The 144,179-nt window shown below is 41.1% G+C and overlaps 3 protein-coding genes across 5 annotated transcripts in view; 2 read left to right on the top strand and 1 right to left on the bottom strand.

Moving 5' to 3' along the window:
* The first annotated feature begins 4,162 nt into the window (after nucleotides 1–4,162).
* Nucleotides 4,163–9,639, top strand: LOC131934199 (calcyclin-binding protein). The gene is made up of 6 exons (XM_059290483.1): nucleotides 4,163–4,398; nucleotides 6,871–7,078; nucleotides 7,312–7,408; nucleotides 7,696–7,792; nucleotides 8,852–8,952; nucleotides 9,186–9,639. Exons 1-6 carry the CDS (start codon nucleotides 4,378–4,380, stop codon nucleotides 9,340–9,342), a joined length of 681 nt encoding a protein of 226 aa, XP_059146466.1. The 5' UTR covers nucleotides 4,163–4,377; the 3' UTR covers nucleotides 9,343–9,639.
* Nucleotides 9,640–23,747: 14,108 nt separating this feature from the next.
* LOC131934183 (CCN family member 3) lies at nucleotides 23,748–113,201 on the top strand. The gene is made up of 8 exons (XM_059290482.1): nucleotides 23,748–23,966; nucleotides 39,388–39,709; nucleotides 80,727–80,934; nucleotides 94,000–94,146; nucleotides 95,696–95,833; nucleotides 100,938–101,158; nucleotides 108,579–108,758; nucleotides 110,850–113,201. Exons 2-8 carry the CDS (start codon nucleotides 39,560–39,562, stop codon nucleotides 110,961–110,963), a joined length of 1,158 nt encoding a protein of 385 aa, XP_059146465.1. The 5' UTR covers nucleotides 23,748–23,966; nucleotides 39,388–39,559; the 3' UTR covers nucleotides 110,964–113,201.
* A 16,578-nt stretch (nucleotides 113,202–129,779) lies between these two features.
* The window catches only part of LOC131933745 (protein crumbs homolog 1), a 24,892-nt gene continuing 10,492 nt past the window's right edge, over nucleotides 129,780–144,179 (bottom strand). For 2 of the 3 annotated variants that reach the window (XM_059290348.1, XM_059290349.1), the window contains exons 16-28: nucleotides 143,566–143,728; nucleotides 142,897–143,041; nucleotides 140,247–140,473; nucleotides 139,460–139,681; nucleotides 139,150–139,338; nucleotides 137,326–138,786; nucleotides 136,624–136,729; nucleotides 135,833–136,041; nucleotides 135,310–135,501; nucleotides 132,978–133,142; nucleotides 131,732–131,868; nucleotides 130,774–131,524; nucleotides 129,780–130,171 (exon numbers count right to left, since the gene is read on the bottom strand). In XM_059290348.1, coding sequence (XP_059146331.1) covers nucleotides 129,927–130,171; nucleotides 130,774–131,524; nucleotides 131,732–131,868; nucleotides 132,978–133,142; nucleotides 135,310–135,501; nucleotides 135,833–136,041; nucleotides 136,624–136,729; nucleotides 137,326–138,786; nucleotides 139,150–139,338; nucleotides 139,460–139,681; nucleotides 140,247–140,473; nucleotides 142,897–143,041; nucleotides 143,566–143,728 — 4,212 coding nt within the window. In that variant the 3' untranslated portion in view covers nucleotides 129,780–129,926. The remainder of the gene's footprint in view (nucleotides 130,172–130,773; nucleotides 131,525–131,731; nucleotides 131,869–132,977; nucleotides 133,143–135,309; nucleotides 135,502–135,832; nucleotides 136,042–136,623; nucleotides 136,730–137,325; nucleotides 138,787–139,149; nucleotides 139,339–139,459; nucleotides 139,682–140,246; nucleotides 140,474–142,896; nucleotides 143,042–143,565; nucleotides 143,729–144,179) is intronic. The other variant, XM_059290350.1, reaches the window with a different exon arrangement.

The raw sequence follows: 144,179 nt of genomic DNA, 5'->3' as shown, positions 1-144,179 counted from the left end.
ACTTTATAAGACACAGGTCCTGTACATTGAACAATTTGACCTGGTATCCATTTTTCCTTTCTCCCATAATTTCTTAGATACACATTATTATTAACACCAAATTCTCTTTCAATGCATGAGTTGTCATGATTTAATGGAACTATTTTTGAATTGGCATCTGAAAGTATTAAATGGCAAAAAATCTTTTTTTTTTTCTTTTGATGTTACCCTTTTAGTTTCTGTAAGTGCTAATGATGTTAGCAAAGTTGTTTGATGATCACATTCCTTCTTACTAATGTATTCTCTTTAAAACATTTGAAATTGCCATATCACCATAATCATTTATTAAGTTACAAATACTTTGTTTAGGCAAATCTGACTGATAATGGACTGCATCTTCTCCATCTTTTATATTATCTTCACAAAGGTTTTTATTTCTTATTTTATATGGCTTTAAGTCATCATTCACTGACTCTTCAGGCCAACCATTCTTACAGTACTCATATACTTTTATTAAGCACTCATCTTTTTGTGTTTCTCTTTTAATATCATTCACATTTATATTGGAGTTATCCATGATAGTGAAGAGAACAAATACATCTTCTGGTACATAGCTCAGGCTTTGGTTTTTTAAAGGTAATCTACTAAGACTATCTGCACTATTCTCAGATCCAGGTTTGTATTTCAATTCATAATTGTATGCAGTTAGTGTGATAGCCCATCTTTGAATTCTTGGTGAGGCATGCTCAGGTAGGGTTTTGTTTTCTCCAAATAAACCTAGCAATGGTTTATGATCTGTAAAGATGGTGAACTTCCTACCAAACAGAAACTTATGAAATTTCTTAACACCAAAAATGATGCCTAAGCCTTCCCTATCTAACTGAGAATAATTTTTCTCAGCCTGGTTCAAAGATCTACTGGCAAAAGCAATGGGTCTGTCACCCTTCTCATCCATGTGGGACAAGACTGCTCCTACACCATCTGGTGAAGCATCACATGTTAATATAAGTCTTTTCCCTGGGTCATAGTGAGTTAGTAAGGTGTCAGCAGACAAAGCCTCTTTTGCTGTATTAAAAGCAGTATCTTGTTGTTTACCCCAGTGCCAAGTTGCATTTTTCTGTAGCAGCTTGTACAGTGGTGATAGTTTACCAGACAGATTTCCTATGAACTTTGCATAGTAATTTATCAAGCCCAAAAAAGCTCTTAGTTGTTGGGTATTTTCAGGTTTGGGTGCTTCCTTAATGGCTTTTGTTTTCTCAGGTTGAGGTCTGATGCCTTGCTTGCTTAATATATAACCAAGAAAACTAATTTCTGTCAGCATGAATTGACATTTATCTTTGTTTATCTTTAAACCTTTTTCACCAACAATTTTCAATACTTTATCAAGTGTTTTAAGATGTTCAGTGTCATTCTTACCAGTTATGTACACATTGTCAAAGTACACACAAACATTTGGAATATCCTTAAAAATACTGTCCATGACAGCTTGGAAAATTCCAGGGCTAGATGATATGCCAAAACATAGTCTTTCATATTGGTAGAGTCCTTTATGTGTGTTTATTGTCGTATAGACTTTTGAATCTGGATGCAGTTCTAGTTGAGTGTAAGCATGACTAAAGTCTAATTCAGTGAATTTGTCTCCTCCTGCCAAATTCAAGGAAATTTCCTCAATGTTAGGTATAGGGTACCTATTTAGCTCTATTTGCTTATTCAGTGTAGTTTTATAATCTCCACAAATTCTTATAGAACCATCCTTCTTTAACACTGGCACAATGGGTGTCGCCCAATCGGAATAGTCTACCTTCTTTATAATGCCATTAGATTCCAATCTACTTAGCTCATTTTCAATTTTATTCCTCATTGCATAAGGTGGAACTCTAGCTTTGCAGTATCTTGGATTTGTATCTTTAATGCTTAACTTCACTGTTCTATCATTTAGTAAACCTGAATTACCAAAAACACATTTATTTTCAGATATAACTTTATCTAGTGAAGTAAGACTAGATTCTTTTACATTCTTCAATGAACAAATACTCTCCCAATTTAACTTAAGATGACTTAACCAGTTCCTACCTAGTAATGGCGGTCCATTTCCTTCAACCACAAGAAGAGGAAGTTTAACACTTTGACCATTACAACTTACATGAACCATACACTCTCCTATTACCGGAACATTGCCACCAGTGTATGTTGTTAGACACTTGTGACACGGCTGTAGAGACACTGATCCTCCTGTGACAGCGTCAAAATCTTTCTTTGTTATGACTGTTAGAGATGCTCCAGTGTCAAGTTGGAAGCTGATGCTCTTACCGTTGATATAAACTGGTACATTGATGGGAGCATGACTTATTGATTTCACAGAGAATAGGTTGAAATCCGGCTGCGAATCAGTTTGAGAATTTTCACAGGTAGAGTGGTTCATTGGTTGGGTTAGGTAGTCTTGGTGAGAGTTAACATAGTGCTGCTTTTGGTTGCGGTACTGTCTTGACTGGCTAGATTTAGCAACAGACGAAGACTTTGCGAAGCAGGCCTTGGCAATGTGACCTTGCTTACCGCACTTATAACAAGTTGCTAACTTGAACTTGCACCGATGAGATGCATGGGGACCTTTGCATCGATGACATTTTTGATAATTGTTACTAGATTTAGATCTAGGACTTGAACGAGCAGGGTGTTTAGCATAAGTTGGAATGCTCTGATGGGGTTGATGTTTATTGACTAACCTGCTGTTTACTGCATGGATCCCTGAAGGTGCTAAAGATCTCGCCGCATCTGATGACTGCTGGAATGACATTGCAAGTTGTATTGCTTTTTCCAATTTTAGATCTGACTCGAGCAGCAACTTTCTTTGAATATCAGGGCTGTTTACACCTGTCACAAACTTTTCACATAATCTGTCAGACAGCGTGTCTCCGAATTCACAAAATCTACTTAAATGACGTAAAGCAGCAACATATTCTGATATTGACTCGTTTGGTTGACGAGTCCTACTGTCAAATCTAGCTCTACATAGAAACTTTGATGGTACAGGCGCATGGTGGTCTGTTAGCAATTTGCTCAGCTCGTTAAAGCTCTTGGTATCTGGACTAGCTGGTGCGCATAAGTCCTTTAGTAGCCTGAATTGTTGAGGCCCTATGACTGTTAACAAAATAGCTCTCTTTTTGGCTTCTATCGTCACGTCGTTAGCTTCTAGGTAAAAGCTTAACCTCTCTAGGTAATCTTGAATGATTTCATCATTCGCATCGAATTCTTTTATTTGGCCATACAGCGCCATAATTCTAGAAATAATTAGCTAATAAGCTCTAGCAAACCTCTTTTTTGCGTAAGTAGGTGCTCTTTCTAGTAGATGTTTATCCTTCGTCGCCAGTTATAATAGATTGACGACAGAAGCCTGTGGTTGTATATAACACATTTATTTGGGTCTAACTACCACGATGGTAACACACAGAGAGGACGGAAGGAAGTGCACAAGGGACATCACTCAAGATAACAATATTATAAATATAACTAATACAGAAGAGTGAGTTCCCTTGACCTCACAATTATTTCAATCTATTACATTATGTAACTCTATGCCTGAACTAATAAACTATAGTTTTCATGAATTTTGCAAGTGAGTCTACATCTGCTTGCATGTCCATATGTGTATTTTGTGATATTCTATTGTTTTGCGTATATAATTAGAGAAACACGTGTGAATAAATATAGTAAAATGAGCCTGCGGGACTAAAAAAAAATATTACTGTTTGGTCCATAAGTGCCTGATGTCGCGTTTTCGCGACATACCGTAATTAACATAAAAAATAAGTCCAAATTTAAAAACAACTATATACCTCAAATTCAGTGTCAGTATGATGAGAGAAAATCAGCACAAATAATTTTTTACACGCTTGGAACATAATTCAGGCATTAAGGGGTTAAATTTATAAATGGGACAGGCAAAAAAGCATTTTTCTTCCGAAAATTTGGCAACATTCGGATATGATTTTCTTTTTCTTTTTTTTTCTTTAAAGAAATTTAGTTTATACATTTAAAAACATGTAACATTATTTTCAACATAAGTCCGTATCAAGTTCTCCATATAATATAGATCTATATGATATATCGCTGAAGATACTGATCTCATATCCTGTGAAAAAATATTTTTGCGGACAGGGAGAGAGAAGTGCGCACACGGGCTTTGATCTAAAGGGGAACCACTCTGCTAAAAAACATTGACTACTCGGAAATTTCTAGAAAAATCATTAATTTGTGGATCTTTTCTTTAGAAAAGAGGACAGTTCTTAGAAAGTAGATCTAGAATCTAGAGTCTAAATAGATTAGATCTAGATCTATATCTATCTAGATTTAGAAAATCTATTGAAATACCTTCTTTATTGAGAATAGAAAGACAAAATCATGTCGACAGATTTAGACGAGGTAAGCAGACATTTGTACAGTTAGGTAGGCCCCTTGCCTGTCACTAACTTAACTTAGTCTAGATTTAGATCTAGAATCTAGATTCTAGATCTAGAATAGATCTATACAACTACTAGAATCTACTAATAAATAACTAATACTAATTATTTAGAGCTACATCTATTATAGGCCCATCTAGATCTAATAATATAGGCCTAATAATTATTATAATTAACACTCAGTACTAAGAATAACTAGATTAGCTCTAGATCTCTAGTCTCTAATCTAAGTCAAGTTAACTAACGGTAATCTATCGTTTTAGGTACGTAAAATCGCCCGCGACTAGTAATGTGAAAAACAGGTGACTCCTTACATTGTAATATTTATTTCACATTTTGAGGAGAATTTATATTTTGAAAAATACAAAAAATGTTTCCTTGTTTCATTTATGTAGGGGCCTACAATGGCCTACATGTTTTTAAACAATTAAATAAAAACTTTTCAGTAATAAATGAACACTAGCGATGTTTCCAACAGATGCAACCATGCTCATTTACTATATAGCAGCCATCTTGTTAAAGTTTTGTTTTTTTTAGACTTACAGCGCAAGATTCAGGGGGAAGTCACTCTATTTTACAAATGGCTGTTGTTTATATAGCAAATCTTGCTTGAAGACACTGCTGTTTAAAGTTAATTTCTTGCCTATATTGATATATTTAGCTGTTGATTTAGGTTTATTATTCATTTATCTATAATATTTGACACAAACATATCACAATATACTTCTATTACAGCCTTGACAATGAGGTAACATTTTCGTACATTAATAGCCGCGGGCGATTTTACGTACCCAAAACGATAGATTACCACTAACTATTAACTAAAGTTACCAAAGTAACTATACTTATTTTACTAGATCTATAACTTAATAACTAAACCATTAAACTAATTAATATAATATAGACTCTACTCCTTAGCTTAGGCCGTAGCCAGATTTAATGTTAAAAACACCAAAGTAACTAAGAAGTTGTGTGGTCGAGTGGAAATGTGGGTGGCTGCTGTCCCGGAAGGTGCGGGTTTGAACCCATCATGTGCCTTTTCTTTTAACACTTAATTTATGCCCTCTATTATCTAAATTTTATTATTCCCGTTGTTTATAAAAGGGTCACGTTTGTTAATTTTTTAATCGTTTAGTTTATGACGTGATATTAAGACCCGTCCCTTAGATTTTTGCGAAGAGAAAAAACAACTTGAGAAAAGTGTGATGGAAATTTTAGATCTAGATCTAGTAATTAAAAGGACATCCTATTTCACCTAATATTTGTTCTATGCGAATTTTAAATGGTTATTGACAGTTGAATAGCAATGTGAACTACTAACTAAACTGATGCATAATTATTAATTAATATTATTTTTTAAAAAATTACTAGAGCTATTAATCAGAATAGTATAGATTTAATAAAAATTCATTAGAGTGCATAATGAATGATAATTGATCAGTTCATCTACTACCAGCATTGGTATGTAGCCTAAAAGCTAAATTTAATAAACCATAGGCTAATAATTTTGTTATGAAAATATAACACAATAAAAACAACACTGCTCTCTTCATCTATACCTCACCAGTCACAATTAATGCTTTTATTATTGTAATATATTATTCCCAGTCGTTTTTAGCATGAAATGACAGCCAGCTGGGAATAGCCCCGATACGGCTATTCAATTCCCAACCGGCTGGGAATAGCCTTGGCCATTTATTAAAATAATTATTAATAATTAACAATAATAAGTTAGGCCTATTCATTTTAATAAGAATGCCACATTTAGTACATTATCATGGTTTTATTAAGATGTGGGTTTATTTTTTTGATTGGAACAAAAAAAAAAAGATTTAGATGTTAATTCTAAATAATCGAGAAAATATCAATGCACGCTGAACTTATTGAGTTTAGAGAAGTTCATACCATTGACCATAGCCCTAACGACTCCCATTCACCATGATATTTGTCAGGAATGATATTGGGTATTTAAAGCAAGATCTCTAGATATCGTATGGAATTAAAAAAAAACAAAACACAACATAAAAAATATGTTCTTTTAGACTCATCCAAAAACAAAACCAGGAAGCTCAGTTTAGCCTTTTTAGATTTTATTGCAATTTAAAATCTTTAATTTGCCACTAGATCTAAGTTTACAGCCTATTTAACATTATCACATAGCCTAAATATCTAGAGTTTAAAAATGTCCTAATTTAACCTATTCCATTTGCAAAGTATATCCATTAAAAATTGACATAAATTCTAAATTTAAGGTCCATACTTTAAGATTTAGAGATTTATATCATTAAGAGAAAACTAATATCAGGCTCCCACCTTAAGACTGACTAAAGTCCTGAAAAACTGGAATGTCACCCATTAAAATATATTTTTACCATGCATGTTTTTTGTATGGTTTCCTCTCTGCATTTAATTGGATCTTATTATATCTTGTCAGCTTAAACAAGACATAGCAGAGTATGAGCTCTTACACAAGTCTGCTAAACGACCAAAAGTTCAGGAAAATCTTTTAAAAGAAATTGATAGACTTAAAAGAGACATCCTAACTTTGGAAGCAAAAGCTGCCTTAGCAATAAAAGGTATTGAAGAAAAGACATGCACAGCAGAACATTCAGCAGGATATGAAGAAAACATAACTAATTATGGTAATAAAATTTTATATATAGTTTTATTTTTGTTGAATTGCTGAATTTTTATAAGCTAGGCAATAAGTAAAATGACTTCAAAATGTTATTTTATAATTGCTATAGAATTACATGCTTAACTTTTTCTTTCATTCATTGTATCATACATCTGTAACTGGATAGAAACATTTTTCTTACTGAACATTTAAACATAAGATAGGTGACTATTTAAAAAAAATCTTTAACTGTTTTAGCCTGGGACCAGTCAGACAAATTTATGAAGCTGTATCTGACTCTTGGTGGTCTTGATTCTATAACAGAGCAAAATGTACAGACAAGTTTTACTAACAAGTCAGTTCTTTTATTCTTTTTAAATCCTGTTACTCATGAATGATGTATTTGACCTATTTACAATGTTAACCAATGTGCTATCATAAAATAAACCGACTTGTAAAAAATTATCATTTTATCACCACTTGTGGGAAAAGTACAGGATGTTCAGTTTTTTTACAGACACTATAATAAGAATTCCTTAGATGGATACAAGTATGTAAGATATCCAGTAAATTAGCCCATTGTTGTAAAGCAGTCTCATATTGTGATGTCATATTAATGTATGTTTTAAATTCTAATTTTAGGTCAGTTACTGTTAAAGTCAGATTTCAAAATAAAATCAGTACATTGCACATTGCAAAGTTATGTGAAGAAATTGTACCTAAAGACTGCTATTGTAAGGTAAAACGTGATTTTAAAATTTAAGCATAAATTATAATTGTGGCTGTTTTGTTGCTTAAATATTTTAAATATTCACACACATAAGATTATCTATATCAATCTATCTATCTATCATTCTCTCTTTCTCTGTTTATATATATATATATATATATATATATATATATATATATATATATATATATATATATATATATATATATATATATATATATATATATATGAAATTATATATGTCTGTGTAACTTTTATGCATTATCAAACCTTTCATCTGATCGCCATGGAGCTTGCAAAAGTTGTTGAGAATTCTCCTGGAAAGGTTTCTGCAATTAAAATATTTTTAATTTCCAAGGGGCTGTGCCCTTGCAATATTGTGCAATTTTGTATGCATGGTGCCAGTTAATGAGCTGTATGTGTGGTGTCAGTTAATGAACAAGTCAGTTGTATGTGTGGTGTCAGTTAATGAACAAGTCAGCTGTATGTGTGGTGTCAGTTAATGAACAAGTCAGCTGTATGTGTGGTGTCAGTTAATGAACAAGTCAGCTGTATGTGTGGTGTCAGTTAATGAACAAGTCAGTTGTATGTGTGGTGTCAGTTAATGAACAAGTCAGCTGTATGTGTGGTGTCAGTTAATGAACAAGTCAGCTGTATGTGTGGTGTCAGTTAATGAACAAGTCAGCTGTATGTGTGGTGTCAGTTAATGAACAAGTCAGCTGTATGTGTGGTGTCAGTTAATGAACAAGTCAGCTGTATGTGTGGTGTCAGTTAATGAACAAGTCAGCTGTATGTGTGGTGTCAGTTAATGAACAAGTCAGCTGTATGTGTGGTGTCAGTTAATGAACAAGTCAGCTGTACGTGTGGTGTCAGTTAATGAACAAGTCAGCTGTATGTTACATAAGTTTTTATTTAAACAGTGTTATGCCATTGACATTTTTCACATAGTGTTTACAAAATGAAGCTCTAAGTCACATCAGAACAAAATAAAATTGTATATTTCTATCACTAGTTGTAGAATAAAGACACATTTTTCATCCTTATTTATCTAATGCAATCTATTTTCAGAAAAAGTCTGATTATGTATTGGTAATGTTAAAAAAGTCAGAGCCTGGCAAAACTTGGCCATGGGTTACAGAACGGGAGAAAAAGATAAAAGAAAAAAACAAGTAAGTCGTTAATTTATCTTGATATCAGCTCATTTGGAACATTCCTGAAAAACATGCAGCACCCAATTCAGTTCTTTTTAAACAGTTAAGTCCTTTGGACATTAGATTTTTTGGTAGGTTTTTAGTTTTACTCTCAGATATGTTAGTCTATGTATTACACTTCAACTTACTCAAATCTGAACTGTATGTACTGTTGATTTGAGCAGCTTTTACTTAAAAATGTATTTTTTCAGGCCAAAATTTGATGACACAGAAGACCCAAGTGTTGGAATTACAAAATTACTAAAAAACATGTATGATGAGGGAGATGATGAAATGAAACGCACAATATCCAAAGCTTACTATGAATCACAAATGAAACAAAATAAAGAACCTTTTGGGGATTTATAATTCCGAAATAACAATAGTTATTCAACTTTAACTTTAATGTTTTGTTAGCAAGCCAATTTTATTGTTACTAATGCAATATGCAGCCTTTTTGTTTTCTTAAATACATCACATCAAAACTCATTATTGATGGCATATCAATTTTATAAAACTTGCAAAACTGTCACCATTACAAATTTATTTCTGTTAATTGAAAATTGGTTTTTGATACGTAGGTATTTATTTCATACGAAATACTTACTGAATTTAATTGGTGGAGAATTGATTTTTCTCATTACAATAAACAAAATATGTAGCCTATTAAGCTAGCTTTTTTTTATTTTACAGGTTTTCTCAAACTATCCGTATGTATTTAGAATGTGATAAAGGAAGGGAAAAAAACAGTTTTTCTATGCGTCACATTACCACCACACAACTCTAAACTATCTGCCTCTTTCTGTATAAAATATGTTTTCATCCGAAATAATTAAGGGAGATAAATGTAAAGAATCGTTTACTTGAGCATGTAATGTAAAATTTGTTTCCCTTCAAATATTGCCGTTTTATAAGTGTGTGAAACTGATTTTTTTAAACTGTTCCTAAGCTTTTTTGAAAGCTGATGTGTTAAGAACTCACAATTCTAAGACACTGGATACCAAATTTGTTAATTTTTTTCAAGCAGTAGAAAAATTATGAGGTTTTAAAATTATTGTTTTCCCGACATCCTTAAAAGTGCCATGTTTGGGGCTTAAATCTATAAAAGTATGTCACAAACTCAATCTTTTGAACCCGACATGAAGACATTTACGCAGAAAACAGACTCAATTTTTTCTAACCTAACAAATAAGTACATCAATTAAATTACTTGCATTGCATTGAACATGGCTTTTCTCATTTTTTTTGCTTAAAGTAAAAAAAAATAAAAAATTTGACATTTAAAAATATCACCAAAATTTTCGTGAAGAAAAGGCATGCTTGTTACGTATACCAAAATGTTAGGGATCAACGCTTCTTTGAATTTAAGTACACAACATGACTATAACATATACGTTTGAAACATACAGTAGATATGGCTACATCGAAATACAGATAAACTATAGCGCTTAACAGGTAAGCAGTCCTGGTGTCAGTAACTTATTTATATGCGATCCAATGATGGCTGGAACAGTGCAAGGATCCCATGAAGATATATATATATATATATGTTACGGTCAAAGCCCGAAGTGCGGCCAAAGCGTGGATCGGCCAATATCGCCTCCCATAGGTCGGTCAAAGTCCGAAACTTTGCTTGATTTCGGCCTTTGGCCGACCAATCCGCAGACTGGCCATGGTGGTCCAGCCAAAGTCTGAAATAGCTCTTGATTTCGGCCTTTGGCCGGCCAGTCCGCGGACTGGCCATGGTAAACCGGCCAAAGTCTTAATTAGAAGATCATCTGGCTAGGGACGACTGGCCAAAGTCCGAATTAGAAAATGATGAGCAGATTTTGGGTTTTTTAATGCCGTAAGGATCATGAAATGAAGTCTTTATTGATTATTAATTAAAGTAAATGACAGAAACATTCAAATTCTTTATTGTACTATAGTCTCAATCAATCAGTATTATCATTTGTTACAACAAGTTGAACTTGTATGGCATTTAGAATTACATTGCAGCTTGTCATTTTTACACTTGCAGCGATTAGTTGTGCACTTTGTTGTGCAATTGCAGCGAGTGTAGCCTTGGCCCCCAGTCAATGATTGTGAAGATGCGATGGTTCGTAGTGATTTTTCCTCAGTGCCAACTGACGACAATAAGAGCAGTTTTTCGTGAAGAATTGAAAACTCACTTCTAGCATACAGTTGTTTTAGAACACCATGTTCCGTTCCTTATTTGTAGAAACCGCCCTCGACGCTCATGACAACTGCAATCACCGTGACCTCTGTCAACATCTGGAAAACGAATGCGTACATTGTCACCCACTTCACCATCTTTAAATTTTGTATTTGATGTTTTAAGCACAGCACCTTGATTTTGCAAGCCAGTGTGAGCTGCTGACCCGTGTTCCATAATGTCTTGTTTGTTGTGACACAATCTGCAGGTAATGTTCCCTCCGTACCCTTCTTCTGCTTCATTTGGTATTCCACAAATAACATGGACATCTTTGCCACAGGATCCACAAGAATGAGCTGCACTACAACTACAATATTTTTCACAAACTATACAGAATCTGTTGGCCTTATTATTGTCACGTAACTGGTCTGGGCGTTCCGCCACGGCAGTAGATGTGTTAGCTGAGGATGTAGTTGCATTTATGGCAACCTCCATTTCTTGTTCAATGTTCTGAAGATCTTCCTCCGTAACTATTTTATTGAGAGCCTCTCTTGGTAGATTTGAAGTGCTAAGTCCCACTTTTGCTTTGCATCCAAACATGTCTGTCTCATGGTCTGACGGCCCTTTTGATCCATGTCGCCTTGCATATAGAATACTATACAAACAAGAGCTAAACAATACGTTACTCACAATGAAAACGCACCCAGAATAACGAAAACGCGATCACAACTTAGTCTAGATAGAACATTGGCCAGGACATCCCGGGCAATGCGCGCATTGGCCGGCCAATGTACAAAACACGCTGTCAAGTTTAAGCACTTCGGACTTTGGCCAGTACGTCCCGGCCAGTGCGCGCATTGGCCGGCCAATGTACGAAATACGATCTCAGTTCTAAGTTCTTCGGGCTTTGGCCAAGAGAGCCGGCCAATCCGCGCATATATATATATATATATATATATATATATATATATATATATATATATATATATATATATATATTCATTTTCGTTTTTATTAACTTAATTTATACATTTTACAAGTGTTGTTATTTTGTATTGAAAAATATTTATGACATTGACACAAATCCGTGAAAAAGACGAATGTTAGCCATATATCAAACAACTTTTAATAGAGTAGAAAAATAACCAATAAAACATCACAATTCACGTTTAACAAATCAGTAAAGAAGGATAAGTAAAAACATCGACAGAGGGCTAAATTACGTAAACACTATGAAATGTGTAGCTTTTATCTTATTGGTGTCACACGCTTACACATACGTTTACACACACACACACACACACCTTGTATAATAATTTGCTTGATCGAATGATATGCAGATTTGTAAATTTCAAATGTAGTTTCGCCCCCATCGTTGAAATTGTATTTGGTGTCACCCCCCCTAACCTTTTGTTGAGTGGCGTCAATTTATGCAAACATTATATTAATCCACCTAGAAAAAGCAGTTAGGGATCTTACAGCTATGAATTCAATTGCAAAAATAATTTTTTATAGTAATTTATAAAATTGAGTGTCACCCCCCATACCCACGTGGCTTGACATGAATTACTAGCAATCGGAACCCGTTACACGGGAATTATAGGTCTACCTATATTTTAATAATGTTATACTTGTTTGAGAAATACATGTTTTATAAAAAAGTTATTGGTCAAAACGCTGTGCTTTACTACACGTTGAACGATAATAGTGACAAAGCTAAGAAATAACTAAATAGCTAAAAAAAATCCGACACATTTAAAATAAGATAGATTACCAATACCTATTAGAAAAATTAAAACCAAATTATATAGGCCTACATAATTAGTCAACAAAACACCATATTACATGTACACAGGGGCGTAGCGAGGGGGTGCGGGGGGGGGGGGGGGTGCGGACCGCACCGGGTGACACTATTTAGGGGGGTGACACCAAGGCAAAAAATAGCAAAATATATAGAGAAAAACTCGAGGGGGGGGGGGTGCAAATCGAAAGTTTGAGGGGGGGGGGTGCAAATCGAAAATTTGAAACTTTGTCCCTGGGAAGGGTCTCTATGCCTCTTGGGGGTGACACCATTAAGTGCCGCACCGGGTGACACCCGACCTCGCTACGCCACTGCATGTACACGCTGATTAAGAGACTTAAAATTAAGAGACATTAAAAACCCGGCAACATATACATTATTACGATTCTCAACAAAACCTTTTCGCGGACAAAAAGCGGAAGATTTACAGATTTACACTGGTTTTGTGAATTGATAAACTTTACCTCTTTTAAAAGAAACCAATTGTACTAAAACGTATTGTACGATTCTGTAACCGTAAAAAAGCTAGTGACGTTAAAACCCGCTCTACTAACTAATTTTAAGATGGGGGGGGGGGGGGGCTTTTTCGTCAACTAAATTCGCAAGATGTACACTGGAAATGTGAGTAGATGTGCCTTTATCACTTAGAAAAAAAACCTAATAATTCTAAAGCATATTGTGTAACATTAAAAAAAGTGAGTGACGTCCAAGATAATAGGGAGGAGGGGCGCTTTTTCGCCAACAAAAAAATGGCAAGGTTTTTGTACTGGATTGGGGAGCAAATAACTTTTTAACACGTAGAATACAAACCAATCGTATTAAACCTTAATGTACGATTTCACTAGCCAGTTTTTGTTTAAAGAAACGATGCGACTAGTTCTTTGTATGATTCTTACGATTCTCTCAGCTTCAACGTGTGAGATAAGTAAGATACTTTTACTTGATTGCATTGTATATTACCTTGGGTCACTGTATTACAGAGAAAACAAGTTAATTAAAAAGTCTAGTGACATTTATGCGCAATTTCCTTATGTTATCTAAAAATAGCTCAGTCGTAGCGTAAATCAAGAGCAGGGTTAGTAAAACCATTGGTTAGTTATTAAAACGTTTTTTATTAATTTTTTTTTCAGTATGTTACATGTTTTATTTGCAATAGAGTTACATGACTAAAAACCATTGCGCGCCTACTGAACATCACGTTCAGTAGGCGCGCAATGGTTTTTGAACGCAGCCATTACGTGATAGCGCAGCTATTGAAGGTGATGACGCGTGTGGTGTGGTTGGCTAGACATGCCTACTAATTCGGTCCAAATTTTAATTAATTCATTAAAAATCAATTAGGCATCCAATTAAGTCAAATTTAGTTTCAGATTGCATTGTCTTCATGTCTTGACCCACGTGCCAAATGTGAATCGTATCGGTTAAGTAGAAGTTTCCGAATTTTCACTCCTGCGTTTCCGTCAAGACTGACGACAGAGGAAGTGAGTTAAATAAAAGCTTGTAAAAAAACTGGCCTAAACGAACGAGCGCTTATTTTTTACTTTCTCGTATATACGAAGTATAGAGAAAGTCTTGTAATCGTGCAAAAAAAAAAAAAAAAAAAATCGAGATTTTTACAAATCTCAACGTTTTACACCTCACTGATACGGGAAAAAATAATTTTGCAATCTTGTCCGTATATCTGTGTGTCTGTCTGTGTGTCTGTCTGTGTGTAAACAAGATAACTTGAGTACCGTTACAGCTAGGTTGATGAAATTTCATATATAAGTATTTTATCAAAATTGTAGATCCGTATTAACTTTTGAGCGATTTCCGATAACCGGAAGTGGTACTTTTTCTACTTTGAATTTTTCAAAAGCCTATAACTTGAGTACTATTTGAGATAGATAAATGAAATTTCACATGTAAGTAAAAGATCTAATTCTCTACCTTCTGTTAAATTTTGAGTAATTACCGTTGACCGGAAGTAGTAATTTACGCTACTTCCGATTTCTCAAAAAACTATTGTAAATTTTTAAAGTACTAATAATATTGCGCACTATTATGCACTTTTTTATTTGGCGTTCACTTGGTGTGCAATTCTTTTGTCTACGAGATTTTATTCTATTTTTAAAACTTTAAGTATTTAAAATGGATTAAAAATCATGTCTATAGCCCGAGTTCCCATCCCCTGTTATTTTATATAAGAATATTCGAGAAAGTTTAGGGGAGATCACTCCCGGTTTATTTTTCTAACATTACTCAAAATTTTAAAAAGATAACGCATTTTAAGGGGAATATATCGGCATACATACATACATATATATATATATATATATATATATATATATATATATATATATATATATATATATATATATATATGGGGCGCCACCAAATCGAAAGTTCGCTTCTTGCGCCGGTAGGGGTCGCTACGCCTCTGAGGAGTTCGGCTTTAAATTTTTGGCCATGCCAGAAATGATAAACAATTTTAATGATTTAACAGAAAAGAAGAACACCTTTCTAAAAGAGTTAATAAAAAATGTATGCGGTGTCAGAATCACATATTAATTTTCGAACTGCTTAGTTTTTTTTTAACCTTTAGAACAATGGGGGGGGGGGGTGTCAAAATCTGTTGCGCGACTATCGTAGAAAAATCATCTTGGTGATAATTTTCAATCGAAAAATGAGATATATTGTGTAATAGCAAAAACTATAAAAATTTGGTAGAATTGGAGGGTTTAAAATTTACATTTTATAAGCACTAAGCTGATTACTTTACGATCCCTTTTTATTATATAACATGAAATGAAAAGCTATTATATTTGGGGGACGCGGGCGAAAGCGGCATTTCCCTAGTTATTCGAAGGAAAGATCCAACTACCAAATCTGGTTTTGTCACCGCATATCAAAAACCCTTTCAAAGGGGCATGTGGGGATTACTCACAAATTTTGACTGACCTGCGATATCCGGATGTGGAGCTTTACTCTATTTCCGATTTCTAAAATACCGACAACCTAAGTACCGTTTTACGTATGTTGACGAAATTTCGTACATAGGTATAAAATCTTATTTTCTTGAATCCTTCAAATTTTTAATGATTTCCGGTAAGCGGAAGTAGTAGGTTACGTTATTTCCGGTTTCTCAAAGTGATCGGAATTTGATAATTCGTTATTACTTTTGGTACGCTATTCTTTTTTCTCCGCGATTCCATATTTGTTTCCATTTATGGGCAAATTCACCGAAACATTCTTTTATATAGTGGGGATGATGACACTAATGATTCCCATTGAGTGCACATGACACAGTGGGACGCCAATGGACACCACCGAGTTGATGAAAATTCTTCCATCATATTGTTGACATGGACAAAATTCGTTTTTAAAAATATTTTGACTTCATAGCGGTCGTAAAAATAATAAAACATAAAAATGTATTATTTTTAGAATCAATGATATAAAAATTGCAAATCCAGAGAACTTGAAAATATTTTGTTTAAGGCTACATTTCTATTTATTTACTTCAAGCCTAAGTAATAACCCGTTGTGTCACTTTCGTAAGACAAACATTGATTGGCTGTACAGAAACACCGTGATCGATTTTCTGCCAGCCCCACATATCGTAGTTATTTGTTTACAAAACTTTGCAGATAAAGTTTTTATACAAAATTATTCTATTTTAAACCACATGACATAGCTCTGCTATTTTTGTTTACATTTTGTATGATACCATTTATGCGAGCCTATCGAATAGCAGGATGTTTTCGCTATGTCACTATGTCACTATTATTACATTAAAAAGAAAATTATTTTTGCCTTTTTACTTTCTGGTATATAGAGTTATAGAGGAAGAGCTGTAATCGTGCAAAAAATTCGAAATCGAGATTTTCACATATCTCGACGTTTTAAACCTCCATGAGTCGAAAAAACAGTTTTGCAATTTTGTCTGTATGTGGGTGTGTATGTATACTTTCGCTGTCTGTTAAAACACGCACAGTAATACGAAAAAACGAAACGTGACGTCACATGGAACATATAGTAGGAAATAATCTAAAGCCGAGAAAGTACACAACATAGTATGACGTCATTGATTCTCGAGTAAACATTAAATTAAAAAGCCAATTTTGTCTAGTCTTAAAAGTGGTTTGCGTGCAGAGTTTCTTTCATGCATCTCTTCGGGTAGGGGCAAAGCCCCCCCTCCCCTTCCCCGCCGGAAGAACGTCTAATTCCCCCCCCCCCCCTCCCCCACAAAACGAAAGATAATTTATTTAGAAAATATATACTTTTACCAGTGTCGGCCTCCCACGCCCCTGAAGAATTTTATTCGCCCCTGCAAAAATTCAAGGCCCCTGCCCCACAGAGTCGCCTGAAAGAAACTCTACATGCGACTTTTGTCAGGTTTGATCTTAAGTGCAAGGTTTACTATATTTAGTATCAATGTGCAATAACCACGTGTAGATCAAGCTTAAATCTGATTAAAATATCGATTCTGGATAAAAAAAAATCCGTTGTCGTTGACATTTTTTGTTTCCGGTTCAATTTGAAGTTGAGCAGGTGGTTTTGGTTTAGAGAAAAAAAAACAACGCTATCAACCTAGAGCCCGTTGTATCTCTCACTCCCCCCTTCCCCCCGAACGAAATACAATTTATATAGGAAATATATACTTTTACGAGTGTTAGCCCCCCCCCCCCCGGAGAATTTAATCCGCACCCTCCACCCCCAAAAATATATAGCGCCCCCCCTCCGGAGAAAAAAGTCTGAAAGATTGAGGTTTAGCTGCCAAAATAGGAAACGAGTCTATATTATAGAAGAAGGGTCTAACTTTAGTCTGTATGATCTACAAATGCGACCAGTGATTCTTTCAGACTCCCCCCCCCTGAGGGAAGTGGGGTACTTTAAATTTTCGGGGGGGGGGGGGGAGATAGGACTACATTTTCTGGGGAGGGGGCGGATTTTTTCGATTAAAACATTAGTTGTAAATTATACATTGTACATGAAACTACCCTAACAGCTTTGTAATAGATTGAGATAATTGTGAGGTCAAGGGAACTCACTCTGTATTAGTATTATATTTATATTGTTATCTTGAGTGATGTCCCTTACATATATATAAATAGTTGTCTCTCGCCACTTCCTTCCTCTTTCCATAATGGCTGTAAATAAAGACTGTTAACAACCAATGTGGCTTCTCGTCAGTGATTACAATCTATCACATTGGCGACGAAGGATAAATAATCTACTAGAAAGAGCACCTACTTACGCAAAAAAGAGGTTTGCTAGAGCTTATTAGCTAAGTATTTCTAGAATAATGGCGCTGTATGGCCAAATAAAAGAATTTGATTCGAATGATGAAATCATTCAAGATTACCTAGATAGGTTAAGCTTTTACCTTGAAGCTAACGACGTGACGATAGAAGCCAAAAAGAGAGCTGTTTTGTTAACAGTCATAGGGCCTCAACAATTTAGGCTACTAAAGGACTTATGCGCACCAGCTAGTCTAACTACCAAGAGCTTTAACGAGCTGAGCAAATTGCTAACAGACCACCATGCGCCTACCCCATCAAAGTTTCTGTCGAGCTAGATTTGACAGTAGGACTCGTCAACCAAACGAGTCAATATCAGAATATGTTGCTGCTTTACGTCATTTAAGTGAATTTTGTGAATTCGGAGATACGCTGTCTGACAGACTATGTGAAAAGTTTGTGACAGGTGTAAACAGCCCTGATATACAAAGAAAATTGCTGCGCGAGTCAGATCTAACATTAGAAAAAGCAATACAACTCGCAACTTCAATCCAGCAGTCATCTGATGCGGCGAGATCTTTAGCACCTTCAGAGATCCATGCAGTAAACAGCAGGTTAGTCAATAAATATCAACCCCAACAGAGCATTTCAACTTATGCTAAACAGCCTGCTCGTTCAAATCCTAGATCTAAATCTAGTAATAATTATCAAAAATGTCATCGATGCAAAGGTCCCCATGCATCTCATCGGTGCAAGTTCAAGTCTGCAACTTGTTATAAGTGCAGTAAGCAAGGTCACATTGCCAAGGCCTGCTTTGCAAAGTCTTCGTCTGTTGCTAAATCTAGCCAGTCAAGACAGTACCGCAACCAAAGGCAGCACTATGTTAACTCTCACCAAGACTACCTAACCCAACCAATGAACCACTCAACCTGTGAAAATGCTCAAACTGATTCGCAGCCGGATTTCAACCTGTTCTCTGTGAAATCAATAAGTCATGCTCCCATCAATGTACCAGTTAATATCAACGGTAAGAGCATCAGCTTCCAACTTGACACTGGAGCATCTCTAACAGTCATCACAAAGAAGGTCTTTGACGCTGTCACAGGAGGATCAGTGCCTCTACAGCCATGTCACAAGTGTCTAACAACATACACTGGTGACAATGTTCCGGTAATAGGAGAGTGTATGGTTCATGTAAGTTATAATGGTCAAAGTGTTAAACTTCCTCTTATTGTGGTTGAAGGAAATGGACCACCATTACTAGGTAGGAACTGGTTAAGTGATCTTAAGTTAAATTGGGAGAGTATTTGTTCATTGAAGAATGTAAAAGAATCTAGTCTTACTTCAATAGATAAAGTCATATCTGAAAATAAATGTGTTTTTAGTAATCCAGGATTACTAAAAGATAGAACAGTGAAGATAAGCATTAAAGACACAAATCCAAGATACTGCAAAGCTAGAGTTCCACCTTATGCAATGAGGAATAAAATTGAAAATGAGCTAAGTAGATTGGAATCTAATGGCATCATAAAGAAGGTAGACTATTCCGATTGGGCAACGCCCATTGTGCCAGTGTTAAAGAAGGATGGTTCTATAAGAATTTGTGGAGATTATAAAACTACACTGAATAAGCAAATAGAGCTAAATAGGTACCCTATACCTAACATTGAGGAAATTTCTTTGAATTTGGCAGGAGGAGACAAATTCACTGAATTAGACTTTAGTCATGCTTACACTCAACTAGAACTGCATCCAGATTCAAAAGTCTATACGACAATAAACACACATAAAGGACTCTACCAATATGAAAGACTATGTTTTGGTATATCATCTAGCCCTGGAATTTTCCAAGCTGTCATGGACAGTATTTTTAAGGATATTCCAAATGTTTGTGTTTACTTTGACAATGTGTACATAACTGGTAAGAATGACACTGAACATCTTAGAACACTAGATAAAGTCTTGAAAATAGTTGGTGAAAAAGGTTTAAAGATAAACAAAGATAAATGTCAATTCATGTTGACAGAAATTAGTTTTCTTGGTTATATATTAAGCAAGCAAGGCATCAGACCTCAACCTGAGAAAACAAAAGCCATTAAAGAAGCACCCAAACCTGAAAATACCCAACAACTAAGAGCTGTACAAGCTGCTACAGAAAAATGCAACTTGGCACTGGGGTAAACAACAAGAAGCTGCTTTTAATACAGCAAAAGAGGCTTTGTCTGCTGACACCTTACTAACTCACTATGACCCAGGGAAAAGACTTATATTAACATGTGATACTTCACCAGATGGTGTAGGAGCAGTCTTGTCCCACATGGATGAGAAGGGTGACAGACCCATTGCTTTTGCCAGTAGATCTTTGAACCAGGCTGAGAAAAATTATTCTCAGTTAGATAGGGAAGGCTTAGGCATCATTTTTGGTGTTAAGAAATTTCATAAGTTTCTGTTTGGTAGGAAGTTCACCATCTTTACAGATCATAAACCATTGCTAGGTTTATTTGGAGAAAACAAAACCCTAGCTGAGCATGCCTCACCAAGAATTCAAAGATGGGCTATCACACTAACTGCATACAATTATGAATTGAAATACAAACCTGGATCTGAGAATAGTGCAGATAGTCTTAGTAGATTACCTTTAAAAAACCAAAGCCTGAGGTATATACCAGAAGATGTATTTGTTCTCTTCACTATCATGGATAACTCCAATATAAATGTGAATGATATTAAAAGAGAAACACAAAAAGATGAGTGCTTAATAAAAGTATATGAGTACTGTAAGAACGGTTGGCCTGAAGAGTCTGTGAATGATGACTTAAGGCCATATAAAATAAGAAAAATGGAATTAAGTCTAAAAGATGGAGAAGATGCAGTCCATTATCAGTCAGAGTTGCCTAAACAAAGTATTTGTAACTTAATAAATGATTATAGTGATATGGCAATTTCAAATACATTAGTAAGAAGGAATGTGATCATCAAACAACTTTGCTAACATCATTAGCACTTACAGAAACTAAAAGGGTAACATCAAAAGAAAGAAAAAAAAGATTTTTGCCATTTAATACACCCACTTCAAATACTGGATCACAGTTGCAAAGTGATATGGTCCAGGATATTACTTGTAAACAGTATTTTTGGTTACCAAAAAGCACTAGCAGATTACCTGAGGAAATTGATCAATCAAAGAAATCTATGTCAGTCAAGGATCTGAATAACAGCATAATACTTTCAGATGCCAATTCAAAAATAGTTCCATTAAATCATGACAAAACATGCATTGAAAGAGAATTTGGATATAATGAGAATGTGTATCTAAGAAATTATGGGAGAAGGGAAAAATGGATACCAGGTCAAATTGTTCAATGTACAGGACCTGTGTCTTATAAAGTTAAAAATAACTTGTGCAGATAATAAGTGTGAATCTGTCAATCCCACTAAATCTGAACAGTTCACACCAACTCAGTTTGTTCCACAACCAAGTTCTGTTGATATGAGTGAACCAAGTTGTCTGGAGTCAGAAAATGTAAATTCTGGAGTTAATGATTTAAATCCTAGACCTCCTGAGATAGAGAATCCAAATGGTCAGAATATTGAGTCACCAAATCAAAAGCTACTGAGAAGGTCAAACAGGACAATCAAAGTCCCAAATAAGTTAGACCTATGATTTTAAAGGTCAAAAGGACTTTGACATCATTGTTTTGTATCTTGATTATGTTGTAGCATATTGTGCATTGTTTGCAAGGATGTAATCTACCATAGTGTTCATGTTACAATATAATTGGTGATTTTAGGATACTATCAATTGTTCTATTGAGAGATGTGTTATTGTGTTCTAAGGGTAAAGGGATGTAATAGATTGAGATAATTGTGAGGTCAAGGGAACTCACTCTTCTGTATTAGTATTATATTTATATTGTTATCTTGAGTGATGTCCCTTACATATATATAAATAGTTGTCTCTCGCCACTTCCTTCCTCTTTCCATAATGGCTGTAAATAAAGACTGTTAACAACCAATGTGGCTTCTCGTCAGTGATTACAATCTATCACAAGCTTGTACTTTAAAATTACCCGTAAAGTTTATACTATAAAATTACCCGTACAAATTATACTAATCATCCGTACAGTTTATACTGCAAAATATAATTTATTTAATTTTTTTTTTTAAAGTTACTGACTAAGAAGAGTGGATAGTGTGAAGCCAATAGGTAGGGCTATCTCAGCTATACTTAAGACAAGCCAATAGGTAGGGCTATCTCAGCTATACTTAAGACAAGCCAATAGGTAGGGCTATCTCAGCTATACTCAAGACAAGCCAATAGGTAGGGCTATCTCAGCTATACTTAAGACAAGCCAAATAGGTAGGGCTATCTCAGCTATACTCAAGACAAGCCAATAGGTAGGGCTATCTCAGCTATACTCAAGACAAGCCAATAGCGTAGCGAGGGGGGGGGGACATATGTCCCCGGGCGCCGAGCTTAGGGGGCGCCAAAATGGGTTTGAAAAATAAATTGAAAGGTTGAGGGGGGTGCAAATTGAAAGTTTGAGGGGGGGGGGGTGCAAATCGAAAAAGTTTGTCCCCGGGCGCCGGGAAGGGTCGCTACGCCTCTGAGACAAGCCAATAGGTAGGGCTATCTCAGCTATACTCAAGACAAGCCAATAGGTAGGGCTATCTCAGCTATACTCAAGACAAAAGTATCAAAAACTATTTTCATCAACGATTTGTTTATCCACCAAAATTAAAATAAAATTGAGAATCAACTTCGAAAATTCGAATTCGACTTGCTTTAAGGTCTGTAAGTTGGCGAAGAACAAAATGTGTGCGTAACGTCATTTTACTTTCTGGTAAGAATCTTTGCAATATTAGCGAATTTTAATTTAATGATCTAATTATGGCTGCAGGGCACTTGAATAAATTTGCCCCGGTGCCTTTTAGCCAAATCTTCCTCTACTTTAAAATTACCCGTAGTTTACACTTTAAAATTACACGTAGTTTACATTTTAAAATTACACGTAGTTTACACTTTAAAATTACACGTAGTTTACACTTTAAAATTACACGTAGTTTACACTTTAAAATTACACGTAGTTTACACTTTAAAATAACACGTAGTTTACACTTTAAAATAACACGTAGTTTACACTTTAAAATTACCCGTAGTTTACACTTTAAAATTACACGTAGTTTACACTTTAAAATTACACGTAGTTTACACTTTAAAATTACACGTGGTTTACACTTTAAAATTATTCGTAGTTTACACTTGAAAATTACACGTAGTTTACACTTTAAAATTATCCGTAGTTTACACTTTAAAATTACCTGTATGAATTTAAAAATACCCGTATAGCTTATACTTAAATATTACTTGAGACTTCACACATTTCCTTATTTGTTTCTCTCAGAAATTTAGACTCGATTTAAAAATGGTTTACACCCGGTTACAAAGGATATCAGGAGCACTGGGTTAAGTGTAATGAAGTCAAATAAAGTCAAATGCTTCTGCGGCTAGTGCCTGTGAGTTGACTGCGCGGGTTAAAAAGCGCAGCGGGCCGATTGAGCCAGCGCTTTAATACAGCAGTGCGGTCTCAAATGTAGTCTAGCATAGGTTGGCGTGGCGAGAAACATAGGCTGGCGTGGCGAGAAACGATCGAGTTGGGCTTTCAAATATTGGTTTCAACAGGATATCTCCGCGATAAGAGATCATTGGATTTGGATTTCCCTTGTGAATTGTGGTTTTATTAACCGCTTTACTTTCTACTGATTCTGTGAATTCTTGGTGTGCCCGCAACTGGATTTAGCTGGATGGACAGTGGTCAGTGTAACGCTCTGTTTTATTTATTTATTTGAAATACATATATTGAAGAGATTTCTTTTTTGGCTTGTAACGGTGAATTTAACATTTCATTTGTTTACATAATAATATGCTTCAACTAGATTTTACTGCAGACCACACATACGCATCCCCCCTCCACACCCCACACGTCATATCTCATTGGTCTTTTCAATTGTCGAATAAGATCATCTCAGCTGTCACGGGTATCTCACCTCTCTATTGAGGTCTTTGAGGTGGTAAACGACAGGTAGCCATGACAATATTTAAAGTGGTATATAGAAGGCCGTGACTATATATATATATATATATATATATATATATATATATATATATATATATATATATATATATATATATATATATATATATATATACAAACGCACATATTACGAGTAAATAAATAAATAAATATATCGCTACCGCAAAAAATGCCCGACCATATATATATATATATATATATATATATATATATATATATATATATATATATATATATATATATATATATATATATATATCGCCCATTGTTTCTCACACTCACCCCCCCCCACCTATAGGCTTATATACATTCATATATAATGTCTCAGAAATTGTCATCTTGCCCTTCTTGTTTTAAGCACAACCTCCGCTATGTACACAAACACACATATACATATTCTTAAGGCTTTATCCAACCACGGCATTTGAAGGCAAAGATGGATGATTTATGTGCTCTTTAATTAGTACCATTATCTAAGGCGTTAGGTCCATGGTTTAGAATTAATGAGGCTAGTTAATTGGGGGGATAGGGGAGGGGGTTGAAACGGGGGGGGGGGGGGGGCAGTAGACAGCTAAAATCTCCTGTCGGCTTCTTATCTCGATTGTTTTGTTTGACCGCTAGACGCGAATTTCACATGGGTTCACGGTGGTTTTGTTCTATTTATGTATGTGTTCACGGTGGTTTTGCTCTGTTTATGTATGTGTTCACTGTAGTTTTGTTCTATTTATGTATGTGTTCACGGTGGTTTTGCTCTGTTTATGTATGTGTTCACTGTGGTTTGGTTCTGTTTATGTATGTGTTCACGATGGTTTTGTTCTTATTATGTATGTGTTCACGGTGGTTTTGTTCTGTTTATGTATGTGTTAAATGCTTTTAATCCACTCTAATTCTAGCGCCCCCCCCCCCCATGCCGTCTCTGAATTTTTCGTTACCTTTTTTACTTTCTCGTATATACGAAGTATAGAGAAAGTCTTGTAATCGTGCAAAAAAAAAAAATCGAGATTTTTTATAAATCTCGACGTTTTACACCTCACTGATACGGGAAAAAATAATTTTGCAATCTTGTCCGTATATCTGTGTGTCTGTCTGTGTGTCTGTCTGTGTGTAAACAAGATAACTTGAGTACCGTTACAGCTAGGTTGATGAAATTTCATATATAAGTATTTTATCAAAATTGTAGATCCGTATTAACTTTTGAGCGATTTCCGATAACCGGAAGTGGTACTTTTTCTACTTTGAATTTTTCAAAAGCCTATAACTTGAGTACTATTTGAGATAGATAAATGAAATTTCACCTGTAAGTAAATGATCTAATTCTCTACCTTCTGTCAAATTTTTAAGTAATTTCCGTTGACCGGAAGTAGTAATTTACGCTATTTCCGATTTCTCAAAAAACGCATTTGAATTGATAAAGAACTAATAATATTGCGCACTATTATGCACATTCATTTGGCGTTCACTTGGTGTGAAATTCTTTTTTCTACGAGATTTTATTCTATTTTAAAAACTTTAAGTATTTAAAATGGAGTTCCCATCCTCTGTTGTTTTATATAAGAATATTCGAGAAAGTTTAGGGGAGATCACTCCCGGTTTATTTGAATAAGAGAAAAAAATAAACCGGGAGAAATCTCCCCTAAACTTTTTCGAATATTCTTATATAACACTACGTGGGATGGCAACTCGGAATATAGCCATGATTTTTAATTACTTAAACTTTTAAAAATATAATAGAACGAGCCGACCCGCTGCGTATCATACGCCGCTATTTAGTTGTTTTTTTTTCTACTTTTCAGTAATTTATAATTTGTGAATTCGACAGTACCAATGCTGCCACTGAAAATATTTGCTTAAAAACACTAAACCCCCCCCCCCCCCACATGAAAGCAGCCTCCTCTTAGTTACCTCCTCTAAGCTTAAAATCGTTTCAAACTAAATTATCTGCCCCTAATAGCCGTCACCAAACCCGTCTCTATGATTGTAAAATGTAAACAGCGTGACCACAGCTCACCAGACAATGTGGGGGTGGGGTGGGGGGTGGTAGCGTTAGAGAGGAAGAGAGGGGACTGTAAGGCGCGCTTGCAGCTTGTTTTCTAACGGCTCCCAGAAGAGAATTATATATACGAGCCGACCCGCTGCGTATCATACGCCGCTATTTAGTTGTTGTTTTTTTTTCTACATTTCAGTAATTTATAATTTGTGAATTCGACAGTACCAATGCTGCCACTGAAAATATTTGCTTAAAAACACTAAACCCCCCTACTAAATGAGCATCATTTAAACCTTCATAAAAACTTTGTCGTATAAGCATACACTGAAAACCCCTCACTAATATTTTGTTTTCAACTTGGGTCTGTGACAGACTGGAATATTTTACTGTTTAGAAATTAGGGGTCATCCATAAATGTCGTCACGCTTCTTTTGACAATTTTACCTCCCATCCGTCACACATTGTCACAAAAAGCCAGCCCCCCCCCCCCTTTAAAATGACGTCACACCGCAGCCTACAACCCCCTGAAAATTGCAGTTGAAATTTCTCTTAAAACATCGATATTTTTCCAAAAATCTTGTCGGAACTCTGTCAACATGGAGTATTTTAATCTATTTTACGGTTCTTGCTATTCAAGGTTAGTTTAGAATTAAGTTCCAAACGAACTACTTAAAACATGTTGTTTTGTTATCTGATTTATAATCACGGTCGAAGTGTTTTAAATTGTTTCACAATGTCGATCATATTTTCCTATACTTATAAAAGAACCCTCATAAACTTAATATTTGAGACTGGTTTTAATAAATAATTTATAAGACAATGATATCTATCTTATAAGAAGAAAATGTAGATGGCTATCTTATAAGGCGATGTAAATGTCTATCTTATAAGACAATGTAGATGTCTATCTTATAAGACAATGTAAATGTCTATCTCATAAGACAATATAGATGTCTATCTTATAAGACAATGTAGATGTCTATCTTGTAAGTGAACGTAGATTCCAGATGTCTGTCAAGGTGAAGGTCTATGCATACATTAATCTTCGCCGTAAAGAGACAACAACAACAAAACTAAATTCGAAATGCAAATTTAGGAGTTGAAAATGCAGATTTATACAGCGACCGTTAAATCGGACAACTAGGACAAATGAGTCATTTGACAGTTCATTTAACTTGTAAGACGTTATCGGCGTCATGAACTAGTTCAATATAGAAACATATAAGACGATATCGGCGTCATGAACTAGTTCAATATAGAAACACATAAGACGATATCGGCGTCATAAACTAGTTCAATATAGAAACACATAAGACGTTATCGGCGTCATGAACTAGTTCAATATAGAAACACATAAGAAATTATCGGCGTCATGAACTAGTTCAATATAGAAACACATAAGACGATATCGGCGTCATGAACTAGTTCAATATAGAAACACATAAGACGATATCGGCGTCATGAACTAGTTCAATATAGAAACACATAAGACATTATTGGCGTCATGAACTAGTTCAATATAGAAACACATAAGACGTTATTGGCGTCATGAACTAGTTCAATATAGAAACATAAGACGTTATTGGCGTCATGAACTAGTTCAATATAGAAACACATAAGACGTTATTGGAGTCATGAACTAGTTCAATATAGAAACACATAAGACGTTATCGGCGTCATGAACTAGTTCAATATAGAAACACATTCATACGGCAGGTCAATATAGAGGGGACGTTAATATAACCAAATCACATAAGGTGGGGTGGGGGTGAGGGGACGTTAATATAACCAAATCATGTAGGGTGGGGGTGAGGGGACGTTAATATAACCAAATCACGTAGGGTGGGGTGTGGGTGAGGGGACGTTAATATAACCAAATCATGTAGGGTGGGGTGAGGGGACGTTAATATAACCAAATCACGCAAGGTAGGGTTGGGGGTGAGGGGACGTTAATATAACCAAATCATGTAGGTTGGGGGTGAGGGGACGTTAATATAACCAAATCATGTAGGGTGGGGTGAGAGTGAGGGGACGTTAATATAACCAAATCATGTAGGGTGGGGGTGAGGGGACGTTAATATAACCAAATCACGTAGGGTGGGGTGTGGGTGAGGGGACGTTAATATAACCAAATCACGTAGGGTGGGGGTGGGGTGGGGGTGAGGGGACGTTAATATAACCAAATCACTTAGGGTGGGGGTGAGGGGACGTTAATATAACCAAATCACTTAGGGTGGGGGTGAGGGGACGTTAATATAACCAAATCACGTAGGGTGGGGTGTGGGTGAGGGGACGTTAATATAACCAAATCACGTAGGGTGGGGGTGGGGTGGGGGTGAGGGGACGTTAATATAACCAAATCACTTAGGGTGGGGGTGAGGGGACGTTAATATAACCAAATTATGTAGGGTAGGGGTAAGGGGACGTTAATATAACCAAATCTTGTAAGGTGGGGGTGGTGGTGGGGGTGAGGGGACGTTAATATAACCAAATCATATAGGGTGGGGGTGGGGGTGAGGGGACGTTAATATAACCAAATCACGTAAGGTAGGGTTGGGGGTGAGGGGACGTTAATATAACCAAAGCATGTAGGGTGGGGTGAAGGGGCGGTAATATAACCAAATCATGTAGGGTGGGGTAAGGGGACGTTACTATAACCAAATCATGTAGGGTAGGGGTGAGGGTACGTTAATACAACCAAATCATGTAGGGTGGGGGTGAAGGGACGTAAATATAACCAAATCATGTAGGGTAGGGGTGAGGGGACGTTAATATTACAGAATAATGTATGGTGGGGGTGAGGGGACGTTAATATAACCAAATAATGTAGGGTGGGGGTGAAGGGACGTTAATATAACCAAATCATGTAGGGTGGGGGTGAGGGGACGTTAATATAACCAAATCATGTAGGGTGGGGGTGGGGGTGAGGTGACGTTAATATAACCAAATCATGTAAGGTGGGGTGGGGGTGAGGCGACGTTAATATAACCAAATTATGTAGGGTGGGGGTGAGGGGACGTTAATATAACCAAATCATGTAGGGTGGGGGTGAGGGGACGTTAATATAACCAAATCATGTAGGGTGGGGGTGAGGGGACGTTAATATAACCAAATCACTTAGGGTGGGGGTGAGGGGACGTTAATATAACCAAATTATGTAGGATAGGGGTAAGGGGACGATAATATAACCAAAGCATGTAGGGTGGGGTGGGGGTGAGGGGACGTTAATATAACCAAATCATGTAGGGTGGGGGTGAGGGGACGTTAATATAACCAAATCACTTAGGGTGGGGGTGAGGGGACGTTAATATAACCAAATTATGTAGGATAGGGGTGAGGGGACGTTAATATAACCAAAGCATGTAGGGTGGGGGTGAGGGGACGTTAATATAACCAAATCATGTAGGGTGGGGGTGAGGGGACGTTAATATAACCAAATCCTGTAGGGTGGGGGTGAGGGGACGTTAATATAACCAAATCACTTAGGGTGGGGGTGAGGGGACGTTAATATAACCAAATTATGTAGGATAGGGGTAAGGGGACGTTAATATAACCAAAGCATGTAGGGTGGGGTGGGGGTGAGGGGACGTTAATATAACCAAATCACTTAGGGTGGGGGTGAGGGGACGTTAATATAACCAAATCATGTAGGGTGGGGGTGAGGGGACGTTAATGTAACCAAAGCATGTAGGGTGGGGTGGGGGTGAGGGGACGTTAATATAACCAAATAATGTAATGTGGGGTGGGGGTGAGGCGACGTTAATATAACCAAATCACGTAGGGTTGGGGTGAGGGGACGTTAATATAACCAAATCACTTAGGGTGGGGGGTGGGGGTGAGGGGACGTTAATATAACCAAATCATGTAGGGTGGGGGTGAGGGGACGTTAATATAACCAAATCATGTAGGGTGGGGGTGAGGGGACGTTAATATAACCAAATCATGTAGGGTGGGGTGAAGGGGACGTTAATATAACCAAATCATGTAGGGTGGGGGTGAGGGGACGTTAATATAACCAAATCATGTAGGGTGGGGGTGAGGGGACGTTAATATAACCAAATCATGTAGGGTGGGGGTGAGGGGACGTTAATATAACCAAATCATGTGGGGTGGGGGTGAGGGGACGTTAATATAACCAAATCACGCAAGGTAGGGTTGGGGGTGAGGGGACGTTAATATAACCAAATCACGTAGGGTGGGGGTGAGAGTGAGGGGACGTTAATATAACCAAATCATGTAGGGTGGGGTGAGGGGACGTTAATATAACCAAATCATGTAGGGGGGGTGAGGGGACGTTGATGTAACCAAATCATGTAGGGTGGGGTGAGGGGACGTTAATATAACCAAATCATGTAGGGTGGGGGTGAGGGGACGTTAATATAACCAAATCATGTAGGGTGGGGTGAGGGGACGTTAATATAACCAAATCATGTAGGGTGGGGGTGAGGGGACGTTAATATAACCAAATCATGTAGGGTGCGGGTGAGGGGACGTTAATATAACCAAATCATGTAGGGTGGGGGTGAGGGGACGTTAATATAACCAAATCACTTAGGGTGGGGGTGAGGGGACGTTAATATAACCAAATCATGTAGGGTGGGGTGAGAGTGAGGGGACGTTAATATAACCAAATCATGTAGGGTGGGGGTGAGGGGACGTTAATATAACCAAATCATGTAGAGTGGGGGTGAGAGGACGTTAATATAACCAAATCATGTAGAGTGGGGGTGAGAGGACGGTAATATAACCAAATCCTGTAGGGTGGGGTGAGAGTGAGGGGACGTTAATATAACCAAATCATGTAGGGTGGGGTGAGAGTGAGGGGACGTTAATATAACCAAATCATGTAGGGTGGGGTGAGAGTGAGGGGACGTTAATATAACCAAATCATGTAGGGTGGGGGTGAGGGGACGTTAATATAACCAAATCATGTAGGGTGGGGTGAGAGTGAGGGGACGTTAATATAACCAAATCATGTAGGGTGGGGTGAGAGTGAGGGGACGTTAATATAACCAAATCATGTAGGGTGGGGGTGAGGGGACGTTAATATAACCAAATCACGTAGGGTGGGGGTGAGGGGACGTTAATATAACCAAATCATGTAGGGTGGGGGTGAGGGGACGTTAATATAACCAAAGCATGTAGGGTGGGGGTGAGGGGACGTTAATATAACCAAATCACTTAGGGTGGGGGTGAGGGGACGTTAATATAACCAAATCACTTAGGGTGGGGGTGAGGGGACGTTAATATAACCAAATCACTTAGGGTGGGGGTGAGGGGACGTTAATATAACCAAATCATGTAGGGTGGGGGTGAGGGGACGTTAATATAACCAAATCATGTAGGGTGGGGGTGAGGGGACGTTAATATAACCAAAGCATGTAGGGTGGGGTGAGAGTGAGGGGACGTTAATATAACCAAATCACTTAGGGTGGGGGTGAGGGGACGTTAATATAACCAAATCACTTAGGGTGGGGGTGAGGGGACGTTAATATAACCAAAGCATGTAGGGTGTGGTGAGAGTGAGGGGACGTTAATATAACCAAATCATGTAGGGTGGGGGTGAGGGGACGTTAATATAACCAAATCATGTAGGGTGGGGTGAGAGTGAGGGGACGTTAATATAACCAAAGCATGTAGGGTGGGGGTGAGGGGACGTTAATATAACCAAATCATGTAGGGTGGGGGTGAGGGGACGTTAATATAACCAAATCATGTAGGGTGGGGGTGAGGGGACGTTAATATAACCAAATCACTTAGGGTGGGGGTGAGGGGACGTTAATATAACCAAATCATGTAGGGTGGGGGTGAGGGGACGTTAATATAACCAAAGCATGTAGGGTGGGGGTGAGGGGACGTTAATATAACCAAAGCATGTAGGGTGGGGGTGAGGGGACGTTAATATAACCAAAGCATGTAGGGTGGGGTGAGAGTGAGGGGACGTTAATATAACCAAATCATGTAGGGTGGGGGTGAGGGGACGTTAATATAACCAAATCATGTAGGGTGGGGGTGAGGGGACGTTAATATAACCAAATCATGTAGGGTGGGGGTGAGGGGACGTTAATATAACCAAATCATGTAGGGTGGGGGTGAGGGGACGTTAATATAACCAAATCATGTAGGGTGGGGGTGAGGGGACGTTAATATAACCAAATCATGTAGGGTGGGGGTGAGGGGACGTTAATATAACCAAATCATGTAGGGTGGGGTGAGAGTGAGGGGACGTTAATATAACCAAATCATGTAGGGTGGGGGTGAGGGGACGTTAATATAACCAAAGCATGTAGGGTGGGGTGAGAGTGAGGGGACGTTAATATAACCAAATCATGTAGGGTGGGGGTGAGGGGACGTTAATATAACCAAATCACTTAGGGTGGGGGTGAGGGGACGTTAATATAACCAAATCACTTAGGGTGGGGGTGAGGGGACGTTAATATAACCAAATCATGTAGGGTGGGGGTGAGGGGACGTTAATATAACCAAATCATGTAGGGTGGGGGTGAGGGGACGTTAATATAACCAAAGCATGTAGGGTGGGGTGAGAGTGAGGGGACGTTAATATAACCAAATCACTTAGGGTGGGGGTGAGGGGACGTTAATATAACCAAATCACTTAGGGTGGGGGTGAGGGGACGTTAATATAACCAAAGCATGTAGGGTGTGGTGAGAGTGAGGGGACGTTAATATAACCAAATCATGTAGGGTGGGGGTGAGGGGACGTTAATATAACCAAATCATGTAGGGTGGGGTGAGAGTGAGGGGACGTTAATATAACCAAAGCATGTAGGGTGGGGGTGAGGGGACGTTAATATAACCAAATCATGTAGGGTGGGGGTGAGGGGACGTTAATATAACCAAATCATGTAGGGTGGGGGTGAGGGGACGTTAATATAACCAAATCACTTAGGGTGGGGGTGAGGGGACGTTAATATAACCAAATCATGTAGGGTGGGGGTGAGGGGACGTTAATATAACCAAAGCATGTAGGGTGGGGGTGAGGGGACGTTAATATAACCAAAGCATGTAGGGTGGGGGTGAGGGGACGTTAATATAACCAAAGCATGTAGGGTGGGGTGAGAGTGAGGGGACGTTAATATAACCAAATCATGTAGGGTGGGGGTGAGGGGACGTTAATATAACCAAATCATGTAGGGTGGGGGTGAGGGGACGTTAATATAACCAAATCATGTAGGGTGGGGGTGAGGGGACGTTAATATAACCAAATCATGTAGGGTGGGGGTGAGGGGACGTTAATATAACCAAATCATGTAGGGTGGGGGTGAGGGGACGTTAATATAACCAAATCATGTAGGGTGGGGGTGAGGGGACGTTAATATAACCAAATCATGTAGGGTGGGGTGAGAGTGAGGGGACGTTAATATAACCAAATCATGTAGGGTGGGGGTGAGGGGACGTTAATATAACCAAAGCATGTAGGGTGGGGTGAGAGTGAGGGGACGTTAATATAACCAAATCATGTAGGGTGGGGGTGAGGGGACGTTAATATAACCAAATCACTTAGGGTGGGGGTGAGGGGACGTTAATATAACCAAATCACTTAGGGTGGGGGTGAGGGGACGTTAATATAACCAAAGCATGTAGGGTGGGGGTGAGGGGACGTTAATATAACCAAAGCATGTAGGGTGGGGTGAGAGTGAGGGGACGTTAATATAACCAAATCACGTAGGGTGGGGGTGAGGGGACGTTAATATAACCAAAGCATGTAGGGTGGGGGTGAGGGGACGTTAATATAACCAAATCATGTAGGGTAGGAGTGAGGGGACGTCAATATAACCAAATCGAGTAGGGTGGGGGTGAGGGGACGTTAATATAACCAAATCATGTAGGGTGGGGGTGAGGGGACGGTAATATAACCAAATCATGTAGGGTGGGGTGAGAGTGAGGGGACGTTAATATAACCAAATCATGTAGGGTGGGGGTGAGGCGACGTTAATATAACCAAATCACGTAGGGTGGGGGTGAGGGGACGTTAATATAACCAAATCACGTAGGGTGGGGGTGAGGGGACGTTAATATAACCAAAGCATGTAGGGTGGGGGTGAGGGGACGTTAATATAACCAAATCATGTAGGGTAAGGTGAGGGGACGTTAATATAACCAAAGCATGTAGGGTGGGGTGAGAGTGAGGGGACGTTAATATAACCAAATCATGTAGGGTGGGGGTGAGGGGACGTTAATATAACCAAATCACTTAGGGTGGGGGTGAGGGGACGTTAATATAACCAAATCACTTAGGGTGGGGGTGAGGGGACGTTAATATAACCAAAGCATGTAGGGTGGGGGTGAGGGGACGTTAATATAACCAAATCATGTAGGGTGGGGGTGAGGGGACGTTAATATAACCAAAGCATGTAGGGTGGGGTGAGAGTGAGGGGACGTTAATATAACCAAATCATGTAGGGTAGGGGTGAGGGGACGTTAATATAACCAAATCATGTAGGGTGGGGGTGAGGGGACGTTAATATAACCAAATCATGTAGGGTGGGGGTGAGGGGACGTTAATATAACCAAATCACTTAGGGTGGGGGTGAGGGGACGTTAATATAACCAAATCATGTAGGGTGGGGGTGAGGGGACGTTAATATAACCAAAGCATGTAGGGTGGGGGTGATGGGACGTTAATATAACCAAAGCATGTAGGGTGGGGTGAGAGTGAGGGGACGTTAATATAACCAAATCACTTAGGGTGGGGGTGAGGGGACGTTAATATAACCAAATCATGTAGGGTGGGGGTGAGGGGACGTTAATATAACCAAATCATGTAGGGTAGGGGTGAGGGGACGTTAATATAACCAAATCATGTAGGGTGGGGGTGAGGGGACGTTAATATAACCAAATCACGCAAGGTAGGGTTGGGGGTGAGGGGACGTTAATATAACCAAATCATGTAGGGTGGGGGTGAGGGGACGTTAATATAACCAAATCATGTAGGGTGGGGGTGAGGGGACGTTAATATAACCAAATCACTTAGGGTGGGGGTGAGGGGACGTTAATATAACCAAATCATGTAGGGTGGGGTTGAGGGGACGTTAATATAACCAAATCACTTAGGGTGGGGGTGAGGGGACGTTAATATAACCAAATCATGTAGGGTGGGGGTGAGGGGACGTTAATATAACCAAATCACTTAGGGTGGGGGTGAGGGGACGTTAATATAACCAAATCATGTAGGGTGGGGGTGAGGGGACGTTAATATAACAAAAGCATGTAGGGTGGGGGTGAGGGGACGTTAATATAACCAAAGCATGTAGGGTGGGGTGAGAGTGAGGGGACGTTAATATAACCAAATCATGTAGGGTGGGGGTGAGGGGACGTTAATATAACCAAATCATGTAGGGTGGGGGTGAGGGGACGTTAATATAACCAAATCATGTAGGGTGGGGTGAGAGTGAGGGGACGTTAATATAACCAAATCATGTAGGGTGGGGGTGAGGGGACGTTAATATAACCAAATCATGTAGGGTGGGGTGAGAGTTAGGGGACGTTAATATAACCAAATCATGTAGGGTGGGGGTGAGGGGACGTTAATATAACCAAATCATGTAGGGTGGGGGTGAGGGGACGTTAATATAACCAAATCACTTAGGGTGGGGGTGAGGGGACGTTAATATAACCAAAGCATGTAGGGTGGGGGTGAGGGGACGTTAATATAACCAAAGCATGTAGGGTGGGGGTGAGGGAACGGTAATATAACCAAATCATGTAGGGTGGGGTGAGAGTGAGGGGACGTTAATATAACCAAATCATGTAGGGTGGGGGTGAGGGGACGTTAATATAACCAAAGCATGTAGGGTGGGGGTGAGGGGACGTTAATATAACCAAATCATGTAGGGTGGGGTGAGGGGACGTTAATATAACCAAATCACTTAGGGTGGGGGTGAGGGGACGGTAATATAACCAAATCATGTAGGGTGGGGTGAGGGGACGTTAATATAACCAAATCACGTAGGGTGGGGGTGAGGGGACGTTAATATAACCAAAGCATGTAGGGTGGGGGTGAGGGGACGTTAATATAACCAAATCATGTAGGGTAGGGGTGAGGGGACGTTAATATAACCAAATCATGTAGGGTGGGGGTGAGGGGACGTTAATATAACCAAATCATGTAGGGTGCGGGTGAGGGGACGGTAATATAACCAAATCATGTAGGGTGGGGTGAGAGTGAGGGGACGTTAATATAACCAAATCACTTAGGGTGGGGGTGAGGGGACGTTAATATAACCAAAGCATGAAGGGTGGGGGTGAGGGGACGTTAATATAACCAAAGCATGTAGGGTGGGGGTGAGGGGACGTTAATATAACCAAATCACGTAGGGTGGGGGTGAGGGGACGTTAATATAACCAAATCACGTAGGGTGGGGTTGAGGGGACGTTAATATAACCAAAGCATGTAGGGTGGGGGTGAGGGGACGTTAATATAACCAAATCATGTAGGGTGGGGGTGAGGGGACGTTAATATAACCAAATCATGTAGGGTGGGGGTGAGGGGACGTTAATATAACCAAATCACTTAGGGTGGGGGTGAGGGGACGTTAATATAACCAAAGCATGTAGGGTGGGGTGAGAGTGAGGGGACGTTAATATAACCAAATCATGTAGGGTGGGGGTGAGGGGACGTTAATATAACCAATTCACTTAGGGTGGGGGTGAGGGGACGTTAATATAACCAAATCACTTAGGGTGGGGGTGAGGGGACGTTAATATAACCAAATCATGTAGGGTGGGGGTGAGGGGACGTTAATATAACCAAAGCATGTAGGGTGGTGTGAGAGTGAGGGGACGTTAATATAACCAAATCACTTAGGGTGGGGGTGAGGGGACGTTAATATAACCAAATCATGTAGGGTGGGGGTGAGGGGACGTTAATATAACCAAATCATGTAGGGTGGGGGTGAGGGGACGTTAATATAACCAAATCACGCAAGGTAGGGTTGGGGGTGAGGGGACGTTAATATAACCAAATCATGTAGGGTGGGGGTGAGGGGACGTTAATATAACCAAATCATGTAGGGTGGGGGTGAGGGGACGTTAATATAACCAAATCATGTAGGGTGGGGGTGAGGGGACGTTAATATAACCAAATCACGCAAGGTAGGGTTGGGGGTGAGGGGACGTTAATATAACCAAATCATGTAGGGTGGGGGTGAGGGGACGTTAATATAACCAAATCATGTAGGGTGGGGGTGAGGGGACGTTAATATAACCAAATCATGTAGGGTGGGGTGAGGGGACGTTAATATAACCAAATCATGTAGGGTGGGGGTGAGGGGACGTTAATATATCAGATTAAATTTTTACCGAGAATACAAAACTTTTCAGATGAATGCAACTGCATGTTTTGTACAAAAAACTTTCTAGAAGAATGCAAGTGTATTTTTTGTACATAAAACGTAAAGAAGTAGGCTATGCATCTGTCGTAGAAGCCAGAAAAATGAGTTTGTTGTACATACAGCTTACCTAACAGAATGCAACTATTGTAAATAGAACTCCACAATAAGCTGAGTAAAATTCAGGGATGTAGTTATTTAAATCAGCGAGGAATGTACACAAGATATCAACAGAGCAACGACTTGTTTATCTTTGCATTGTAGACACGGACATGTGCTAGACTGGTACTCCCGTGTTCCACCTGATAGAGGTGGGTGGCTGTTGTTGTTTTAGAGGTGGGTGGCTGCCGTTGTTTTAGAGGTGGGTGGCTGCCGTTGTTTTAGAGGTGGGTGACTGCCGTTGTTTTAGAGGTGGGTGGCTGCCGTTGTTTTAGAGGTGGGTGGCTGCCGTTGTTGTAGAGGTGGGTGGCTGTTGTTGTTTTAGAGGTGGGTGGCTGTTGTTGTTTTAGAGGTGGGTGGCTGCTGTTTTAGAGGTGGGTGGCTGATGTTGTTTTAGAGGTGTGTGGCTGCCGTTCTTTTAGACGTGGGTGGCTGCTGTTGTTTTAGAGGTGGGTGGCTGCCGTTGTTTTAGAGGTGAGTGGCTGCCGTTGTTTTAGAGGTGGGTGGCTGCCGTTGTTGTTTTAGAGGTGGGTGGCTGCCGTTGTTTTAGAGGTGGGTGGCTGCCGTTGTTTTAGAGGTGGGTGGCTATTGTTGTTTTAGAGGTGGGTGGCTGCCGTTATTTTAGAGGTGGGTGGCTGCCGTTATTTTAGAGGTGGGTGGCTGCCGTTGTTGTTTTAGAGGTGGGTGGCTGCCGTTGTTGTTTTAGAGGTGGGTGGTTTAATTCTTACCTATATTTTCTAATACTCGATACAGATCAAAAGTTGAATGAAATTTGTTGATATTGAAATGAAAAATAGAAAACAAGGTAATTAAAAAGTCTTGTGACAATTTAAGCGCAATTTCCTTATGTTATCTAAAAATAGCTCTGTCGTAGCGTAAATCAAGAGCAGGGTTAGTAAAACCATTGGTTAGTTATTAAAACGTTTTTTATTTTAAAAAAAATTCAGTATTTTACATGTTTTATTTACAATAGAGTTACATGACTAAAAACCATTGCGCGCCTAGCTACTGAACGTGATGACGCAGCCATTGAACGTGATGGCGCAGCTATTGAACGTGATGACGCGTGTGGTGTGGTTGAAAAAAATGCCTACTAATTCGGTCCAAATTTTAATTAATTCAAAATTTTTTTTTTGACCGAACGAAAGGATATTTTTGAAAACTTTCTTAGGCAATATTGTTTTAAATTATGGCAGGAATCGATTGGTACATGTTTCAAGTCGCTAAGTGGTCTGGTTGCCGAGATATGGGCCAAAAACTGCATTTTTTCGAGGTTTTTTGGCTTTTACGGGAAATACATGAAAGAAACCCGGAATTTTTATGGCTTATGCTCATTCTCGTAACTTGCTTAACATAATTGCTTTTGAAACTAGTCATCGATATTGCTTCGTTGAGGAGGAGATACGACTTAAAGCCCGGACACACATTCATCCATTCATTCATTCATCCATCCATCCATTCCCAGAAATGACGAGTTAATAAACGCAATTCTCCAGAATGGAAATTGCGCTAAAAATTGAGTTAGAACAGGCATACTTATATATATATATATATATATATATATATATATATATATATATATATATATATATATAAGTATGCCTGTTCTAACTCAATGCAACTAATCCTGATTCTACCCAGCAGAACTCTACAACTTCGCACGTGACTCTTTGGTTGCTGTTTGAAAAAAGTTTGACCTTTGACCCATGTCATGCTTGTCGTCTGCTGCTACCGGACCCACGTGCTCCAGTCGTCTGACTAATTACAATGAACGTTGGGACCCACAGATCTGCCAGTCAGAGGCGCAAATAAAACAATGAACTTGTGCAGACATTGGCTCCAGTCCTGCCTCGCTGTGCTGGCATTCATCAGCTGCCACTCGTTGGCTGACCGGTCATCGGATATTCCTTGCCTCGGGTGTCGTCTGTTCAACCTACAACACAGGAACCAACCTGACGACAAAAAGGTAAGCTGACCTACAACACAGGAACCAACCTGACGACAAAAAGGTAAGCTGGCCTACAACACAGGAACCAACCTGACGACAAAAAGGTAAGCTGACCTACAACTCAGGAACCAACCTGACGACAAAAAGGTAAGCTGACCTACAACACAGGAACCAACCTGACGACAAAAAGGTAAGCTGACCTACAACACAGGAACCAACCTGACGACAAAAAGGTAAGCTGACCTACAACACAGGAACCAACCTGACGACAAAAAGGTAAGCTGACCTACAACACAGGAACCAACCTGACGACAAAAAGGTAAGCTGACCTACAACACAGGAACCAACCTGACGACAAAAAGGTAAGCTGACCTACAACACAGGAACCAACCTGACGACAAAAAGGTAAGCTGACCTACAACACAGGAACCAACCTGACGACAAAACGGTAAGCTGACCTACAACACAGGAACCAACCTGACGACAAAAAGGTAAGCTGACCTACAACTCAGGAACTCAATGTTTTAGTGTGCAACTTATTTGCAGTAAATTAACCCCCCCCCCCCCCGTCAGGCTGACGACATTAACACTTGTTTACCAGCATTATTTGTTCTATAAATCATTGTGGAATCATTTTTTAACATGCCATAGTAATTGTGGTGTCAAAGAGTTGAATGAGATAATGGAAACAACACAAGCAGCTCTACAGCGTTAGAATCATTTATTACAGGGTGTCTGGTCATTTTTGTCTAATGATATCTACTGTGAAGGGTCTCAATTTATTGTAACGGGTCAAGCAACCTCTTTGTAAAATACACTCACTAGAAAAATACTGCATTTATCATCTAAATATAGATCAGTGCGCTATTAACATTCAACACACCTAAATATAGAACATTAATCATCTAAATATAGACCATTAATCATTAGTCTGAAGCATGGCCTCGATTACCCCCTCAGCCCCATTCCACAGCTAGGAAACGTATGTCAGGTGGGGAGGGAGCTGTCATTGTTTGTCGAGCGCTCAATACCAACTTGCTCGTTTGTCAGACGACATATTCAGATCTAGTCAACCCGCGACAGCATATCAACTTTTGATAGAACAGTTAGACAACCCGCGACAGCATATCAACTTTTGATAGAACAGTTAGACAACCCGCGACAGCATATCAACTTTTGATAGAAGAGTTAGACAACCCGTGACAGCATATCAACTTTTGATAGAAGAGTTAGACAACCCGTGACAGCATATCAACTTTTGATAGAACAGTTAGACAACCCGCGACAGCATATCAACTTTTGCCAGAACAGTTAGACAACCCACGACAGCATATCAACTTTTGATAGAAGAGTTAGACAACCCGTGACAGCATATCAACTTTTGATAGAACAGTTAGACAACCCGTGACAGCATATCAACTTTTGCCAGAACAGTTAGACAACCCGCGACAGCATATCAACTTTTGATAGAACAGTTAGACAACCCACGACAGCATATCAACTTTTGATAGAACAGTTAGACAACCCGCGACAGCATATCAACTTTTGCCAGAACAGTTAGACAACCCACGACAGCATATCAACTTTTGATAAACCGTGACAGAATATATTTTTTTTTGTCATTAAAACATTACTACAGCCAGAGTTTCTCCCAGGCATCTCTTCTACGCCTCCTCGAAGAAGGTCTACCCCCCCCCCCCCCTGGACGAAATGGAAATTATATAGAAAACATACTTCTACCAATGTCCGCCCCCTCCCCAGGGAAATGTTGTCGTCCCCCCCCCCCGAAAATATCAAGTGCCCCCCCCCCCCCCCCCCCCCATCCCCCGGTAGAAAAAAGTCTGGAAGAAACACTGACAGCACTGAGCATGAACACATCACAGATACTCAATGCTGGTATACTAGTACTAACTAGGTGTGTGGAGGTGACTTCGATTATTTAAGTACACAGCTCTGCTAGCTGTAGAGTAGTATCTTGATGATCAATGTAGAGATCATTCGCTCAACTTTTGCTTTGATATGTCAGTGACATAGAGCACATTACTCAAGTGATATTGATCTTTGCAACCTGACAACAATTAACAATATCCCCACACTTTGTGACATCTCAATGACATCATCCCCACACATGTTGACATCTCAATGACATCACCCGCACACTTTGTGACATCTCAATATCACCATCCCCACACATGTTGACATCTCAATGACATAATTCCCACACTTTGTGACATCTCAATGACATCACCCGCACACTTTGTGACATCTCAATGACATCATCCAGCCACATTGTGACATCTCAATGACATCATCCCCACAAGTTGTCACATCTCAATGACGTCATCCCCACACATTGTGACGTCTCAATGACGTAAACCAGCCACATGGTGACATATCAATGACATCATCCCCACACGTTATGACATCTCAATGACATAAAATGGTTCTTAGAGTTGCCATTATGTGAACGTGCTCTTGCTGAAGGTCTAGCTCAAGCTGGATGTGATGATCTGGTTCAATCAATGGATTGCGTCACTCATCTCATTTATATAGATCTCATGTAGTTTTAGACCGACACACGAGGAAATGGCAATTGCTAACAAAGACTTTGACACATAGTGACTCTAATTTACCCAACTCAAGCAAATACTATCGTTTCTCTTAACCACTGGCTATCTTATTTATCCAAAGGATATTTAAAGTTGTTGCTTTTTTACAAAAAGGCAATGTTATACACAGCCAACCAGTCTAAGGTTGGCCACATGCAACCAGTCTAAGGTTGGCCACATACAACCAGTCTAAGGTTGGCCACATACAACCAGTCTAAGGTTGGCCACAGCCAACCAGTCTAAGGTTGGCCACATACAACCAGTCTAAGGTTGGCCAGATGCAACCAGTCTAAGGTTGGCCACATGCAACCAGTCTCAGGTTGGCCACATACAACCAGTCTAAGGTTGGCCACATACAACCAGTCTAAGGTTGGCCACATACAACCAGTCTAAGGTTGGCCACAGCCAACCAGTCTAAGGTTGGCCACATACAACCAGTCTAAGGTTGGCCAGATGCAACCAGTCTAAGGTTGGCCACATACAACCAGTCTAAGGTTGGCCACATACAACCAGTCTAAGGTTGGCCACATACAACCAGTCTAAGGTTGGCCACATACAACCAGTCTAAGGTTGGCCACATGCAACCAGTCTAAGGTTGGCCACATGCAACCAGTCTAAGGTTGGCCACATGCAACCATCCTAAGGTTGGCCACATGCAACCAGTCTAAGGTTGGCCACATACAACCAGTCTCAGGTTGGCCACATGCAACCAGTCTAAGGTTGGCCATATGCAACCAGTCTAAGGTTGGCCACATGCAACCAGTCTAAGGTTGGCCACATGCAACCAGTCTCAGGTTGGCCACATACAACCAGTCTAAGGTTGGCCACATGCAACCAGTCTAAGGTTGGCCACATACAACCAGTCCAAGGTTGGCCACATGCAACCAGTCTAAGGTTGGCCACATGCAACCAGTCTAAGGTTGGCCACATACAACCAGTCTAAGGTTGGCCACATGCAACCAGTCTAAGGTTGGCCACATACAACCAGTCTTAGGTTGGCCACAGACAACCAGTCTAAGGTTGGCCACATGCAACCAGTCTAAGGTTGGCCACATGCAACCAGTCTAAGGTTGGCCACATACAACCAGTCTAAGGTTGGCCACATACAACCAGTCTAAGGTTGGCCACATGCAACCAGTCTAAGGTTGGCCACATGCAACCAGTCTAAGGTTGGCCACATACAACCAGTCTAAGGTTGGCCACATGCAACCAGTCTAAGGTTGGCCACATGCAACCAGTCTAAGGTTGGCCACATGCAACCAGTCTAAGGTTGGCCACAGACAACCAGTCTAAGGTTGGCCACATGCAACCAGTGATAGGTTGGCCACATGCAACCAGTCTAAGGTTGGCCACATACAACCAGTCCAAGGTTGGCCACATGCAACCAGTCTAAGGTTGGCCACATGCAACCAGTCTAAGGTTGGCCACAGCTAACCAGTCTAAGGTTGGCCAAAGCTAACCAGTCAAAGGTTCGCCACATTCTACCAGTCTAAGGTTGGCCACATACTACCAGTCTAAGGTTGGCCACATACTACCAGTCTAAGGTTGGCCACATGCAACCAGTCTAAGGTTGGCCACATGCAACCAGTCTAAGGTTGGCCACATACAACCAGTCTTAGGTTGGCCACAGACAACCAGTCTAAGGTTGGCCACATGCAACCAGTCTAAGGTTGGCCACATACAACCAGTCTTAGGTTGGCCACAGACAACCAGTCTAAGGTTGGCCACATGCAACCAGTCTAAGGTTGGCCACATACAACCAGTCTAAGGTTGGCCACATACAACCAGTCTAAGGTTGGCCACATACAACCAGTCTAAGGTTGGAGCCAACCCTGTGGTCGACGTGACGGGCGCCATTGAATTCTCTGGCGAGTGACGTCACCACGGTCACAAATAAGCAACTGGCGATAGGTCTATGCCGCACGGCCTGTCATGCCGGGTGTCTATGCCGCACGGCCTGTCGTGCCGGAGGTCTATGCCGCACGGCCTGACATGCCGGAGGTCTATGCCGCACGGCCTGTCGTGCCGGAGGTCTATGCCGCACGGCCTGACATGCCGGGTGTCTATGCCGCACGGCCTGACATGCCGGGTGTCTATGCCGCACGGCCTGTCGTGCCGGAGGTCTATGCCGCACGGCCTGACATGCCGGGTGTCTATGCCGCACGGCCTGACATGCCGGGTGTCTATGCCGCACGGCCTGACGTGCCGGGTGTCTATGCCGCACGGCCTGACGTGCCGGAGGTCTATGCCGCACGGCCTGACGTGCCGGAGGTCTATGCCGCACGGTCTGACGTGCCGGAGGTCTATGCCGCACGGCCTGACGTGCCGGAGGTCTATGCCGCACGGCCTGACGTGCCGGAGGTCTATGCCGCACGGCCTGACGTGCCGGAGGTCTATGCCGCACGGCCTGACGTGCCGGAGGTCTATGCCGCACGGCCTGACATGCCGGGTGTCTATGCCGCACGGCCTGACGTGCCGGAGGTCTATGCCGCACGGCCTGACGTGCCGGAGGTCTATGCCGCACGGCCTGACGTGCCGGAGGTCTATGCCGCACGGCCTGACATGCCGAAGGTCTATGCCGCACGGCCTGACGTGCCGGAGGTCTATGCCGCACGGCCTGACGTGCCGGAGGTCTATGCCGCACGGCCTGACATGCCGAAGGTCTATGCCGCACGGCCTGACGTGCCGGAGGTCTATGCCGCACGGCCTGACGTTCCGGAGGTGTAGGTTGGGAGAGAGAGCCCACGGATGTATGACATCTGACACGTACCTACAGTGAATTATGACGTCACTATCTTTTACACCGGCCCACACGACCACCAGCACGTGCCCTTTGACGTCACACGGACAGAGTAGTTAGTCGCCGTGTTGCTCATCTACAGATAAAATATCGTGCACGTGCATAACAACACTCAGGTCGTGCTCGTCTTTTACATTACATAGATCATGCTCGTCTTTTACATTACATAGATCATGCTCGTCTTTTACATTACATAGATCATGTTCGTCTTTTACATTACATAGATCATGCTCGTCTTTTACATTACATAGATCATGCTCGTCTTTTACATTACATAGATCATGTTCGTCTTTTACATTACATAGATCATGTTCGTCTTTTACATTACATAGATCATGTTCGTCTTTTACATTACATAGATCATGTTCGTCTTTTACATTACATAGATCATGCTCGCCTTACATTACATAGATCATGTTCGTCTTTTACATTACATAGATCATGCTCGCCTTACATTACATAGATCATGCTCGCCTTACATTACATAGATCATGCTCGTCTTTTATATTACATAGATCATGTTCGTCTTTTACATTACATAGATCATGTTCGTCTTTTACATTACATAGATCATGTTCGTCTTTTACATTACATAGATCATGTTCGTCTTTTACATTACATAGATCATGTTCGTCTTTTACATTACATAGATCATGTTCGTCTTTTACATTACAAAGATCATGCTCGTCTTTTACATTACATAGATCATGTTCGTCTTTTACATTACATAGATCATGTTCGTCTTTTACATTACATAGATCGTGTTCGTCTTTTACATTACATAGATCATGTTCGTCTTCTACATTACATAGATCATGCTCGCCTTATATTACATAGATCATGCTCGCCTTACATTACATAGATCATGTTCGTCTTTTACATTACATAGATCATGTTCGTCTTTTACATTACATAGATCATGCTCGTCTTTTACATTACATAGATCATGCTCGTCTTTTACATTACATAGATCATGCTCGTCTTTTACATTACATAGATCATGCTCGTCTTTTACATTACATAGATCATGCTCGCCTTACATTACATAGATCATGCTCGTCTTTTATATTACATAGATCATGTTCGTCTTTTACATTACATAGATCATGTTCGTCTTTTACATTACATAGATCATGTTCGTCTTTTACATTACATAGATCATGTTCGTCTTTTACATTACATAGATCATGTTCGTCTTTTACATTACATAGATCATGTTCGTCTTTTACATTACATAGATCATGCTCGTCTTTTACATTACATAGATCATGTTCGTCTTTTACATTACATAGATCATGTTCGTCTTTTACATTACATAGATCGTGTTCGTCTTTTACATTACATAGATCATGTTCGTCTTCTACATTACATAGATCATGCTCGCCTTACATTACATAGATCATGCTCGCCTTACATTACATAGATCATGTTCGTCTTTTACATTACATAGATCATGTTCGTCTTTTACATTACATAGATCATGCTCGTCTTTTACATTACATAGATCATGCTCGTCTTTTACATTACATAGATCATGTTCGTCTTTTACATTACATAGATCATGCTCGTCTTTTACATTACATAGATCATGCTCGTCTTTTACATTACATAGATCATGTTCGTCTTTTACATTACATAGATCATGTTCGTCTTTTACATTACATAGATCATGTTCGTCTTTTACATTACATAGATCATGTTCGTCTTTTACATTACATAGATCATGTTCGTCTTTTACATTACATAGATCATGTTCGTCTTTTACATTACATAGATCATGCTCGCCTTACATTACATAGATCATGTTCGTCTTTTACATTACATAGATCATGCTCGCCTTACATTACATAGATCATGCTCGCCTTACATTACATAGATCATGCTCGTCTTTTATATTACATAGATCATGTTCGTCTTTTACATTACATAGATCATGTTCGTCTTTTACATTACATAGATCATGTTCGTCTTTTACATTACATAGATCATGTTCGTCTTTTACATTACATAGATCATGTTCGTCTTTTACATTACATAGATCATGTTCGTCTTTTACATTACATAGATCATGCTCGTCTTTTACATTACATAGATCATGTTCGTCTTTTACATTACATAGATCATGTTCGTCTTTTACATTACATAGATCGTGTTCGTCTTTTACATTACATAGATCATGTTCGTCTTCTACATTACATAGATCATGCTCGCCTTACATTACATAGATCATGCTCGCCTTACATTACATAGATCATGTTCGTCTTTTACATTACATAGATCATGCTCGTCTTTTACATTACATAGATCATGCTCGTCTTTTACATTACATAGATCATGCTCGTCTTTTACATTACATAGATCATGTTCGTCTTTTACATTACATAGATCATGCTCGCCTTACATTACATAGATCATGCTCGCCTTACATTACATAGATCCTGTTCGTCTTTTACATTACATAGATCATGTTCGTCTTTTACATTACATAGATCATGCTCGTCTTTTACATTACATAGATCATGCTCGTCTTTTACATTACATAGATCATGCTCGTCTTTTACATTACATAGATCATGCTCGTCTTTTACATTACATAGATCATGTTCGTCTTCTACATTACATAGATCATGCTCGTCTTCTACATTACATAGATCATGCTCGTCTTTTACATTACATAGATCATGTTCGTCCTTTACATTACATAGATCATGCTCGTCTTCTACATTACATAGATCATGTTCGTCTTTTACATTACATAAATCATGTTCGTCTTTTACATTACATAGATCATGTTCGTCTTTTACATTACATAAATCATGTTCGTCTTTTACATTACATAGATCATGCTCGTCTTCTACATTACATAGATCATGCTCGCCTTACATTACATAGATCATGTTCGTCTTCTACATTACATAGATCATGTTCGTCTTTTACATTACATAGATCATGCTCGTCTTTTACATTACATAGATCATGTTCGTCTTTTACATTACATAGATCATGTTCGTCTTCTACATTACATAGATCATGCTCGCCTTACATTACATAGATCATGCTCGTCTTTTACATTACATAGATCATGTTCGTCTTTTACATTACATAGATCATGTTCGTCTTCTACATTACATAGATCATGCTCGCCTTACATTACATAGATCATGCTCGTCTTTTACATTACATAGATCATGTTCGTCTTTTACATTACATAGATCATGTTCGTCTTTTACATTACATAGATCATGCTCGTCTTTTACATTACATAGATCATGCTCGTCTTTTACATTACATAGATCATGTTCGTCTTTTACATTACATAGATCATGTTCGTCTTTTACATTACATAGATCATGTTCGTCTTTTACATTACATAGATCATGTTCGTCTTTTACATTACATAGATCATGTTCGTCTTTTACATTACATAGATCATGTTCGTCTTTTACATTACATAGATCATGCTCGCCTTACATTACATAGATCATGTTCGTCTTTTACATTACATAGATCATGCTCGCCTTACATTACATAGATCATGCTCGCCTTACATTACATAGATCATGCTCGTCTTTTATATTACATAGATCATGTTCGTCTTTTACATTACATAGATCATGTTCGTCTTTTACATTACATAGATCATGTTCGTCTTTTACATTACATAGATCATGTTCGTCTTTTACATTACATAGATCATGTTCGTCTTTTACATTACATAGATCATGTTCGTCTTTTACATTACATAGATCATGTTCGTCTTTTACATTACATAGATCATGCTCGTCTTTTACATTACATAGATCATGTTCGTCTTTTACATTACATAGATCATGTTCGTCTTTTACATTACATAGATCGTGTTCGTCTTTTACATTACATAGATCATGTTCGTCTTCTACATTACATAGATCATGCTCGCCTTACATTACATAGATCATGTTCGTCTTTTACATTACATAGATCATGTTCGTCTTTTACATTACATAGATCATGTTCGTCTTTTACATTACATAGATCATGTTCGTCTTTTACATTACATAGATCATGTTCGTCTTTTACATTACATAAATCATGTTCGTCTTTTACATTACATAGATCATGTTCGTCTTTTACATTACATAGATCATGCTCGCCTTACATTACATAGATCATGTTCGTCTTTTACATTACATAGATCATGTTCGTCTTTTACATTACATAGATCATGTTCGTCTTTTACATTACATAAATCATGTTCGTCTTTTACATTACATAGATCATGCTCGTCTTTTATATTACATAGATCATGCTCGCCTTACATTACATAGATCATGCTCGTCTTTTACATTACATAGATCATGTTCGTCTTTTACATTACATAGATCATGTTCGTCTTCTACATTACATAGATCATGCTCGCCTTACATTACATAGATCATGCTCGTCTTTTACATTACATAGATCATGTTCGTCTTTTACATTACATAGATCATGTTCGTCTTTTACATTACATAGATCATGCTCGCCTTACATTACATAGATCATGTTCGTCTTTTACATTACATAGATCATGTTCGTCTTTTACATTACATAGATCATGTTCGTCTTTTACATTACATAGATCATGTTCGTCTTTTACATTACATAGATCATGCTCGCCTTACATTACATAGATCATGCTCGTCTTTTACATTACATAGATCATGTTCGTCCTTTACATTACATAGATCATGCTCGTCTTTTACATTACATAGATCATGTTCGTCTTTTACATTACATAGATCATGCTCGTCTTTTATATTACATAGATCATGCTCGTCTTCTACATTACATAGATCATGCTCGTCTTCTACATTACATAGATCATGCTCGCCTTACATTACATAGATCATGCTCGTCTTTTACATTACATAGATCATGTTCGTCCTTTACATTACATAGATCATGCTCGTCTTTTACATTACATAGATCATGCTCGCCTTACATTACATAGATCATGTTCGTCTTCTACATTACATAGATCATGTTCGTCTTTTACATTACATAAATCATGTTCGTCTTTTACATTACATAGATCATGTTCGTCTTTTACATTACATAGATCATGCTCGCCTTACATAACATAGATCATGTTCGTCTTTTACATTACATAGATCATGTTCGTCTTTTACATTACATAGATCATGCTCGTCTTCTACATTACATAGATCATGCTCGCCTTACATTACATAGATCATGCTCGTCTTTTACATTACATAGATCATGTTCGTCTTTTACATTACATAGATCATGTTCGTCTTTTACATTACATAGATCATGTTCGTCTTTTACATTACATAGATCATGTTCGTCTTTTACATTACATAGATCATGTTCGTCTTTTATATTACATAGATTATGTTCGTCTTTTACATTACATTTATCATGTTCGTCTTTTACATTACATAGATCATGTTCGTCTTTTATATTACATAGATCATGCTCGTCTTTTACATTACATAGATCATGCTCGTCTTCTACATTACATAGATCATGTTCGTCTTTTACATTACATAGATCATGTTCGTCTTTTATATTACATAGATCATGTTCGTCTTTTACATTACATAGATCATGTTCGTCTTTTATAACTATAAAGAAAACAATGATACGTCCAACTGTATTATTGACAGAATATCTATAAAATCGTTACTATTATGTTTGCAGTATACCTAATATACATACGTGTACGCGTATGCGGCATATATTTAAATTCTAGGCCTATGTAGGCCGACACACACACACACACACACACACACACACACACACACACACACACACACACACACACACACACACACACACACACACGCGCGCACCCACACCCACACATACATACATATATATATATATATATATATATATATATATATATATATATATATATATATATATATATATATATATATATATATATATATATATATATATATATGTATATATATATGTATGTATATATATATATATATATATATATATATATATATATATATATATATATATATATATATATATATATATATTTTTATATATATATATATATATGTATATATATGTATATATATATATATGTAAATATATATATATGTAAATATATATATATGTATATATATATATATATATATATATATATATATATATATATATATATATATATATATATATATATATATATATATATAGTGCTACATGCTATTTGATGGATTAGTGTAAAACATTGATAGATATGTGCCACAGGGACTTGTGTAATGACACAGATGGGCTCTATAATATAGTAGTTCAGATGGGGTTGGTGTCGAATCATTTGCAAGATTTTGCCTAGGTTTTCTTTCCTTATAAGATCACATTACAGAGCTTATGCTCACCTTCAGTCACTCCTTAGGAATGTTGAATGGATTGCCTGCCAATGACATATCGTTGTCACTAATAGGCTTGACCCCCCCCCTCACCCCTATTCGGGCGTCAGGCTTCATTATAGACGACCCGAACACGAAAACATGGCAACATTTCCAGTCATCCTGCTCAATTTGATCTCAGAGAAGTGCATATTTTCAGGTAACATTTCCAGTCATCCTGCTCAATTTGATCTCAGAGAAGTGCATATTTTCAGGCAACATTTCCAGTCATCCTGCTCAATTTGATCTCAGAGAAGTGCATATTTTCAGGCAACATTTCCAGTCATCCTGCTCAATTTGATCTCAGAGAAGTGCATATTTTCAGGCAACATTTCCAGTCATCCTGCTCAATTTGATCTTAGAGAAGTGCATATTTTCATTGCCAAATACATCAGACACTTGTAGCTGTGCCACATTTGTATCAAACTTTAGAATAACATTTTAAAACTATTTCGTTATACCAATTGTAAAACAAGTGTCCAGTTTAGGGGACGCTAACAAGCACTGTACCAGATAGATACAATTAGATGTACCAGATAGATACAATTAGATGTACCAGGTGGATACAATTAGGATACAATTAGATGTACCAGGTGGATACAATTAGATGTACCAGGTGGATACAATTAGGTGTACCAGGTGGATACAATTAGATGTACCAGGTGGATACAATTAGGATACAATTAGATGTACCAGGTGGATACAATTAGGATACAATTAGATGTACCAGGTGGATACAATTAGATGTACCAGGTGGATACAATTAGATGTACCAGGTGGGTACAATTAGGATACAATTAGATGTACCAGGTGGATACAATTAGATGTACCAGGTGGATACAATTAGGATACAATTAGATGTACCAGGTGGATACAATTAGATGTACCAGGTGGATACAATTAGATGTACCAGGTGGATACAATTAGGATACAATTAGATGTACCAGGTGGATACAATTAGGATACAATTAGATGTACCAGGTGGATACAATTAGATGTACCAGGTGGATACAATTAGATGTACCAGGTGGATACAATTAGATGTACCAGGTGGATACAATTAGGATACAATTAGATGTACCAGGTGGATACAATTAGGTGTACCAGGTGGATACAATTAGTTGTACCAGGTGGATACAATTAGATGTACCAGGTGGATACAATTAGGTGTACCAGGTGGATACAATTAGATGTACCAGGTGGATACAATTAGATGTACCAGGTGGTTAGAATTAGGATACAATTAGATGTACCAGGTGGATACAATTAGGATACAATTAGATGTACCAGGTGGATACAATTAGAAGTACCAGGTGGATACAATTAGATGTACCAGATGGATACAATTAGGATACAATTAGATGTACCAGGTGGATACAATTAGATGTACCAGGTGGATACAATTAGATGTACCAGGTGGATACAATTAGGATACAATTAGATGTACCAGGTGGATACAATTAGGATACAATTAGATGTACCAGGTGGATACAATTAGATGTACCAGGTGGATACAATTAGATGTACCAGGTGGATACAATTAGATGTACCAGGTGGATACAATTAGATGTACCAGGTGGATACAATTAGATGTACCAGGTGGATACAATTAGATGTACCAGGTGGATACAATTAGATGTACCAGGTGGATACAATTAGATGTACCAGGTGGATACAATTAGATGTACCAGGTGGATACAATTAGATGTACCAGATGGATACAATTAGATGTACCAGGTGGATACAATTAGATGTACCAGGTGGATACAATTAGGTGTACCAGGTGGATACAATTAGATGTACCAGGTGGATACAATTAGATGTACCAGGTGGATACAATTAGATGTACCAGGTGGATACAATTAGATGTACCAGGTGGATACAATTAGGATACAATTAGATGTACCAGGTGGATACAATTAGATGTACCAGGTGGATACAATTAGATGTACCAGGTGGATACAATTAGATGTACCAGGTGGATACAATTAGGATACAATTAGGTGTACCAGGTGGATACAATTAGATGTACCAGGTGGATACAATTAGATGTACCAGGTGGATACAATAAGATGTACCAGGTGGATACAATTAGGATACAATTAGGTGACCAGGTGGATACAATTAGATGTACCAGGTGGATACAATTAGGATACAATTAGATGTACCAGGTGGATACAATTAGGATACAATTAGATGTACCAGGTGGATACAATTAGATGTACCAGGTGGATACAATTAGATGTACCAGGTGGATACAATTAGATGTACCAGGTGGATACAATTAGGATACAATTAGATGTAGCAGGTGGATACAATTAGATGTACCAGGTGGATACAATTAGGATGCAATTAGATGTAGCAGGTGGATACAATTAGATGTACCAGGTGGATACAAATAGGTTACAATTAGATGTACCAGGTGGATACAATTAGATGTACCAGGTGGATACAATTAGGATACAATTAGATGTACCAGGTGGATACAATTAGATGTACCAGGTGGATACAATAAGATGTACCAGGTGGATACAATTAGGATACAATTAGGTGTACCAGGTGGATACAATTAGATGTACCAGGTGGATACAATTAGGATACAATTAGATGTACCAGGTGGATACAATTAGAAGTACCAGGTGGATATAATTAGGATACAATTAGATTACCAGGTGGATACAATTAGATGTACCAGGTGGATACAATTAGGATACAATTAGATGTACCAGGTGGATACAATTAGATGTACCAGGTGGATACAATTAGGATACAATTAGAAGTACCAGGTGGATACAATTAGATGTACCAGGTGGATACAATTAGGATACAATTAGATGTACCAGGTGGATACAATTAGATGTACCAGGTGGATACAATTAGGATACAATTAGATGTACCAGGTGGATACAATTAGATGTACCAGGTGGATACAATTAGATGTACCAGGTGGATACAATTAGATGTACCAGGTGGATACAATTAGGATACAATTAGATGTACCAGGTGAATACAATTAGATGTACCAGGTGGATACAATTAGGATACAATTAGATGTACCAGGTGGATACAATTAGATGTACCAGGTGGATACAATTAGGATACAATTAGAAGTACCAGGTGGATACAATTAGATGTACCAGGTGGATACAATTAGATGTACCAGGTGGATACAATTAGATGTACCAGGTGGATACAATTAGGTGTACCAGGTGGATACAATTAGGTGTACCAGGTGGATACAATTAGATGTACCAGGTGGATACAATTAGATGCACCAGGTGGATACAATTAGGTGTACCAGGTGGATACAATTAGGTGTACCAGGTGGATACAATTAGATGTACCAGGTGGATACAATTAGATGTACCAGGTGGATACAATTAGATGTACCAGGTGGATACAATTAGATGTACCAGGTGGATACAATTAGGATACAATTAGATGTACCAGGTGGATACAATTAGATGTACCAGGTGGATACAATTAGGATACAATTAGAAGTACCAGGTGGATACAATTAGATGTACCAGGTGGATACAATTAGATGTACCAGGTGGATACAATTAGGATACAATTAGATGTACCAGGTGGATACAATTAGATGTACCAGGTGGATACAATTAGGATACAATTAGATGTACCAGGTGGATACAATTAGATGTACCAGGTGGATACAATTAGATGTACCAGGTGGATACAATTAGAAGTACCAGGTGGATACAATTAGATGTACCAGGTGGATACAATTAGGATACAATTAGAAGTACCAGGTGGATACAATTAGATGTACCAGGTGGATACAATTAGGATACAATTAGATGTACCAGGTGGATACAATTAGATGTACCAGGTGGATACAATTAGATGTACCAGGTGGATACAATTAGGATACAATTAGATGTACCAGGTGGATACAATTAGATGTACCAGGTGGATACAATTAGATGTACCAGGTGGATACAATTAGATGTACCAGGTGGATACAATTAGATGTACCAGGTGGATACAATTAGATGTACCAGGTGGATACAATTAGATGTACCAGGTGGATACAATTAGATGTACCAGGTGGATACAATTAGATGTACCAGGTGGATACAATTAGATGTACCAGGTGGATACAATTAGATGTACCAGGTGGATACAATTAGATGTACCAGGTGGATACAATTAGATGTACCAGGTGGATACAATTAGATGTACCAGATGGATACAATTAGATGTACCAGGTGGATACAATTAGATGTACCAGGTGGATACAATTAGGTGTACCAGGTGGATACAATTAGATGTACAAGGTGGATACAATTAGATGTACCAGGTGGATACAATTAGATGTACCAGGTGGATACAATTAGATGTACCAGGTGGATACAATTAGGATACAATTAGATGTACCAGGTGGATACAATTAGATGTACCAGGTGGATACAATTAGATGTACCAGGTGGATACAATTAGATGTACCAGGTGGATACAATTAGGATACAATTAGGTGTACCAGGTGGATACAATTAGATGTACCAGGTGGATACAATTAGATGTACCAGGTGGATACAATAAGATGTACCAGGTGGATACAATTAGGGTACAATTAGGTGTACCAGGTGGATACAATTAGGTGTACCAGGTGGATACAATTAGGATACAATTAGATGTACCAGGTGGATACAATTAGGATACAATTAGATGTACCAGGTGGATACAATTAGGATACAATTAGATGTACCAGGTGGATACAATTAGATATACCAGGTGGAAACAATTAGGATACAATTAGAAGTACCAGGTGGATACAATTAGATGTACCAGGTGGATACAATTAGGATACAATTAGATGTAGCAGGTGGATACAATTAGATGTACCAGGTGGATACAATTAGGATATAATTAGGTGTACCAGGTGGATACAATTAGGATACAATTAGATGTACCAGGTGGATACAATTAGATGTACCAGGTGGATACAATTAGGATACAATTAGATGTACCAGGTGGATACAATTAGATGTACCAGGTGGATACAATTAGGATACAACTAGATGTACCAGGTGGATACAATTAGGTGTACCAGGTGGATACAATAAGATGTACCAGGTGGATACAATTAGGATACAATTAGGTGTACCAGGTGGATACAATTAGATGTACCAGGTGGATACAATTAGGATACAATTAGATGTACCAGGTGGATACAATTAGATGTACCAGGTGGATATAATTAGGATACAATTAGATGTACCAGGTGGATACAATTAGATGTACCAGGTGGATACAATAAGGATACAATTAGATGTACCAGGTGGATACAATTAGGATACAATTAGAAGTACCAGGTGGATACAATTAGATGTACCAGGTGGATACAATTAGGATACAATTAGATGTACCAGGTGGATACAATTAGATGTATCAGGTGGATACAATTAGGATACAATTAGATGTACCAGGTGGATACAATTAGATGTACCAGGTGGATACAATTAGATGTACCAGGTGGATACAATTAGATGTACCAGGTGGATACAATTAGGATACAATTAGATGTACCAGGTGAATACAATTAGATGTACCAGGTGGATACAATTAGGATACAATTAGAAGTACCAGGTGGATACAATTAGATGTACCAGGTGGATACAATTAGGATACAATTAGATGTACCAGGTGGATACAATTAGATGTACCAGGTGGATACAATTAGATGTACCAGGTGGATACAATTAGATGTACCAGGTGGATACAATTAGGTGCACCAGGTGGATACAATTAGGTGTACCAGGTGGATACAATTAGATGTACCAGGTGGATACAATTAGATGCACCAGGTGGATACAATTAGGTGTACCAGGTGGATACAATTAGGTGTACCAGGTGGATACAATTAGATGTACCAGGTGGATACAATTAGATGTACCAGGTGGATACAATTAGATGTACCAGGTGGATACAATTAGGATACAATTAGAAGTACCAGGTGGATACAATTAGATGTACCAGGTGGATACAATTAGATGTACCAGGTGGATACAATTAGGATACAATTAGATGTACCAGGTGGATACAATTAGATGTACCAGGTGGATACAATTAGGATACAATTAGATGTACCAGGTGGATACAATTAGTTGTACCAGGTGGATACAATTAGATGTACCAGGTGGATACAATTAGATGTACCAGGTGGATACAATTAGATGTACCAGGTGGATACAATTAGGTGTACCAGGTGGATACAATTAGGATACAATTAGATGTACCAGGTGGATACAATTAGATGTACCAGGTGGATACAATTAGATGTACCAGGTGGATACAATTAGGATACAATTAGATGTACCACTTGGATACAATTAGGATACAATTAGATGTACCAGGTGGATACAATTAGATGTACCAGGTGGATACAATTAGATGTACCAGGTGGATACAATTAGATGTACCAGGTGGATGCAATTAGGATACAATTAGATATACCAGGTGGATACAATTAGGATACAATTAGATGTAGCAGGTGGACAATTAAAACTAAATCGACAATAATTTTTCATTCAAAGCTTAAAAGCTTACTAATATTAAAAAAAAATGTAAAAAATATTTGAGGACTTACAATAATATTGTTTATCTACTCGAAAGTTTAAGGGAGATAACTCCCGGTTTTATTAAAGGAAATAACTCCCGTTTTTATTTTCTAAACAAGACGAGCTCCGACGTCTAGCGCACCACATGGCCCCCATTAGTGAGCCGATCGTGGATTCTATCCTGTTGTATAAACAATTGAATCCATTTGTGGATGAAGTTAAATTTAAACCAAGGGTAAACGTGTAAATAAAGAACATTGCCATTAAAAAAAATTCAAATTCGTTCTATCGTTTTTCTAGAGCCATATTATGGAGCTGGACACTGCCATTGTCCGCCAACTTCTAATGCAATGTATACATTCAACTTTCCAAACACGTTTACATCCGATGAAAATGATAAATCTAATTAGAAATTAGGTAAGTCATAAAAATGTAATTTAAACTTTACTAAATGTAATAATAAAAGGGGAGATAAGATAAAATAGGTAGCTGTTGCTCCAACAGTAAACAGACGATGTCACGTGATGATAAATTGTTGGTCACAGCTGGCTGATTTCTTCCTCGACAGTTAACATTGGACTAAGACAGTTAACATTGGACTAAGACAGAGAGTTAACAGTGGACTAAGACAGGTAACAGTGGACTAAGACAGAGTTAACAGTGGACTAAGACAGTTAACAGTGGACTAAGACAGTTAACAGTGGACTAAGACAGAGAGTTAACAGTGGACTAAGACAGAGAGTTAACAGAGGACTAAGACAGAATTAACAGTGGACTAAGACAGAGAGTTAACAGTGGACTAAGACAGAGTTAACAGTGGACTAAGACAGAGAGTTAACAGTGGACTAAGACAGAGAGTTAACAGTGGACTAAGACAGTTAACAGTGGACTAAGACAGAGTTAACAGTGGACTAAGACAGTTAACAGTGGACTAAGACAGAGAGTTAACAGTGGACTAAGACAGAGTTAACAGTGGACTAAGACAGTTAACAGTGGACTAAGACAGAGAGTTAACAGTGGACTAAGACAGTTAACAGTGGACTAAGACAGAGTTAACAGTGGACTAAGACAGAGAGTTAACAGTGGACTAAGACAGAGAGTTAACAGTGGACTAAGACAGTTAACAGTGGACTAAGACAGAGTTAACAGTGGACTAAGACAGAGTTAACAGTAGACTAAGACAGTTAACAGTGGACTAAGACAGTTAACAGTGGACTAAGACAGAGAGTTAACAGTGGACTAAGACAGTCAACAGTGGACTAAGACAGTTAACAGTGGACTAAGACAGAGAGTTAACAGTGGACTAAGACAGTTAACAGTGGACTAAGACAGAGTTAACAGTGGACTAAGACAGTTAACATTAGACTAAGACAGACAGTTAACAGTGGACTAAGACACTTAACAGTGGACTAAGACAGAGTTAACAGTGGACTAAGACAGTTAACAGTGGACTAAGACAGTTAACAGTGGACTAAGACAGAGTTAACAGTGGACTAAGACAGTTAACAGTGGACTAAGACAGAGTTAACAGTGGACTAAGACAGAGAGTTAACAGTGGACTAAGACAGAGAGTTAACAGTGGACTAAGACAGGTAACAGTGGACTAAGACAGAGTTAACAGTGGACTAAGACAGTTAACAGTGGACTAAGACAGTTAACAGTGGACTAAGACAGAGAGTTAACAGTGGACTAAGACGGGTAACAGTGGACTAAGACAGAGTTAACAGTGGACTAAGACAGTTAACAGTGGACTAAGACAGAGAGTTAACAGTGGACTAAGACAGAGAGTTAACAGAGGACTAAGACAGAATTAACAGTGGACTAAGACAGAGAGTTAACAGTGGACTAAGACAGAGTTAACAGTGGACTAAGACAGAGAGTTAACAGTGGACTAAGACAGAGAGTTAACAGTGGACTAAGACAGTTAACAGTGGACTAAGACAGAGTTAACAGTGGACTAAGACAGTTAACAGTGGACTAAGACAGAGAGTTAACAGTGGACTAAGACAGAGTTAACAGTGGACTAAGACAGTTAACAGTGGACTAAGACAGAGAGTTAACAGTGGACTAAGACAGTTAACAGTGGACTAAGACAGAGTTAACAGTGGACTAAGACAGAGAGTTAACAGTGGACTAAGACAGAGAGTTAACAGTGGACTAAGACAGTTAACAGTGGACTAAGACAGAGTTAACAGTGGACTAAGACAGAGTTAACAGTAGACTAAGACAGTTAACAGTGGACTAAGACAGTTAACAGTGGACTAAGACAGAGAGTTAACAGTGGACTAAGACAGTCAACAGTGGACTAAGACAGTTAACAGTGGACTAAGACAGAGAGTTAACAGTGGACTAAGACAGTTAACAGTGGACTAAGACAGAGTTAACAGTGGACTAAGACAGAGAGTTAACATTGGACTAAGACAGAGAGTTAACAGTGGACTAAGACACTTAACAGTGGACTAAGACAGAGTTAACAGTGGACTAAGACAGTTAACAGTGGACTAAGACAGTTAACAGTGGACTAAGACAGAGTTAACAGTGGACTAAGACAGTTAACAGTGGACTAAGACAGAGAGTTAACAGTGGACTAAGACAGTCAACAGTGGACTAAGACAGTTAACATTAGACTAAGACAGACAGTTAACAGTGGACTAAGACAGTTAACAGTGGACTAAGACAGAGTTAACAGTGGACTAAGACAGAGAGTTAACATTGGACTAAGACAGAGAGTTAACAGTGGACTAAGACACTTAACAGTGGACTAAGACAGAGTTAACAGTGGACTAAGACAGTTAACAGTGGACTAAGACAGTTAACAGTGGACTAAGACAGAGTTAACAGTGGACTAAGACAGTTAACAGTGGACTAAGACAGAGTTAACAGTGGACTAAGACAGAGAGTTAACAGTGGACTAAGACAGAGAGTTATCAGTGGACTAAGACAGGTAACAGTGGACTAAGACAGAGTTAACAGTGGACTAAGACAGTTAACAGTGGACTAAGACAGTTAACAGTGGACTAAGACAGAGAGTTAACAGTGGACTAAGACAGAGAGTTAACAGTGGACTAAGACAGGTAACAGTGGACTAAGACAGAGTTAACAGTGGACTAAGACAGTTAACAGTGGACTAAGACAGTTAACAATGGACTAAGACAGAGAGTTAACAGTGGACTAAGACGGGTAACAGTGGACTAAGACAGAGTTAACAGTGGACTAAGACAGTTAACAGTGGACTAAGACAGAGAGTTAACAGTGGACTAAGACAGAGAGTTAACAGAGGACTAAGACAGAATTAACAGTGGACTAAGACAGAGAGTTAACAGTGGACTAAGACAGAGTTAACAGTGGACTAAGACAGAGAGTTAAAAGTGGACTAAGACAGAGAGTTAACAGTGGACTAAGACAGTTAACAGTGGACTAAGACAGAGTTAACAGTGGACTAAGACAGTTAACAGTGGACTAAGACAGAGAGTTAACAGTGGACTAAGACAGAGTTAACAGTGGACTAAGACAGTTAACAGTGGACTAAGACAGAGAGTTAACAGTGGACTAAGACAGTTAACAGTGGACTAAGACAGAGTTAACAGCGGACTAAGACAGAGAGTTAACAGTGGACTAAGACAGAGAGTTAACAGTGGACTAAGACAGTTAACAGTGGACTAAGACAGAGTTAACAGTGGACTAAGACAGAGTTAACAGTAGACTAAGACAGTTAACAGTGGACTAAGACAGTTAACAGTGGACTAAGACAGAGAGTTAACAGTGGACTAAGACAGTTAACAGTGGACTAAGACAGAGTTAACAGTGGACTAAGACAGAGAGTTAACATTGGACTAAGACAGAGAGTTAACAGTGGACTAAGACACTTAACAGTGGACTAAGACAGAGTTAACAGTGGACTAAGACAGTTAACAGTGGACTAAGACAGTTAACAGTGGACTAAGACAGAGTTAACAGTGGACTAAGACAGTTAACAGTGGACTAAGACAGAGTTAACAGTGGACTAAGACAGAGAGTTAACAGTGGACTAAGACAGAGAGTTAACAGTGGACTAAGACAGGTAACAGTGGACTAAGACAGTTAACAGTGGACTAAGACAGAGAGTTAACAGTGGACTAAGACAGGTAACAGTGGACTAAGACAGAGTTAACAGTGGACTAAGACAGTTAACAGTGGACTAAGACAGAGAGTTAACAGTGGACTAAGACAGAGAGTTAACAGAGGACTAAGACAGAATTAACAGTGGACTAAGACAGAGAGTTAACAGTGGACTAAGACAGAGTTTACAGTGGACTAAGACAGAGAGTTAACAGTGGACTAAGACAGAGAGTTAACAGTGGACTAAGACAGTTAACAGTGGACTAAGACAGAGTTAACAGTGGACTAAGACAGTTAACAGTGGACTAAGACAGAGTTAACAGTGGACTAAGACAGTTAACAGTGGACTAAGACAGTTAACAGTGGACTAAGACAGAGAGTTAACAGTGGACTAAGACAGTGAGTTAACAGTGGACTAAGACAGAGAGTTAACAGTGGACTAAGATAGAGAGTTAACAGTGGACTAAGACAGTTAACAGTGGACTAAGACAGTTAACAGTGGACTAAGACAGTTAACATTGGACTAAGACAGTGAGTTAACAGTGGACTAAGACAGTTAACATTGGACTAAGACAGTGAGTTAACAGTGGACTAAGACAGTTAACAGTGGACTAAGACAGTGAGTTAACAGTTAACTAAGACAGTTAACAGTGGACTAAGACAGAGTTAACAGTGGACTAAGACAGTTAACAGTGGACTAAGACAGAGTTAACAGTGGACTAAGACAGAGATTTAACAGTGGACTAAGACAGAGTTAACAGTGGACTAAGACAGAGAGTTAACAGTGGACTAAGACAGTTAACAGTGGACTAAGACAGTTAACAGTGGACTAAGACAGAGTTAACAGTGGACTAAGACAGTTAACAGTGGACTAAGACAGTTAACAGTGGACTAAGACAGAGAGTTAACAGTGGACTAAGACAGAGTTAACAGTGGACTAAGACAGAGTTAACAGTGGACTAAGACAGAGAGTTAACAGTGGACTAAGACAGTTAACAGTGGACTAAGACAGAGTTAACAGTGGACTAAGACAGAGAGTTAACAGTGGACTAAGACAGAGAGTTAACAGTGGACTAAGACAGTTAACAGTGGACTAAGACAGAGTTAACAGTGGACTAAGACAGAGAGTTAACAGTGGACTAAGACAGAGAGTTAACAGTGGACTAAGACAGTTAACAGTGGACTAAGACAGAGAGTTAACAGTGGACTAAGACAGAGAGTTAACAGTGGACTAAGACAGAGAGTTAACAGTGGACTAAGACAGAGTTAACAGTGGACTAAGACAGTTAACAGTGGACTAAGACAGAGAGTTAACAGTGGACTAAGACAGTTAACAGTGGACTAAGACAGAGTTAACAGTGGACTAAGACAGAGAGTTAACAGTGGACTAAGACAGAGAGTTAACAGTGGACTAAGACAGTTAACAGTGGACTAAGACAGAGTTAACAGTGGACTAAGACAGAGTTAACAGTAGACTAAGACAGTTAACAGTGGACTAAGACAGTTAACAGTGGACTAAGACAGAGAGTTAACAGTGGACTAAGACAGTCAACAGTGGACTAAGACAGTTAACAGTGGACTAAGACAGAGAGTTAACAGTGGACTAAGACAGTTAACAGTGGACTAAGACAGAGTTAACAGTGGACTAAGACAGTTAACATTAGACTAAGACAGACAGTTAACAGTGGACTAAGACAGTTAACAGTGGACTAAGACAGAGTTAACAGTGGACTAAGACAGAGAGTTAACATTGGACTAAGACAGAGAGTTAACAGTGGACTAAGACACTTAACAGTGGACTAAGACAGAGTTTACAGTGGACTAAGACAGTTAACAGTGGACTAAGACAGTTAACAGTGGACTAAGACAGAGTTAACAGTGGACTAAGACAGTTAACAGTGGACTAAGACAGAGTTAACAGTGGACTAAGACAGAGAGTTAACAGTGGACTAAGACAGAGAGTTAACAGTGGACTAAGACAGGTAACAGTGGACTAAGACAGAGTTAACAGTGGACTAAGACAGTTAACAGTGGACTAAGACAGTTAACAGTGGACTAAGACAGAGAGTTAACAGTGGACTAAGACAGGTAACAGTGGACTAAGACAGAGTTAACAGTGGACTAAGACAGTTAACAGTGGACTAAGACAGAGAGTTAACAGTGGACTAAGACAGAGAGTTAACAGAGGACTAAGACAGAATTAACAGTGGACTAAGACAGAGAGTTAACAGTGGACTAAGACAGAGTTTACAGTGGACTAAGACAGAGAGTTAACAGTGGACTAAGACAGAGAGTTAACAGTGGACTAAGACAGTTAACAGTGGACTAAGACAGGTAACAGTGGACTAAGACAGAGTTAACAGTGGACTAAGACAGTTAACAGTGGACTAAGACAGAGAGTTAACAGTGGACTAAGACAGAGAGTTAACAGAGGACTAAGACAGAATTAACAGTGGACTAAGACAGAGAGTTAACAGTGGACTAAGACAGAGTTTACAGTGGACTAAGACAGAGAGTTAACAGTGGACTAAGACAGAGAGTTAACAGTGGACTAAGACAGTTAACAGTGGACTAAGACAGAGTTAACAGTGGACTAAGACAGTTAGCAGTGGACTAAGACAGAGTTAACAGTGGACTAAGACAGTTAACAGTGGACTAAGACAGTTAACAGTGGACTAAGACAGAGAGTTAACAGTGGACTAAGACAGTGAGTTAACAGTGGACTAAGACAGAGAGTTAACAGTGGACTAAGATAGAGAGTTAACAGTGGACTAAGACAGTTAACAGTGGACTAAGACAGTTAACAGTGGACTAAGACAGTTAACATTGGACTAAGACAGTGAGTTAACAGTGGACTAAGACAGTTAACATTGGACTAAGACAGTGAGTTAACAGTGGACTAAGACAGTTAACAGTGGACTAAGACAGTGAGTTAACAGTGGACTAAGACAGTTAACAGTGGACTAAGACAGAGAGTTAACAGTGGACTAAGATAGAGAGTTAACAGTGGACTAAGACAGTTAACAGTGGACTAAGACAGTTAACAGTGGACTAAGACAGTTAACATTGGACTAAGACAGTGAGTTAACAGTGGACTAAGACAGTTAATAGTGGACTAAGACAGTGAGTTAACAGTGGACTAAGACAGTTAAAAGTGGACTAAGACAGTGAGTTAACAGTGTACTAAGACAGTTAACAGTGGACTAAGACAGTTAACAGTGGACTAAGACAGTGGGTTAACAGTGGACTAAGACAGTTAACAGTGGGCTAAGACAGAGAGTTAACAGTGGACTAAGACAGTTAACGGTGGACTAAGACAGTTAACAGTGGACTAAGACAGTTAACAGTGGACTAAGACAGAGAGTTAACAGTGGACTAAGACAGTTAACGGTGGACTAAGACAGTTAACAGTGGACTAAGACAGTTAACAGTGGACTAAGACAGAGAGTTAACAGTGGACTAAGACAGAGTTAACAGTGGACTAAGACAGTTAACATTGGACTAAGACAGTTAACAGTGGACTAAGACAGTTAACAGTGGAGTAAGACAGAGAGTTAACAGTGGACTAAGAAAGTTAACATTGGACTAAGACAGAGAGTTAAAAGTTGACTAATACAGTTAACATTGGACTAAGACAGTGAGTTAACAGTGGACTTAGACAGTTAACAGTGGACTAAGACAGAGAGTTAACAGTGGACTAAGACAGTTAACGGTGGACTAAGACAGTTAACAGTGGACAAAGACAGTTAACATTGGACTAAGGCAGAGAGTTAACAGTGGACTAAGACAGTTAACATTGGACTAAGACAGTTAACAGTGGAGTAAGACAGAGAGTAAACAGTGGACTAAGACAGAGAGTTAACAGTGGACTAAGACAGTTAACAGTGGACTAATACAGTTAACAGTGGACTAAGACAGAGTTAACATTGGACTAAGACAGTGAGTTAACAGTGGACTAAGACAGTTAACAGTGGACTAAGACAGAGTTAACATTGGACTAAGACAGTGAGTTAACAGTGGACTAAGACAGACAGTTAACAGTGGACTAAGAGAGTTAACAGTGGACTAAGACAGTTAACAGTGGACTAAGACAGTGAGTTAGCAGTGGACTAAGACAGTTAACAGTGGACTAAGACAGAGTTAACATTGGACTAAGACAGTGAGTTAACAGTGGACTAAGACAGACAGTTAACAGTGGACTAAGACAGTTAACAGTGGACTAAGACAGAGTTAACATTGGACTAAGACAGTCAGTTAACAGTGGACTAAGACAGACAGTTAACAGTGGACTAAGAGAGTTAACAGTGGACTAAGACAGTTAACAGTGGACTAAGACAGTGAGTTAACAGTGGACTAAGACAGATAACAGTGGACTAAGACAGAGTTAACATTGGACTAAGACAGTGAGTTAACAGTGGACTAAGACAGACAGTTAACAGTGGACTAAGAGAGTTAACAGTGGACTAAGACAGTTAACAGTGGACTAAGACAGAGAGTTAACAGTTGACTAAGACAGTTAACAGTGGACTAAGACAGACAGTTAACAGTGGACTAAGACAGTTAACGGTGGACTAAGACAGTTAACAGTGGACTAAGACAGAGAGTTAACAGTGGACTAAGACAGTTAACAGTGGACTAAGACAGAGTTAACAGTTGACTAAGACAGTTAACAGTGGACTAAGACAGTGAGTTAACAGTGGACTAAGACAGTTAACAGTGGACTAAGACAGTTAACAGTGGACTAAGACAGAGTTAACAGTGGACTAAGACAGTTAACAGTGGACAAAGACAGTTAACAGTTGACTAAGACAGTTAACAGTGGACTAAGACAGTGAGTTAACAGTGGACTAAGACAGAGAGTTAACAGTGGACTAAGACAGAGTTAACAGTGGACTAAGACAGTTAACATTGGACTAAGGCAGAGAGTTAACAGTGGACTAAGACAGTTAACAGTGGACTAAGACAGAGTTAACAGTTGACTAAGACAGTTAACAGTGGACTAAGACAGTTAACAGTGGACTAAGACAGTTAACAGTAGACTAAGACAGAGTTAACAGTTGACTAAGACAGTTAACAGTGGACTAAGACAGAGTTAACAGTGGACTAAGACAGTGAGTTAACAGTGGACTAAGACAGAGAGTTAACAGTTGACTAAGACAGAGAGTTAACAGTGGATACAAGTATGATACAAGTATGATACAAGTATGATACATGAAGGATACGTGTATGTTACAAACCATCTTTTGCAATCGTGGTTTTCTTGATATAGGCAGCAAACATAGACCTGTGTAAACTTTGAAACAGCAAACATAGACCTATGTAAACTTTGATGCAGACAGCAAACATAGACCTGTGTAAACTTCGATACAGCAAACATAGACCTGTGTAAACTTTGATGCAGACAGCAAACATAGACCTGTGTAAACTTTGATGCAGACAGCAAACATAGACCTGTGTAAACTTTGATGCAGACAGCAAACATAGACCTGTGTAAACTTTGATGCAGACAGCAAACATAAACTGTGTAAACTTTGATGTAGACAGCAAACATAGACCTGTGTAAACTTTGATGCAGACAGCAAACATAGACCTGTGTAAACTTTGATGCAGACAGCAAACATAGACCTGTGTAAACTTTGATGCAGACAGCAAACATAGACCTGTGTAAACTTTGATGCAGACAGCAAACATAGACCTGTGTAAACTTTGATGCAGACAGCAAACATAGACCTGTGTAAACTTTGATGCAGACAGCAAACATATGACCTGTGTAAACTTTGATGCAGCAAACATATGGCCTGTGTAAAATTTGATGCAGCAAACATATGACCTGTGTAAACTTGGTACAGGCAGCAAACATATGACCTGTGTAAACTTGGTACAGGCAGCAAACATATGACCTGTGTAAACTTTGATGCAGCAAACATATGACCTGTGTAAACTTGGTACAGGCAGCAAACATATGACCTGTGTAGACTTTGATACAGCAAACATAGACCTGTGTAAACGTTGGGCTGGTCTTTATCAGTTTCATGAACTAGGAGACCAACTACAAAACTCAGACGACAGACATGATTCTTACACCGTGTAGATAACACTGATGTCACTTGACCGTGCATGGACAGAGACACTTGGGTATAAACGGACAACTGACAAGACAATTATATGACACAATGACAGAAGATGGCAGAAGACTGACCCGAGTGCCCAAGTGTCGCGTGACCAGTCACTTCTTGAAGAAGTCGTCTGTTCGGTTTCTAGAATTTCAAACTTGAGCAATTACCCGTCTTCTGCATGGCTAGGTAGTCAGTATTGGATCAAGGCAGAGACGGAACTAGAATCATCCTTTGACGAATTTATATATATATATATATATATATATATATATATATATATATATATATATATATATATACATATATACATGTATATATATGCCTATGCATATAAAAGTCACACATAACCCTGTTGTCGTATTATTTTACTTTGTTCGCCACCAAGACTTTATTCTCCCCTCCCCTCCTCTCTCGTTGTCGACAAATCCAACACGTTACGGCCATCTTTAATTTCACCTAGTCGTCCCCTTTACTCTTTTATAGCTCTCTATCTCCCTACTCTTTTCTCTCTCTTTCCTCTGTACACCATACATCTCTTCACCTCTATCCTCATTAATGTATTGATATCATTTCTCTCTATCCCCTCTCCACTGTACATATCTTCATCTCTCTCTATCCCCTCTCCACTGTACATATCTTCATCTCTCTCTATCCCCTCTCCACAGTACATATCTTCATCTCTCTCTATCCCCACTCCACAGTACATATCTTCATCTCTCTCTATCCCCTCTCCACAGTACATATCTTCATCTCTCTCTATCCCCACTCCACAGTACATATCTTCATCTCTCTCTACCCCCTCTCCACAGTACATATCTTCATCTCTCTCTATCCCCACTCCACTGTACATATCTTCATCTCTCTCTATCCCCTCTCCACAGTACATATCTTCATCTCTCTCTATCCCCTCTCCACAGTACATATCTTCATCTCTCTCTATCCCTCTCTACGATTTATTTCTCCCTACCTATCCTCTGTACTCCACATCTCTTAGCTTCTAACCCCCCCCCCATAGCGATCAATCTTGACGCCGATCTGTTTCCATCAGTCTTTGATTGAGCTCTGCAGTCATGTTGTTGTTAGACGTCACATACTGCAGTCATGTTGTTGTTAGACGTCACATACTGCAGTCATGTTGTTGTTAGACGTCACATACTGCAGTCATGTTGTTGTTAGACGTCACATAGTCGTGTTGTTGTTAGACGTCACAAACAGCAGTCATGTTGTTGTTAGACGTCACATACAGCAGTCATGTTGTTGTTAGACGTCACATACTGCAGTCATGTTGTTGTTAGACGTCACATAGTCGTGTTGTTGTTAGTCGTCACATACAGCAGTCATGTTGTTGTTAGACGTCACATACTGCAGTCATGTTGTTGTTAGACGTCACACAGTCGTGTTGTTGTTAGACGTCACACATTATTCTAGACCACAGACAGCCGGGTCTAGTTTCAAATCATGGCCTAGCAGGTAAGTCAATGTTTCATTGAAAGGAAATGAAATGGTCAGTTGAAGGTGAGTTAACTTTTGAGGGACAGGAAATGGTCAGTTGAAGGTGAGTTAACTTTTGAGGGACATGAAATGATCAGTTAAAGGTGAGTTAACTTTTGAGGGACATGAAATGATCAGTTAAAGGTGAGTTAACTTTTGAGGGAAATGAAATGGTCAGTTAAAGGTGAGTTAACTTTTGAGGGAAATGAAATGGTCAGTTAAAGGTGAGTTAACTTTTGAGGGAAATGAAATTATCAGTTAAATGTGAGTTAACTTTTGAGGGAAATGAAATGATCAGTTAAAGGTGAGTTAACTTTTGAGGGAAATGAAATGATCAGTTAAAGGTGAGTTAACTTTTGAGGGACATGAAATGGTCAGTTGAAGGTGAGTTAACTTTTGAGGGAAATGAAATGATCAGTTGAAGGTGAGTTAACTTTTGAGGGAAATGAAATGGGCAGTTAAAGGTGAGTTAACTTTTGAGGGAAATGAAATGGTCAGTTAAAGGTGAGTTAACTTTTGAGGGAAATGAAATGATCAGTTAAAGGTGAGTTAACTTTTGAGGGAAATGAAATGATCAGTTAAAGGTGAGTTAACTTTTGAGGGACATGAAATGGTCAGTTGAAGGTGAGTTAACTTTTGAGGGAAATGAAATGGTCAGTTAAAGGTGAGTTAACTTTTGAGGGAAATGAAATGGTCAGTTAAAGGTGAGTTAACTTTTGAGGGAAATGAAATGATCAGTTAAAGGTGAGTTAACTTTTGAGGGAAATGAAATGATCAGTTAAAGGTGAGTTAACTTTTGAGGGAAATGAAATGATCAGTTAAAGGTGAGTTAACTTTTGAGGGACATGAAATGGTCAGTTGAAGGTGAGTTAACTTTTGAGGGAAATGAAATGGTCAGTTAAAGGTGAGTTAACTTTTGAGGGAAATGAAATGGTCAGTTAAAGGTGAGTTAACTTTTGAGGGAAATGAAATGGTCAGTTAAAGGTGAGTTAACTTTTGAGGGAAATGAAATGGTCAGTTAAAGGTGAGTTAACTTTTGAGGGAAATGAAATGGTCAGTTAAAGGTGAGTTAACTTTTGAGGGAAATGAAATGGTCAGTTAAAGGTGAGTTAACTTTTGAGGGAAATGAAATGGTCAGTTAAAGGTGAGTTAACTTTTGAGGGAAATGAAATGGTCAGTTAAAGGTGAGTTAACTTTTGAGGGAAATTAAATGGTCAGTTGAAGGTGAGTTAACTTTTGAGGGAAATAAAATGGTCACTCCTCACATCCCACTTTTCACGCCCCACAACCCACACCTACATCTAAGACTTGCGAAACTACTGCTAGTACGGAAATATTACATTTTTCTAGAGCGGAAATTAAATTTCCCTAGGTCGGAAATTCAATTTTCCTAGTGCGGAAATTAAATGTTCCTGGTGCGGAAATTAAATGTTCCTAGTGCGGAAATTAAATGTTCCCAGGCGGAAATTAAATTTTCCTGGTGCGGAAATTTAATGTTTCTAGGTCGGAATATTAAATTTTCCTATTCAATAATTCCTATTAGAGAAATTTGATATCTGAGTAGAAAAATAAAATGAAACTAGAAGGGAAAATAATGCAACCAATTGGGGAAATTCATTTCATGTAATGAAAGATTCCCAACGGAAAAGTTACTATGCCAGGGAAGTAAATGAAAGGTGTTGTATGGAAGGTCTAGAACACAAGTACATTAACACGCATGGTGTTGTATGGAAGGTCTAGAACACAAGTACATTAACACGCATGGTGTTGTATGGAAGGTCTAGAACACAAGTACATTAACACGCATGGTGTTGTATGGAAGGTCTAGAACACAAGTACATTAACACGCATGGTGTTGTATGGAAGGTCTAGAACACGAGTACATTAACACGCATGGTGTTGTATGGAAGGTCTAGAACACAAGTACATTAACACGCATGGTGTTGTATGGAAGGTCTAGAACACGAGTACATTAACACGCATGGTGTTGTATGGAAGGTCTAGAACACAAGTACATTAACACGCATGGTGTTGTATGGAAGGTCTAGAACACGAGTACATTAACACGCATGGTGTTGTATGGAAGGTCTAGAACACAAGTACATTAACACGCATGGCCGTTGGTGTTGTATGGAAGGTCTAAAACACAAGTACATTAACACGCATGGTGTTGTATGGAAGGTCTAGAACACAAGTACATTAACACGCATGGTGTTGTATGGAAGGTCTAGAACACAAGTACATTAACACGCATGGTGTTGTATGGAAGGTCTAGAACACAAGTACATTAACACGCATGGTGTTGTATGGAAGGTCTAGAACACAAGTACATTAACACGCATGGTGTTGTATGGAAGGTCTAGAACACAAGTACATTAACACGCATGGTGTTGTATGGAAGGTCTAGAACACGAGTACATTAACACGCATGGTGTTGTATGGAAGGTCTAGAACACAAGTACATTAACACGCATGGTGTTGTATGGTAGGTCTAGAACACAAGTACATTAACACGCATGGTGTTGTATGGAAGGTCTAGAACACAAGTACATTAACACGCATGGTGTTGTATGGAAGGTCTAGAACACAAGTATATTAACACGCATGGCCGATGTATGGAAGGTCTAGAACACAAGTACATTAACACGCATGGCCAATGGTGTTGTATGGAAGGTCTAGAACACGAGTACATTAACACGCATGGTGTTGTATGGAAGGTCTAGAACACAAGTACATTAACACGCATGGTGTTGTATGGAAGGTCTAGAACACAAGTACATTAACACGCTTGGTGTTGTATGGAAGGTCTAGAACACGAGTACATTAACACGCATGGTGTTGTATGAAAGGTCTAGAACACAAGTACATTAACACGCATGGTGTTGTATGGAAGGTCTAGAACACAAGTACATTAACACGCATGGTGTTGTATGGAAGTTCTAGAACACAAGTACATAAACACGCATGACCGTTGGTGTTGTATGGAAGGTCTAAAACACAAGTACATTAACACTTATGACCGAAGGTGTTGTATGGAAAGTCTAGAACACAAGTACATTAACACGCATGGTGTTGTATGGAAGGTCTAGAACACGAGTACATTAACACGCATGGTGTTGTATGGAAGGTCTAGAACACGAGTACATTAACACGCATGGTGTTGTGTGGAAGGTCTAGAACACAAGTACATTAACACGCATGGCCGATGTATGGAAGGTCTAGAACACGAGTACATTAACACGCATGGTGTTGTATGGAAGGTCTAGAACACAAGTACATTAACACGCATGGTGTTGTATGGAAGGTCTAGAACACAAGTACATTAACACGCATGGCCGTTGGTGTTGTATGGAAGGTCTAGAACACAAGTACATTAACACGCATGGTGTTGTATGGAAGGTCTAAAACACAAGTACATTAACACTCATGACCGAAGGTGTTGTATGGAAGGTCTAGAACACGAGTACATTAACACGCATGGTGTTGTATGGAAGGTCTAGAACACAAGTACATTAACACGCATGGTGTAGTATGGAAGGTCTAGAACACAAGTACATTAACACGCATGGTGTTGTATGGAAGGTCTAGAACACAAGTACATTAACACGCATGGTGTTGTATGGAAGGTCTAGAACACAAGTACATTAACACGCATGGTGTTGTATGGAAGGTCTAGAACACAAGTACATTAACACGCATGGTGTTGTATGGAAGGTCTAGAACACAAGTACATTAACACGCATGGTGTTGTATGGAAGGTCTAGAACACAAGTACATTAACACGCATGGTGTTGTATGGAAGGTCTAGAACACAAGTACATTAACACGCATGACCGAAGGTGTTGTATGGAAGGTCTAGAACACAAGTACATTAACACGCATGGTGTTGTATGGAAGGTCTAGAACACAAGTACATTAACACGCATGGTGTTGTATGGAAGGTCTAGAACACGAGTACATTAACACGCATGGTGTTGTATGGAAGGTCTAGAACACAAGTACATTAACACGCATGGTGTTGTATGGAAGGTCTAGAACACGAGTACATTAACACGCATGGTGTTGTATGGAAGGTCTAGAACACAAGTACATTAACACGCATGGTGTTGTATGGAAGGTCTAGAACACGAGTACATTAACACGCATGGTGTTGTATGGAAGGTCTAGAACACAAGTACATTAACACGCATGGTGTTGTATGGAAGGTCTAGAACACGAGTACATTAACACGCATGGTGTTGTATGGAAGGTCTAGAACACAAGTACATTAACACGCATCGTGTTGTATGGTAGGTCTAGAACACAAGTACATTAACACGCATGGTGTTGTATGGAAGGTCTAGAACACAAGTACATTAACACGCATGGTGTTGTATGGAAGGTCTAGAACACAAGTATATTAACACGCATGGCCGATGTATGGAAGGTCTAGAACACAAGTACATTAACACGCATGGCCAATGGTGTTGTATGGAAGGTCTAGAACACGAGTACATTAACACGCATGGTGTTGTATGGAAGGTCTAGAACACAAGTACATTAACACGCATGGTGTTGTATGGAAGGTCTAGAACACAAGTACATTAACACGCATGGTGTTGTATGGAAGGTCTAGAACACGAGTACATTAACACGCATGGTGTTGTATGAAAGGTCTAGAACACAAGTACATTAACACGCATGGTGTTGTATGGAAGGTCTAGAACACAAATACATTAACACGCATGGTGTTGTATGGAAGTTCTAGAACACAAGTACATAAACACGCATGACCGTTGGTGTTGTATGGAAGGTCTACAACACAAGTACATTAACACTTATGACCGAAGGTGTTGTATGGAAAGTCTAGAACACAAGTACATTAACACGCATGGTGTTGTATGGAAGGTCTAGAACACGAGTACATTAACACGCATGGTGTTGTATGGAAGGTCTAGAACACGAGTACATTAACACGCATGGTGTTGTGTGGAAGGTCTAGAACACAAGTACATTAACACGCATTGCCGATGTATGGAAGGTCTAGAACACGAGTACATTAACACGCATGGTGTTGTATGGAAGGTCTAGAACACAAGTACATTAACACGCATGGTGTTGTATGGAAGGTCTAGAACACAAGTACATTAACACGCATGACCGTTGGTGTTGTATGGAAGGTCTAAAACACAAGTACATTAACACTTATGACCGAAGGTGTTGTATGGAAAGTCTAGAACACAAGTACATTAACACGCATGGTGTTGTATGGAAGGTCTAGAACACGAGTACATTAACACGCATGGTGTTGTATGGAAGGTCTAGAACACAAGTACATTAACACGCATGGTGTTGTATGGAAGGTCTAAAACACAAGTACATTAACACTCATGACCGAAGGTGTTGTATGGAAGGTCTAGAACACGAGTACATTAACACGCATGGTGTTGTATGGAAGGTCTAGAACACAAGTACATTAACACGCATGGTGTAGTATGGAAGGTCTAGAACACAAGTACATTAACACGCATGGTGTTGTATGGAAGGTCTAGAACACAAGTACATTAACACGCATGGTGTTGTATGGAAGGTCTAGAACACAAGTACATTAACACGCATGGTGTTGTATGGAAGGTCTAGAACACAAGTACATTAACACGCATGGTGTTGTATGGAAGGTCTAGAACACAAGTACATTAACACGCATGGTGTTGTATGGAAGGTCTAGAACACAAGTACATTAACACGCATGGTGTTGTATGGAAGGTCTAGAACACAAGTACATTAACACTCATGACCGAAGGTGTTGTATGGAAGGTCTAGAACACAAGTACATTAACACGCATGGTGTTGTATGGAAGGTCTAGAACACAAGTACATTAACACGCATGGTGTTGTATGGAAGGTCTAGAACACGAGTACATTAACACGCATGGTGTTGTATGGAAGGTCTAGAACACAAGTACATTAACACGCATGGTGTTGTATGGAAGGTCTAGAACACGAGTACATTAACACGCATGGTGTTGTATGGAAGGTCTAGAACACAAGTACATTAACACGCATGGCCGATGTATGGAAGGTCTAGAACACGAGTACATTAACACGCATGGTGTTGTATGGAAGGTCTAGAACACAAGTACATTAACACGCATGGTGTTGTATGGAAGGTCTAGAACACAAGTACATTAACACGCATGGTGTTGTATGGAAGGTCTAGAACACGAGTACATTAACACGCATGGTGTTGTATGAAAGGTCTAGAACACAAGTACATTAACACGCATGGTGTTGTATGGAAGGTCTAGAACACAAGTACATTAACACGCATGGTGTTGTATGGAAGTTCAAGAACACAAGTACATAAACACGCATGACCGTTGGTGTTGTATGGAAGGTCTAAAACACAAGTACATTAACACTTATGACCGAAGGTGTTGTATGGAAAGTCTAGAACACAAGTACATTAACACGCATGGTGTTGTATGGAAGGTCTAGAACACGAGTACATTAACACGCATGGTGTTGTATGGAAGGTCTAGAACACGAGTACATTAACACGCATGGTGTTGTGTGGAAGGTCTAGAACACAAGTACATTAACACGCATGGCCGATGTATGGAAGGTCTAGAACACGAGTACATTAACACGCATGGTGTTGTATGGAAGGTCTAGAACACAAGTACATTAACACGCATGGTGTTGTATGGAAGGTCTAGAACACAAGTACATTAACACGCATGGCCGTTGGTGTTGTATGGAAGGTCTAGAACACAAGTACATTAACACGCATGGTGTTGTATGGAAGGTCTAAAACACAAGTACATTAACACTCATGACCGAAGGTGTTGTATGGAAGGTCTAGAACACGAGTACATTAACACGCATGGTGTTGTATGGAAGGTCTAGAACACAAGTACATTAACACGCATGGTGTAGTATGGAAGGTCTAGAACACAAGTACATTAACACGCATGGTGTTGTATGGAAGGTCTAGAACACAAGTACATTAACACGCATGGTGTTGTATGGAAGGTCTAGAACACAAGTACATTAACACGCATGGTGTTGTATGGAAGGTCTAGAACACAAGTACATTAACACGCATGGTGTTGTATGGAAGGTCTAGAACACAAGTACATTAACACGCATGGTGTTGTATGGAAGGTCTAGAACACAAGTACATTAACACGCATGGTGTTGTATGGAAGGTCTAGAATACAAGTACATTAACACTCATGACCGAAGGTGTTGTATGGAAGGTCTAGAACACAAGTACATTAACACGCATGGTGTTGTATGGAAGGTCTAGAACACAAGTACATTAACACGCATGGTGTTGTATGGAAGGTCTAGAACACGAGTACATTAACACGCATGGTGTTGTATGGAAGGTCTAGAACACAAGTACATTAACACGCATGGTGTTGTATGGAAGGTCTAGAACACGAGTACATTAACACGCATGGTGTTGTATGGAAGGTCTAGAACACAAGTACATTAACACGCATGGCCGATGTATGGAAGGTCTAGAACACGAGTAAATTAACACGCATGGTGTTGTATGGAAGGTCTAGAACACAAGTACATTAACACGCATGGTGTTGTATGGAAGGTCTAGAACACGAGTACATTAACACGCATGGTGTTGTATGGAAGGTCTAGAACACAAGTACATTAACACGCATGGTGTTGTATGGTAGGTCTAGAACACAAGTACATTAACACGCATGGTGTTGTATGGAAGGTCTAGAACACAAGTACATTAACACGCATGGTGTTGTATGGAAGGTCTAGAACACAAGTATATTAACACGCATGGCCGATGTATGGAAGGTCTAGAACACAAGTACATTAACACGCATGGCCAATGGTGTTGTATGGAAGGTCTAGAACACGAGTACATTAACACGCATGGTGTTGTATGGAAGGTCTAGAACACAAGTACATTAACACGCATGGTGTTGTATGGAAGGTCTAGAACACAAGTACATTAACACGCATGGTGTTGTATGGAAGGTCTAGAACACGAGTACATTAACACGCATGGTGTTGTATGAAAGGTCTAGAACACAAGTACATTAACACGCATGGTGTTGTATGGAAGGTCTAGAACACAAGTACATTAACACGCATGGTGTTGTATGGAAGTTCTAGAACACAAGTACATAAACACGCATGACCGTTGGTGTTGTATGGAAGGTCTAAAACACAAGTACATTAACACTTATGACCGAAGGTGTTGTATGGAAGGTCTAGAACACAAGTACATTAACACGCATGGTGTTGTATGGAAGGTCTAGAACACGAGTACATTAACACGCATGGTGTTGTATGGAAGGTCTAGAACACGAGTACATTAACACGCATGGTGTTGTGTGGAAGGTCTAGAACACAAGTACATTAACACGCATGGCCGATGTATGGAAGGTCTAGAACACGAGTACATTAACACGCATGGTGTTGTATGGAAGGTCTAGAACACAAGTACATTAACACGCATGGTGTTGTATGGAAGGTCTAGAACACAAGTACATTAACACGCATGGCCGTTGGTGTTGTATGGAAGGTCTAGAACACAAGTACATTAACACGCATGGTGTTGTATGGAAGGTCTAAAACACAAGTACATTAACACTCATGACCGAAGGTGTTGTATGGAAGGTCTAGAACACGAGTACATTAACACGCATGGTGTTGTATGGAAGGTCTAGAACACAAGTACATTAACACGCATGGTGTAGTATGGAAGGTCTAGAACACAAGTACATTAACACGCATGGTGTTGTATGGAAGGTCTAGAACACAAGTACATTAACACGCATGGTGTTGTATGGAAGGTCTAGAACACAAGTACATTAACACGCATTGTGTTGTATGGAAGGTCTAGAACACAAGTACATTAACACGCATGGTGTTGTATGGAAGGTCTAGAACACAAGTACATTAACACGCATGGTGTTGTATGGAAGGTCTAGAACACAAGTACATTAACACGCATGGTGTTGTATGGAAGGTCTAGAACACAAGTACATTAACACTCATGACCGAAGGTGTTGTATGGAAGGTCTAGAACACAAGTACATTAACACGCATGGTGTTGTATGGAAGGTCTAGAACACAAGTACATTAACACGCATGGTGTTGTATGGAAGGTCTAGAACACGAGTACATTAACACGCATGGTGTTGTATGGAAGGTCTAGAACACAAGTACATTAACACGCATGGTGTTGTATGGAAGGTCTAGAACACGAGTACATTAACACGCATGGTGTTGTATGGAAGGTCTAGAACACAAGTACATTAACACGCATGGCCGATGTATGGAAGGTCTAGAACACGAGTACATTAACACGCATGGTGTTGTATGGAAGGTCTAGAACACAAGTACATTAACACGCATGGTGTTGTATGGAAGGTCTAGAACACGAGTACATTAACACGCATGGTGTTGTATGGAAGGTCTAGAACACAAGTACATGAACCACGAAGTGAACGGAAAAAAAGTCACAGGAAAAAAAACACAGAAAAAAAGTCCGTTTTTGCTAGGAAAAAAAGTCACAGAAAAAAGTCACAGTGGAAAAATTTTATCGGAAAAAAAGCCACAGAAATAAAGTCACAGAAAAAAGTCACAAAAATCTTTTTAGAAAATCTTTTTATTATTTTGTTAAGAATTGTAAAGTTTTGTATGTTTATTGTTGTGGGTTGTATTTTTTGATAGCATAAATTATTTATAGACGTTAAAAGCATTATGATTTATAACAATTGTAAGTAAAAATTCTCTAAGACAATTAACACAACAATCTCAACTTTTGTTACTTATTTAGTTAAATACGCGGTAGAAAAGTTAATTATAAAAGAAATTTAGGCACATTTTGCCGTAGGCTATTCTCTGGTCGGCCTCTCCTCGGTAGGCATTGTCCGAACATATTTTGTGTTGTTGACGTTATGCGTCAATGACAGCTGTTGAACCTTGTCGGCTTTCTGTTTTGATCCTAAGTTTTGTTATGTAATGAACGTGATAAATGTGGGGAGTAAAGGTGGTTGAACTAAACATAACTATTGTTGTCATGAGTTGAGGGCAGATGAACTTACCATCTCACGGTAATTTAATATTGGTATTTAAAAAAAAACACGATGAAAAACGTGGACTTTGGATCATTCTATTAAATGCTACTAATCTTAAGTTAAAAATTATTACAATCTACATATTTCATAATAAATATTTTTAGATGAATTATAAAAATTCCTATGTGTATACAGCCTACACATATTACATTACATTTAATTAATCCTAAGTTAATTTGCACTCTCTAAATACTTAATACATAAAAGGATTAACAAATATCATACAAATATATATTTGTGACTTTTTTTCCTGTGACTTTATTTCTGTTTTTTTTCATGTGTTTTTTTTCTCCTGTGACTTTTTTTCCTACAATCGAACACGCATGACAGTTGGTGTTGTCACGTGCCCTGTCTCTCCAGTGAGTGACGTGACATCTCCCGTCCCCAGAGTTCCGGCTTGTGCCACTACCCCTGCCATCTCCCGTCCCCAGAGTTCCGGCTTGTGCCACTACCCCTGCCATCTCCCGTCCCCAGAGTTCCGGCTTGTGCCACTACCCCTGCCATCTCCCGTCCCCAGAGTTCCGGCTTGTGCCACTACCCCTGCCATCTCCCGTCCCCAGAGTTCCGGCTTGTGCCACTACCCCTGCCATCTCCCGTCCCCAGAGTTCCGGCTTGTGCCACTACCCCTGCCATCTCCCGTCCCCAGAGTTCCGGCTTGTGCCACTACCCCTGCCATCTCCCGTCCCCAGAGTTCCGGCTTGTGCCACTACCCCTGCCATCTCCCGTCCCCAGAGTTCCGGCTTGTGCCACTACCCCTGCCATCTCCCGTCCCCAGAGTTCCGGCTTGTGCCACTACCCCTGCCATCTCCCGTCCCCAGAGTTCCGGCTTGTGCCACTACCCCTGCCAATGCCCCGTGGAGGAGATCTCGTGTACAGATGGGGTGAGGCTGGTCAAGGACGGCTGCAGCTGTTGCTACATGTGTGCTCGCCAGCTGGGGGAGTCGTGCACCACCAAGGACGTGTGCGACTCACACCAGGGGCTCTACTGCGACAGGGTGGACGCGCACTCACCCGGCAAGTGCAGAAGTAAGTTGCACCTGGGTACAGGGGTGGGACTATAACACTAGGGGTGGGTAGAGGGTGGGTAGAGGGGAGGGATTATGACACCAGGGGTGGGTAGAGGGTGGGTAGAGGGGTGGGTAGAAGGGTGGGATTATGACACTAGGGGTGGGATTATAACACCAGGGGTGGGTAGAGGGGTGGGACTATAACACCAGGGGTGGGTAGAGGGGTGGGACTATAACACTAGGGGTGGGTACATAGTGGGATTATGACACCAGGGGTGGGTAGAGGGGTGGGATTATGACACAGCGCTGGGTAGAGGGGTGGGACTATAACACTAGGGGTGGGTACAGGGGTGGGATTATAACACTAGGGGTGTGTAGAGGGGTGGGATTATGACACAGCGCTGGGTAGAGGGGTGGGACTATAACAGTAGGGGTGGGTAGAGGGGTGGGATTATGATACTAGAGTGGATAGAGGGGTGGGACTATAACACTAGGGATGGGTAGAGGGTGGGTAGAGGGGAGGGATTATGACACTAGGGGTGGGTAGAGGAGTGGGATTATGACACAGTGCTGGGTAGAGGGGTGGGACTATAACACTAGGGTTGGGTATAGGGGTGGGACTATAACACTAGGGGTGGGTACAGGGGTGGGATTATGACACCAGGGGTGGGTAGAGGGGTGGGATTATGACACAGCGCTGGGTAGAGGGGTGGGACTATAACACTAGGGGTGGGTACAGGGGTGGGATTATAACACTAGGGGTGTGTAGAGGGGTGGGATTATGACACAGCGCTGGGTAGAGGGGTGGGACTATAACACTAGGGGTGGGTACAGGGGTGGGATTATGACACTAAGGGTGGGTAGAGGGGTGGGATTATAACACCAGGGGTGGGTAGAGGGGTGGGATTATAACACCAGGGGTGGGTAGAGGGGTGGGACTATAACACTAGGGGTGGGTACAGGGGTGGGATTATAACACCAGGGGTGGGTAGAGGGGTGGGATTATGACACTAAGGGTGGGTAGAGGGGTGGGATTATAACACCAGGGGTGGGTAGAGGGGTGGGACTATAACACTAGGGGTGGGTAGAGGGGTGGGATTATAACACCAGGGGTGGGTAGAGGGGTGGGATTATGACACTAAGGGTGGGTAGAGGGGTGGGATTATAACACCAGGGGTGGGTAGAGGGGTGGGACTATAACACTAGGGGTGGGTACAGGGGTGGGATTATAACACCAGGGGTGGGTAGAGGGGTGGGATTATGACACAGCGCTGGGTAGAGGGGTGGGACTATAACACTAGGGGTGGGTAGAGGGATGGGATTATGACACTAAGGGTGGGTAGAGGGGTGGGATTATGACACAGTGCTGGGTAGAGAGGTGGGACTATAACACTAGGGGTGGGTAGAGGGGTGGGACTATAACACTAGGGGTGGGTACAGGGGGGATTATGACACTAGGGGTGGGTAGAGAGGTGGGATTATGACACTAGGGGTGGGTAGAGGGGTGGGATTATGACACAGTGCTGGGTAGAGAGGTGGGACTATAACACTAGGGGTGGGTAGAGGGGTGGGACTATAACACTAGGGGTGGGTACAGGGGGGATTATGACACTAGGGGTGGGTAGAGAGGTGGGATTATGACACTAGGGGTGGGTACAGGGGTGGGATTATGACACTAAGGGTGGGTACAGGGGTGGGATTATAACACCAGTGCTGGGTAGAGGGGTGGGACTATAACACTAGGGTTGGGTAGAGGGGTGGGACTATAACACTAGGGGTGGGTACAGGGGTGGGATTATGACACTAGGGGTGTGTAGAGGGGTGGGATTATGACACTAGGGGTGGGTAGAGGGGTGGGATTATGACACTAGGGGTGGGTAGAGGGGTGGGATTATGACACAGCGGTAGCTAAGGGAAGGGGGGGGGTCGAGTTTTGGTTTGTTTCAAATTATAATCAACGGCGTAAGAAGCTTCGCTTTTGGTTTAGATAGGAAACTGCTGTTTGCAGGTTTGTGGCAAATCTTGTAACTCAATTTTGACCCACTTCTAATGCAGAAACTTCACTTCAAAAACAAATCTATTTTTTTATTTTATTTAGAGAGGTGTTTAATTAGACATTAAAAATTATATTTTAATGAACAGGTTCGAAAGTAAAGGCATAACAAAATATAATCACTCAATAGATTTCTATATTCAGTAACAGAAGAGGAGATAACTAACTAGACGCGATCACCCTAACAGTCTGGTGAGCTCGTGGTTCACGAGAATGTTTACAATCGTAGAGCCGGTCAATATAGTGAAGGCTATTAAGGGCAGATAATATATTTTTTAAACGATTTGAAACCAAGGGGAGGTAGCAAGATTTAAGAATTATCTTTCGCTTGATAAGGTTGCTGTAAATTTGTGGTTACTGACGGCTGCTTTCATATAGCAGATATTCGCGAGCTACTGGTGGTGTTTTGAAGCAAATTGTTTTAGGAATGGCTAAAACAGTTGATATAGTCGCTCGTGGGATCTTTTATATATTTTAGCGACAAAATCTTATATGAAATAAAGCAGATTTGTTTTATTTGCTTATTTTCAGTGCAATTAAAAGCTTGTTGATATAAAGATTTTTTTAAACATAAAAGGAACGAAAATGTATATTAGCGTAAAGATATCTCTATAGGTGTTTCATACCGTCTGTCAGTCTTTTTAACTGCCTGCCTGTCTGTCTGTCCAGCCGTCCGTCCGTCCGTCCGTCCGTCCGTCCGTCCGTCTGTCTGTCTGCCTGTCTACCTGCCAGTCTGTCTGTGTAAAGCAATTGTATTTTGAACTGAGTGTTAACGACTAGAGAACTCAAACTGTCCGCTTGAAGCAACCAGGCATTCATTAAGTCAGCTGGTCATTAGTGCCGCTAGGCTGATGTGAAAACACGTGTAAGACGAAACACTCGTTAGTTAAACATGCCCGGCCTCAGGGTCATTAGACTACAGGGGAGTCGTTAGACTGGGGGGGGGGGGGGTGTAGAATGAGTCGTGAGACTGGGTGTAGGGGTGAGTTGTTAGACTGGGTGTAGGGGTGAGTCGTTAGACTGGGTGTAGGGGTGAGTCGTTAGACTGGGGGGGGGGGTGTAGAATGAGTCGTGAGACTGGGTGTAAGAATGAGTCGTTAGACTGGGGGGTGTAGGGGTGAGTCGTTAGACTGGGTGTAGGGGTGAGTCGTTAGACTGGGTGTAGGGGTGAGTCGTTAGACTGGGTGGGTGTAGGGGTGAGTCGTTAGACTGGGTGTAGGGGTGAGTCGTTAGACTGGGTGTAGGGGTGAGTCGTTAGACTGGGTGGGTGTAGGGGTGAGTCGTTAGACTGGGTGTAGGGGTGAGTCGTTAGACTGGGTGTAGGGGTGAGTCGTTAGACTGGGTGTAGGGGTGAGTCGTTAGACTGGGTGTAGGGGTGAGTCGTTAGACTGGGTGTAGGGGTGAGTCGTTAGACTGGGTGGGTGTAGGGGTGAGTCGTTAGACTGGGTGGGTGTGGGGGTGAGTCGTTAGACTGGGTGGGTGTAGGGGTGAGTCGTTAGACTGGGTGTAGGGGTGAGTCGTTAGACTGGGTGTAGGGGTGAGTCGTTAGACTGGGTGTAGGGGTGAGTCGTTAGACTGGGTGGGTGTAGGGGTGAGTCGTTAGACTGGGTGTAGGGGTGAGTCGTTAGACTGAGTGTAGGGGTGAGTCGTTAGACTGGGTGTAGGGGTGAGTCGTTAGACTGGGTGTAGGGGTGAGTCGTTAGACTGGGTGTAGGGGTGAGTCGTTAGACTGGGTGTAGGGGTGAGTCGTTAGACTGGGTGTAGGGGTGAGTCGTTAGACTGGGTGTAGGGGTGAGTCGTTAGACTGGGTGTAGGGGTGAGTCGTTAGACTGGGTGTAGGGGTGGGTCGTTAGACTGGGTGTAGGGGTGAGTCGTTAGACTGGGTGTAGGGGTGAGTCGTTAGACTGGGTGTAGGGGTGAGTCGTTAGACTGGGTGTAGGGGTGAGTCGTTAGACTGGGTGGGTGTAGGGGTGAGTCGTTAGACTGGGTGTAGGGGTGGGTCGTTAGACTGGGTGTAGGGGTGAGTCGTTAGACTGGGTGGGTGTAGGGGTGAGTCGTTAGACTGGGTGGGTGTAGGGGTGAGTCGTTAGACTGGGTGTAGGGGTGAGTCGTTAGACTGGGTGTAGGGGTGAGTCGTTAGACTGGATGTAGGGGTGAGTCGTTAGACTGGGTGGGTGTAGGGGTGAGTCGTTAGACTGGGTGGGTGTGGGGGTGAGTCGTTAGACTGGGTGTAGGGGTGAGTCGTTAGACTGGGTGTAGGGGTGAGTCGTTAGACTGGGTGTAGGGGTGAGTCGTTAGACTGGGTGTAGGGGTGAGTCGTTAGACTGGATGTAGGGGTGAGTCGTTAGACTGGGTGTAGGGGTGAGTCGTTAGACTGGGTGTAGGGGTGAGTCGTTAGACTGGGTGTTGGGGTGAGTCGTTAGACTGGGTGGGTGTAGGGGTGAGTCGTTAGACTGGGTGTAGGGGTGAGTCGTTAGACTGGGTGTTGGGGTGAGTCGTTAGACTGGGTGGGTGTAGGGGTGAGTCGTTAGACTGGGTGTAGGGGTGAGTCGTTAGACTGGGTGGGTGTAGGGGTGAGTCGTTAGACTGGGGGGGGGGGTGTAGGGGTGAGTCGTTAGACTGGGTGTAGGGGTGAGTCGTTAGACTGGGTGTAGGGGTGAGTCGTTAGACTGGGTGGGTGTAGGGGTGAGTCGTTAGACTGGGTGTAGGGGTGAGTCGTTAGACTGGGTGGGTGTAGGGGTGAGTCGTTAGACTGGGTGTAGGGGTGAGTCGTTAGACTGGGTGTAGGGGTGAGTCGTTAGACTGGATGTAGGGGTGAGTCGTTAGACTGGGTGGGTGTAGGGGTGAGTCGTTAGACTGGGTGGGTGTGGGGGTGAGTCGTTAGACTGGGTGTAGGGGTGAGTCGTTAGACTGGATGTAGGGGTGAGTCGTTAGACTGGGTGTAGGGGTGAGTCGTTAGACTGGGTGTAGGGGTGAGTCGTTAGACTGGGTGTTGGGGTGAGTCGTTAGACTGGGTGGGTGTAGGGGTGAGTCGTTAGACTGGGTGTAGGGGTGAGTCGTTAGACTGGGTGTTGGGGTGAGTCGTTAGACTGGGTGGGTGTAGGGGTGAGTCGTTAGACTGGGTGTAGGGGTGAGTCGTTAGACTGGGTGGGTGTAGGGGTGAGTCGTTAGACTGGGGGGGGGGTGTAGGGGTGAGTCGTTAGACTGGGTGTAGGGGTGAGTCGTTAGACTGGGTGTAGGGGTGAGTCGTTAGACTGGGTGGGTGTAGGGGTGAGTCGTTAGACTGGGTGTAGGGGTGAGTCGTTAGACTGGGTGGGTGTAGGGGTGAGTCGTTAGACTGGGTGTAGGGGTGAGTCGTTAGACTGGGTGTAGGGGTGAGTCGTTAGACTGGGTGTAGGGGTGAGTCGTTAGACTGGGTGTAGGGGTGAGTCGTTAGACTGGGTGTAGGGGTGAGTCGTTAGACTGGGTGGGTGTAGGGGTGAGTCGTTAGACTGGGTGTAGGGGTGAGTCGTTAGACTGGGTGTAGGGGTGAGTCGTTAGACTGGGTGTAGGGGTGAGTCGTTAGACTGGGTGTAGGGGTGAGTCGTTAGACTGGGTGTAGGGGTGAGTCGTTAGACTGGGTGGGTGTAGGGGTGAGTCGTTAGACTGGGTGGGTGTGGGGGTGAGTCGTTAGACTGGGTGTAGGGGTGAGTCGTTAGACTGGGTGGGTGTAGGGGTGAGTCGTTAGACTCGGTGGGTGTGGGGGTGAGTCGTTAGACTGGGTGTAGGGGTGAGTCGTTAGACTGGGTGGGTGTAGGGGTGAGTCGTTAGACTGGGTGTAGGGGTGAGTCGTTAGACTGGGTGGGTGTAGGGGTGAGTCGTTAGACTGGGTGGGTGTGGGGGTGAGTCGTTAGACTGGGTGTAGGGGTGAGTCGTTAGACTGGGTGTAGGGGTGGGTCGTTAGACTGGGTGTAGGGGTGAGTCGTTAGACTGGGTGTAGGGGTGAGTCGTTAGACTGGGTGTAGGGGTGAGTCGTTAGACTGGATGTAGGGGTGAGTCGTTAGACTGGGTGTAGGGGTGAGTCGTTAGACGGGGTGGGTGTAGGGGTGAGTCGTTAGACTGGGTGTAGGGGTGAGTAGTTAGACTGGGTGGGTGTAGGGGTGAGTCGTTAGACTGGGTGTAGGGGTGGGTCGTTAGACTGGGTGTAGGGGTGAGTCGTTAGACTGGGTGTAGGGGTGAGTCGTTAGACTGGGTGGGTGTGGGGGTGTGTCGTTAGACTGGATGTAGGGGTGAGTCGTTAGACTGGGTGGGTGTAGGGGTGAGTCGTTAGACTGGGTGTAGGGGTGAGTCGTTAGACTGGGTGTAGGGGTGAGTCGTTAGACTGGGTGTAGGGGTGAGTCGTTAGACTGGGTGTAGGGGTGAGTCGTTAGACTGGGTGTAGGGGTGAGTCGTTAGACTGGGTGTAGGGGTGAGTCGTTAGACTGGGTGTAGGGGTGAGTCGTTAGACTGGGTGTAGGGGTGAGTCGTTAGACTGGGTGTAGGGGTGAGTCGTTAGACTGGGTGTAGGGGTGGGTCGTTAGACTGGGTGTAGGGGTGAGTCGTTAGACTGGGTGGGTGTAGGGGTGAGTCGTTAGACTGGGTGTAGGGGTGAGTCGTTAGACTGGGTGTAGGGGTGAGTCGTTAGACTGGATGTAGGGGTGAGTCGTTAGACTGGGTGGGTGTAGGGGTGAGTCGTTAGACTGGGTGTAGGGGTGAGTCGTTAGACTGGGTGTAGGGGTGAGTCGTTAGACTGGGTGGGTGTAGGGGTGAGTCGTTAGACTGGGTGTAGGGGTGAGTCGTTAGACTGGGTGTAGGGGTGAGTCGTTAGACTGGGTGTAGGGGTGAGTCGTTAGACTGGGTGTAGGGGTGAGTCGTTAGACTGGGTGGGTGTAGGGGTGAGTCGTTAGACTGGGTGGGTGTAGGGGTGAGTCCTTAGACTGGGTGTAGGGGTGAGTCGTTAGACTGGGTGTAGGGGTGAGTCGTTAGACTGGGTGTAGGGGTGAGTCGTTAGACTGGGTGTAGGGGTGAGTCGTTAGACTGGGTGTAGGGGTGAGTCGTTAGACTGGGTGGGTGTAGGGGTGAGTCGTTAGACTGGGTGTAGGGGTGAGTCGTTAGACTGGGTGGGTGTAGGGGTGAGTCGTTAGACTGGGTGTAGGGGTGAGTCGTTAGACTGGGTGTAGGGGTGAGTCGTTAGACTGGGTGTAGGGGTGAGTCGTTAGACTGGGTGTAGGGGTGAGTCGTTAGACTGGGTGGGTGTAGGGGTGAGTCGTTAGACTGGGTGTAGGGGTGAGTCGTTAGACTGGGTGTAGGGGTGAGTCGTTAGACTGGGTGTAGGGGTGAGTCGTTAGACTGGGTGTAGGGGTGAGTCGTTAGACTGGGTGGGTGTAGGGGTGAGTCGTTAGACTGGGTGGGTGTAGGGGTGAGTCGTTAGACTGGGTGGGTGTAGGGGTGAGTCGTTAGACTGGGTGGGTGTGGGGGTGTGTCGTTAGACTGGGTGTAGGGGTGAGTCGTTAGACTGGGTGGGTGTGGGGGTGTGTCGTTAGACTGGATGTAGGGGTGAGTCGTTAGACTGGGTGGGTGTAGGGGTGAGTCGTTAGACTGGGTGTAGGGGTGAGTCGTTAGACTGGATGTAGGGGTGAGCAGTTTTTGATATTGTTAAGGTTATTACGTCATGTGTCTGAGCATGTACACCAGCCACTAATTGCTCTGGGAAAACACTTTCAAATCCTGCTATTTTTAGCGCTCAGAGATCGCCTGCTTGAGAATTGTATTGAAAGAAATATTTGCAGGCTTGTCTAATGTCTTGATGTTCATTGCACGCAGGCTTGTCTAATGTCTTGATGTTCCATGTACGCAAGTTTGTCTAATGTATTGATGTTCCCTGCACGCAGGTTTGTCTAATGTCTTGATGTTCCATGTACGCAAGTTTGTCTAATGTATTGATGTTCCCTGCACGCAGGCTTGTCTAATGTCTTGATGTTCCATGTACGCAAGTTTGTCTAATGTCTTGATGTTCCCTGCACGCAGGTTTGTCTAATGTCTTTATGTTCCCTGCACGTTTTGCTCAAGTCTCGAACAGATTCGGTAATTTAGACGTAGCTCTCGCAAGCAGAGAAGTTGATTCGTTAACAAGCATCAGACCTACATTACATAGCTTCCGTTTTTTGCTTGAAAACGTTACGGGAAATACAAAGAATACTTTTCAATTATTTAGAAAAAAAGTAATCGTACATTAATACAAGATTTTTAGATGCGTTCATGATTTGTTAAAAAATACCATAAAGTTTATAGTAATTCTTATAAGACACATGATAACCATGGTTTCATAATAATTGTTATTATTTATCTAAATGTTTACTTTGTTTACACGTTTGTAGTAATTGTTATAAGTATTCTCAATGTTTACCGTAAATGTTATATCTTATCTAAGCGAACACAATGGTTATGTCTCATCGAAGTGTACACAGAAAATGTTATATATTTTGTAAGTGTACACAGTAATTGGTAAATCGTATGCAAGTGTACCCAGTAATTGGTAAATCGTATGTAAGTGTACACAGTAAATTTAAAATCTTAACCACATTTATCCAGCCCGTGAAAGCACCGTTTTATTGTGTTGATCAGGAAAATCAAGAGGTGGGTGGTGGGTGGTGGATGTTAACTAAGACTAGAAGTCAATGAAAGAATTGTGTTGCCGTTTATTGCAAGTCTGGCTAACTCCATTCTGTGGCTGGGTTGGATTGTGATGGCACCAAGATAAATCAAGCCCAAGCCCTTCCTGCTCTAAAGACTTCAATATTTCTCCTTCACTGCTTTCATGGGATGAAAACGTCAGAGCGTTTATTACTGGCGCTGGTTGGCTGATGCTTTATGTATGGCCACCGCTGATGTTTATTGTTCCATCATCTTTAGACTTGTTCCTTTTATGGTTCCATTATGTTTAGACTAGGTTCACATATGGTTCCATTATGTTTAGACTAGTTCCTGCTTCGGCTGCTAGCCACGTTTAACAATGACACGTTTATGTGTTCAAGAGTTTTACTCACTGCTTGCATTCAGTGCTTTGTTTACAAAGTTAAAAAATAGCACCCGTCCCAAAATAGTAAGTTTTACATAATACATCAGGTGGTTTTATGAGCTGACCAGTTAGTGTGGTTTGACCAGTTAGTGTGGTTTGACCAGTCTATTGTGTGGTTTGACCAGTCTATTGTGTGGTTTGACCAGTCTATCGTGTGGTTTGACCAGTCTATAGTGTGGTTTGACCAGTCTATAGTGTGGTTTGACCAGTCTATTGTGTGGTTTGACCAATCTATTGTGTGGTTTGACCAGTCTATTGTGTGGTTTGACCAGTCTATTGTGTGGTTTGACCAGTCTATTGTGTGGTTTCAACATTAAGATGGTGACGTGACTAAGAGAAGCTAAGCTTTAGAAGTCAATGAGACGAAAACATTTGTGTGAGCGCCAGTAGCCAGGGGAGGAAATTGGTGCCAGAACGGAAGGAAGCTCGTGCCGTGAGATGACACAGTCATGTCTGTCACAGTCATCTCTGTCACAGTCATCTCTGTCACAGTCAGGTCTGTCACAGTCATGTCTGTCAGTCAGGTCTGTCACAGTCATGTCTGTCACAGTCATGTCTGTCACAGTCAGGTCTGTCACAGTCAGGTCTGTCACAGTCAGGTCTGTCACAGTCAGGTCTGTCACAGTCAGGTCTGTCACAGTCAGGTCTGTCACAGTCAGGTCTGTCACAGTCAGGTCTGTCACAGTCAGGTCTGTCACAGTCATGTCTGTCACAGTCAGGTCTGTCACAGTCAGGTCTGTCACAGTCATCTCTGTCACAGTCATGTCTGTCACAGTCATCTCTGTTACAGTCATGTCTGTCACAGTCATCTCTGTCACAGTCATGTCTGTCACAGTCATCTCTGTCAAGTCATGTCTGTCACAGTCATCTCTGTCACAGTCATGTTTGTCACAGTCATCTCTGTCACAGTCATCTCTGTCACAGTCATGTCTGTCACAGTCAGGTCTGTCACAGTCAGGTCTGTCACAGTCATGCCTGTCACAGTCATCTCTGTCACAGTCATCTCTGTCACAGTCATGTCTGTCACAGTCAGGTCTGTCACAGTCATGTCTGTCACAGTCATCTCTGTCACAGTCATGTCTCTGTCACAGTCATGTCTGTCACAGTCATCTCTGTCACAGTCATGTCTGTCACAGTCATCTCTGTCACAGTCATCTCTGTCACAGTCATGTCTATCACAGTCAGGTCTGTCACAGTCAGGTCTGTCACAGTCAGGTCTGTCACAGTCATGTCTGTCACAGTCATCTCTGTCACAGTCATGTCTGTCACAGTCATCTCTGTCACAGTCATGTCTGTCACAGTCATCTCTGTCACAGTCAGGTCTGTCACAGTCAGGTCTGTCACAGTCATCTCTGTCACAGTCAGGTCTGTCAGTCATCTCTGTCACAGTCAGGTCTGTCAATCACCGTCATGTCTGTCTAGAACATTGTCTTGGCAGAACACTCCCCCTCCTGCCCCCCCTCCTGCCCCCCCCCCCCCCCTCCCCACGCCATCCAGCAAGACCGATATTCACTATTTCATGTGTAGCCGCCATCTTCCCAGTTTGTTTATTGGGTTTTATTTTGTTGACATTAGGAAACATCAATTCAAAACATCAAACATTGGCTTGGCAAGGATGTGGGGCTAGAATAGAATCTCAGCCAGACTGTCCTCTCAGGAAAAACTCAATCAATGTCTTGCCGTTGCCAGTTGAATGAATGAAAGACAAATAAAATCTAGACAGAGAAATGGGTGAAACGTAGACCGACAGATGGACGAAACCTAGACAGGTATGGTGGGTTTGTTTGTAGAGGTGGTATAGTGGTGGGGGTAGAGTTGTTTGTAGAGGTGGTATAGTGGTGGGGTAGAGTTGTTTGTAGAGGTGGTATAGTGGTGGGGATAGAGTTGTTTGTAGAGGTGGTATAGTGGTGGGGGTAGTTGTTTATAGAGGTGGTATAGTGGTGGGGTAGAGTTGTTTGTAGAGGTGGTATAGTGGTGGGGTTGTTGTTTGTAGAGGTGGTATAGTGGTGGGGTAAAGTTGTTTGTAGAGGTGGTATAGTGGTGGGGTAGAGTTGTTTGTAGAGGTGGTATAGTGGTGGGGTAGTTGTTTGTAGAGGTGGTATAGTGGTGGGGTTGTTGTTTGTAGAGGTGGTATAGTGGTGGGTATACAGTTGTTTATAGAGGTGGTATAGTGGTGGGGGTAGAGTTGTTTGTAGAGGTGGTATAGTGGTGGGGTAGTTGTTTGTAGAGGTGGTATAGTGGTGGGGGTAGTTGTTTGTAGATGTGGTATAGTGGTGGGGATAGAGTTGTTTGTAGAGGTGGTATAGTGGTGGGGGTAGTTGTTTGTAGATGTGGTATAGTGGTGGGGATAGAGTTGTTTGTAGAGGTGGTATAGTGGTGGGGGTAGTTGTTTGTAGATGTGGTATAGTGGTGGGGTAGAGTTGTTTATAGAGGTGGTATAGTGGTGGGGGTAGAGTTGTTTGTAGAGGTGGTATAGTAGTGGGGGTAGAGTTGTTTGTAGAGGTGGTATAGTGGTGGGGATAGAGTTGTTTGTAGAGGTGGTATAGTGGTGGGGGTAGTTGTTTGTAGATGTGGTATAGTGGTGGGGATAGAGTTGTTTGTAGAGGTGGTATAGTAGTGGGGGTAGAGTTGTTTGTAGAGGTGGTATAGTGGTGGGGATAGAGTTGTTTGTAGAGGTGGTATAGTGGTGGGGGTAGTTGTTTGTAGATGTGGTATAGTGGTGGGGATAGAGTTGTTTGTAGAGGTGGTATAGTGGTGGGGATAGAGTTGTTTGTAGAGGTGGTATAGTGGTGGGGGTAGTTGTTTGTAGATGTGGTATAGTGGTGGGGATAGAGTTGTTTGTAGAGGTGGTATAGTGGTGGGGTAGCGTTACATGAAGAGTGTATTAGAGGGAAAGCTACTAACTACCACCAAGACTTAGCCACGTGACAAGCCGTCTGCTAAGATTCCCAGAATTGAAGTTGAGAAAAAGCTTGTGAGCAATCAATGTGACCGATGGCCAGAAGTGTCCGGACCAGCTGACCCAATCAATACTCACTTACGTGCCTGTATTCTCTGGGCCTGCGTCAAACAGAGAACTGACAGACGTTGACAGTATACGTTGACAGTATACGTTGACAGTATACGTTGGCAGTATACGTTGGCAGTATACGTTGGCAGTATACGTTGACAGTATACGTTGACAGTTAAATAAAGATAAACACAAAAAACACAAACTTGGCAGTATACGTTGACAATTAATTATTGATTGTTGATGAAGTTTGAACTAGATCTAAATGCTGGCAACATTTCTGCCATGGTTGGTGAAGTTTGAACTAGATCTAAATGCTGGCAATATTTCTGCCATGGTTGATGAAGTTTGAACTAAAATTAAATGCTGGCAACATTTCTGCCATGGTTGATGAAGTTTGAACTAGATCAAAATGCTGGCAACATTTCTGCCATCGTTGATGAAGTTTGAACTAGATCTAAATGCTGGCAACATTTCTGCCATCGTTGATGAAGTTTGAACTAGATCTAAATGCTGGCAACATTTCTGACATGGTTGATGAAGTTTGAACTAGATCTAAATGCTGGCAACATTTCTGCCATGGTTGATGAAGTTTGAACTAGAACTAAATGCTGGCAATATTTCTACCATGGTTGATGAAGTTTGAACTAGATCTAAATGCTGGCAACATTTCTGACATGGTTGATGAAGTTTGAACTAGATCTAAATGCTGGCAACATTTCTGCCATGGTTGATGAAGATTGAACTAGATCTTAATGCTGGCAATATTTCTACCATGGTTGATGAAGTTTGAACTAGATCTAAATGCTGGCAACATTTCTACCATGGTTGATGAAGTTTGAACTAGATCTAAATGATGGCAATGTTTCTGCCATGGTTGATGAAGTTTGAACTAGAACTAAATGCTGGCAATGTTTGTGTGCAGGTAAAGAGAAGAACCCCTGCCATGTCAACGGTGTCGTGTACAAGGACGGTGAGAAGTTCCAGCCGGAATGTTCGCAGCTGTGCACGTGCCAGAACGGCTACTACGGCTGTATCAACCAGTGTCCTCACGAGCTGCAGAAACCTTCTGGTAAATGTTAAGTTACATCCTACGTCATAAAGTTGCTATACATTTAAATCATACACTAAATTTATGTTAGATAATTAAAACACACGTTTTCGTGTGACCAACACCCCTCGTGTAAAACTTCGTGTAAAACCTGTGTGTCCAACACCCCTCGTGTAAAACCTGTGTGTCCAACACCCATCGTGTAAAACCTGTGTGTCCAACACCCCTCGTGTAAAACCTGTGTCCAACACCCCTCGTGTAAAACCTTGTGTAAAACCTGTGTGTCCAACACCCCTCGTGTAAAACCTGTGTGTCCAACACCCCTCGTGTAAAACCTGTGTCCAACACCCCTCGTGTAAAACCTGTGTGTCCAACACCCCTCGTGTAAAACCTGTGTGTCCAACACCCCTTGTGTAAAACCTGTGTGTCCAACACCCCTCGTGTAAAACCTGTGTCCAACACCCCTCGTGTAAAACCTGTGTGTCCAACACCCCTCGTGTAAAACCTGTGTGTCCAACACTCCTCGTGTAAAACCTGTGTGTCCAACACCCCTCGTGTAAAACCTGTGTCCAACACTCCTCGTGTAAAACCTGTGTGTCCAACACCCCTCGTGTAAAACCTTGTGTAAAACCTGTGTGTCCAACACCCCTCGTGTAAAACCTCGTGTAAAACCCGTGTGTCCAACACCCCTCGTGTAAAACCTGTGTCCAACACCCCTCGTGTAAAATCTGTGTGTCCAACACTCCTCGTGTAAAACCTGTGTGTCCAACACCCCTCGTGTAAAACCTTGTGTAAAACCTGTGTGTCCAACACCCCTCGTGTAAAACCTTGTGTAAAACCTGTGTGTCCAACACCCCTCGTGTAAAATCTGTGTGTCCAACACCCCTCGTGTAAAACCTGTGTGTCCAACACCCCTCGTGTAAAACCTGTGTGTCCAACACCCCTCGTGTAAAACCTGTGTGTCCAACACCCCTCGTGTAAAACCTGTGTGTCCAACACCCCTCGTGTAAAACCTGTGTGTCCAACACCCCTCGTGTAAAACCTGTGTGTCCAACACCCCTCGTGTAAAACCTGTGTGTCCAACACCCCTCGTGTAAAACCTGTGTGTCCAACACCCCTCGTGTAAAACCCGTGTGTCCAACACCCCTCGTGTAAAACCCGTGTGTCCAACACCCCTCGTGTAAAACCTGTGTGTCCAACACCCCTCGTGTAAAACCTGTGTGTCCAACACCCCTCGTGTAAAACCTGTGTGTCCAACACTCCTCGTGTAAAACCTGTGTGTCCAACACCCCTCGTGTAAAACCTTGTGTAAAACCCGTGTGTCCAACACCCCTCGTGTAAAACCTCGTGTAAAACCTGTGTGTCCAACACCCCTCGTGTAAAACCTCGTGTAAAACCCGTGTGTCCAACACCCCTCGTGTAAAACCTGTGTCCAACACCCCTCGTGTAAAACCTGTGTCCAACACCCCTCGTGTAAAACCTGTGTGTCCAACACCCCTCGTGTAAAACCTGTGAGTACAACACCCCTCAGACAAAACTTTCCTCCCCCCCCCCCCCCCCCCCTCTGTAGAGCTGACCTGTCATGATCCGACGTTAATCAAATCAAAGAACAAATGCTGCCGAGAATGGACGTGCCAGAAGATGGACTCCAATGGAACAAACTTTGTCCATCTCGGCCTTGAGAGTCAAAATCTCATTCACAAATATTGTAAGTTTTTTTTGTTTATTATAGCTTTGTCATCATTTAGATTTGTTTTATTATTTTCGCTTTATAAACTCACGTTGAAGATTATTTTAAATATCGTTTCTATCTTGTTGACTTCTTTAGCTCCCTACTTAGAATTCGATTTTAGAGACAATATAAGCTCAGCTATCTTGATGTTAGATCCCCTAAGTAGAGCTTATGTTGATATGGTATTTCACCTAACTAGAGTTTATCTTGATGATTATGTTAGCTGTCCTAACTAGAGCTTATCTGGATGATTATGTTAGACCACCGGCTGTTGTTTAGCTCCGGGCAAATAGCGACTAGACCGAGGAGAGACAAAAGACGATTTTGTCTGTCGCTTCCTTGGTAGTGTGATTGGCTTACTATCGAACGGTTGGTATGATTGGCTTACTATCGAACGGTTGGTATGATTGGATTACTATCGAACGGTTGGTGTGATAGGCTTACTATCGAACGGTTGGTATGATTGGCTTACTATCGAACGGTTGGTGTGATTGTCTTACTATCGAACGGTTGGTGTGATTGTCTTACTATCGAACGGTTGGTGTGATTGGCTTACTATCGAACGGTTGATGTGATTGGCTTACTATCGAACGGTTGGTATGATTGGCTTACTATCGAACGGTTGGTGTGATTGTCTTACTATCGAACGGTTGGTGTGATTGTCTTACTATCGAACGGTTGGTGTGATTGGCTTACTATCGAACGGTTGATGTGATTGGCTTACTATCGAACGGTTGGTGTGATTGGCTTACTATCGAACGGTTGGTGTGATTGGCTTACTATCGAACGGTTGGTGTGATTTGCGTTACCATCGAACGGTTGGTGTAATTGGCTCACTATCGAACGGTTGGTGTGATTGGCTTACCATCGAACGGTTGGTGTGATTGGCTTACTATCGAACGGTTGGTGTGATTGGCTTACTATCGAACGGTTGGTGTGATTTGCGTTACCATCGAACGGTTGGTGTAATTGGCTCACTATCGAATGGTTGGTGTGATTGGCTTACTATCGAACGGTTGGTGTGATTGGCTTACTATCGAACGGTTGGTGTGATTGGCTTACTATCGAACGGTTGGTGTGATTGGCTTACTATCGAACGGTTGGTGTAATTGGCTTACTATCGAACGGTTGGTGTGATTGGTGTGATTGTCTCACTATCGAGCGGTTGGTGTGATTGGCTTACTATCGAACGGTTGGTGTGATTGGCTTACCATCGAACGGTTGGTGTGATTGGCTTACTATCGAACGGTTGGTGTGATTGGCTTACTATCGAACGATTGGTGTGATTGGCTTACTATCGAACGGTTGGTGTGATTTGCGTTACCATCGAACGGTTGGTGTGATGGCTTACTATCGAACGATTGGTGTGATTGGCTTACTATCGAACGGTTGGTGTGATTGGCTTACTATCGAACGGTTGGTGTGATTGGCTTACCATCGAACGGTTGGTGTGATTGGCTTACTATCGAACGGTTGGTGTGATTGGCTTACTATCGAACGGTTGGTGTGATGGCTTACTATCGAACGGTTGGTGTGATTGGCTTACCATCGAACGGTTGGTGTGATTTGCGTAACCATCGAACGGTTGGTGTGATTTGCGTTACCATCGAACGGTTGGTGTGATTGGCTTACTATCGAACGATTGGTGTGATTGGCTTACTATCGAACGGTTGGTGTGATTTGCGTAACCATCGAACGGTTGGTGTAATTGGCTCAGTATCGAACGGTTGGTGTGATTGGCTTACTATCGAACGGTTGGTGTGATTGGCTTACTATCGAACGGTTGGTGTGATTGGCTTACTATCGAACGGTTGGTGTGATTGTCTTACTATCGAACGGTTGGTGTGATTGTCTTACTATCGAACGGTTGGTGTGATTGGCTTACTATCGAACGGTTGATGTGATTGGCTTACTATCGAACGGTTGGTGTGATTGGCTTACTATCGAACGGTTGGTGTGATTGGCTTACTATCGAACGGTTGGTGTGATTTGCGTTACCATCGAACGGTTGGTGTAATTGGCTCACTATCGAACGGTTGGTGTGATTGGCTTACCATCGAACGGTTGGTGTGATTGGCTTACTATCGAACGGTTGGTGTGATTGGCTTACTATCGAACGGTTGGTGTGATTTGCGTTACCATCGAACGGTTGGTGTAATTGGCTCACTATCGAATGGTTGGTGTGATTGGCTTACTATCGAACGGTTGGTGTGATTGGCTTACTATCGAACGGTTGGTGTGATTGGCTTACTATCGAACGGTTGGTGTGATTGGCTTACTATCGAACGGTTGGTGTAATTGGCTTACTATCGAACGGTTGGTGTGATTGGTGTGATTGTCTCACTATCGAACGGTTGGTGTGATTGGCTTACTATCGAACGGTTGGTGTGATTGGCTTACCATCGAACGGTTGGTGTGATAGGCTTACTATCGAACGGTTGGTGTGATGGCTTACCATCGAACGGTTGGTGTGATTTGCGTTACCATCGAACGGTTGGTGTAATTGGCTCAGTATCGAACGGTTGGTGTGATTGGCTTACTATCGAACGGTTGGTGTGATTGGCTTACTATCGAACGGTTGGTGTGATTGGCTTACTATCGAACGGTTGGTGTGATTGGCTTACTATCGAACGGTTGGTGTGATTGGCTTACCATCGAACGGTTGGTGTGATTTGCGTAACCATCGAACGGTTGGTGTAATTGGCTCAGTATCGAACGGTTGGTGTGATTGGCTTACTATCGAACGGTTGGTGTGATTGGCTTACTATCGAACGGTTGGTGTGATTGGCTTACTATCGAACGGTTGGTGTGATTTGCGTTACCATCGAACGGTTGGTGTAATTGGCTCACTATCGAACGGTTGGTGTGATTGGCTTACTATCGAACGGTTGGTGTGATTTGCGTTACCATCGAACGGTTGGTGTAATTGGCTCACTATCGAACGGTTGGTGTGATTTGCGTTACCATCGAACGGTTGGTGTGATTGGCTTACTATCGAACGGTTGGTGTGATTGGCTTACTATCGAACGGTTGGTGTGATTGGCTTACTATCGAACGGTTGGTGTGATTGGCTTACTATCGAACGGTTGGTGTGATTGGCTTACTATCGAACGGTTGGTGTGATTGGCTTACTATCGAACGGTTGGTGTGATTGGCTTACCATCGAACGGTTGGTGTGATTTGCGTAACCATCGAACGGTTGGTGTAATTGGCTCAGTATCGAACGGTTGGTGTGATTGGCTTACTATCGAACGGTTGGTGTGATTGGCTTACTATCGAACGGTTGGTGTGATTGGCTTACTATCGAACGGTTGGTGTGATTTGCGTTACCATCGAACGGTTGGTGTAATTGGCTCACTATCGAACGGTTGGTGTGATTGGCTTACTATCGAACGGTTGGTGTGATTTGCGTTACCATCGAACGGTTGGTGTAATTGGCTCACTATCGAACGGTTGGTGTGATTTGCGTTACCATCGAACGGTTGGTGTGATTGGCTTACTATCGAACGGTTGGTGTGATTGGCTTACTATCGAACGGTTGGTGTGATTGGCTTACTATCGAACGGTTGATGTGATTGGCTCACTATCGAACGGTTGGTGTGATTGGCTTACTATCGAACGGTTGGTGTGATTGGCTTACTATCGAACGGTTGGTGTGATGGCTTACCATCGAACGGTTGGTGTGATTGGCTTACTATCGAACGGTTGGTGTGATTGGCTTACTATCGAACGGTTGGTGTGATGGCTTACCATCGAACGGTTGGTGTGATTGGCTTACTATCGAACGGTTGGTGTGATTGGTGTGATTGTCTCACTATCGAGCGGTTGGTGTGATTGGCTTACTATCGAACGGTTGGTGTGATTGGCTTACCATCGAACGGTTGGTGTGATTGGCTTACTATCGAACGGTTGGTGTGATTTGCGTTACCATCGAACGGTTGGTGTGATGGCTTACCATCGAACGGTTGGTGTGATTGGCTTACTATCGAACGGTTGGTGTGATTTGCGTTACCATCGAACGGTTGGTGTAATTGGCTCACTATCGAACGGTTGGTGTAATTGGCTCACTATCGAACGGTTAGTATATATATATATATATATATATATATATATATATATATATATATATATATATATATATATATATATATATATATATATATATATATATATATATATATATATATATATATATATATATATATATATATATATATGTGTGTGTGTGTGTGTGTGTGTGTGTGTGTGTGTGTGTGTCTTTGATTTTTGTCGAGTTCTATGGACACCTTTCTTGCTGACAGTTGAACATTTCTAGAGAGAAAATCTAACGAAACATCTTGATATATTGATAGATCCGCATGAACATTTCTCCAGGGGTATCTTGCCCTGCGATATCTTGTCCGAGATATATCTTATCTGGGGTGTCAAGTCTATAATTTCTTGGATGTCAAGTCTGGAATGTCATGTCTGGGATGTCATGTCAAGTCTGGGATGTCATGTCTGGGATGTCAAGTCATGTCTGGGATGTCATGTCTGGGATGCCATGTCATGTCTGGGATGTCATGTCATGTCTGGGATGTCATGTCTGGGATGTCATGTCATGTCTGGGATGTCATGTCTGGGATGTCATGTAATGTCTGGGATGTCATGTCATGTCTGGGATGTCATGTCATGTCTGGGATGTCATGTCTGGGATGTCATGTCTGTGATGTCATGTCTGGGATGTCATGTCTGGGATGTCATGTCATGTCTGGGATGTCATGTCTAGGATTTCATGTCATGTCTAGGATGTCATGTCTGGGATGTCATGTCATGTCTGGGATGTCATGTCATGTCTGGGATGTCATTTCATGTCTGGGATGTCATGTCTGGGATGTCATGTCTGGGATGTCATGTCATGCCTGGGATGTCATGTCATGTCTGGGATGTCATGTCATTTCTGGGATGTCATGTCATGTCTGGGATGTCATGTCATGTCTGGGATGTCATGTCTGGGATGTCATGTCTGGGATGTCATGTCTGGGAAATTGGAGAGAACTAGTGATAAGATATGAAGCCGTATGTTGTACCCTATTCCCAGTGGTGACACCAACGACGTCTGTGCCAACAACAACGTTCCCGCCTTCAGAGAGAAGAATCTGCAAGCCGGCCAACACGAACTGGTCGCCGTGTTCAGCCAGCTGTGACGAGGGCGTGTCCGTCAAACTGACAGTTGATTCGCTCAGCTGTCAGCCCATACAGCACATCAAGATCTGTTTCCTCCGGCCCTGCAGTCACAACGTTTCAACCACTTTCAACAAGGTCAGTTCATCCTGTCAACAAGGTCAGTTCATCCTTCCAACAAGGTCAGTTCATCCTTTCAACAAGGTCAGTTCATCCTTTCAACAAGGTCAGTTCATCCTTTCAACAAGGTCAGTTCATCCTTTCAACAAGGTCAGTTCATCCTTTCAACAAGGTCAGTTCATCCTTTCAACAAGGTCAGTTCATCCTTTCAACCAGGTCAGTTCATCCTTTCAACCAGGTCAGTTCATCCTTTCAACAAGGTCAGTTCATCCTTTCAACAAGGTCAGTTCATCCTTTCAACAAGGTCAGTTCATCCTGCCAACAAGGTCAGTTCATCCTTTCAACAAGGTCAGTTCATCCTTCCAACAAGGTCAGTTCATCCTTTCAACAAGGTCAGTTCATCCTTTCAACAAGGTCAGTTCATCCTTTCAACAAGGTCAGTTCATCCTTTCAACAAGGTCAGTTCATCCTTTCAACCAGGTCAGTTCATCCTTTCAACAAGGTCAGTTCATCCTTTCAACAAGGTCAGTTCATCCTTTCAACAAGGTCAGTTCATCCTTTCAACAAGGTCAGTTCATCCTGTCAACCAGGTCAGTTCATCCTTCCAACAAGGTCAGTTCATCCTTTCAACAAGGTCAGTTCATCCTTTCAACAAGGTCAGTTCATCCTTCCAACAAGGTCAGTTCATCCTTTCAACAAGGTCAGTTCATCCTTTCAACACGGTCAGTTCATCCTTTCAACAAGGTCAGTTCATCCTTTCAACAAGGTCAGTTCATCCTTTCAACAAGGTCAGTTCATCCTTTCAACAAGGTCAGTTCATCCTTTCAACAAGGTCAGTTCATCCTGCCAACAAGGTCAGTTCATCCTGCCAACAAGGTCAGTTCATCTTTTCAACCAGGTCAGTTCATCCTTTCAACAAGGTCAGTTCATCCTTTCAACAAGGTCAGTTCATCCTTTCAACAAGGTCAGTTCATCCTTCCAACAAGGTCAGTTCATCCTTTCAACAATGTCAGTTCATCCTTTCAACAATGTCAGTTCATCCTTTCAACAAGGTAAGTTCATCCTGCCAACAAGGTCAGTTCATCCTTTCAACAAGGTCAGTTCATCTTTTCAACAAGGTCAGTTCATCCTTTCAACAAGGTCAGTTCATCCTTTCAACAAGGTCAGTTCATCCTTTCAACAAGGTCAGTTCATCCTTTCAACAAGGTCAGTTCATCCTGCCAACAAGGTCAGTTCATCCTTTCAACAAGGTCAGTTCATCTTTTCAACAAGGTCAGTTCATCCTTTCAACAAGGTCAGTTCATCCTTTCAACAAGGTCAGTTCATCCTTTCAACCAGGTCAGTTCATCCTTTCAACCAGGTCAGTTCATCCTTTCAACAAGGTCAGTTCATCCTTTCAACCAGGTCAGTTCATCCTTTCAACAAGGTCAGTTCATCCTTTCAACAAGGTCAGTTCATCCTTTCAACAAGGTCAGTTCATCCTTTCAACAAGGTCAGTTCATCCTTTCAACAAGGTCAGTTCATCCTTTCAACAAGGTCAGATCATCCTTTCAACAAGGTCAGTTAATCCTTCCAACATTGTAGCTTTTAACAGTTCAGATTAAAATCTTTTAAAAAATGTTTTTAAAAAAATGTTCCCCAAATTGCCACCACAAGCCCACATATACTTTGTATGGTAGATATGTCTTTTTGTCTGCGTTCACTAATGTTAGCATTAATCGGCCGCAGTGTTTCTTTCTGATTTTTTCTCCGGGGGGGGGGGGGGGGGGTTGCTAAATTTTCTGGGGGAGGGCGCGAACACACGTAAAAGTATATATTTTCTATAAATATTATATTTCGTACGGGGGGGGGGCGTTAGATGTACTTCGGGATTAGTCGTATGGGGTGGATTAAAATATTATATATATATATATATATATATATATATATATATGGTTATGGGAGGCTCAACACCACTACCAACACTACTACCAACATCCCTACCAACACTACTACCAACACAACTACCAACACCACTACCAACACCACTACCAACACTACTACCAACACCCCTACCAACACCACTACCAACACTACTACCAACACCACTACCAACACCACTACCAACATCCCTACCAACACCACTGCCAACACAACTACCAACACCACTACCACCATACTACCAACACAACTACCAACACCAGTACCAACACTACTACCAACACTACTACCAAATCCCCTGCCAACACCACTACCAACACCACTACCAACACCACTACCAACACAACTACCAACACCCCTACCAACACCAGTACCAACACCACTACCAACACCCCTACCAACACCACTACCAACACCACTACCAACACCACTACAAACACTACTACCAACACCCCTGCCAAAACCACTAACAACACCACTACCACGTAAACAGTTTTGTAACACATACATGCACTTATATATGCCCCAACATCTACACACTAAGCATGCTGCGCCATTTTTTTATTTGAACAATGAAAGCATTGTTCATTTTTAAATTTGAACTGGTAGGGGGGCAGGGGGGGGGGGGTTCTCATTTCACATTATTGAAGGGAATGGTGGGGTGAAAGTTTTGTTTCACATTATTAAAAGGAAAGAATGAGGGGGGGGGGCAGAGGCGTAGCAAGGGGGGGGGGGGCGGGCGTCGACCTGATGGGGGCGCCAAAATGGGTTGGAAATACAAATTACAGGGGGTGTGTAAATCGAAAGTTTGAGGGGGGAGGTGCAAATCGAAAGTTTGAGGGGGGGTGCAAATCAAAAGTTTGAGGGGTAGGGGGGGTGCAAATCAAAAGTTTGAGGGGTAGGGGGGTGCAAATCGAAAGTTTGTCCCCACGGGTCTAGCTGGTAACATGGGTGAGAGAAATGTGGAGACCCACGGGTCTAGCTGGTAACATGGGTGAGAGAAATGTGGAGACCCACGGGTCTAGCTGGTAACATGGGTGAGAGAAATGTGGAGACCCACGGGTCTAGCTGGTAACATGGGTGAGAGAAATGTGGAGACCCACGGGTCTAGCTGGTAACATGGGTGAGAGAAATGTGGAGACCCACGGGTCTAGCTGGTAACATGGGTGAGAGAAATGTGGAGACCCACGGGTCTAGCTGGTAACATGGGTGAGAGAAATGTCAAGACCTACGGGTCTAGCTGGTAACATGGGTGAGAGAAATGTGGAGACCCACGGGACTAGCTGGTAACATGGGTGAGAGAAATGTGGAGACCCACGGGTCTAGCTGGTAACATGGGTGAGAGAAATGTGGAGACCCACGGGTCTAGCTGGTAACATGGGTGAGAGAAATGTGGAGACCCACGGGTCTAGCTGGTAACATGGGTGAGAGAAATGTGGAGACCCACGGGTCTAGCTGGTAACATGGGTGAAAGAAATGTCGAGACCTACGGGTCTAGCTGGTAACATGGGTGAGAGAAATGTGGAGACCTACGGGTCTAGCTGGTAACATGGGTGAGAGAAATGTGGAGACCCACGGGTCTAGCTGGTAACATGGGTGAGAGAAATGTGGAGACCTACGGGTAGTCTAGTGCCCAGCCCGCTTTGTGTCGTGCACATATTAGTCTAGTGCCCAGACCGCTACTTGTGCCGTGCACATATTAGTCTAGTGCCCAGACCGCTACTTGTGCCGTACACATATTAGTCTAGTGCCCAGGCCGCTACTTGTGCCGTACGCATATTAGTCTAGTGCCCAGGCCGCTACTTGTGCCGTACACATATTAGTCTAGTGCCCAGGCCGCTACTTGTGCCGTGCGCATATTAGTCTAGTGCCCAGGCCGCTACTTGTGCCATACACATATTAGTCTAGTGCCCAGGCCGCTACTTGTGCCGTGCACATATTAGTCTAGTGCCCAGACCGCTACTTGTGCCGTACACATATTAGTCTAGTGCCCAGGCCGCTACTTGTGCCGTACACATATTAGCCTAATGCCCAGGCCGCTACTTGTGCCATACACATATTAGTCTAGTGCCCAGGCCGCTACTTGTGCCATACACATATTAGTCTAGTGCCCAGGCCGCTACTTGTGCCGTGCACATATTAGTCTAATGCCCAGACCGCTACTTGTGCCGTACACATATTAGTCTAGTGCCCAGGCCACTACTTTTGCCGTGCACATAAGTGCCCAGGCCGCTACTTGTGCCGTACACATATTAGTCTAGTGCCCAGGCCGCTACTTGTGCCGTACGCATATTAGTCTAGTGCCCAGGCCGCTACTTGTGCCGTACACATATTAGTCTAGTGCCCAGGCCGCTACTTGTGCCGTGCGCATATTAGTCTAGTGCCCAGGCCGCTACTTGTGCCGTACACATATTAGTCTAGTGCCCAGGCCGCTACTTGTGCCGTGCACATATTAGTCTAGTGCCCAGACCGCTACTTGTGCCGTACACATATTAGTCTAGTGCCCAGGCCGCTACTTGTGCCGTACACATATTAGCCTAATGCCCAGGCCGCTACTTGTGCCGTACACATATTAGTCTAGTGCTAGGCCGCTACTTGTGCCGTACACATATTAGTCTAGTGCCCAGGCCGCTACTTGTGCCGTGCACATATTAGTCTAATGCCCAGACCGCTACTTGTGCCGTACACATATTAGTCTAGTGCCAGACCGCTACTTGTGCCGTGCATATATTAGTCTAGTGCCCAGGCCACTACTTTTGCCGTGCACATAAGTGCCCAGGCCGCTACTTGTGCCGTACACATATTAGTCTAGTGCCCAGACCGCTACTTGTGCCGTACACATATTAGTCTAGTGCCCAGGCCGCTACTTGTGCCGTACACATATTAGTCTAGTGCCCAGGCCGCTACTTGTGCCGTGCACATATTAGTCTAGTGCCCAGGCCGCTACTTGTGCCGTGCACATATTAGTCTAGTGCCCAGACCGCTTGTCTCGTGTCTGGGGATGGACAAGTGTCAAACAACGCCCCCTTCCCCCCCCCCCCCCCACACACACTCACCCTGCGCGGAATTTGCGATAAAAGCGTGGAGTGGGGTGGGGGAGCTAAAATTGCTTGAAGGATATTCGTGTTCTGATTCTCTAGTTTGAGATCTGGTGATAAATGTGTATTGGTGTAAGTTTGAAACTGTGGGCCATTTGAGTGTAGAATACCAGGAGTGTCACACGACCGCTGACACCGCAAAGTGTCAAGTTACTTTTTTACAACTTTGTCAAATATCAAGTAGGCCTATACAAAATAAACCGGGAGTGATCTCCCCTAAACTTTCTCGAATATTCTTATATAAAATAACAGGGGATGGGAACTCGGGCTATAGACATGATTTTTAATCCATTTTAAATACTTTAAGTTTTAAAAATAGAATAAAATCTCGTAGACAAATTAATTGCACACCAAGTGAACGCCAAATAAAAAAGCGCATAATAGTGCGCAATATTATTAGTACTTCTAAAATTTACATTAGTTTTTTGAGAAATCGAAAGTAGCGTAAATTACTACTTCCAGTCAACGGAAATTACTCAAAATTTAACAAAAGGTAGAGAATTAGATCTTTTACTTACATGTGAAATTTCATGTATCTATCTGAAATAGTACTCAAGTTATAGACTTTTGAAAAATTCAAAGTAGGAAAAGTACCACTTCCGGTTATCGAAAATCGCTCAAAAGTTGATACGGATCTACGATTTTGATAAAATACTTATATATGAAATTTCATCAACCTAGCTGTAACGGTACTCAAGTAATCGTGTTTACACACGGACACACAGACACACACACACACAGACATACGGACAAGATTGCAAAATTATGTTTTTCCGTATCAGTGAGGTGTAAAACGTCGAGATTTGTAAAAATCTCGATTTTTTTTTTTGCACGATTACAATACTTTCTCTATACTTCGTATATACGAGAAAGTAAAAAAATCGAAATAAGGCAAATAAAATGATGAAATTCTCACATCAACTTCAGATGAGATCGGAAGGGGGCTGGGTGGGTTGAGAAAAGATTGCTGATTAAATATTATGATGAATTTAAAATATTTGGCGTTTTGTGATATAAAATACATCATAGTATTAAATTAATTAAGTCAGACTCAGCATAGCCTACTAGGATGTAGTGGTATTCGGTATTTTCGTAAACCTTCTGCCGTGTAGTATTAAACAGGCAGACAACATACAGTTATGTCGGCTGCCAAGCTGATAGAAAATGCAGAAACGACTGAGTTAAGCTGTAGCCGATTACACGGGAGAGACGGTTTTAGCCGACCGGAAGTGGGAGCGCTTTACTACTTCTGGTGGTGCCTCACCTGCTCCTCTCATCAATAAAGTGATGAAACCAATCCTAAATGGAACAAGTTAAAGTTCTCCACAAGATTGGAACTTTCTAGCAGCATTGCCTCCCTTTAGATTACATGCTTGATAAATGCAGACGCCTGTCCTTCATCCTTTTCTAGATCTGACAAATAAAACAACAGGCGCGCTGTTTTCACAGGGCCAACAACACTTTCACAGGGCCAACAACACTTTCACAGGGCCAACAACTATTTCACAGGGCCAACAACTCTTTCACAGGGCCAACAACTATTTCACAGGGCCAACAACTCTTTCACAGGGCCAACAACTATTTCACAGGGCCAACAACTATTTCACAGGGCCAACAACTATTTCACAGGGCCAACAACTATTTCACAGGGCCAACAACTATTTCACAGGGCCAACAACACTTTCACAGGGCCAACAACTATTTCACAGGGCCAACAACTCTTTCACAGGGCCAACAACTATTTCACAGGGCCAACAACTCTTTCACAGGGCCAACAACTATTTCACAGGGCCAACAACTATTTCACAGGGCCAACAACTATTTCACAGGGCCAACAACTATTTCACAGGGCCAACAACTATTTCACAGGGCCAACAACTCTTTCACAGGGCCAACAACTATTTCACAGGGCCAACAACTATTTCACAGGGCCAACAACTATTTCACAGGGCCAACAACTATTTCACAGGGCCAACAACTATTTCAAAGGGCCAACAACTATTTCAAAGGGCCAACAACTATTTCACAGGGCCAACAACTATTTCACAGGGCCAACAACTATTTCACAGGGCCAACAACTATTTCACAGGGCCAACAACTCTTTCACAGGGCCAACAACTATTTCACAGGGCCAACAACTATTTCACAGGGCCAACAACTATTTCACAGGGCCAACAACTATTTCACAGGGCCAACAACTCTTTCACAGGGCCAACAACTCTTTCACAGGGCCAACAACTATTTCACAGGGCCAACAACTATTTCACAGGGCCAACAACTATTTCACAGGGCCAACAACTCTTTCACAGGGGCAACAACTATTTCACAGGGCCAACAACTCTTTCACAGGGCCAAAACTCTTTCACAGGGCCAACAACTCTTTAACTGGGCCAACAACTGAGCCAAACTTTCTGTTCCAGGGCCTAACCAAGTGTACCCCAACAACTAGAAGCATCGACAAACACCACATCCACTACCAAGACATTCACTACAAACACTGTGTGTCAGTCAAGGCCTACAAGCTCAAGTTCTGCACCACTTGCAAGAGCAATAAGTGTTGTTACCCACAGAAGACACGGACACGCCTTATGGAGTTTCAGGTAGGCACCAGCTTAGTCACGGCCACTAGAACACGGCCACTAGAACATGGCCATTAGAACATGGCCACTAGAACATGGCCATTAGAACATGGCCATTAGAACATGGCCTTTAGAACATGGCTATTAGAACATGGCCTTTAGAACATGGCTATTAGAACATGGCCACTAAGCCATCAGAACACGGCCACTAGAACACGGCCACTAGAACATGGCCACTGGAACACGGCCACTAGAACATGGCCATTAGAACATGGCCACTAGAACATGGCCATCAGAACATAGCCACTAGAACATGGCCACTGGAACATGGCCACTAGAACATAGCCACTAGAACATGGCCACTAGAACATGGCCATCAGAACATAGCCACTAGAACATGGCCACTGGAACACGGCCACTAGAACATAGCCACTAGAACATGGCCACTAGAACATGGCCATGAGAACATGGCCACTGGAACATGGCCACTAGAACATGGCCTTTAGAACATGGCTATTAGAACATGGCCACTAAGCCATCAGAACACGGCCACTAGAACACGGCCACTAGAACATGGCCACTGGAACACGGCCACTAGAACATGGCTACTAGAACATGGCCACTAGAACATGGCCACTATAACACGGCCACTAGAACATGGCCACTGGAACATGGCCACTAGAACATGGCCACTAGAACATGGCCATTAGAACATGGCCATCAGAACATAGCCACCGGAACATGGCCACTAGAACATGGCCATAAGAACATGGCCACTGGAACATGGCCACTGGAACATGGCCACTAGAACATGGCCACTAGAACATGGCCACTGGAACATGGCTACTAGAACATGGCCACTAGAACATGGCCATTAGAACATGGCCATTAGAACATGGCCATTAGAACATGGCCATTAGAACATGGCCACTAAGCCATCAGAACACGGCCACTAGAACACGGCCACTAGAACATGGCCACTGGAACACGGCCATTAGAACACGGCCACTAGAACATGGCCACTAGAACATGGCCATTAGAACATGGCCACTAGAACACGGCCACTAGAACATGGCCACTAGAACATGGCCACTAGAACATGGCCACTACAACACGGCCACTAGAACACGGCCACTAGAACATAGCCATCAGAACACGGCCACTAGAACATGGCCACTAGAACATGGCCACTAGAACATGGCCACTAGAACATGGCGACTACAACACGGCCACTAGAACACGGCCACTAGAACATAGCCATCAGAACACGGCCACTAGAACATGGCCACTAAGCCATCAGAACACGGCCACTAAAACATGGCCACGAGAACATGGCCACTAAGCCATCAGAACACGGCCACTAGAACATGGCCATCAGAAAACGGCCACTAGAACACGGCCATTAGAACATGGCCACTAGAACACGGCCATTAGCACACATTCACTAGATCAGTTTCACTCTAAAATATTTTTATGAGTACATTTAAATAAAACATCTATGTTTATTAACAGAACATATTTACTGACGTAGTTCAAAGACAATGACCAGAACATATTTACTGACGTAGTTCAAAGACAATGACTAGAACATATTTACTGACGTAAAGACAATGACTAGAACATATTTACTGACGTAGTTCAAAGACAATGACTAGAACATATTTACTGACGTAGTTCAAAGACAATGACCAGAAGATATTTACTGACGTAAAGACAATGACTAGAACATATTTACTGACGTAAAGACAATGACTAGAACATATTTACTGACGTAGTTCAAAGACAATGACTAGAACATATTTACTGACGTAGTTCAAAGACAATGACCAGAACATATTTACTGACGTAGTTCAAAGACAATGACCAGAACATATTTACTGACGTAGTTCAAAGACAATGACTAGAACATATTTACTGACGTAAAGACAATGGCCAGAACATATTTACTGCTGTAGATGTCCAGCCATTGATGATTACAATGCTGACGCTATCAAGTGACTCGAGTATCACAGACGTGGATTTTACGACAGTTGATTGAATTCAATTTTCTTTTATCGATCGAAATGTGATTCACGGGATTGCCTCAGTGCTCAAGTTCTTTTATTTCCTCAGTGCCAGGGACGTCACAGGTTGGAGATGAAGTACTTGTGGCTCAAGAAATGCCGATGTGATAACAAATGTTACCAAAAAGACGAGAAACACAGAAAACGAAACCGTAGAAACTGACTTGAGGGCTTCCTTCCACTGTTACATCCACGCCATGCACAGAGAGGGGTCTAGAGCAGTTTGTGGACTTCCAGCAACAGCCTCAACATCTCTACAGCTAATCAGTTGAAACATTTCTACAGCCAAACATTTGAAACATTCTCAACATTTCTACAACTAATCAACTGAAGCATTTAAACATTTCCACAGCTAAACATTTGACCACTGCTGAGGCCACCCGATCTACAGTCTGTAACATCTCTCAACACCTACTTCGGTGGCTGCGTTAAAGAACTTGGCCGTGATCTTTACGCAGGATGTATTAATAGTCTTTGCATTGTCTTTACAAAGGTGGTCTAACTACGGCTATTTTTAAACTTTAGTGGTTGAGTGAGTACACTATATATCCATGTGTCTAGCTCAGCTTATAGCGGACACGGCACTAATCCGTTGTATATTCTGTTCATGAACTGTGTCTAGCTCAGCTTATAGCGGGCACATCACTAATCCGTTGTAAATTCTGTTCATGAACTGTGTCTAGCTCAGCTTATAGCGGACACGGCACTAATCCGTTGTATATTCTGTTCATGAACTGTGTCTAGCTCAGCTAATAGCGGGCACAGCACTAATCCGTTGTATATTCTGTTCATGAACTAGATCTACCTCTCCATACGTCCATAACGGAATGATCTGCTCGACAGCTGTATATTGGTCGTAGTTCACATTTTTGGCGCACTCTTTAACAACGTATTTTGAATGTGCATTGTGCTAGCTGTACACATTTACAGTTAGTGCGCAAGTCAGTTAACTACTGCAGCGTTTAATGGTTATCAAAACGGTGCACTGTTCAATTGTACAGCTACTAAGTTAAGTTGATGTTTACCTCTTCAATTGTGCATTACATTTTCTCTACTCGGTGAGTCCACCTATCAAGACATCGCTTATTGTAAAGGATGACGTACGTATGTCGATGAAAGAAATATCACAACAATAGAGACGATATACCCATATGGCAACTTGCATGAAACTTAAAACTTTATTTTTTAACGGATAGTATTTCCATCCAGCTAAGCTTTACTTTACCTGTAGGCTACATGTAAAATGGATGAACGACGATCATTGCAAGTAAAAAAAAAATAATATGGGGGGAGGGGGGAACTATAATTTCAGAAAGTTTAAAAAAATGGAGGAGGCAGAAAGAAAGACACCGAGAGAGATATGAAAGATCCATTTCGCTCGTGGTAGATCGCTGCTCAATGCTAGGCTTGTTGAAGCTAAAGATAATTTTGGCTGGCTGCTTTTAATAAAATCAGGTTCTTTAAATAGACAACCCTATGCCACGTAAAATATTTCCCCCCCCCCCCCTCCACAATTCGTAAATCAATACTCGTTACATCAGTACATTTTTATTTTATTGTTATTTTTTATAATTAATTCAATGCTATTATGATTCTATGTTATTATTGTGCAACTATTTAATGTTTTTTTTATTGTTACATTAGCACTGTTATGGTGGTTTTTTTAGTGTGGTGCATTTAAAGGAATGAAGCATTTCAATTGTTACCAGCCGCTAGACCAAATAAACAGGGGTTCTAGATCACGCACCCCTTCCCCCCAAGCTAGACGTTTGGATATAAATGTTGAGCTCTCTAAGTCGTTATTTCCATCTATCAAACATGTCATTGTCATGACAGTCTAGAACCTACAGAATTCCTACGTCTAGAACCTACAGAATTCCTACGTCTAGAACCTACAAAATTCCTACGTCTAGAACCTACAGAATTCCTACGTCTAGAACCTACAGAATTCCTACGTCTAGAACCTACAGAATTCCTACGTCTAGAACCTACAGAATTCCTACGTCTAGAACCTACAGAATTCCTACGTCTAGAACCTACAGAATTCCTACGTCTAGAACCTACAGAATTCCTACGTCTAGAACCTACAGAATTCCTACGTCTAGAACCTACAGAATTCCTACGTCTAGAACCTACAGAATTCCTACGTCTAGAACCTACAGAATTCCTACGTCTAGAACCTACAGAATTCCTACGTCTAGAACCTACAGAATTCCTACGTCTAGAACCTACAGAATTCCTACGTCTAGAACCTACAGAATTCCTACGTCTAGAACCTACAGAATTCCTACGTCTAGACCCTACAGAATTCCTACGTCTAGAACCTACAGAATTCCAACAACTTTCTTTTTGGTTGGGTTTAGTTTTTTTCCCGGCGTTTTTGTTTGGTAGATGGGAGGGGGGGGGGGGGTGGCGGTGACAGTTAAAGTGTATAGTTTCTATATATATTTTCGTCCATTGTGGTGGTTATCGAAGCGCCTCCCCCCCCCCCCCCCCCCCACCGTGAGGTATGCATTCAGGTTATCAAAACAACTACTGGCCGCATTGTTAAACCACGGAGAAGCTCGGTTGCACTTCTAGTAGTTTCTCTCTATACATGAAAACAGTTCTAAATATGAAAAAATAGGTATTTCACAAAGTAACTTTTTATCTCTATGCTATCCCATAGTCGGGTCTTATTTTCCTTTCAAAATATTGTTTGACCCAGGCACAGCTGTAAATAGTCTGGGAATCTCTGACCGGAGCAGAGCGTGGTGAGATGCTCAGGGGCAAACACTCTTGTTTTGATGTTCTCATTGTGATTGGTTTGTTATCCACCAAGTGTATGCCGTCTTGTTGTTACTGCTGGTCAAGCCATCTTTCTTATTGGTCTGACAGATTTGTTTGTAACCAGATATATGGAAGTTAGGCCATCCTACTCAATGGTGACATTTTGACGTCTGGGGCAGAGAAATCTGCTAAACGGTGACATGCAGTCGTCTGTTCTCGATCAACTGAGTACAACTGTAAACATGTCATACATTCACAACTGTAAACATGTCACACATTCAACTACTTGAACACTGGTCAAATAAAATCAACATTTTACTCAACAAATCTACACAATCTTGTTTGTTTTTGTCATCAATAAAACACGATTTGAACTTGATTTTTCGGGTTAAAATAATATGGGCACGCTCAGTGGCGTCGCTAGGTCGGGTGTCACCCGGTGCGGCACCTCATGGTGTCACCTCTTTTTTCCTCAGTAAATTTTCCAGTTGGTGTCATACACGCCCCCCCCCCCCCCCCCACAAAAAAGCTGTAAAGTGTTCACATTTAGTTCTACCGATATTTATCTATAGTCGGTTGTTAATAAAGCTGGGTGTTGTATTGTTTTCTCTATAGTTTGCATGTTTACGTAATGGTGTCCTCTCTTTTCACGATGGTCATTATGTACTTAAATATTTTTTTAAAACTATGATTAACCATTCATTGAAATGATAAAAAACATAATTATTCTATAAATGCTGCAACTATTTTGTTTTGGTGTCACCCCTCTAAATGGTGTCAGCCGTTGAGGTCTGCCCGGCCCCCGCCTCGCGACGCCTCTAGGCACGATCCTTGCACTCAATATAGAACTGGGATCGTTCACATGGTTCAAAGAGCAAAGGAGAGCATACGTGTGAGGGTCTAGGAATTTGTGTGTGGGGGTGGAGGGAGAGAATGTGTGTGAGGGTGGAGGGAGGGAGAAAATGTGTGTGGAGGTGGAGGAGAGAATGTGTGTGGAGGTGGAGGAGAGAATGTGTGTGAGGGTGGAGGAGAGAATGTGTATGAGGGTGGAGGAGAGAATGTGTGTGAGGGTGGAGGAGAGAATGTGTGTGAGGGTGGAGGAGAGAATGTGTGTGAGGGTGGAGAGAATGTGTGTGAGGGTGGAGGAGAGAATGTGTGTGAGGGTGGAGGAGAGAATGTGTGTGAGGGTGGAGGGAGAGAATATGTGTGGAGTTGGAGGGAGAGAAGAGGGAGAGAATATGTGTGAGGGTGGAGGGAGAGAATGTGTGTGGAGATGGAGGAAATGTGTGTGAGGGTGGAGGGAGAGAATGTGTGTGAGGGTGGAGGGAGAGAATGTGTGTGGAGATGGAGGAAATGTGTGTGAGGGTGGAGGGAGAGAATATGTGTGGAGTTGGAGGGAGAGAAGAGGGAGAGAATATGTGTGAGGGTGGAGGGAGAGAATGGGTGTGGAGATGGAGGAAATGTGTGTGAGGGTGGAGGGAGAGAATGTGTGTGGAGGTGGAATTGGGAAGTGCTTTATCATTTGTTACAGGGTGTTGTGTGTGTGGTGGGGGGTGATGATCGTGGGTGTATTTGATCAACAGATCCTAGTCAAGACATGGCGCTTATAGTTATATACATTGATGTGCATATACATATATTTATTAAAGTTGATAGAAAATTGTATTCTTTTCTCTTTACGATGCGTGTAACATTATAAGATATTTTATTTAATTTTATGGACGTCCACATTGTTTTAAAAATATGCTGGTAAGTAGAGTCTAGTAAGCCTATATCGGTATCTATGACGCAGTTCACATAAAAAAAATTACTTCCGGAAATTGAGTGCATTTCCTTATGCTGCCTTCAAACATAGCGTCGCCTAGACATGTAAGTAAAGTCAAATAAACACGGGTCTACCTATACCCTGACACACATACCAGCTATACCCCGACACACATACCAGCTATACCCCGACACACATACCAGCTATACCCCGACACACATACCAGCTATACCCCAACACACATACCAGCTATACCCCACAATATACCAGCTATACCCCGACACACATACCAGCTATACCCCAACACACATACCAGCTATACCCCACAATATACCAGCTATACCCCGACACACATACCAGCTATACCCCAACACACATACCAGCTATACCCCGACACACATACCAGCTATACCCCGACACACATACCAGCTATACCCCAACACACATACCAGCTATACCCCGACACACATACCAGCTATACCCCGTCACACATACCAGCTATACCCCGACACACATACCAGCTATACCCCGACACACATACCAGCTATACCCCGACACACATACCAGCTATACCCCGACACACATACCAGCTATACCCCGACACACATACCAGCTATACCCCGACTCACGGGTCTACCTAAACCTACACACAAAACTAGCTACACTAAATACCTTCTATGACCTGGCCATATAAAGTACTCTATGACCTGGCCAACTAAAGTACTCTATGACCTGGCCATATAAAGTACTCTATGACCTAGCCATGTAAAGTACTCTATGACCTGGCCATCTAAAGTACTCTATGACCTGGCCATCTAAAGTACTCTATGACCTGGCCATCTAAAGTACTCTATGACCTGGCCATCTAAAATACTCTATGACCTGGCCATCTAAAGTACTCTATGACCTGGCCATCTAAAGTACTCTATGACCTGGCCATGTAAAGTACTCTATGACCTGGCCATGTAAAGTACTCTATGACCTGGCCATCTAAAGTACTCTATGACCTGGCCATCTAAAATACTCTATGACCTGGCCATCTAAAGTACTCTATGACCTGGCCATCTAAAGTACTCTATGACCTGGCCATCTAAAGTACTCTATGACCTGGCCAACTAAAGTACTCTATGACCTGGCCATCTAAAGTACTCTAAGACCTGGCCATCTAAAGTACTCTATGACCTGGCCATCTAAAGTACTCTATGACCTGGCCATCTAAAGTACTCTATGACCTGGCCAACTAAAGTACTCTATGACCTGGCCATCTAAAGTACTCTATGACCTGGCCATCTAAAGTACTCTATGACCTGGCCATCTAAAGTACTCTATGACCTGGCCATCTAAAGTACTCTATGACCTGGCCATCTAAAGTACTCTATGACCTGGCCATCTAAAGTACTCTATGACCTGGCCATCTAAAGTACTCAATGACTTAACGTTTCCCTCTCCAGGAACACAACGTTCCCACAACAGCCATCCAGCGTGTTAGAGTAAGTGATTTTTTTTTTTAATTTCACGAGGATTTTCTGCTGATAAAAACACCTGTAATGTGTGTTCTCTTTGATTTATGTTGTTTGTATTCTTCTCTGATGTCTGTCCTGTTGTTTACAGTGCTATGTGATGTCTGTCCTGTTGTTTACAGTGCTATGTGATGTCTGTCCTGTTGTTTACAGTGCTATGTGATGTCTGTCCTGTTGTTTACAGTGCTATGTGATGTCTGTCCTGTTGTTTACAGTGCTATGTGATGTCTGTCCTGTTGTTTACAGTGCTATGTGATGTCTGTCCTGTTGTTTACAGTGCTATGTGATGTCTGTCATGTTGTTTACAGTGCTGATGTCTGTCCTGTTGTTTACAGTGCTATGTGATGTCTGTCCTGTTGTTTACAGTCCTCTCAATGTCTGTCCTGTTGTTTACAGTGCTGATGTCTGTCCTGTTGTTTACAGTGATCTCTGATTGACGTCACACACAGTGACACCATTTCTTATTTCTAACCTTACAAACCATTGATTGCTGTGTTTTATTTTTGTCTCGTTAATGGATTGGATGGAAATTGAGAATTTGTTTTTAAATTGCCTCTAGTTTTTATTTTGATTCCGGATCAAGCCTACCACTTTCGTATTGCAGTGACGGATTATCTGCTGAAAACTGTACTCAAATAAAAAAAAATTTAAAAAAAAAACAAATTTAAAAAACCATTTATATTCCAAGAGATTGGCCACTGAAATGGCTGTCTTGTTTGGTTCCTGGGGCAGTTACCATGGCAACGTCTCTGATGGCTACCCTGGGTGTTATAACAGAACCTTGGCTCAAATGGAAAGGTCGAATTATTCTCGCTTTACTCCTGCATCCTCTGCACTTCGTCTTTGGTTTCGTTGTTCTATTTTACAGGTAAGTTTTTTTTTCCATTTTACAGGTAAGGTTTTTTTCCATTTTACAGGTAAGATTTTTTTCCATTTTACAGGTAAGGTTTTGTTGTTCTATTTTACAGGTAAGGTTTTTTTCCCATTTTACAGGTAAGTTTTGTTGTTCTATTTTACAGGTAAGGTTTTTTTCCATTTTACAGGTAAGGTTTTTTTCCATTTTACAGTTAAGATTTTTTTCCATTTTACAGGTAAGTTTTGTTGTTCTATTTTACAGGTAAGGTTTTTTTCCATTTTACAGGTAAGGTTTTGTTTTTCTATTTTACTGGTAAGGTTTTGTTGTTCTATTTTACAGGTAAGTTTTGTTGTTCTATTTTACAGGTAAGTTTTGTTGTTCTATTTTACAGGTAAGTTTTGTTGTTCTATTTTACAGGTAAGGTTTTGTTGTTCTATTTTACAGGTAAGGTTTTGTTGTTCTATTTTACAGGTAAGGTTTTTTTTTTCCATTTTAAAGGTAAGGTTTTGTTGTTCTTTTTTACAGGTAAGGTTGTGTTGTTCTATTTTACAGGTTAAGTTTTGCTGTTTTATTTTATAGGTAAGGTTTTGTTGTTCTATTTTACAGATAAGGTTTTGTTGTTCTATTTTACAGATAAGGTTTTGTTGTTCTATTTTACAGGTAAGGTTTTGTTGTTCTATTTTACAGGTAAGGTTGTTCTATTTAAAATGTAAAGTTTGGTTAGGTTTCATTGCTTTACTCAACAGGTAAGGTTGGTCTAGTCCAGTGGTTCCCAAATTTTTCGAGTGGCGACCCCCTTTTATAAAAAGTAAGTGACCCGCGACCCCCATATAATTAAAAAGCCGAAATTAGTATGGAAATTTATAAGCACTAAAATAAAATTTTTCATGCCGGCGAAAGAATTCTATATATCTTTTTTGGTGTGTTCCGAATGACTCGTCTCAAAATAACGTTTTAGTTTTGAAGAGTTCTGAGAACTCATGACTCAGAACAACTTTGTACAGTACGCATTGCTTCTTTTCTATTCCATTTCCAGTGATGTTAGTAAAGCCGAATTTCAGATATTCTTCTAAATATTTATTTTTGTTTCTCATTACTAAGGTTTAGTATACCAGGTGGCGACCCCCCTGAAAGCCTTTCGCGACCCCCAGGAGGGTCGCGACCCCCAGTTTGGGAACCCGTGGTCTAGTCCAAATTGGAGCCGGACATTACCTAATCAAATAACCCCCGCAATTACCCACATAAAATACCTCCCCCCCATTACCCCACAAATTAATCCCCGCCATTAACCACATAAATTACCCCCCCCCCCCACACACCATTACCCCACAAATTAATACCCGCCATTACCCACATAAATTAGCCCCCCCCCCACCATTACCCCACAAACTAATCCCCGCCATTACCCATATAAATTAACCCCCCCACCATTACCCCACAAATCAATCCCCGCCATTACCCACATAAATTAATCCCTACCATAACCCACATAAATACCCCCCCCCCCGCCATTACTCACATAAATTACCCCCCCCCCCCCCCCATTACCCCACAAATCAATCCCCGCCCTTACTCACATAAATTAATCCCCGCCATTACCCACATAAATTAATCCCCGCCATTACCCACATAAATTACCCCCCCCCCATTACCCCACAAATTAATCCCCGCCATTACCCACATAAATTAATCCCCACCATTACCCCACAAATTAATTCCCCCCATTACCCACATAAATTGATCCCCACCATTACCCCACAAATTAATCCCCCCCCCCATTACCCACATAAATTAATCCCCACCATTACCCCACAAATTAATCCCCGCCATTCGTGCGGCGTCAAAACGGCTAATGACAAAACGGCCCAGTCAAAACGACACCGACAAATCGGCCCCGACATAATATCCCCGTCAAAATGGCCTGCGACATATGGACCCCGTCATAAAGGATCCCGATAAATAGGCTCCCGTCATTTAGTTTTTTCCACAAAACGGCCCCCGTCATTACGACTCCCGAAAAATAGGCTAGCGTCATTTTGGCTCACGACAAAAAAGGCTCCTGTCAATTTGGCTCCAGACAAAAGGACCACTGACAATACCGTTTCTGTAGAGACTAAGTCTCCCGGCAAAGCGGTCTCATTGAATGACACCTGCCAGTGGGACCCCTTCCTCAATATTCTTTAGAGTTAGCTTATCCAACACTCTCAAGTAATACAACGTATGCATCTCTTGTTCGGCAGGCCTTATTTTTATATTAGTTTATCTATTATAAAATATAGTATGTTTTAATTTAAAGGGCATCTATCTATGACTTACATAATTGAGTCGGTTATAGGCTGTTCCAACTCAGTGTGTGGGGAGAAGGGTCCACGCTGTACCTTCCTACCTCCAGTAAGCTTGTAGGTTATCAAAACAAAATGTCGTTATCCTGTAAACATCATGTATATCGTACATTTTCACTTCTGTGCTCGCTTTTATGCAACAGATCTTTACTGTTGTAAATTAAACATTATCAAAATTTTAGAATTGGTAGATTTTAGCTGTTAAGGGCTTGATTTGTTTGTGAATTGATGTTGGTTCATGAAAAACAATTTCATTCAGGCATTAAAAAGAGGTTATATTAGTAGTGGCGGTAGGACATAATGGATAATTTTATGCAAATAGTGGTCATTCCATTCATTTGTCTGGAGCCAATATGTCGGGAGTCATTTTGTCGGGAGCCAATATGTCGGGAGCCCATTTGTCGGTAGCCAATATGTCATGAGCCCATTTGTTGGGAGCCCATTTGTTGGGAGTCCTTATGTCGGCTGTCAATATGTCGGGAGCCACTTTGTCGGGAGCCAGTATGTCTTGAGCCTATTTGTCGGGAGCCAATATGTCGAGAGTCCATTTGTCGGGAGCCTAAATGTCGGGAGCTCATTTGTCGGAAGCCTATATGTCGCCAGTCAATATAACGGGAGCCCATTTGACGGGAGCCAATAAGTCGGGGCCCTTTTGACGGGGCTATTTTGACTGGGTCGTTTTGTCGGTGGTCGATATGACGGGGTCATATTAACGGGGCCGTTTTGACGGGGCCGATTTGTCCCGGGCAGTTTTGACAGGGCACCCCAGCCATTACACAAATAAATTACCCCCCCCCCCCACCATTACCCCACAAATTAATCCCCGCCATTACCCACATAAATTACCCCCCCCCCCATTACCCCACAAATTAATCCCCGCCATTACCCACATAAATTCCCCCCCCCATTACCCCACAAATTAATCCCCGCCATTACCCACATAAATTCCCCCCCCCCATTACCCCACAAATTAATCCCCGCCATTACCCACATAAATTACCCCCACAGATCACCCTCACAGAAAAAAAAATCGATGTAGGAGGAGATAACCACTAACCAATTAACTGCCCCTCTTAGGGATAACTTAGGAATAGGGATGAAATTATGGTTAGGGTTAGGGATAGGGTTAAAGATAGGGTTATATTAAGGATAGCGATAATGCTAGTGATAGGCTGAAGGATAGGGCTAGGGATTGGTATAGTGACAGTTGTTAGTTAGGGATAAGGCTATGGAGCAGGTTTGAGATTGATATGATATGTAATTATTTTGGAGGTGGGGGTTATTGATCCGGGGTAAATGTTGGGGGATGACCAAGAGGATAATCGAAAACTTAGGTGGGATAGTATCTTTTGTCTTATTGAGTAGATTAGGCTGCAGTGTTTAGTATAGCCCTTGTACTTTTGCTGTGGTTAATCTGTTTGCCTACAAGCCTGAGTTAAACCTGTGGTTAATCTGTTTGCCTACTTGCCTGAGTAAAACCTGTGGTTAATCTGTTTTCCTACAAGCCTGAGTTAAACCTGTGGTTAATCTGTTTGCCTACAAGCCTGAGTTAACCCTGAGGTTAATCTGTTTTCCTACAAGCCTGAGTTAACCCTGTGGTTAAACTGTTTGCCTACAAGCCTGAGTTAAACCTGTGGTTAATCTGTTTGCCCACAAGCCTGAGTTAAACCTGTGGTTAATCTGTTTGCCTACAAGCCTGAGTTAACCCTGAGGTTAATCTGTTTTCCTTCAAGCCTGAGTTAAACCTGTGGTTAATCTGTTTGCCTACAAGCCTGAGTTAACCCTGTGGTTAATCTGTTTGTCTACAAGCCTGAGTTAAACCTGTGGTTAATCTGTTTGCCTACAAGCCTGAGTTAACCCTGTGGTCAATCTGTTTGTCTACAAGCTTGAGTTAAACCTGTGGTTAATCTGTTTGTCTACAAGCCTGAGTTAAACCTGTGGTTAATCTGTTTGTCTACAAGCCTGAGTTAAACCTGTGGTTAATCTGTTTGCCCACAAGCCTGAGTTAAATCTGTGGTTAATCTGTTTGCCCACAAGCCTGAGTTAAACCTGTGGTTAATCTGTTTGCCCACAAGCCTGAGTTAAACCTGTTGTTAATCTGTTTGCCTACAAGCCTGAGTTAAACCTGTGGTTAATCTGTTTGCCCACAAGCCTGAGTTAAACCTGTGGTTAATCTGTTTGCCTACAAGCCTGAGTTAAACCTGTGGTTAATCTGTTTTCCCACAAGCCTGAGTTAAACCTGTGGTTAATCTGTTTGCCTACAAGCCTGAGTTAAACCTTCCCTGTGGTTAATCTGTTTGCCCACAAGCCTGAGTTAAACCTGTGGTTAATCTGTTTGCCTACAAGCCTGAGTTAAACCTTCCCTGTGGTTAATCTGTTTGCCTACAAGCCTGAGTTAAACCTGTGGTTAATCTGTTTGCCTACAAGCCTGAGTTAAACCTTCCCTGTGGTTAATCTGTTTGCCTACAAGCCTGAGTTAACCCTGTGGTTAATCTGTTTGCCTACAAGCCTGAGTTAAACCTTCCCTGTGGTTAATCTGTTTGCCTACAAGCCTGAGTTAACCCTGTGGTTAATCTGTTTGCCTACTTGCCTGAGTTAAACCTGTGGTTAATCTGTTTGCCTACAAGCCTGAGTTAAACCTTCCCTGTGGTTAATCTGTTTGCCTACAAGCCTGAGTTAACCCTGTGGTTAATCTGTTTGCCTACTTGCCTGAGTTAAACCTTCCCTGTGGTTAATCTGTTTGCCTACAAGCCTGAGTTAAACCTTCCCTGTGGTTAATCTGTTTGCCTACAAGCCTGAGTTAACCCTGTGGTTAATCTGTTTGCCTACTTGCCTGAGTTAAACCTGTGGTTAATCTGTTTGCCCACAAGCCTGAGTTAAACCTTCCCTGTGGTTAATCTGTTTGCCTACAAGCCTGAGTTAACCCTGTGGTTAATCTGTTTGCCTACTTGCCTGAGTTAAACCTTCCCTGTGGTTAATCTGTTTGCCTACAAGCCTGAGTTAAACCTTCCCTGTGGTTAATCTGTTTGCCTACAAGCCTGAGTTAACCCTGTGGTTAATCTGTTTGCCTACTTGCCTGAGTTAAACCTTCCCTGTGGTTAATCTGTTTGCCTACAAGCCTGAGTTAAACCTTCCCTGTGGTTAATCTGTTTGCCTACAAGCCTGAGTTAACCCTGTGGTTAATCTGTTTGCCTACTTGCCTGAGTTAACCCTGTGGTTAATCTGTTTGCCTACTTGCCTGAGTTAAACCTGTGGTTAATCTGTTTGCCTACAAGCCTGAGTTAAACCTTCCCTGTGGTTAATCTGTTTGCCTACAAGCCTGAGTTAACCCTGTGGTTAATCTGTTTGCCTACTTGCCTGCGTTAAACCTTCCCTGTGGTTAATCTGTTTGCCTACAAGCCTGAGTTAACCCTGTGGTTAATCTGTTTGCCTACTTGCCTGAGTTAAACCTGTGGTTAATCTGTTTGCCTACAAGCCTGAGTTAAACCTTCCCTGTGGTTAATCTGTTTGCCTACAAGCCTGAGTTAACCCTGTGGTTAATCTGTTTGCCTACTTGCCTGAGTTAAACCTTCCCTGTGGTTAATCTGTTTGCCTACAAGCCTGAGTTAAACCTTCCCTGTGGTTAATCTGTTTGCCTACAAGCCTGAGTTAAACCTTCCCTGTGGTTAATCTGTTTGCCTACTTGCCTGAGTTAAACCTTCCCTGTGGTTAATCTGTTTGCCCACAAGCCTGAGTTAAACCTGTGGTTAATCTGTTTGCCTACAAGCCTGAGTTAAACCTTCCCTGTGGTTAATCTGTTTGCCTACAAGCCTGAGTTAACCCTGTGGTTAATCTGTTTGCCTACAAGCCTGAGTTAAACCTTCCCTGTGGTTAATCTGTTTGCCTACAAGCCTGAGTTAACCCTGTGGTTAATCTGTTTGCCTACTTGCCTGAGTTAAACCTGTGGTTAATCTGTTTGCCTACAAGCCTGAGTTAAACCTTCCCTGTGGTTAATCTGTTTGCCTACAAGCCTGAGTTAACCCTGTGGTTAATCTGTTTGCCTACTTGCCTGAGTTAAACCTTCCCTGTGGTTAATCTGTTTGCCTACAAGCCTGAGTTAAACCTTCCCTGTGGTTAATCTGTTTGCCTACAAGCCTGAGTTAACCCTGTGGTTAATCTGTTTGCCTACTTGCCTGAGTTAAACCTTCCCTGTGGTTAATCTGTTTGCCTACAAGCCTGAGTTAAACCTTCCCTGTGGTTAATCTGTTTGCCTACAAGCCTGAGTTAACCCTGTGGTTAATCTGTTTGCCTACTTGCCTGAGTTAAACCTTCCCTGTGGTGAATCTGTTTGCCTACAAGCCTGAGTTAAACCTTGTCTGTGGTTAATCTGTTTGCCTACAAGCCTGAGTTAACCCTGTGGTTAATCTGTTTGCCTACTTGCCTGAGTTAAACCTGTGGTTAATCTGTTTGCCTACAAGCCTGAGTTAAACCTTCCCTGTGGTTAATCTGTTTGCCTACAAGCCTGAGTTAACCCTGTGGTTAATCTGTTTGTCTACAAGCTTGAGTTAAACCTGTGGTTAATCTGTTTGTCTACAAGCCTGAGTTAAACCTGTGGTTAATCTGTTTGTCTACAAGCCTGAGTTAAACCTGTGGTTAATCTGTTTGCCCACAAGCCTGAGTTAAATCTGTGGTTAATCTGTTTGCCCACAAGCCTGAGTTAAACCTGTGGTTAATCTGTTTGCCCACAAGCCTGAGTTAAACCTGTGGTTAATCTGTTTGCCTACAAGCCTGAGTTAAACCTGTGGTTAATCTGTTTGCCCACAAGCCTGAGTTAAACCTGTGGTTAATCTGTTTGCCTACAAGCCTGAGTTAAACCTTCCCTGTGGTTAATCTGTTTGCCCACAAGCCTGAGTTAAACCTGTTGTTAATCTGTTTGCCTACAAGCCTGAGTTAAACCTTCCCTGTGGTTAATCTGTTTGCCTACAAGCCTGAGTTAAACCTGTGGTTAATCTGTTTGCCTACAAGCCTGAGTTAAACCTTCCCTGTGGTTAATCTGTTTGCCTACAAGCCTGAGTTAAACCTTCCCTGTGGTTAATCTGTTTGCCTACAAGCCTGAGTTAAACCTTCCCTGTGGTTAATCTGTTTGCCTACAAGCCTGAGTTAACCCTGTGGTTAATCTGTTTGCCTACTTGCCTGAGTTAAACCTGTGGTTAATCTGTTTGCCTACAAGCCTGAGTTAAACCTTCCCTGTGGTTAATCTGTTTGCCTACAAGCCTGAGTTAACCCTGTGGTTAATCTGTTTGCCTACTTGCCTGAGTTAAACCTTCCCTGTGGTTAATCTGTTTGCCTACAAGCCTGAGTTAAACCTTCCCTGTGGTTAATCTGTTTGCCTACAAGCCTGAGTTAACCCTGTGGTTAATCTGTTTGCCTACTTGCCTGAGTTAAACCTGTGGTTAATCTGTTTGCCCACAAGCCTGAGTTAAACCTTCCCTGTGGTTAATCTGTTTGCCTACAAGCCTGAGTTAACCCTGTGGTTAATCTGTTTGCCTACTTGCCTGAGTTAAACCTTCCCTGTGGTTAATCTGTTTGCCTACAAGCCTGAGTTAAACCTTCCCTGTGGTTAATCTGTTTGCCTACAAGCCTGAGTTAACCCTGTGGTTAATCTGTTTGCCTACTTGCCTGAGTTAAACCTTCCCTGTGGTTAATCTGTTTGCCTACAAGCCTGAGTTAAACCTTCCCTGTGGTTAATCTGTTTGCCTACAAGCCTGAGTTAACCCTGTGGTTAATCTGTTTGCCTACTTGCCAGAGTTAACCCTGTGGTTAATCTGTTTGCCTACTTGCCTGAGTTAAACCTGTGGTTAATCTGTTTGCCTACAAGCCTGAGTTAAACCTTCCCTGTGGTTAATCTGTTTGCCTACAAGCCTGAGTTAACCCTGTGGTTAATCTGTTTGCCTACTTGCCTGAGTTAAACCTTCCCTGTGGTTAATCTGTTTGCCTACAAGCCTGAGTTAAACCTTCCCTGTGGTTAATCTGTTTGCCTACAAGCCTGAGTTAACCCTGTGGTTAATCTGTTTGCCTACTTGCCTGAGTTAAACCTGTGGTTAATCTGTTTGCCTACAAGCCTGAGTTAAACCTTCCCTGTGGTTAATCTGTTTGCCTACAAGCCTGAGTTAACCCTGTGGTTAATCTGTTTGCCTACTTGCCTGAGTTAAACCTTCCCTGTGGTTAATCTGTTTGCCTACAAGCCTGAGTTAAACCTGTGGTTAATCTGTTTGCCTACAAGCCTGAGTTAAACCTGTGGTTAATCTGTTTGCCTACAAGCCTGAGTTAAACCTGTGGTTAATCTGTTTGCCCACAAGCCTGAGTTAAACCTGTGGTTAATCTGTTTGCCTACTTGCCTGAGTTAAACCTTCCCTGTGGTTAATCTGTTTGCCTACAAGCCTGAGTTAAACCTGTGGTTAATCTGTTTGCCCACAAGCCTGAGTTAAACATGTGGTTAATCTGTTTGCCCACAAGCCTGAGTTAAACCTGTGGTTAATCTGTTTGCCCACAAGCCTGAGTTAAACCTGTGGTTAATCTGTTTGCCTACAAGCCTGAGTTAAACCTGTGGTTAATCTGTTTGCCTACTTGCCTGAGTTAAACCTGTGGTTAATCTGTTTGCCTACAAGCCTGAGTTAAACCTGTGGTTAATCTGTTTGCCTACTTGCCTGAGTTAAACCTGTGGTTAATCTGTTTGCCTACTTGCCTGAGTTAAACCTGTGGTTAATCTGTTTGTCTACAAGCCTGAGTTAAACCTGTGGTTAATCTGTTTGCCTACAAGCCTGAGTTAACCCTGTGGTTAATCTGTTTGCCTACAAGCCTGAGTTAAACCTGTGGTTAATCTGTTTGCCTACAAGCCTGAGTTAAACCTTCCCTTCCTACAGCATGATCGCCCTGAGTGACATAGCGCCCCGCCCCTTGTGTTTCCGGCTTGTGAGAATGGCCATCGCTTCTCAGTGGGGGGTCATCCTGGGGACCCTGACTCTCTGCCTGGGTCGGGCTGTCCAAGTGACCTGCCCGCCCCACCGCAGGCGCTTGGACCTGGACTGTGCCATGGTGCCGGTGTCCCTGGTGTTTGTGTTTCTATTTCACGCTACAACCGTCGTCATGGCTGACTGGAGCCTGTCAAACCCCCATCAGTACGATGGGCCAGCCAGGTGCTTCATCTTTTTCTCAGATACAGGTACCGTCACGTCAGTTTATCTACCTGTTCTGGGGGGGGGGCTGGGAAGGGTTAGCGTTGTGTTGTATGGAGGGGAGCACTTAAACACTTAAATATATACTCAGCATCTGCTGATTGTGCTAACATAATGGTACAAGTTTAGTAATGTCAAATTGCTATTGACTTTCTGGCCTCGTGTGTGATAATAACGTTTGATATATTCACTACCAGATTCCTTTCCACGTCGCCTGATGGCGTACTTTATCCTGGCAGTGGCGTTCGTTGTCCTGTTGTCCCTGGTTCTCATGATCGGCAATGTGAGGAAATCCCGAGCCCTCCTGGCCATTGGTGCCATGCAGGCCAGAGATGTGCATCGGCTCCAGCCTTTTGCTAGGCCACCCGGAGAACTACCCCCGCCAGATATGCAAGCCAGAGATATGCAAGCCAGAGATATGCAAGCCAGAGATATGCAAGCCAGAGATATGCAAGCCAGAGATATGCAAGCCAGAGATATGCAAGATATGCAAGCCAGAGATATGCGAGCTAGAGATATGCAAGCCACAGATATGCAAGCCAGAGATATGCGAGCTAGAGATATGCAAGCCAGAGATATGCAAGCCAGAGATATGCAAGCCAGAGATATGCAAGCCACAGATATGCAAGCCAGAGATATGCAAGCCAGAGATATGCAAGCCACAGATATGCAAGCCACAGATATGCAAGCCAGAGATATGCAAGCCACAGATATGCAAGCCAGAGATATGCAAGCCAGAGATATGCAAGCCAGAGATATGCAAGATATGAAGACCACAGATATGCAAGCCACAGATATGCAAGCCAGAGATATGCAAGCCAGAGATATGCAAGCCAGAGATATGCAAGATATGAAGACCACAGATATGCAAGCCACAGATATGCAAGCCACAGATATGCAAGTCACAGATATGCAAGATATGGAAGCCACAGATATGCAAGCCAGAGAAATGCAAGTCACAGATATGCAAGCCACAGATATGCAAGGCACAGATATGCAAGCCACAGATATGCAAGCCACAGATATGAAGGCCACAGATATGCAAGTCACAGATATGCAAGCCACAGATATGCAAGCCACAGATATGCAAACCACAGATATGAAGGCCACAGATATGAAGGCCGCAGATATGCAAGCTCGTGATACGCAAGCCAGAGACAAGCAACAGCAGCAGACGTTTGAGCAACCACCAGATTTTCTCCTGACAGCCAGCATGGCATTTTACCCCGACAGGAATACAAATGCTATTCAGACAAGTGGGCAGCAACTGGTCCTTCGCGAGCACCGCCACGTCGTCTGTCCAGTTGTCCAGTCTTCCTCTAGAGAAGACAATTATTACGATCGTGAGCGGCGACGTCACATAGTCCAGTCTCCTCCCCCTCCCGTCTATCAACATCCGGTGTTGCGAGTACAGCATCAGCAGCTGGAACAGGATGTAGAAAACCAGCGCAACGATGGCCACCTGCAGATTCCACACGTTTTTCTGCGTTTTATTTTCCCCCACCGAGAAGGCACAAACAAACCTCGATTTTCCTACACACAAGTAAAGCGGACACGAGAAATCAACGTGCCCACCCAAGTGGCTTCTACCCAGGCGCGCCTACACAAAGTATACCCCAGCGATATCATGTTGTCAATGACGGGCATCCTGTACATCATAGTGTACCTGCCAGTGGCACTGTACCTGTTGTACACAGCGGACACACCAACGTATCGCTTCACGGACGAGTCGTTTCATCCATACGTCATCGCCATCTTGCTCAAAGCAACGTTCGAGTCTCTCATCTATTTTGTTGGACTACAGTGTGTGCCCTACTTGCCCTAACCCTATTTTGTTGGACTACAGTGTGTGCCCTACTTGCCCTAACCCTCATCTATTTTGTTGGACTACAGTGTGTGCCCTACTTGCCCTAACCCTATTTTGTTGGACTACAGTGTGTGCCCTACTTGCCCTAACCCTCATCTATTTTGTTGGACTACAGTGTGTGCCCTACTTGCCCTAACCCTATTTTGTTGGACTACAGTGTGTGCCCTACTTGCCCTAACCCTATTTTGTTGGACTACAGTGTGTGCCCTACTTGCCCTAACCCTCATCTATTTTGTTGGACTACAGTGTGTGCCCTACTTGCCCTAACCCTCATCTATTTTGTTGGACTACAGTGTGTGCCCTACTTGCCCTAACCCTATTTTGTTGGACTACTAGCCAATAGTATATAGGCAACTATTTTGAAAATAAAAATCTCTGCGCAATTAATAACAACAAAACAAGCCATTATTTAGATTTAATTTTTTTAAAATATTTAATTATGTAAGTCAGTTGTAAGTACAAAATTTTAAAATGTGACATTTTTAGGTAGTTTTAACTAGTAGTATTTGGCTTTAAATATATTGAATTATATTGTCCCCTTGAACACCTAATAATACTGTTGTTAAAATTCAATCATTGATTCAATGTAAAATAAAATTAAAAAATTATATTATCTCCTGTATAAAAAATAAACAAATGGATGACATAGAAACCTAATGATAGTTTTTAAGTTGCTCTTTTTGTAACAGTGATCATATGCCTGCCATTCTATACACACATCTTAATGTTCTTATTCAAGAGAAAGTAAAATAAGTGTAGGAGCCACAAATGTAAACACCTGTCTAACACTCATTCATATAAGTAACTCTCTTCTGTCAGAAAATTTGTTTAAAGCGATGCTCCCATTTCTGACCTGCCCCTCCACTTCTGCTGGCTTGTAGATGCCATGTGTCTTCTTCCTCCTCTTCAACTGCCAGACCGTCAGAAGTATGATGAGAATGATAATAGCAATAATAAGAATAAGAATGGCCGCCAAGCCTCCCTCACTTAGATCAGAGGTCGTCACAGTTTGAGGAAGTAATGTTTCACAGTGCTGACCTAGAGAGTACACAAATAAAAAATAAATTTCCTAAGCTCTGTGTAAATTTATTGTTGCTATTTTAGGCCTATGTAGGCACATTTTTAAAAACAAAATCAATTTACTTTTAGACCAACTACTTGGGAACTTTAGTTACACTTTTATTGAATTATTCATTCAATAAATGTGCCATGACAACACTGTTGTAAATCCTACTGTTGTTAGATGTGCACAGCGGTTGTCCACAGTGTTTCTTCCAGACTTTTATCTCGGGGGGGGGGGAGCACTTGATATTTTTGGGGAGGGCGGTCAACATTTTCCAGTGGGGGGGGGGGGGGACACTAGAAAAAGTATATGTTTACTATTAAATTCCATCTCGTTCAAGGGGCGGTAGACTTTATTCGGAAGGGGGGGGGGGGGGCAGAGCCCCCATCTCTTTCGAAGAGATGCCTGGAAGAAACTCTGGTTGTCCATCAGATCCCAATCTCCTACCGTGTGGTCCCATTCTATGATGCCACTTCAGGATCTCACCCAAGAGTCTCACACAAGGCATTCATCTCTATGAACACATATTAGTGTCACACTCAAGGTATTCTACTCTGTTAGTGCCACAAAAGTTTACCTGTGCTGTCATTCCCACAGTGACAGTAGTAGCCACCTAAAAGTTTACCTGTGCTGTCATTCCCACAGTGACAGTAGTAGCCACCTAAAAGTTTACCTGTGCTGTCATTCCCACAGTGACAGTAGTAGCCACCTAAAAGTTTACCTGTGCTGTCATTCCCACAGTGACAGTAGTAGCCACCTAAAAGTTTACCTGTGCTGTCATTCCCACAGTGACAGTAGTAGCCACCTAAAAGTTTACCTGTGCTGTCATTCCCACAGTGACAGTAGTAGCCACCTAAAAGTTTACCTGTGCTGTCATTCCCACAGTGACAGTAGTAGCCACCTAAAAGTTTACCTGTGCTGTCATTCCCACAGTGACAGTAGTAGCCACCTAAAAGTTTACCTGTGCTGTCATTCCCACAGTGACAGTAGTAGCCACCTAAAAGTTTACCTGTGCTGTCATTCCCACAGTGACAGTAGTAGCCACCTAAAAGTTTACCTGTGCTGTCATTCCCACAGTGACAGTAGTAGCCACCTAAAAGTTTACCTGTGCTGTCATTCCCACAGTGACAGTAGTAGCCACCTGGGATGTTGACACACTGTGAGGCTAGATGGCAGCCGTGTGTTTGGTTGGAGCACTCATCCACATCTGTCTGACAGAACTGACCAGTGTAGCCGGTGCTGCTGCAGTTGCAGGACAAGACACCGCTCACATCCAGACAAACTCCATTGTTGGAACAAAATGTAGAACTGCAGCTGTTTAGTTTGGTCTGCAATGAAATTATTTTGCCAAAAAATGCCCGCACATCTTTAACTTTAAAGTTTTTGCAGCTAAAAACTTGCTCAATGTTGCTTTTATCACTTCAAATAAAATTCTTAAATAAAACTTTTGACTTTGCATTCTTGGCTCTAAATTTGACCGCACGTGTTTTTCTTATTTGTGAACATGACAAAGTTTTAAGCAAGTGATAACCCACCTCACAGAAAGTGCCTGTGTAGCCTGTTCCATTACAGACACATGTGTATTGTCTGACACCATCAACACACCTGCCATTAACACACCTGTTGTTGACACAGTCATCAATGTTCTCTGTACAGTTGGCACCTGTGAAACCTGGCCAGATTGTTGTAAACAGACATTTAGTGGTGGCCAGATTGTTGTAAACAGACATTTAGTGGTGGCCAGATTGTTGTAAACAGACATTTAGTGGTGGCCAGATTGTTGTAAACAGACATTTAGTGGTGGCCAGATTGTTGTAAACAGACATTTAGTGGTGGCCAGATTGTTGTAAACAGACATTTAGTGGTGGCCAGATTGTTGTAAACAGACATTTAGTGGCGGCCAGATTGTTGTAAACAGACATTTAGTGGTGGCCAGATTGTTGTAAACAGACATTTAGTGGTGGCCAGATTGTTGTAAACAGACATTTAGTTGTGGCCAGATTGTTATAAGCAGACATTTAGCAGTTGCCAGATTGTTGTAAACAGACATTTAGTGGTGGCCAGATTGTTGTAAACAGACATTTAGTGGTGGCCAGATTGTTGTAAACAGACATTTAGTGGTGGCCAGATTGTTGTAAACAGACATTTAGTGGTGGCCAGATTGTTGTAAACAGACATTTAGTGGTGGCCAGATTGTTGTAAGCAGACATTTAGTGGTGGCCAGATTGTTGTAAACAGACATTTAGTGGCGGCCAGATTGTTGTAAACAGACATTTAGTGGTGGCCAGATTGTTGTAAACAGACATTTAGTGGTGGCCAGATTGTTGTAAACAGACATTTAGTGGTGGCCAGATTGTTGTAAACAGACATTTAGTGGTGGCCAGATTGTTGTAAACAGACATTTAGTGGTGGCCAGATAGTTGTAAACAGACATTTAGTGGTGGCCAGATTGTTGTAAACAGACATTTAGTGGTGGCCAGATTGTTGTAAACAGACATTTAGTGGTGGCCAGATTGTTGTAAACAGACATTTAGTGGCGGCCAGATTGTTGTAAACAGACATTTAGTGGTGGCCAGATTGTTGTAAACAGACATTTAGTGGTGGCCAGATTGTTGTAAACAGACATTTAGTTGTGGCCAGATTGTTATAAGCAGACATTTAGCAGTTGCCAGATTGTTGTAAACAGACATTTAGTGGTGGTATCTTACAACAACACTACAACAAAACTACCACAACACTACAGCAAGCAAAATGTTTGAACCTAACAAAATCATCCTGTACCTGTTCCTGTACAATCACAAGAATAGCCTCCAACTCGATCTATACACACCCCAGCATTGCTGCATGGCTGAAGCTGACAGTCATCTTTGTTCTGCCCACACTCAGCTCCTGTCCAGGCTACTGGACATTGACACTTGTAGGAGCCATCTGTGTTTACACAGGTGCCTGGTTTGGGGGCAGTCAAATATAGAGGGAAATACACTAACAGAATAGATGCCTAGTTTGTAGTCAAATATAGAGGGATATAGACACACAGAATAGATGCCTAGTTTGTAGTCAAATATAGAGGGAAATACACTAACAGAATAGATGCCTAGTTTGTAGTCAAATATAGAGGGATATACACACAGAATAGATGCCTAGTTTGTAGTCAAATATAGAGGGATATACAAACAGAATAGATGACTAGTTTGTAGTCAAATATAGAGGGATATACACACAGAATAGATGCCTAGTTTGTAGTCAAATATAGAGGGATATACAAACAGAATAGATGACTGGTTTGTAGTCAAATATAGAGGGATATACAAACAGAATAGATGCCTGGTTTGTAGTCAAATATAGAGGGATATACACACAGAATAGATGACTGGTTTGGGGCAGTCAAATATAGAGGGATATACACACAGAATAGATGCCTGGTTTGTAGTCAAATATAGAGGGATATAGAAACAGAATAGATGCCTGGTTTGTAGTCAAATATAGAGGGATATACATAAACAGAATAGATGACTGGTTTGTAGTCAAATATAGAGGGATATACAAACAGAATAGATGACTGGTTTGTAGTCAAATATAGAGGGATATAGAAACAGAATAGATGCCTGGTTTGTAGTCAAATATAGAGGGATATACAAACAGAATAGATGCCTTGTTTGTAGTCAAATATAGAGGGATATACAAACAGAATAGATGCCTGGTTTGTAGTCAAATATAGAGGGATATAGAAACAGAATAGATGACTGGTTTGTAGTCAAATATAGAGGGATATACAAACAGAATAGATGCCTGGTTTGTAGTCAAATATAGAGGGATATAGAAACAGAATAGATGACTGGTTTGTAGTTAAATATAGAGGGATATAGAAACAGAATAGATGCCTGGTTTGTAGTCAAATATAGAGGGATATACAAACAGAATAGATGCCTTGTTTGTAGTCAAATATAGAGGGATATACAAACAGAATAGATGCCTGGTTTGTAGTCAAATATAGAGGGATATAGAAACAGAATAGATGACTGGTTTGTAGTTAAATATAGAGGGATATAGAAACAGAATAGATGCCTGGTTTGTAGTCAAATATAGAGGGATATACAAACAGAATAGATGCCTTGTTTGTAGTCAAATATAGAGGGATATACAAACAGAATAGATGCCTGGTTTGTAGTCAAATATAGAGGGAAATAGAAACAGAATAGATGACTGGTTTGTAGTCAAATATAGAGGGATATACAAACAGAATAGATGCCTGGTTTGTAGTCAAATATAGAGGGATATACAAACAGAATAGATGCCTGGTTTGTAGTCAAATATAGAGGGATATAGACAAACAGAATAGATGACTGGTTTGTAGTCAAATATAGAGGGATATACACAAACAGAATAGATGACTGGTTTGTAGTCAAATATAGAGGGATATACAAACAGAATAGATGACTGGTTTGTTGTCAAATATAGAGGGATATAATATAGACAAACAGAATAGATGCATGTGCCTGGTTTGTAGTCAAATATAGAGGGATATACACAAACAGAATAGATGACTGGTTTGTAGTCAAATATAGAGGGATATACAAACAGAATAGAAGCCTGGTTTGTAGTCAAATATAGAGGGATATACACAAACAGAATAGATGCCTGGTTTGTAGTCAAATATAGAGGGATATACAAACAGAATAGAAGCCTGGTTTGTAGTCAAATATAGAGGGATATAGACAAACAGAATAGATGACTGGTTTGTAGTCAAATATAGAGGGATATACACACAGAATAGATGCCTAGTTTGTAGTCAAATATAGAGGAATATACACAAACTGAACAGATGACTGGTTTGTAGTCAAATATAGAGGGATATACACAAACAGAATAGATGCCTGGTTTGTAGTCAAATATAGAGGGATACACAAACAGAATAGATGACTGGTTTGTAGTCAGGGATATACAAACAGAATAGATGCCTGGTTTGTAGTCAAACATAGAGTGATATACACAAACAGAATGAAACATTTATTGCATGTGTATTGCTATAAAAATATTTAAGTAAAATAAAGTTTCTGTTTTTTTTTTTTAAATCAGCTGTCTAAAATAATATACAAAGATTCATGTGATTAACCTCCATTATAACATTTATTTTGTCCTTGACATTCATCATCATCTGTTTGACATAAGCTCCCATGGTAACCAGTGCCAGCACAGTTACAAGAAAAACTGCCAACTGAATTCAGACATGTCCCCTCATGTTGGCAGGGATTCTGTTGGCATTCATCCAGATCATCTGCACACTGCAGGCCTGTGTAACCTGTTCCTGCAGACATGGCAAGATGTTTCTCCTATAAATTATACTTACAGTACAGAGAATACAATTTTCAACATGAATACTCTGTTAGGCCAATATGTCAACATATCTCTATTTTACATTATTGTTATACAATAGATGTTACAGTTTTGAAGGTATTTTTTTTCAAACTAAAAATTAAGCTGCTAAAGATAGAGTAAAATGAACATCCATAAAACAAACATTTTTTTAAAAGCTAGAAAAAGAGACTATACAGTGTCTAGTTTAATTACTTTTAAACCAATGTAAAATAAAGTGTAATTTAAAACCCAACTATATAATTAATTATCAAGTTTTTTACCTGTACAGTTACATAAGTATGAAGGGGAAACAAGAGAGCAGTTTTCTCTCTGAATGCATCTCTGTGTTTGACAAGTTTGATTGAACCATTCACAAGGGCTGTTGACATCTGGACAGCTACACAGACCTCTGTATGTGCAGACACCTTGGTTAAAACATGGCTGGCTGTAGCATGGGTCTGTCAACACTGTACAGTCAGAGCTAGTGAAACTGTAACAACAAACAAACACATAGCTTGATATAGACTTGTTCAAACAGTTTGACATGTGGCACATAGCTTGATATAGACTTGTTCAAACAAGTTTGACATGTGGCACATAGCTTCCTATAGACTTGTTCAAACAAGTTTGATATTGGTTCATGTGGCACATAGCTTGATATAGACTTGTTCAAACAAGTTTGATATGTGGCACATAGCATGATATAGACTTGTTCAAACAAATTTGACATGTGGCACATAGCTTGATATAGACTTGTTCAAACAAATTTGATATGTGGCACATAGCTTGATATAGACTTGTTCAAACAAGTTTGATATTGGTCCATGTGGCACATAGCTTGATGTAGACGGGTTTTTGTGTTAAGTACACCATCTTACATGACTGAAAGTACATGTCAGAAAGAAGTATTACTATTGTAAATCAGTACCAGTCCTCACAAGCCATTGATAAAATCTGTAATACTAAAGCAACCAAGGCAGGGCAAACTGACACTGTAAATTATGTGTGTGTGTAAAAAAAAATTTAAAATTGAAAAAAAAAACTGAAATATAAACGTCAGCACTGTCCTTACCCTGGGGAACACAAGCACCTGTAGGAGTTGACCCCATCAACACAGCTGCCTCCATTTTTACATGGATTACTGGAGCAATCATTGATGTTCTCCCCACACAACATTCCTGTCAAGATCGTTTGTTTTGTTAGATTCATACACAAATACAAACATATGGGTAGCTGTGACAGGTTGTAAGCATGGAATTTGTATTTACTAAGGTGAAAATATAAGGGGAGAGAAGAAAGTGAAATTTTATTTTTAGGTATCCAATGAAAAGCAGTTTAGGTTATTGCATTACTTAATTATTTTTTTAAACTAAGCAGCTTTTTTAAAGAAGAATTTTTGTAAATTAAGTCATGATTTGTTATGTTGGTTATTGTTTGCTTTTGTCTTCAAACAATATGTCATACAATGCAAATCTAAATTTTGAAAAACATGTTGTAATTTAATTTCTATTATATAGTAAATAATGTTTTGGAAATAATATTTTAAAAACACTTCATCAGAAAATTTTCAGATCCACAAGAAATTTAGAAAATTTGTTTAATCTTATAATTTTTAAAATTATATTTTTTTTTAGTGTTTAGGTTTGTGTTTTACTAGAATATATCTCATATTTTGAATTTTAACTACAATTCTGATGTAAATATTTATCTTAAATCAACTGTTTAATAAATAATAGTTGTTTTGTTCAGTCAGAGCAAGTTGAGATGAACACACCTGTATATCCTGGTAGACACAGACAGGTGAAATTGGCCCCACTCCCTAAACACTGGGCATGGTTCAGGCAGGGGTTTGATGTGCAGCCTCTCATGTCCACCTCACAACTCTCACCAGTAAATCCAGCAGTACAGCTACAAGCGTAACTGTTGACCTTATCAAGACATGATCCACCATTTTGGCACGGTCGTGTGCTACACTCATCTATGTTAGCCTGACACAAGCTGCCAGTAAATCCTGGGCTACATGTGCAGGTGAAGCCAAGCGCAGTCAGGCTACACGTTCCACTGTTGGCACACGGCTGAGACTGGCATGGGTTGACAAAAGTTTCACATTGTTTACCTGTGTAGTTCACAGGACACACACAGATGGAGCTGCTACTTGATGCAGGTGTGCTATCCAACATGCAGGTGCCTCCATTAAAACAGGTGTTTGTTGTGCACTGATTCACAGGTACTTCACATGTTGTTCCAGTATACAAGGATGGACATAAGCAAACAAAAGATTCCTGTGTGTTACGACATTGGCCTGAATGTAAGCATGGACTTGATGCACAGTAATCAACAAACTGGCAGTTAGCACCATAGTAACCTGTAGAACAGTTACATGTGAACGTATCTATTTCAAGTAAACAAGATCCATTGTTTAGACATTTATTTTGTAGACAATAATTGTAGCTTTGACACTGCAAACCAAAATATCCGTTGACACACTGACATGTAAAGTTTGTTAAACTGGTGCTTGATGTGACATCTGAAAAGGCTGTCTTAGAGTAGCATGTGCCGCCATTAAAACATGGCTGGGGTATACAGTAATCCTTGAACTCACACTGTGGGCCGGAGTATCCATTCATGCATCTACAGGTATAATTATTGAGTGAGTCCACACAAGTCCCATTATTAAGACAAGGGAAAGAACTGCAGTTGTTAAATTGCTGCTCACAAAATCTCCCTGTATAGCCAGGTAAACAGTCACAGAAAAAGTCCCAGGCATTAAGAGACACACAAGATGACGTCTGATTGGTCACACACATGCTATGGTTGCAGGCTTGGACCGGCGTCTCACAGAACTGACCAGTCCAGTTGTCGCTGCACTGACATGAGTAGGACAGGTGTTGGTCAATGCACAGCCCACCATTCTGGCAGGAATTGTTGACACAATCATCAGAGCTGGTGCTACAGTTTGGGTTGACACAATCATCAGAGCTGGTGCTACAGTTTGAGCCTTCCCATCCTGCCAAACACGGGCACTGGAAGCTGTTCCATTGATCCACACAGTAGGAATTGGCTGGACAGGGGTTGATGAGACACACACTGTCACCCGTACAACCAACAAGTGTATTGGTGGCACTGACCACAGCACCAGGGGAGATGCCATCCACAGCATAAAGCAGGGGCTGGTTGTTGAAGGAGATTGTACCCAGACATCCTTTAAAGTAGCCCACTAGAGTTGAAGCATTGCCTGGGGTGACAGAAGTTGGTCAAAGATTTCATTAAAATGTGTTTATAGAAAATACACACAGAAAATATGTTGGTTTCTTTAAATCAAAGATAATATTTAATAAAACTTAACAGATATGTCTATGTAGCTTTTTTTTATTCTATCAAAGCAATTGCTGTTATATTTTATATTATTCTAAGCTTTTAAATTTAGAAACTTATACTCCTATTTCTACGATTGATTTTATATATTATAAGTTCTTGACATAAGTGTTTAAGATATCAAAGGAAGAGCAATGAAAGTAACAAATAAACATTCTTGACATTAGTGTTTAAGATACCAATAGAAGAGCAATGAAAGGAACAAATAAACAAGTTCTCCAACCTGGATTAACTGGCCTAGCTCCTATATAAATGTACATTGTACTGTTTAAACTCGTGTCAGATGGGTTAAACTGTGCATCAAGAAACAGATTGGTTCCTTCTAAACTAACAACAAAAACTGATTTCTCTCTTCTCCATGATAAGGTGTGCCAGACACCATCTGAGATCTCTATGTCAGATTCTACCAGATCTAAAAATAGATTCGTCATTTTTTGAATGAATGATTTTTTATTTATTTTAAAGTGCAAATTTGTTTAACTAAGATAGCTAAGTTCAAACTTTCTCTAACAAATGAGATCAATTTTACTCACCTTTACTAAAACTGCTATAGATTTGTACCTTGTTGTTGGAGTTTCTTATCTCAATAAAGTTCCCTACAGCACCAGTTGAGTTTAAAAACTGCAGCAACAAAAGAGTTGATGTGGCTTGTCTAGTACGGAACTCCAGCACCCCAGAGTCCCCAAAGGAGAAAAGTGATCTATCTAACAGGACGAAGGAATAACTGCTGACTCCATTAAAACTTGCTGACAGAGCTGAAACAAAGGAATAACTGCTGACTCCATTAAAACTTGCTGACAGAGCTGAAACAAAGGAATAACTGCTGACTCCATTAAAACTTGCTGACAGCTGAAACAAAGCAATAACTGCTGACTCCATTAAAACTTGCTGACAGCTGAAACAAAGCAATAACTGCTGACTCCATTAAAACTTGCTGACAGAGCTGAAACAAAGGAATAACTGCTGACTCCATTAAAACTTGCTGACAGAGCTGAAACAAAGCAATAACTGCTGACTCCATTAAAACTTGCTGACAGAGCAATTTGTGTTTGTGATGGTGTTTGGTCGCTCATGAGATCTTTTACATATGTTAGCAACAAAAGCTTTTATGAATGAAAGCAAATTAGTTTTATTTTATAATTTTCAGTGCATTCAAAAGCTTGTTGCAAGAAAGGTTTTTTATATTTGTTTTTTTCCTGTTTAAGTGTGTTCATTAAATAAAAAATAACTGATTTATATAGAGAGTAGTGCTTAACTACAAGTATGGTTTTTTCAAATGCTTGCCAAGTATGATGCTGAAGAAAATGTAATAAACTTTACCCTGTGAGCAGTTCTCCCCCGTGTAGCCTACAGCACACTGACAAGTTGGACTAGTCCAGCTGAGGCAACAGACACCTTGATTGAGGCAGGTTTTAGACAAGCAAGCCTCTTCTACCTCGCATCCTGCTCTAGCTGGGGCTGGATCATTGCCCAGGGGAGTTGCAACATTTCTTGACAAATCCAGTAAATTATTATTAATTGTCACATTTCGTATACACCCACTGATGCTGTAAAGAAATATAAAATTTGAAATGCATTTCGAAAGACCTACTTTTTAAATTTGTATTAAAACTTTATAAAAGGCATTAAAAGCAGAGCTGATAAGTGCTTTTAACCCTTTCCCCGGCGACTGGGTGTAATCGACCCGAAGTCGCTATATTTTTGCTCATATCTCGAGTCTCGTTTTATAAATTTTTCTGGGCCTCATTCCCATCTATAAGGTGGTTGGGGTCGACACATTAGAGGTTGTAAATTTAAAAAATATGCGTAAAAAATTTTTTTATGAGGGTTTGAAATTTTTTTATACGGTCCCTGGCAACTGGGTGCTACACACCCGTACACAATTTTGAATGGAAAAAATATTTATAACTTATAAACTGGCTTCTAAATATTTGTTTTTACTCATTGTGGGTTAAGCCATTGTGTTACATTTTCAAAGTTTAACTATAAATTAACAATCTGAAGGTATTTGATTAACAAAAATATCAAACCGATTGAAGTAATCAACTTTAGTAACAAAATAATAGAACATTAAGTTCACGTTTTAATAATTTGCACCTCAGAGAGCTCAGTTGTTAGTTAAAATTAAAATAACTGGACATTTCCTTTTGCTGGCAGGGAACTTTAGTTTTTCTTTTTATAAAATATGGGCACCCTTTTAGTGGTGTTACATGAGTCACAGGTCCAAAATATTTTAATTCCATACTTATCGGAATTGCTTGGTATGTATTGGATAAATCTACTCCCACCTCTAAAATCAACCACTTGCTAATTAGTAATGATCTCTCCAGAAACATAACACCTTTCTAAATTTGAATGGAATATCTACCATAATGGAAGCAAATATACCATGAGCCTGATGGACTGTTAGTGTTATTATTGTGAAGTGAATATGACCCAGAAGGTTGCTGAATTTCTTCATAGAAAATTCTGCCTTCAAAAACTTCCATAAGCAGAACTGAATTGACATACAACTAAATTGTTATTCTGCAGAGTGCCAGTGTCTCCTCTTGCTTTCTCTCCATCCCTGCTAATGCAGTCAAATATTGGTTGTATTATTTTTTTGTATTCATGCACAGAAGAAATATTTAGGGTCAGACTGTTTATAAATTTCCTGGGATTAGCACTTCATGCAGTGGTCTAGTGTACTGTTACTTTGTCTTTCCTGAAAATATTTCTTTTTCTTCACTTTGCACCAGCCGTTTCATTTCATTATGAGTGCCAACTGTTGACACATTATTGATAGTTGAAATGCAGTATATTGGGTAGACCTCGTCATCAGAGCTGCTTGATACTTATGGCTGCCATTCTTTATCTTCTACCTCTGATACTAGTAGTTCAGACTCAAAACTTGTTGGTCATTTTCACCTGCTATACTAAAACTGGCAAATACATTCCTTTATCATTAGCACTTGAGTTTAGACAAAAGCGTTCAAGACTTGTTTCTGTTGTGTTCTCAATAACGTTTGTGACTATTTATAAACCTTACTCTCAGGGTCACAACCTGTAGAACACCCACTTCACTTCCAGTTTGATCAATTAATTGCCCAGTATTAACTTACAAGCAGCATTACAAAGTTGTTTTGCCTTTTTGTCCTCATTCGTACTCCTAATGAGGTAAATGTCAAGTTACTCTAAAAGGCTTGAATGTCTCTATCTACATTCCAGAGCTCCCTAAAAGAGTACAAATCACTATATATGTCCTCCCACAGGCAATCTTACCCCTGCATTTCATTAACCTATTGTAACTCTAAACTACAGTTCTGTCTGTAACTGCAAGTCAGAGCTCCAGCAAAGAGTATAAATCACTACATGTGTCCACCCACAGGTTAACTCTTGCTTGAGAATCCCATCAACCTGTAGTATCATATTACAGTCCTCCCATTGTCAACAACATGTCTTGTGTTCCTAATGGCCACAATGCCCTGAATACCTTAACTGTGTCAGTATTGTTACCCACCCCACAATGAACAAAGAAAAGAATTTACTATAAGAAAGTCTTTGGGTGTGATCCACCCAGTTGCCGGGGACAGGGTACCAAATATGTTGCCGGGGAAAGGGTTAAAAATGAATATTTGGGTTATTAAGTCTATTAGTTCTGTGGTGCTGCTTTATAGTGGCAATGGTCCATGCAATATGGAGATGACAGAATGGATGAGGGGTGGGCTCACTTGCTATTGTTACCTATGTTCTCCTAGGTATTACAAATTATAGTGATAGAAAATGTATGTTATAGGGTAGCACTTCTATGTAGAAATTTTAACAAAGTTTTGTGCATATAAAATGTTTGCAACAAATTAGTTTTTAAAAAGTACACTTTGCATATAAAATTAAATAGGCTGACTTCAATTAATAATAGCTGTAATTTGAATTATAGTTCTTACAATGATTAAACTAGATTTAGTTACATAAATATATAGATATCAATCACCTTAACTCTGAAGGCAGCCGAGGATTTCTATTTCTCCACTGGTCAAAAGCTACATGAAGTGCACCAAGATAAATTGGTCCAGTGGCAACAATCTGACTGCTAGCAGTGCCTGTTGCAGGTCCTAGTGGTCCAGATGGAGTAAATGCTGAAAATTTAGAAGTTAAATATTTGAATACATGAATAATAAATTATGCATCCAGTCAAAAAAATAGTCATAAGCTCCTAGATACTCATATATTTACTTAATAATACAAGAATTGATTAAGAACAGCAGAAAAATGATAAAGGAGTTTCCAGTGACACATTTGATATGTGATGACAGAAACTACATCCTGTGTTGTCAGGGGTGAATGTCAAATGCTAGATTTGACAAACCAGTAGATGAGTGAGATTCACTGATAAATTAACAGAATGCAATGTTATGGATGTTGACAACATAGGAAACCAGATTTCAACTAGTGAGTGCGCTATATTCAAGTATTTGGTTCATGTATTTGGTTCAAGTTTTTGGTTCAAGTATTTGGATAGAATCCCAAAATGCCACATTTTATTGATGTCCAAGAGATTGTTGTCCACTGAGATAAGTTTAGCCTTTAATTGTCTAGTAACAGCTAGGAAAGCAAGTAGAGTAGAGGTAAAATCAATGATCCATGACTAAAACATACAAACCATGCAGTGTGTAGAGTTGACCAACAAACTGTAAACTGACCGTGACCCAGCCCTGAAGGTTGCTGCCAAGTTTTAGGACACGGTCACGCCCTGTAGTCTGTGGCACCAGCTGCAAGTGAATCTGACCGTTGTCCAGACTTAGGCTGAACATGTCTGATGTCAGCTGGAGGTAAAGTCAACTGGGTTTTATCATACACAAACATTAATGTGGGGGTGAGTGGTACAGCATGAGTTCAACTCATGGGTAACTGGGTCTTTGAGTACACCCAGCTCTGATGGGTACCTGGCTTACATAAAGGACAGTAAATATGGTTGGTCATAGTCCTGACCACACAATCCTTTACTGTACCCTGTTCTAATTCATCTGCCCATCAGAAAGAGACATTTACTATTCTTATTTTGTTAAAAAAACTAACAACTGTTTTTTATTCAAAACATAGTTTGTTTTGATATGTGCTCCATTTATGTACACTGCTTAATTTATGAGGGTAGACTCTGTTAAATTATGCCTGACAAGTAAAGTCTTTTCATGTTAATATACCAATGTGGTATCTATCGCTGAAATTATAAAACTATATTCATATGAGTATATTTAAAGTAAATCAAATTAATCT

The sequence above is a fragment of the Physella acuta genome, unplaced genomic scaffold (genome assembly GCF_028476545.2).
Source record: "Physella acuta isolate Inbredline_101_S28 unplaced genomic scaffold, ASM2847654v3 ptg000108l, whole genome shotgun sequence".
In the NCBI taxonomy this organism is placed as follows: domain Eukaryota; kingdom Metazoa; phylum Mollusca; class Gastropoda; family Physidae; genus Physella; species Physella acuta.
The sequence above is the reverse complement of the archived record's forward strand: the minus strand, read 5'-3'. Positions and strand labels throughout refer to the sequence as shown.

Excerpts from the sequence above, each read along its gene's own strand:
- LOC131934199 (XM_059290483.1), top strand. The coding sequence starts at position 4,378 with ATGTCGACAGATTTAGACGAG. Across the intron at positions 4,399-6,870 it reads TGTCGACAGATTTAGACGAG|CTTAAACAAGACATAGCAGA; the intron begins GTAAGCAGACAT and ends ATATCTTGTCAG. Across the intron at positions 8,953-9,185 it reads AAGATAAAAGAAAAAAACAA|GCCAAAATTTGATGACACAG; the intron begins GTAAGTCGTTAA and ends GTATTTTTTCAG.
- LOC131934183 (XM_059290482.1), top strand. The coding sequence starts at position 39,560 with ATGAACTTGTGCAGACATTGGCTCCAGTCCTGCCTCGCTGTGCTGGCA. Across the intron at positions 95,834-100,937 it reads AAATCTCATTCACAAATATT|TGGTGACACCAACGACGTCT; the intron begins GTAAGTTTTTTT and ends CCCTATTCCCAG. Across the intron at positions 108,759-110,849 it reads CACGCCTTATGGAGTTTCAG|TGCCAGGGACGTCACAGGTT; the intron begins GTAGGCACCAGC and ends TTATTTCCTCAG.